This window comes from Poecilia mexicana, unplaced genomic scaffold (genome assembly GCF_051168715.1).
Source record: "Poecilia mexicana isolate PSO_F unplaced genomic scaffold, ASM5116871v1 scaffold_9, whole genome shotgun sequence".
NCBI lineage: Eukaryota > Metazoa > Chordata > Actinopteri > Cyprinodontiformes > Poeciliidae > Poecilia > Poecilia mexicana.
In genome coordinates, this window is record NW_028263378.1 from 3,117,619 (window position 1) to 3,239,514 (window position 121,896).

The 121,896-nt window shown below is 37.3% G+C and overlaps 4 protein-coding genes across 8 annotated transcripts; 3 read left to right on the forward strand and 1 right to left on the reverse strand.

Moving 5' to 3' along the window:
- Window positions 1–7,732: 7,732 nt before the first annotated feature.
- Window positions 7,733–25,555, forward strand: rufy3 (RUN and FYVE domain containing 3). 2 transcript variants are annotated; one of them, XM_014989932.2, is made up of 18 exons: window positions 7,733–8,260; window positions 13,969–14,142; window positions 14,217–14,334; window positions 14,415–14,516; window positions 15,286–15,409; window positions 17,156–17,220; window positions 18,247–18,312; window positions 18,403–18,472; window positions 18,558–18,647; window positions 19,209–19,280; window positions 20,100–20,267; window positions 20,809–20,906; window positions 21,795–21,914; window positions 22,805–22,916; window positions 22,985–23,064; window positions 23,144–23,171; window positions 23,322–23,399; window positions 23,610–25,555. In XM_014989932.2, the coding sequence occupies exons 1-18, from the start codon at window positions 7,987–7,989 to the stop codon at window positions 23,751–23,753; spliced, it is 1,983 nt and encodes a 660-aa protein (XP_014845418.1). In that variant the 5' UTR covers window positions 7,733–7,986; the 3' UTR covers window positions 23,754–25,555. The 2 variants fall into 2 exon arrangements, with proteins under 2 accessions (XP_014845418.1, XP_014845419.1); XM_014989933.2 differs by lacking the exon at window positions 7,733–8,260 and adding an exon at window positions 10,564–11,454.
- grsf1 (G-rich RNA sequence binding factor 1) lies at window positions 25,460–34,024 on the reverse strand. Of its 3 annotated transcripts, none has more exons than XM_088008623.1 (10): window positions 33,646–34,024; window positions 32,933–33,077; window positions 32,081–32,236; window positions 30,659–30,793; window positions 30,172–30,310; window positions 29,907–30,067; window positions 29,163–29,248; window positions 28,941–29,076; window positions 27,590–27,642; window positions 25,460–26,263 (listed from the first exon to the last, which is right to left on the reverse strand). In XM_088008623.1, exons 1-9 carry the CDS (start codon window positions 33,856–33,858, stop codon window positions 27,596–27,598), a joined length of 1,218 nt encoding a protein of 405 aa, XP_087864749.1. In that variant the 5' UTR covers window positions 33,859–34,024; the 3' UTR covers window positions 25,460–26,263; window positions 27,590–27,595. The 3 variants fall into 3 exon arrangements, with proteins under 3 accessions (XP_087864749.1, XP_014845424.1, XP_014845423.1); XM_014989938.2 differs by lacking the exon at window positions 25,460–26,263 and adding an exon at window positions 27,278–27,359 and having other exon boundaries at window positions 33,646–34,023; XM_014989937.2 differs by lacking the exon at window positions 25,460–26,263 and having other exon boundaries at window positions 27,278–27,642; window positions 33,646–34,023.
- Window positions 34,025–38,920: 4,896 nt separating this feature from the next.
- mapk1 (mitogen-activated protein kinase 1) lies at window positions 38,921–73,518 on the forward strand. The gene is made up of 9 exons (XM_014989940.2): window positions 38,921–39,292; window positions 60,694–60,876; window positions 62,133–62,322; window positions 63,332–63,448; window positions 64,635–64,749; window positions 66,009–66,140; window positions 67,814–67,923; window positions 68,008–68,134; window positions 69,458–73,518. The coding sequence occupies exons 1-8, from the start codon at window positions 39,162–39,164 to the stop codon at window positions 68,122–68,124; spliced, it is 1,095 nt and encodes a 364-aa protein (XP_014845426.1). The 5' UTR covers window positions 38,921–39,161; the 3' UTR covers window positions 68,125–68,134; window positions 69,458–73,518.
- Window positions 73,519–81,193: 7,675 nt separating this feature from the next.
- Window positions 81,194–113,217, forward strand: LOC106919525 (protein yippee-like 1). 2 transcript variants are annotated; one of them, XM_088008624.1, is made up of 5 exons: window positions 81,194–81,867; window positions 87,570–87,770; window positions 102,170–102,213; window positions 104,422–104,530; window positions 107,462–113,217. In XM_088008624.1, the coding sequence occupies exons 2-5, from the start codon at window positions 87,654–87,656 to the stop codon at window positions 107,549–107,551; spliced, it is 360 nt and encodes a 119-aa protein (XP_087864750.1). In that variant the 5' UTR covers window positions 81,194–81,867; window positions 87,570–87,653; the 3' UTR covers window positions 107,552–113,217. The 2 variants fall into 2 exon arrangements, with proteins under 2 accessions (XP_087864750.1, XP_014845428.1); XM_014989942.2 differs by having other exon boundaries at window positions 81,198–81,867; window positions 87,486–87,770.
- Window positions 113,218–121,896: the final 8,679 nt, after the last annotated feature.

Genomic DNA, 121,896 nt, shown 5'->3' on the forward strand with positions numbered 1-121,896 from the left:
TAGTATAATTAAATACTGTGCCCCCGTCTAGAACCGCCCATGGGCTGCAGGTCTGTGTCTGGTGTATTTTTTGCTTAACATGTTTTTTCTTCATTGATAGAAAGTCAGATTATCCAAACTGGTAAACCACTTTAATAAAATATTAGTGAAATAATACATTAAACGACCACTGAACAATTATTCATATATCAACATTTCTGAATAAAACACACAGAAAGTAATGTAATATTTATGTATTTACTGTTAATCTATTAGTATAATTTGTTCTTTAAATAGCCACTTATTTTGGCTAATGCTATTATTTATTGACGACTCTGTCTGTTGAGGAGTGTGGGATGGGTGGCAACCCTATTCAGGGGTGCTGAGATAAAACAGGGCTAGAATCGCCACTGGCTGACACGCTGTTGGCTATTTTCCTCGGTGCTGATTAGCTGTTTCCCCAAGAGCAACAATAAATTAGTAACACTAAGGCTATTCCACTGTGCGAATTGATGCATGTGAAGGTATATTTGATGTTTGAACTACTAAATTATTATAAACTGTAAGCATTTTTAGTGGGAAACCCCTGCAGTTATTCTAGGAATCTAACCATTTCCCTAACTGCTGCAAACTAACGGGATCCATTGGAAAGCAATTTAAAAAAAAATAAAAATCAGCTCTGATTTACAAGAACAAAATTATCCATCAGTTATTTATTTGAGCTGTTTCAACATCTACTTCCAACTTCTTCTTCTGCTCTGTCTGTTGTTCAGTGTGGGTCGTTTCAGAGCATGCTCCTTTGCTAGCCTTCATATATTTTTGGCACCAGACCACGTTTATTGGCATTGCATGACACAAATATTTCCATTCTTGCTGGTCTAAGCACTTATGCTGTGACTCAGTGGGGAAGATGCCTTGCAACCAGAAATAAGTTGCCACAAGAATCCCTGCACCTGTTGCCGCTGTGCCAGCTGGTTCTAGATAAATAAAGAAAAACAGAAAATCGCTATGGTCTAACTTTACCTTTAATCAGCTGTAGAATGGTTGAAATTTGGTGTTTGGAGTTTCTTGATGGAAAACTTATGGAAAAACTAAATATATATTTATGCTTTTATTTATTATTATGTCAGTTTTGGTCCTCCATATTTTTCCGCATGTTAAAATTTGTTCTCAAAACAATGTTTATGTTTTCATTCACAACACAAAATATTGTCAAGGCTAACAGTGGTACAGCAGATCCCAGGCGACATGATGTGACAGAACATCTTCCCACATTTTGAAAGTGTATAAAGCAAAACAGCTGCAGAGCTGTGAGCATGTCAGCAATTTTATATTCCTCTGCAATTTTAATACGGGGAAAAAAAACATCACATAGGGGGTAAACAGTCCATGCACCTGCGTCTGTCTTCTCAATCCCTGCTTTATTTCACATTACATCTCAAAACCATGAATTTAAAGTTCAAACACTGGATTTGAGGTTTTTACATCAGGATATTGATGCTTTGAAGTAGTGATGCTGCTCCCTTTTCATCCCTCAATCTTTTCACAGAAGTTTCACTTTCCTCCAGCTGATGTTTTTGAAGTCAGATTCTTCCAGGAAAAGCAAATCCTTCTCTCTTTTGTCTTCAAAACACAACGTGATGTTGGAAAAGGGTCTAAATATTTACTGGAATATTAAATAAATGCGTGGAAACACAGCTTCTGTTCATTTTGGTGTGCAGAAATTTGTTTCCTTTTGGTTTGTACGATGGCATATTAAAGCCAGTGTAGACAGAAAAAAAGGATTAAATTTCCACCAAAAAACTTTGAAATGAAAACTGAAAAAAATCTAAAAAAAAAAAAATGTTGATATTCATTTCAGATTTTATAGGAAAAAAATTTGAAAACTTTATGAGCCAGTGAAGTCAAAAATGTTAAACTTTTAGAAATTTTCTAAGTTTCAATGTTAAACTTTTGTAATTTCCAAGTTTTTTCTAGAAGATTTCTGAGAGTAATCAAAAAAAATTGAGCATTTCTCACAAATTGTTTACTTTTGGAGCTCAGAAATTTCCTTGCTCTTTCAAAAAATGAGGTTTTTGGTGGAAGTTTGCCTGGAAAAAAGGCATCCTTACTTTACCGTTTTTACATTTTAGGTAAAAATGGTTTACCTAATATGCCATCATAGGTCTGCCATTACAGCTTTACAATCGGGTTGAAATCTGGACTTTGACTAGACCATTGCAATAATGTTCATTTTGCCTTTCTAGTTCTATTCACTAGTCACAGTTCAGTATTTGCAGAGTTTCTGTGGAAGATGACTACATTTTTTGCAGAAAATTACCCTGTAGCTGCTCCCCAGCACTTGAAGTAATTTGCGCGGTCTCGAAGAGTGATTTCAAGGTTTTGTTTATTTTCTTTGATGCAGATCATGAGTCACCACACCCACCTCAGTCACCATGAAAACTAAAACATGTACAAACATTAGAATACAAAACATAAACTTACAACGCAAACAACAAAATAAAACGTACCTCGCTGCTTTCACTGGTGAACACTAAGCATCGATTTGTGCCAAACATCTTTTGAAAGTTGTTCAAGTCATTCATTGGTACAATGATTTTTTTGCCAGCTTTTGTAGGGCCTGCCCTCATTAGCTACGGCAGCACGTGAGGTAGATACAAAAGAACCCCAAACATTACAACGTGCAAATACAATTAAACAAAATACAAACCACCAACAGTGCTAATCAAAACAGACAAACATCATTAAACAATCTGCAACATCCTTAATTTAGAAAATTCACTTTAAATAATTTACAATAGTCTATAAATTTAATAATTTAGACAATTTATTTTAAATAGCTCACTATCCAGTACATAGCCTATTCTATGATTGTTTCATACAGCAGATAATAATTTTAAAAAATACTTAAAAAGCACTTTATATTTACCAAAATGTCAAAGTGCTGCAATAAAACAATTACTATGAAACAGCAACACCAAACACCATAAAACACAGATTTAAACCTTAAAATATTATAACAAGACACATTAATCAAAAGGAAATCATAAAAAAAACATTGAGTAAACAGTAGTCAGCTAAAGTTTTTGTTTCAGTATGGTGTGAAACAGCTATATTAGCATATTAGTGATGTATGCTGACATCTGGAGAACAAATTGAAGTCCATGTGGTTTTAATGGCCTGAGAGCCTCACTGGCTCCCAACCCAACCACAAACTGACCTGCAGGGTCCAAACCGTTGGTGTTTGGTTTTCTACAAACATGCTGCTGTACATTAAGGTCAACCATCCCTACTCTTATAACATGGAGCTTATTAGCAATAGCCGAGTGCTAATCATCTTATAAATTGCTAAGGAGGCAGGAAGGGTGTACTTACTTTTCAGCCCTGGTGTTTTTCCAGAGCATAGCTTTGCGGAATTTATGACACAAATATCACCAGTTTTGTGTTATCTACAAACAGGATGCCACTTTAAAAACAGACACCCATCACTTCCACATCCAAGAAATCCAAGAAGGATGAATCAGTTATTTCATGGAACAATGCTGCATGTTTTAAAATAAATAACAAAGAAATAAATGAAAATATTCTTTAATAGACCTGGAGAAGGGTGTGCAAGTCTAAATTCGTAGTTATAGGATTCTTTTTTTAACATTGTTTCATCCAAAATATCTGGAAAACCTGCAGTGTTTACCTAAAGGAGGATGGGAAAGAGCTGCTGCTGTCAGGATTAGGGTCTCACGCACGTTCCCGTATTTGTCCGATCTCTGTGATGGGAAACAGAAAAGCCTATTGTAAGCCTCCTGCTGTAAACCCCGGTGACCCGATGATCCTGTTTAGCTCCAAACTGGACAGCCTTCACTAAACACTCCAGACGTTTACCTTCAAATCTTCCACTGAAACGGTTCACTTAAACTTTTCTGTGAAACTGCAAATCAACCATTGATTTTTCATTTATAAATGGAAGAAACAACACTAAATACACAGTGCACTGCATACTCTGTGGTAACCCTGGTAACGATGTGTATGTGTACATTTTATTTTATTGCAGTGGCGTAGCTTCACACTAAAACCACTGAAAAGTCCAGCCTTACTTTGAGTAAAATTATGTTTACACTCACCGAATTGATGCTCAGAACAAATAAATGCGTGAAGATGCCGTGACTTTCTCCAGCTGATCAGAAGCAAAACTGAAGTCGTTATTTTTTAACTTAAATGGGAATAATCTAGAGTCAGCTTCAGTTATTACAGCTAAACTAGAGATTAGGCCTGAAATCTGGGTGTAGTGATGAACTCAGACCTGAACATTCAGTGCAACATAAAGATTGTTACAAAATCAGCCTTATATATCTATGTTCTTCAGTTTTCATTTCATTTTATTCAGAGGAGTTGCATCAGATTTTAGTGGCTGTAGGATTTCTCTTTTGTCTTTGGTAAAAGATTGCGAGTCATTTCTCCTGCTAGCACTAAACACATGCATTTGTTTTGGTTGTATTTACCCAGAATGCCTTGCCTTGTAATGTAGTCTACTTCCTGCTTTTGGAGTTCCATATGCATTCAAACTGCACCAGAGTTAATTTCCACTGAACTGAGACCGAGGTGTTTAGGTGGACCAGAGTTTGCTTTATTGGTCCGGAACAGTGTTTGATTTCACGTTCTCATCCACACAAGTGAACCAGACAAATTAAAGTTTGATTAAAGCGGATTATTAAACTTTAAAATAAATCAAAGACGACTGAACCTTTGAACTTTTCCAGAATATAGACTGTAGATCATACAAACTTTGTATCTTCACATTGATTTTAAATGGTCTGTGACTTATATATAGAACACTACAAATCAGTCAAAGCAGAAAAATAAGTCACTTTTCCATGGTTATGACGACAAAACCTACTTTTTAGTCCGTGCTTAAGGCAGTGCTCCATGACGACAAAGAACTGCTGGAGCGGCGCGTAGTCGGAGTCCAGCGTGCGTCCGAGGTTGAGCGCCGACTCGATCAGGCCCTTGATGCTCAGCTTGGCCATGTTCATCAAGTTGAGCCTTTCAATGGCGATCGGGTCTTTGGGATCTTAAAATGGAGAAAGAAAATTATTAAAAAGTTGGTCTTTAATGAGATAATTCAGAATATAAATGCAAGGAGATTCGTGTTTGGTGGATTAATTCTTTGTTATAAGTCTTTCTTGGCAAAAAAAAGATGTAAACAAAACAATATTATAACCTGAACCTTCAGAAACACATAAAGATGGTTAAAAAGTTGAACTTCTATCATCTGAAGAACATTTCCAGGATTAAAGGACTAATGTCTCAGCATTAGAGAAACTCATCCATGCATTTATCTTTAGTTGCATTGATTACTGCAACAGTGTCTTCACAGGCCTCCCTGAAAAAATCAATCCTCCAGCTGCAGCTGGTCCAGAACGCTGCTGCTGACGTTCTGACTAAAACCAGGATGATAGAGAACATCACCCAGTTCTAAAGTTCTTCCACTGACAGAAGAAACTTAAAAAATACTGTTGTTAGTTTATAAATCACTGAGCGGCTTACCACCACAATACATTAAAGATCTGCTGTTGTTGAATCAACCTTCCAGACCTCTCAGGTCTTCTGTTCTGCTCTGCATCCCTAGAACCAGAACCAAACATGGAGAAGCATCATTCAGTTTCTATGCACCACAAATCTGGAACAAATTTCAGAAAACTGCAAAACTGCTGAGACCCTGAGTTCCTTTAAATCTAGGCTAAAAACTCACCTGTTCAGAGTTGCCTTTGATTAATAACTGGAACATTGACCAACCGATGATTTTGATGTTTTTTGACAAAATGTAGTGTTTATTGCTGTTTCATAATTGTTTTCTGTTTTGCTTTATGTTATAAAGCATATGAACTGCCTTGTTGTTGAAATACAAATAAACTTGACATGACTTTGCAGTATCTTTAACTGGATGGAGAATTCATCGTTAAACCAATGACTCCAAGCTTGACCTGAGGGAAACGAATACTCAGTCACCCACAACAGCTCCACCATTATTTTTCACAGTTGAACCCTCCTGAAAACATGTTTTGGTCTGTAACAAATCAGGACTCACACAGTGGACAGCCAGCTACGTCTCTGATTCATCTGTGTTTGAGGAAAAAGTCCCCGGCTTTTCTGTCTACTGGTAACGCTTTGCTTTAAGACTGTTGTGGAACAGCAAAGCAGTTTTTCAATGAGTATTTCAGGGAAGTCAAGGGTTTACGAGCTCTTTCTTTGTACAGTGGTGTGAGGAAGTGTTTTCCCCCTACATGTTTTACACACTTGGTGTATTAGAACATCAAAACAATGTAAATATTAGTCAAAGACAACACAAGTGAAGACAAAACTCAGTTTTTAAATGAAGATGTCCCTGTGTGAAAAAGTGAAAACACAGAGCTGATCCTTACAGTCATAGATGGAAACAGAAAAAGGGGACAAGCTAACGGTTACTGGTTGCTATGGTGACCACCAACCGTCAAGAGCCACACAACATAACTTACAAATAAATGTCAGGAGAAATAACTTTTTGACTCAACAAAATGATTTAGAAGAATAAATAAACCAGTTTTGACTAACTTTATATCTAAAATTTTGCTAAAATAGCAGTAAAACACGCTGGTGGTAGTGTGATGGTTTGCTGCTTCGGAATTTGGGAGACTCGTTGTGATAAATGGAAACCATCAAATCGCCTGTGGACCAAAAAGTACGGCCGTCTGTTGGTGGCCTCAAGCTTAAACCAACTGGGTTTCAAAACACAGCAGCACCTCTATATGGCTGAAGAAAAACAAAATTAAGACTTTGAAGTGGCCTAGTCAAAGTTCTGACCTGAATCCGTTGTGCCGGAACCTTAAAAAGTTTGTCCATGCTTGAAAAACGTCCAATGTGGCTGATTTACAACAATTGTGAAAAGATGAGTAAATTCCTCTGAAGACTGCAAAGTTATTAAAAACGCTTGATTGCAGTTGTTGGTACTAAGAGTGATCTAACCAGTTATTATATTTAGGGTGAAATCACTTCTTAACATAGGATCATACAGGCTTTTTTCTCTCTTATTAAGAAACACATTAATTTAGAAACAACAACCCAATTTACTTTGATTGATGTTTTGAAACAATGAAATGTAACACACATGCAAAAAAATAGAAAATAAGAAAGGGTCAACACTTTGTCACACCACTGTATAACGATTATGTTGAATTTGTTTTCTTAAGTAAATATAAGAAGGAAAAAATATAATGCAATTTTCGCCAAATCTACTTCTTTTTAAAAGTCATGTGTCTCCTCCTGCTGTACAGTTTAGGTACTACAAATTTAGCAAAAAAAAATAAAAGCCCTAGTCTTAATTTTAAGACAAAGGCATTGCCATTGTTATGACTGAAACGAACATATATTCCGTACCTAAAAAATGACATAAAAATTACTCAGGATAACAATAGTGCCATTTTCGAATCTTTTTAATCTTGCCACTCACAAGATGGCCGACACACTGACGTATTATCTTTCCACGGGGCGTCTGCTCGATGTCGCTCTCAGGTCCCGCTAATATCAAACCCGGTTTACACATGTTCCGAAATATTTGTTCTCACACGCTTATCCTAAAATATAAACATAACTCTAACCCTTCATTTCTTACCTCAAACCTTATCCCTGACCGAAAAATACTTTAGAAGGCCTGAAATATTAAACAATTGATTCTCTTTGCGCATGCGCTGTTCCAAAAAGGATCTCAGAGTGGCGGCAACCAACGGAAGAGCGGAAAGTCTCGCGAAATTTTTCAGATTTGACCAAAATGCCAACACACAGCTGTTTCCGGGTCAGGAGGAGGTTCTGGAGAACAGGACGGAAGGTGGAATGATCGCTGTGGAGCTTCTAAGAGCACACCGCTTGATAGAGCTATCAATTGCTTAGCTAACCGCAGCGGGTGAATGATTCACAGCAAACCGCAGACGGACAGCCCAGCCGTCGGTCACATGAAGAGGGTCTGACCGTACACAGAGGATGGCGGAGCGGGGACAGCCGACGGGAGATTTACCTCCGCAGTCAGCTGCAGAGGTCTCACAAAGTTCTGGGACGAGCAGACAGAACTCCTCTGATGAAAACGGACATGTTGTTGAGAGTCCGGACGACGAGACTCTGTCCCCGACCTCGGTGATTTACTTCAAGGAAGCTTTGAACTCGTCAAACGTGAAGTTTGGGATGCCAGCGCCCGTTCCACCAGCACCGCTTCGACAGTATGACTTCAGGATCGAAAGAATCGACTCAAAGCGGAGAAGTGAGTGCTTAAAAACTTTATTAAAGCTTCAGAGTGGGGCTGTAGGTAGCATGAGCTCCTCTGATGTGACCTGATGTTACCTCACTTCCCTAAACAAACATGACTCAAGAAACGTTGCTAATATTGGAACTGAGTCACAGGCGGATAAATCACTTCTCTTTATGGTGATTTTAGTGACTCTCAAAGATGCACAGTCAAAGACATTTTCCACTAGCATTTTCAAAAATGTTCGATTCAAATAGAAAAATTTGCATATAATTAATGTATAAGTGTGTTGAACCACTTCTTGATTCAGTTTCAGTCATTTTTAGTCAAGGTTGCCAGATCTGACGGACGTTCTCAATTCAAAACACAACGTAAAACCCGCCCAACTCCAAAAAAAAACTACATTTCTGGATATATTTTACTGTATTCCGGAGTTGGTTTGTAGCTAAATTTACTTGAGTAACTTTTTAAAAAAAATATATCCCCCTGTACTTTAAATATACTTTAGGATTATTTTTATTGTTCTGTACTTTTTACTTGAATAATTTTATTATGAAGTATTGTTACCTTTATTTGATTAAAATTTTGGATTTTCTACCAACTGAATGAAAAACATGTTTTAACCAAAAAATCATCAGACACACTTCTGCAGTTTTTGTTAAAGTTTCAGAAGTTTTTTTTATTGGTAGAAACTGATTTGGAAAAATGTTCTTTTGCCTGATTTTGTCATTTCATGTTACTGATATGAATTATTGTCATTTTTTCCATTAAAATACCAACATTTCCACTTAACTTTATATTTTTGTCAGTCTGCCGATGTAATTTTTAAATATTAAATGATTGATAATTTAATCTGTTACTCAGTACTTGAGTAGACTTTTTAACAAATACATGTTTACTCTTACTTGCTTGAGTAACTTCTTGAATGTGTACTTTTTACTTTTACTTGAGTAAAAATACACTGAAGTAGTGCTACTCCTACTTGAGTGCAATTTTTGGGTACTCTACTCACCTGGGTTGTATTCTGACCAGAACCAGACCCAATTGGCTCTGTAAAGGTCTTGACTCTTTGAACACAATGAGTTTTCTGTGGATCTATGTCCAATTTAAATCATGAAGTTGTTTAGTAATTTTACAATACTGCTAAACTACTGAACTGAGAAAATGTCATAAAGTCGGATATTTTTGTAACTCAGAAATGTCCTTTTTTTTCTCAAACATTTCTGAAATTCATCCCAAACTTTCTCAGTTTTTTTCAGATGTTTTTTCTTTAAAAACGTCAGCGCTAACATTAGCGTTAGCGTCTGTGGTGCTGTTACACGTTTAGCATTTGGATGCTATTTTAGGCTTGAATAGCTTCTCCAATAGGCAAACTCATTTCAGCACAACTTGAAAACAAAAGTCTTTTCCAGTGTCTCATCAGATCGTTTTTAGAAGCAAACATTAACACCCAATGGGCCAAGAGAAGAAGTTTTGTCATCCATTGCTGCTGTTTGCGGATGTTGCTTGTATATCAGATTTACGAACGTAGCAGAAATACAAAGGTGATGGGCAGAACCATTAATAGCTTTACAATTTTTAACTTGTCAAAATCTATTTAATTAGTTAAATAGCATTAAATTCTTGTCCCTTCTCAATAAGGTGGAATGATCACTGTGGAGTGTCTGATCTCAAAAGCAGACTTTTGGAGGTCGGGGATCGTTTGTTTTGATTGATTGAAAACTTTTTTGGACCTAAAGCCCTTAATGCTCAAAACTGTCTTTCTATTCCAGAACATTTCTGAATTGATCTAAGAATTTCAGATTTTTTTTCCTAACAAATATTTGACTTTTCAAACTCAGAAATTTCCACATATCTTTTTTCAAAACATTTTTGAGGTTCATGTCTAAATTTCTGAATTTTTTTCTAGCTATTCCCGGATTCACAGTCAGTCAAATTAATTTTTTTTCTTAGAAAGTTTCTGACATAAATTTCTAATATTCTGAAGGTTTTTTTTTAGCAACTTTTGGAGCTCAAAAATGTTCTAGAAGATTTCTGAGATCAATCTCAAAAATTTTGAATGTTTGGTAGCAAGTATTTGACTTCAATCTGAGCAATTTCCAACTTTTTTTTTAAAGAAAATTTCTGAAATTAATCTAAAATATTCTCAGTTTTTTCTATCAATATTTTTGACTTTTCAAGGTCAGATATTTCCAAGGTTATTTTTTTAGACAATTTCTGCAATAAATCTCAAAATTTCTGATTTTTTTTTTTGGCAGATATTTGCTCTTCTTTTTTTCCCTCCTATCTACAGATGCCTCAATACACTGTCATACATCATAAAACCTGTATTATGAGCGTCGGTTATGAAGTGTAATTCGTTGTAGACTAATGAACCTTGCTGCTCTCCGCTGCAGCCGGTTCTGTAATTGAGTTGCCTCGACGACAGGCGGCTGTTAATGCTCAGCTGAATCATTAGCATTGCTTTGTTACTCCAGAGACCCCCGTCTCCCCTGTTCTCCTCTCTGTCTTTACGCATGCACCATCTGCTCACATGACGAGCGTGTCGCCGTGCCCAGCACCGCTGTCGGCCATCTTGGTCGACACCCACCTAGTGGAGTCACTGCGGTGCACAGGCAGCCCAATCAGAGGCGGCCGGTGCTGAGCTGACTGGAAGAGGGGCTGGGATTTTTTTTGTTTTTTTTGTAATGGTGTGTTTTTTTTTTCACAACACTGTGCTCTGTTGCATTTTAAACGACCGGTCTGCACAGAAGGGAGAATAAGAGGCTGAAGAGGAGGAGGAGGAGGAGGAGGAAGAGCGGAGGCCCCTCTCAAGACAGCAGCTTATTTCATCCAGTTGTATCGAAGAGGAGGGGAGGATGCAGACCTAAAGAGGAAGAGGAGCAGCTCTCCCCAGACACCTGCCTCTTCATCGTCTCCTCTCTTTCTCTCGGTCTCCATCCTCTCTGGAACAAAGGCCATTTTCCTTTTTCCTTTCTCCTTTTGTCCTCGCCGCTGCCGTGTTTTTTGGCCCGGCGAACGCTGAGTCATCATGTCGGACCTGACGCCTCAGAGCGAGACCCCGACCCCCACCACAGACAAGATCACCCAGGCCGCACGGGAGACCATCTATCTCTGCAACTTTCGTGTTTCCGTCGACGGCGAGTGGCTCTGCCTGCGCGAGCTCAATGACATCTCCCTCACGCCGGACCCCGAGCTGGACCACGAAGGTAACGAGGCGGACGGGCTCCTGCTGATTACTCCTCCACCCCTCCGTCAGGGCGTGGCGTTTTCACAAAGAGCGGAGACGCTGCGTGTTTGAGCTGTGTCATCATGGGCTTCCTGAGCGTTACACAGCAGCATGACGCCACCAGGAAGTGCTGCCGTCGTATCCAGAATAAAAACAAAGCTGGACCAACTTCCTCTGGGGAGACCATTTTAAATGCAGATCTGGTGGCAAAACATGGCACTAAACGTCATAAATACCAAATTATCAGCTCATTAAATTAATGGCCTACGTCATTTTTTGACAAAGGTGATTTTTGTTTTTTGCTTAAATTATCAATCATCTTTTGGCAATAAACAAGTGATTTTTTTTTTTTTTTAGATTTCTTTTTGCAAAAATCACTTTTGAAAAAAATGACTTGTGCCATTATTTTTGGAAGGTGGTAAAATACAAAATAGCTAAACCGCTTAGGGCTAAAATGATTAATCGTGATTAATCAATTATTTGAAATAACTGTCAACTAATTTAGTAATTTAATCGTTAACTAGAGTATACATACTAAAAAAAAGACAGTTTTCTGAAAAAACAACACACTCACAGCAATAGTTAAGCCAAGACTGCACAATCCATTTAGCATTAAAGATAAAACATTTGTCTATAGATATGTCTACACAGAACTCAAGTGTCAGATTTAGCTTCACCTGGTTCAAATCCTGTAAAGAAACTTCACCTTTTGCTAAACAATTATTAATCAATTAATCAAAACTAGTGAGCAGATCAGTCCTGCGATGTATCGATAAGTGAAGCAGAAAGGACTGAGCTTTCCTCATGTGGATGTTATTTTTCTAAGCTTTAGCTGCAGCTTTGCTTTGCTAATGATCCAACATTCCCCAGAGTAATCCTGCTATTGCATTTTAGGTAATAAAATGTTTATTTTCTTATTTTAAAAATGGAATTTAAAATCTTTATTTGCATTTTGTAATGTATTTCTAATATTGTGTAAGGTTTAAGAGGCTAAATGAAAAATCTGCGGAATGTGGCAGTTTTTTGATAAATCAATTAATTGTCAGAATAATTGATTAATTGAATACTAAAATAATTATTTGAGCTGATTAGATCAAATACCCCACAGCTCAGCATATAACAGCTTCTTACACTACTTTGATTCATCGATCAGGTTTTACTGATCAATACCAATTTTTATGACATGGCGATAAAAAGTGCATCAACAAAAATGCTGATAAATGCATTTAGTGACAAATGAAAACCAGATTTATCAGTATTTGATCTGCCCACCAAGGAAACATGAGTCAGTTTCAATCATTAGTTGATTGATTGGTGGAGCGACACCAATAATTGATGCTTTTGCCTTTTTACAGGGATTGTTCAGAGCATTTTAAGCACAGCTGTTCACATTGGTGTTATAATTCAACCTAAATGACCAGATCTGAGTCACCTGATTTTAAACGTGACGGTGCCACAGAATGGGCTGTCAGCAGATCATCTCATGGTTCATAAAACCACCAATAAATTCGATTAACTGAACTTTGCTATGCAGAAACGGGCAGTTCAGATTCAACGTGGCTACACTTTAAATTTATTTATGGAACTCAAATATGGCCCAGCAGAGATAATGTGAACAAGTTATAGCAGTGTGTATAATTTATTGGTTCTTAGTCAGAGCAGGGACTTAAAAAATTAAACACTTTAACACAGTTAATCCCATTGGAACCTTTGTATTTGCGTGTTTCTGGTACATCCATAAATCTGACGCACACGCGACATCTGCAAACAACAATGGACGAATTTCTTGCATTTTTTGTGGTAATTGTTTTTTTTTCTGCTGAATTCTTGTTTGTAAGCTGCTTTATTAATTGAGACAGATTAAATCTGGACATTTATCACTGGGTTTTCCTACATCCTGGATGTTAATATCAGTGCCTAAAAGTATCTGTCTAAGCCTGTGTTTTCATGATTTAGTCCAAAGAAAATGTAATGATGAAAACAGTCTATGAATCTTTAATAACAAACAATTGTGACATGACTGAACAACAATAATTGGCACTAGAATAATTTTACTGCAAGTGCTGATATGAATAATTGATTCAAAAAGGCTCAAACTAGATGGAACAATACTAAGAAAAACAGTTGAAATGTAATAAAATTACTTTAAAACAGAAATATATGTGATCAAATTGAAAAGAGAAGAGTTCCAGTTTTCTCAGAATTCTGAATTTTTTCCTCTAAATTTAGATTTGTTTCTCAATTCTGACATGTTTTCTCAGATTTCAGACTAATCCCAGTATTCTCAAAATTCAGACTTTTTTCCTCTAAATTCTGATTGTTTTCCTCTAAATTCTGATTGTTTTCCTCTAAATTCTGATTGTTTTTCTCTAAATTCTGATTGTTTTTCTCAAAATTCTGATTGTTTTTCCCTAAAATGTCAGACATTTTCTTCTCAGAATTCTGACTTTTCTTTCTCAATTCTGCCTGTTATTTTTTCTTTCTCCATTTTAAGATCCCAAAGACCCGATCGCCATTGAAAGGCTCAACTTGATGAACATGGCCAAGCTGAGCATCAAGGGCCTGATCGAGTCGGCGCTCAACCTCGGACGCACGCTGGACTCCGACTACGCGCCGCTCCAGCAGTTCTTTGTCGTCATGGAGCACTGCCTTAAGCATGGACTAAAAAGTAGGTTTTGTCATCATAACCATGTAAAGGGAAGCTAAAGGCTGAATGAACTGACGCTGTGGGTCGGTCACCAGGTAAGAAGACGTTCCTGGGGCAGAACAAGTCGTTCTGGGGGCCGCTGGAGCTGGTGGAGAAGCTGACCCCCGAGGCCGGAGAGATCACTGCCAGCGTGAAAGACCTGCCTGGGTTAAGGTGAGTCTGTTTGCTGGTTCCAGTCAGACGACCAGCTGATGAACCGAGGCATGAAACCCGATGTCTGTGTCTGACCCCAGAACTCCGCTGGGAAGAGGCCGGGCCTGGCTGCGCCTGGCCCTGATGCAGAAGAAGCTCTCCGACTACATGAAGACCATCATCAACAGGAAGGACCTGCTCAGGTGGGGGCATGATGTCACATCCTGCAGCCAGCTGTCAGGAAATGGATCCTTCAATCAAGCTTTGTTTTCCACTCAGAGCCGTCTGATTGGCTTGTGATGGTTTTTGGTCGTCTTGATTGGTTTTTCTCTAAGCTTTTTCTCATTTTAAGGCCTTCGGCAGAGAAAAACACATTTTGACTTTAATCTCAGAATTCTGATTTATTTTCTCAGAATCCAGACTAATCTCTGAAAAAGTTACAATCCTGACTTTTTTCTATAATTCAGACTGATCTCAGAAATGTGACTTTTTTCCTCTTTATTCTTTTTTTTAATCTTCACAATTCAGATTTTATTTTTTAAATACCGACTTTTCTCAGAGTATTTTTTTTCCTCAGAATTCTGACTTTAATCTCAGAATCAAAATTGTTTAAATTATTTATGCAGAACTCAAATCTACCAACCAAATTTGGGAAACATTTTGTGTATAAAGTGCATCTTTACAAATCAGATGACAAAAGAAGAATCTATTATGTGGATATTTTCAGATATTAATTACATAATTGACACATCTGAAAATCTTTGGTTATTTACTTGGATCTATTTGATATAAATAGACACAGAATCTATATTTTAAATTTTTTCAGTGTCCCTAATCTTTTCTTTGAAGACTTGATGACAGTAGTTTTGTTTTTATCCTCTGGATATTTCTCCTGCATGTTTAATCAGTTTCTTACAGTGTTTGCATGAGAAGTATCTTTTTCTAAAATCGCCTCTCGTTGGTGCCTTGCAGTGAGTTTTACGAGCCGAACGCCCTGATGATGGAGGAGGAGGGCGCCGTCATCGCCGGGCTGCTCGTCGGCCTGAACGTCATCGACGCCAATCTGTGCATGAAGGGGGAGGACTTGGACTCGCAGGTCGATTAGCTTCCACTTCACCTTGCAGCTGCTGAAACTCAAAAAAGATTAGAGTAGAATGACAGAAACCAAACCTGAGAAACCAAAGTCACTTTACATACAGCACTGTCTGTTATCAGTTCTATACATTGAAATGTCCACCAGTGAAGCTTCAGTAACTCAAACCGCTGAAGAATCTGGTGTCACTTTTCTAATCTGACAGCCTGTTGACTCGGAGGGACGCAGTTTCACTTCAGATTTCTAAAGAAATATTTTATAACGTTGAAGTGAAACCTCTCAGAGCACAAACCTTTCTAATTTGAGGCTGCTACAGTATTTACATAAACTTTCACGTTTCCTTATTTCGCCCTGTTCCTTATTTTGCTATGGGTGTAACGGCACATCACCCAGGGCGCCATTACAGCGGGGTTTCTGCAGCTTACACACATGTCCAGTGAATGTGTGGCTGGTTTTGTAGTAATGTAGGCTGCTTGTATACAACTGGAGACGTTTGTATTTTATTTGGTAAAATAAAATCTTACCAAGTATTTTTGGTCCAGTTTCTAGAGCAAATATCTTAATACACTTAAAATAAGACAAAACTAATTTATAGGTAACTTTCCAGCAAGATATAGGAGCTTGTTTTAAGTAAACAGTTCTTTAATACTCATGAAAAAGTTCTTGTTCCATAATCAGATAATTTCACTTATAATATGGGAAAATTGTCTGATTATAAGTGAAATAATCAGCCAACTGCACTAATAGTTTTTCATCAACATTAGGGAATTATTGACTTAAAACAAGCTGCTGTGTGTTGCTGAAATGTTCCTCATGAGTTAGTTTTGTTGTACTTTAACGGTACTCAGATATTTGCATTAGAAATTAGACTAAACATATTTGGTAGGATTTTGTGTTTTTGCAGTGTAGTGCGTGAAATAACATTTAACGGCTCCTCTTTCTAAAGAATTGGGACGGCATTCGATAATTTCCTGGATTGACCAGTTTAATGAGAGATTATTTAAAGCAGTGTTTTTCAACCCTGGTCCTCAAAGCACACTGCCCTGCATGTTTTAGGCATTTCCCTACTTCAGCACAGATTATTTTAATTGATGGCTGATTAACTGGCTTTTGCTGAAATCTAATCATCTGAATGGGGTGTGTTAAAGCAGGGAAACAACTAAAACATGCAGGTCAGTGTGCCTTGAGGACCAGGGTTGGGAAACACTGATTTAAAGCACAGCTGGAGATCTATGACTCCTTCATTATTTTTGTGGAACACGAAAAAATTATTTTCAATGCTTTTTTTCCAGGCTTGGGACTTTTACGTGTTAATTTTGATTAAATACATAGATTTTAGCTCGTTAAATCACAATTTGTTTTTCTTTTTTTTAACATACAAATGTCTTGAGCCGGAACCTTTGTATTTGCGTGTTTCTGGTACCCACATAAATCTGACGACACAGCTGTTTCTATCCAGCTGTTCCAGTTTCTATCTTTTTATTTCAAAGATTTAAAGTCAAAATGTTGCTTTTCCAATCTAATTGAATTTTATTATAAAGCACTTTTAAAAATATACAGCAGATCAAACTGCTATACAGAAAAAATACATTAAAAAGAATAAAATATAGAAAAAAAAGATAAAACATTGAGGCTGCCAATATAACAACAAACCTTTGAAACAGGAGAGAAACTGCTGTTAGGATGTGTTCTTTGCTTTTTTTAACTTTGGGAACTGAGCCTTTCCTTCTTTTTGCGCCACACGCCCAGGTCGGCGTCATCGACTTCTCCATGTACCTGAAAGATGGAGGACACAGCAGCAAGAGTGCAGAGGGGTGAGTGTCACTGCCTGACCTATGACCTTCAGGTTCTCTGTAGATTAGAGAGAACTCACAATGAATTCATTGTTTTTCATTTATTAACATTATCTGGTGTGGGAATGGTTCAAATCCGTTATTGAAAACCTAAAATTAACCGTCAAGGTTTTATCATAGCCAATCTACTTGAACAAAAAACTAGCGAAATAGCAAAAACTGAAATTGAGATGTTCATTAACTGAAATAAATAAAAACAGTAATAAGGGAAAAACTGTAACTAACTAGAATTATATTGTGTCTTTGTAAAACTAACTAAAACATGCTGAACTTATACCTATAAAGACTTTTGTTTTTGTGTTTATGAATCTATGTATTATTGTTTTTTTATTTGAAATCACTGAAATCCTTTCAAACGGGTGCCGTGACCTTTCCTGTTTTATCTACAATTTTTACTTTATGGCGTAGTTTTTTATTTTTGAATTATGAGGCGGAACTTTAAACATCTGCTGCTCAATTTACTCAACATGTTGTTGCTAGGTAACCAAAGAATGAGTGAGTTGCTAGGTAACCAAAGAATGAGTGAGTTGCTAGGTAACCAAAGAATGAGTGAGTTGCTAGGTAACCAAAGAATGAGTGAGTTGCTAGGTAACCAAAGAATGAGTGAGTTGCTAGGTAACCAAAGAATGAGTGAGTTGCTAGGTAACCAAAGAATGAGTGAGTTGCTTGGTAACCAAAGAATGAGTGAGTTGCTTGGTAACCAAAGAATGCGTGTGTAAATGCTGTGTGGTTCTGGACTGGAGCTCATTGAATATTCTGTATTATCTGTTGATGTCGATCATATATGTCTATCACGATAACTATTGTTATTGATTTATCAGCCTTTCAATCTGATATGAAATTTATAGTTTTTTTTCACACAAGCAGTTTATGTCAGTTGTCAGCAAATTCTGATGTGAGCTTAACAGCTATCAATATCTAACTGGAAGTTGCTAGCTCTCTTAGCATCTTCACATGGATGAAATCCCTGTTTTCACCTCCTTCCAGTGACGGTCAGATCACGGCGATCCTCGATCAGAAGAATTACGTTGAAGAACTGAACAGACACTTGAGGTTAGCCCCGATAAACTGATCGTTTTGCTCTTTTCCCTGTTAGGCTTCACAGCTCACACCACTCTGTTTTCTGATTGTTTCTGTTTACAGTGCATCGGTAAATAACCTCCAGGCCAAAGTGGACGCTCTGGAAAAGTCCAACACGAAGCTGACGGAAGAGGTGAAAGTTCAGCCTTATTGTTTCAGCTGCAGAGTGAAATAAAAATCAGATTTTTTTAATTTAACGGTCTTTTGTGTCTTTGCAGCTCGCAGTGGCAAACAACAGGATCATCACTTTACAAGAGGATGTGGAGAGAGTTAAGGAAGAGACCTCATTTCAGCAGGAGTCCAGGAAGGTGAACACATTTTTTCCTCATAAATAATCATTATTATTAGCACTAATCCATCAATCAGTCGACCAATTTTCTCTGATCGGTTCTCAGCCATCATCAGTAAATCAATTCCATAGAAACTGCTCAAACATTTTCTCAGGTTTTAAAGGAATCAGTGCAGTGATGCTTTAAAATATGCATTAATGAAGCAGCTTTAACACTGATGCACTGAGTAAAGCAGATTTCTGTGGACAGACGTGTAAATCGCAGATTTAAAACAAAAAAAGGCTCCAGATTAAAAAACCCAGCAAACCATACACAAATTTTTTCATCTTGTTCTGGATTTTTTATGTCTTTTCAGTAACAAGAACAGAATTTTCTCACTCTTGCTTAATTTTGATAAGCTATCAAACCAAAATGGTTTCCATTCCAACTAAAGTCTTATTCTACTATTAAAAGAAAGTCAATTAAAAATGGATGAAAACTTTGTGTTTTAATCAGTAAAAACTTCACCAAACATCACCTAACTGTGATCAAGGGCTGCGTAAAATTGTTCCAAGGGCCACAATTTTCTGTTTTCCCCAGGCATCGTCAGCGGACGGACAAGTGCTGGGTGAAACCCGGAAGCAGCTCAAAGAGGAAACTCAGCTCCGACTGGTGCGTTTTTTAAACTTTGACCCTTTTTGTTGGTGTTTGAACAGTAAAAATATTTCAAATACATAATTCACATCTGACATCACACTTCTGGGGCCTTTGTAGCTGACAGCCATCTTGGTAGGTATCCGTAACTAACTGTCGTCACAGTTGCTATGGAGTTGCTATGACGATAACAGTAAACAAGCCACAAGCTTAGAACCAGCTCTCGTCTCATTCCTGTCTAATTTATAAACAGTACAAGTACTTTACAGCTGTTACTCGATATTATATTTCAGTACTCTACTCCCTACTGTGTAATACTAAGATAAATGTCAGGGATATTTACTGTAGAACTAGCAAAGTTAGCTTTACTAACGTAGCTTTTATCTGCTAGCTAAGATGGACGTGTAGCCTACATGTTTACTACATGTACTTACTCTGCCAGAACCTTGTTATTCACATGAAGAGTTCATTCATCCTTTACAAATCCATTTAAACTTTGATTGTATGTGGCCATGGACTTCAGGCGAAGCTCCTCCTCCATGTTCTCTTCATGTTTACTAGTGAACTGTCGTCAGAAGCAGCTCATCCGCGTCGTCCGACATGTTTATATTCTCCATCTTATACGGATCAATCCCAACAGCAGCCATTTTGTTGATTTTTCTCTTGCACATTGATCAAGAGTGTGAGTATACTTTCTTTTTGTTGGTTCACTTATGCTTTGCGCTGCACTTGCCTACCAAGATGGCGCAGATCACTTCCGGTTCAGACTTGTGGGACGTGTGTGTAAAGCTTTGGGTGAGTCTGGGTTGTGTATCTGAAGTTGAAGCCGATCCGCAGGACGTGGAGCGGGAGCTGGAGGTGCAGATCGGGATGAAGCAGGAGATGGAGCTGTCCATGAAGATGCTGGAGAAGGACATCTGTGAGAAGCAGGACGCTCTGGTGGAGCTCCGGCAGCAGCTGGAAGACCTTCGAGCCATCAACCAACAGCTCAGCCACAAGTCACAGGTCAGGAAAAATCTGTGTGAACATTTAGTTTTATACAGTGAGAGGAACCGAGGGGGGACTCCGGTCATTAAAGGTGACCCATTATGCTTCCTTGAACAGGGTAGGATCGGTCTAGGGGCGTTAAAAACATGTCCGTTCCATCTCCTTTCAGGATGAGCTGTTTTAGGGCCTCTGTCACTTTAGATCCAAGCAAGTTGCTGCTGGCCACGCCCCCTACTCAATGTTTACACAACCGTACATCTCAGCTTGTTAAATACTCTGTCCACTGGCAGAATTTCACTTAAACAGGACATTTTTACCATCTAATAAGTGAAGTAATCCACCAATTGAACTAGATCTTTTTCACCAATATTTTGGAAATATTGACTTAAAAATGTTGCTGAAAAGTTACTTGTAAGTTTGTTTTGTTTGTATTAAGATATTTGCACCTTAAACTAGGCCGAAAATACTTTGTAAGATTTTGAGTAATTCTGAACATTCTCTAAATGTTCAGAGTAATCGTTTATGTTCCCACACCGTGTGACTGTCGGATCTTCCTCAGAGCGCAGATGTGAGCTCGAAACAGAAAAGTGAGGCCATCGCTCGGCTGGAGGAGAAAATCAGCCAGATGTCCGGCACCGTGAAGCAGCTGGAGAACAGGTGAGAACACCTGGACGTTTTCCACAGGATGTGTTCCTCCTCTGAATCTTTCACCGACTCAAACCTCTCGCTTCCTTCTCTCTCCATTTCCATTTTATCCTTTTTTTTTACCCATTTCTTCCTCCCTTCACTTCCTAACTCAGCGATAAAGATTTGGTGAAGCAGGCCAGAACCCTGAGCGCCGCAGCAGGGAAGCTGCTGCAGCAGCAGTAGCAGCTCTCTCAGAAACATGCGTCCAAACATGCAACCCTGCCTAATATAGACATAACCAAACTAGGATGTTACCTTTTCTGTACGACGCTCGTTTGTTGTTGATGATTTAAAACCCCACATCCTCCCTGCAGTGGCTCTCCGGCTTTTATTATAGCGCCCCCAGCAGACGTGTTTGCAGCGTCAGACTTCTTCACAGCTCTGCGTTAACCGTTTATTTTTTGGCAAGTGAACGCCATCGTGTTTCAAAGAGCTGATGGACTGATGGAGGATGAGTGGGTCAGCAGAACCAGATATTTTCTTGGTTGTGGTTTTATTCCAAAGAACTCGGATGTTCTTAGGGGTTTTTTCTTCTTTTTTGGCGGAAATAGAGGGAGAAACTGATGTTTTTCTGATATCTGACAGGTTTTGCTTTCATTCAGTGAGCTGCATGCAAGGGTCAAGATGACATTAGAAAAAGAGCAAAATGAATTAATTTTGAACTGTGTGTGAACATAACATTGCTGTAAACTGTAGTAACCACTAGGGAAATAAAGCGTTGAACAAAACGCAGCCTGCTTCTTCCTGTTTTCAGACTTTAGTTCTCCTCTTCCTGTCTCTCTGTTTAACTTTTAGTTGCATCTTCTCTTCATTTTGTTTCACCATGAGTTTGTTTTAACCCGATCACCCCACATTCAGATGCAAACAGGCCGAGAGGGAGCGGGATCTGGCCTTAGAGGCCAACCGGCTCTTCAAGCAGGACTTTGGAGACAAAATTGAGGGTCTGCAGGCGGAGGTGGAGCAGCTGCGCAGACAAAGGTGAATACCAAAAGTTTATTTTAAAAAAAAAAATTTTTTCAAAAGGTCTTTAGGTTCTGAAATGGCTCAAATAAATCACTGAGTCCAAAACTTTTGACTGAATCTGTGTGAAGTGTTCTGGTCCGAGCTGTTGACTCAATAATCACACTGCTGGCGTTAGCATCCACTTTAATGGTCGCCATTAACAACATGCGCTCCTCACACAGCAGAATGAAAAAACTACAGCTCTAGCCCCGCCTCCCACTGCCTTACATCTCACACATGTGCAGTATGCTGCTTACAACTGAACACGAGCACCGAGCCCTGAGGAACTCCACGACCAGCAGCGATACATGTAAACCGGGATTAGCTGTTTTACAGAAGAAGATTAGAGCCGCCCAAAAAAACTCTGACTTTAATCTCAGGATTCTTTCTGAGATTAACCCGATCACCCCACTTTCAGATGCAAACAGGCCGACTTTAATCTCAGAATTCTTTCTGAGATTAAAGTCAGATTTTTCAGATTAACATCAGAATTCTGAGATTAGTGGGTTTTGAGATTAAAGTAAAAGTTTTGAGTTTAAAGCCAGAATTTTGTCCTTAATCTTAGAATTCTGAGATTAAAATCAGAACTCAGAGATTAAAGTCAGAATTTTGAGATGAGTTGGAATTTTGTTTTTAATCTCTGAGTTTTGAGATTAAAATAAAAAATTTGAGATTAAAACCAGTTTTTTTTGCCATCCCTCTGGCTCTAATCCTTTCTCACTCCAGCCGCTCCCTTCAAGCTCCACAAACTAAATTTGCATCTGTACTCTAATCATCTTAAATTCTCGATTACCATCAATGCTAAACAAAGCAAACGGCTATTTTTTTTTTTTTTGTCTGTATTTAGACGCAGTTTTCTGTTTCAGATCTGGTCTGGAGCAGGAGCTGAGGAGAGAACGGGAGCAGAAGCTAAATCTGAGCGCTGCATCCAGAGCTTCTGCTCCGAGGAAGATCACGCATCCAGAGAGTCCTCCTAAGGTGAGTCCAAATCGTCAGCAGTCCCACCAGGAGATGACAGAAATCTCAAGTTCTTCCTTCCACAACAGCTTCTTTCACAATCTACACCAACCAAGACGGCCCAGCCACGGGGAGGACTGGAGGAGAAAACCAGTCTGAGCTCCAGTCTGTGAGTCCACAGATCTACACTCTGTTTTAATATTACAGAATATTACATCACTTTTTCTAACTTGTGTCTCTTTTTTAAGCTCCTTGTCACATACTGAGGATGAGCAGGTGAGGCTTGCATGAGATCTTTGGAGGATTAGGGCTACTGAAGAAAATATTCTGACTTTAATCCTTGAATTCTGAGATTAAAATCAGACTTGAGACTCAAATATCCAGAATTAATTTAAATGTAAACCTTTCTGTTTGGTGTTGCTTCAGGAAGAGACGCTCCCTGAGGCCCCCCCGCCATACGTTTGCACCCTGTGTAAACAGGACGACTCCCTCTTGAGGATAAAGGTACAAACTGCAGGAGACAGTCTGGGACACAAAACAGAAATCAGCTAAAATCCCTGCATGTTACTGAACATTGTATAAAGACTGCAAATAAGAAGTGAGAAAAAAATACATCTTCCAGCTCATATTTAGTAGCTACAGTTTTAATCAATCTTTTTTATTTTAAACGCATTGAAGCTAAATGTGGCAGCTTTTTTCCCCTTTCTCTCGTAGAAACAATGCAAGAACTGCTTAAACTTTTTCTGCGAGAGCTGCGTCTCTCATGAGCTGCCGCTGCCTTCCTCCATCCTCCCGGAGACGGTGTGCGCGTCCTGCTACTCGCAGTTACTGCAGCAGTACGCGTCGGCGCCGACATGAGCCCTCGCAGAACAACCAGAGGCATTAAGACCCAAAAACCGGCACTGCAGGAAGCACTTTCCCCCTCAAATTGTCACGAAAGATCCTCTTTGGGGTGCTTTTTTTTTTAACGTTCGGATGTTTGCCATGCAGGTTTTCAACCAGCAACTCCTTCATTTGGTGTTACTGGTGACTTTCACTTCAACATAAGGGAAAATCGGCTGCAGCATAGCTGATAAAGGCACCAAACTGGATTTAAAATATATTTATATAATCTCTCTCATTGTTTCTTAGTTTAAAAATGTCCAATGAATGGGATATTGCTGCATATTTCAACAGATATTTATCTTTTTAATTAATAAAAATGGAGAAACTGGATGTTATGCTTGTATTTTGAGCTTCTGCTTTGCTTTTTGTAGCGTTGATATCAGATCGCAGTTTCAGTTTTGGTCTCTGCGTCATATTTCCACAGGTGCCCAGTGGGGACCATCCGTTAGAAATTTTTTTTTTACAAATTTGGCCTAAAATGTTTATTTTAAACATGAAAGAAATGGCCACATGCTTCTCATTTCTCCCTATTTTGAAAAATTGCATTAGCCTTATATGTATTTTTTATGCTATATTTAGTATTTGGTGGCTAGGGTTAGCCCATAAACGCAGCATAGCTTAGCATAAAGTGGAGGTACCTAGCTAGATTCCAGTTAACTACCTTGTTAGCCGTTTCACCAAACCAAGACACAGAAGCTGATTACTCCACATATGGAGCTCATAAGGACAAAAAATTGGTTAAATAATGGATCCTACATGTGCAATGGTTGCACAATTGCTCCAGATTAAATGCTTATCTAGATTTGATGTGGGACCCATAAAGACCTTTATAGGTTGCTCTATCGCCAAGCCAAAGCGCGGAAGCCAATTAGTCCAACTCTATGGTTTTCCTCATGAATATATCACATATAGGGCACACATGGACAAAAAATGTCTAAATAATGGGCACCACTTGGCCTTGTCCAATGGTTTGGCAATGACTCCAGATTAAATGTTTCTGTAGGTCTGATGTGGGGCCCATTTGGGCCTTTGATTTTAACCAAATACCAAAAAGGATCTTCATAGACATCTAGATCTAGGTCTGTGACCCATGTGGGCACACAGTTATAACTATCCTGGAGCCAAATTCAGAACAAAGAAAGACCTTCATAGGACGCTCCATTTGGTTTCGCCATTATGAGACGCACTACGTTGGCTCCCATTGTCTGGGTAGTACCCACAAATCCTTATGGGGCCCACATACTTCTGATGACTGGTATATTGTAGGTGCTACATCTGCTAATGCAAGGAATAATGGTGTGTTTTATAATATAAAGGTCTGCTCCAGCAAAATGGCTGCTGTCTGAATAAAACATGGTAAAAGCAGAGGTAGTAAGTGGTTAGTACCTCCGTCTGGGCCTCATTAAATCCGTCACTTACAGTACTGTTGAAGTGAGAGTGATTTTTAGGGTTGGAAAACATAAATACAGAAAAACATGTCAACCATGAGGTTGTTACAAACTGGATGGAACAGGGTTAAGCTAGGCTGGAGATCTGAGTTTATGGTTAGAAACATGACCTTTTCTTTATTTATTTATTCCTAATTAGCTTCTTTTTTTCAGCTGTCACCAAACCAAAGTGCATCAACAATCTGCAGCTGCAGTAAATATGGTAGATGGAGCAATCTAAATGAGCCAGCATGAATTTTGCATTTGGTTTATTGTGTTATTGCAAATGTACATGTGATCTGAAGCTACTTTTAAAGTAAATAATAAACTGGTATCCAATTATTACTATACTGTTGCATTATTTTTCATCTTGTACAGCAAAGTGAAATCCATTTAATTCATTAAACAGAGCTATTGTATGGAGACTGTGCCAAATTACAATAACTTATGAAATAATTGAAGTTGAAAATACTGGATGTTCTGATGTCATTTCAAAAATCAATGTGTAGTTATTTTCTGATTTAATGCTAATTTCCTGTCCTGAAGAACATCATGAATTAATTTAAACTGTCAACTTCACCCATCAAACTCAGTGGGTGGAAATAAAACTGGTTCTGAAGAAACCCTGGTGTCCGATTGGCTGCTTCTGAAGAGACCCTGGTGTCCGATTGGCTGCTTCTGAAGAGACCCTGGTGTCCGATTGGCTGCTTCTGAAGAGACCCTGGTGTCTGATTGGCTGCTTTTGAAGAGACCCTGGTGTCTGATTGGCTGCTTCTGAAGAGACCCTGGTCTATGATTGGCTGCTTCTGAAGAAACCCTGGTGTCCGATTGGCTGCTTCTGAAGAGACCCTGGTGTCCGATTGGCTGCTTCTGAAGAGACCCTGGTGTCCGATTGGCTGCTTCTGAAGAGACCCTGGTGTCCGATTGGCTGCTTCTGAAGAGACCCTGGTGTCCGATTGGCTGCTTCTGAAGAGACCCTGGTGTCCGATTGGCTGCTTCTGAAGAGACCCTGGTGTCCGATTGGCTGCTTCTGAAGAGACCCTGGTGTCTGATTGGCTGTTTCAAATAGTGAGCAAAGATAACTTTTTTGGATTTTGACTCTGATGACAGTATTTTCTATGAAGTGTAAAATAACTTAAAATTGTTGTAAAGTATTTACTACAAACTCCGGGTGACCAACTCCAGTTTCTATTTTTCCTAGTTTGGTCTGAAATATCACTGAATATGGAAGAAGCTGCCACAGACCACATGATGGTCAACGTTAGCTCCGCCCACTAACTGCAGCTAACGTCTCTAGCGAGATATTTCAGTCCAAACTAGAGAAACAGGGGCTGGAATTCTCTACCCAAAGTTTTAGTAAATAAATTGTAATAACTGAATTGTGTTTCTAAAGTTATTTGTACTCATTCTTGCGAACATATCGGCCTCAAGAGTCATAGCTAACTCAAGTCATCTTGACTTCTTGCTTGAAGCAGCCAATCAGACCTAAGAGTGTCCTAATCCCCCCACTGAGTTTGATGGGTGAAGTTGACAGCACAGTAACATCAAATATGTTAGTAAATAAAGAAATATCTAATTTTTAAAATGAAATCAAATAATTTGAGGCACATTAATGTATACATAAGAATTTATTTTTGTTCCAGTTTTAAGAAATTACCTTTAAGTAATTCTTTCATAAGTTATGCATTTATTTTGATTTAGCACCTTTTACTCTCCACCATAATATTCCAGAAAATATTTTAATCAAGAAATGAAAAAGCATTTAAGTGCCAGAGCTCTGACAGAATATGATTTTATAAAAAGGCATAAAGTTTTAGTCCCTACGACTATCAAAAACATCCTGCGACATTTCACCTTTAAACTGGAACATATTCTGGTTGGTTTTAACAAGATATAAATCATAACAACTTTCATATGTCAGAGAAAAAAGTTTCTGCTGTTGAAAGTATTATCTTTAAAAATCTTCTATCATAAAATAAAATCTAATAAATTTTAAAATGTGCAATTAAAATGAAAAACAGTTTTTCAGCACAAAAATATATAAAAATGACATTTCTTTGACACCAGGAATGTTTTTTTTCATATTTTATTGTTTAAAGAATAAATATGATGATTTTGATTATTAATTCCAAGGTTGAGTGTCGACATTCACCTAAAAAATGTATTCAGTGTTAGTTTCAAATTATTTTACATTTACAGTGAATACAGAGGGCTGGGGGGGGGGCAAACAGAATTTAGACATTATTGTTGTTCCATACTAGATTCCCAGAATTAGGTTGTTTAGAAAAATCTTCCAAAAAAGAACTTTATTGAACTTTAAAGCTGAAACATTTGAGGATTTCTTCTTCTGTAGGAAAACATAAAACTTCTGGATTTTCTCACCGTCAGTCAATAGTCTGGCACAGAGTTCAGGAACAACTCGATGTATCTTTGCCCTGAAAAGAAAAGAAAACTTTGGCATCAACAAAGATGAACCTACAGCGATCATTTTAGTGTTAATCTGGGATAAATCTAAACAAAAATGTAAAAAAAATTATTAAAAAATCCACAAAAAAGAAAAGTTAATTTCTGCCAAAAAGCTTTATTAACTTACAAAAATTGAGAACAAAAACTTCAAACTTCAAAAATTTCAGATAATTTGTTCACTTATTTTTGTTTTGACTGAAAATATGCATGAACTGCATCTAATACATATTTTCAGAAGGCTTTGGTTGTTTGTTCAAGAGATAAGTTACGGGAAATCAACTGGAAAGTAGTAGTTTGTTTTTTTTTTAAATTAAAAATAAGGATTACATGTGCACGGCCTTTTTAGACATGTTAATGTTGACATTACTCTTAACTGAATTTGATTGTTGCTTTATTTTGTTTTTATTTACTCCTTTGTTCATATGTTTGTTTCTGTTTTTTTCATGTCTGAAATAAATTCTTGAGTTTCAAAAATAAAATAAACTGCAAACCAGGGTTTAATTTTGGGTTTTTCATTGTAGTTTTGTTTTATTTCGTTGTGACTTTTTGTTTGTCTAATTCATTTAGTTTTAGTGAATTTTTAGTGTGTTTGCTAGTTTTTATTAGTTAAATATTCTTCAGTTTTTATTAGCTATAGTAGTTATTTTGGACTTGGGTTAATTTTTAGATGGAGAATTAAAAAAGGGTCAAAGTATTGTATTGTTATTATGTTTACCATGTTTGGGTAATGAATACTAAACAGAAAGTACCATTTTCAAAAATTTATTCAATTATTGTCGAACAACCAACTGACTGGTGTTTACTCGTAATTTTCCTGTCGCCATTTTGCAAACTAGCATAAGCGACGCCAAGATGACTATGTACCGCAATTTGACACAAACTGCTTGGATGGGAGAAAAATCAATTTTACATCAGTTTGAAAGGCTAATAAATAGATTCATGAACACAAAAACGAAGGATATATCTATAATTTCAGTATGCTTGTTTATAAACGCGACATAGTTTCAGTTAGAAATAGTTTTCCCTCATTCGCTCATTGAATCTTTGGTTATAATCGTGAAAACAAAGGAAATTGCATCTTAGATTTCAGAATGTTTTATTCGTTATAAACGCACAATATGGTTAGTGATTATAGTTTTTCGCCACTAATTACCGTTTTTATTTATCAGTTAACAGATGTTTTTATTTATTTCAGTTTCCATTATTTCGTCAGTTCCAGTTAGCTATGATAGCCTTGTTGTTATTCCATCAGCGGCGAAGCTCCTACCCATGTTCATGCGGTCCCTAGACATGGCGTCCAGCGCGTCCCTGTGGCAGCGGAAGAAGACGTCGGCCTCACCGCTCGGCCGTCCGCTGGGTCCGAACTCCACCAGGATCTTTGACACGACGAGCGGCGAGAAGAACTGCAGGAGGAGGAGCAGAAACGCTGCGGTTGTGTCCAGTCAAACATGTGACGTAATGCTACTACTTCCTGTTTCCTGGGCCGTACCTTCACGATGTCTTCTCCAGTGACGTGGAAGGGAAGCCCTCGCATGTGGATGTAATGCGCCGGCGCATGCGACATCTGGTGGGAAGCTGAAGCAGCACAAATAACTTTGATTTATTATTTAGTACCACATTTAAACATCAATTCACAAATTAATTCTAATTCTGGGACGCATTTGGTTGGCACGTAAACGTAGCCTGGAAAGCACTGCTAATCCACCTCCTTTGCTTTTGCTCCTCCTCTCTAAATCTCAGTCTTCCAGCATGGCTAGAAAGCAGAAGATAGAGATGTACGAGTCTCATTCTGTCTCATGACCGTTGAAAGAAATGGTTTAACTTTCTCCTGTCTCTATGAAAAAGGATTAGGGCCACTGGAAAACAAACTGTGACTTTCATATCAGAGTTCTGAGATTAAAGTTAGAATTCTGAGATAAAAGTAAAAATTATGAGAAAAGCCAAAATTTGGAAAAAAAATAATTATTTTCGATATTAGATCTCTTCAGTATCTCTTCGCTCTGTGAAAGCCTCATTTTCATAGTTCAGGTATTATTTGAGCTTTTGATTTGCTAATCAGCTGCTGCCAGTTGTAAAAACAACACTTTGTTGCCATGGTAACGCATCATAGCGATAACATAACCAAAGAAGTGACAAACAGAAGTCTAGAAACAGAACAAGTCAGAACTGACTTAGCAGAGCTGCTCCAACTTTCTGCCATGATTCTCAAAATGAATGAACTGAATTCAGTCACCAGCTCTGTAGTGGGTCTGGGAGTCAGGAACTGGTCTCCAGTTCGCGTACTGGGGCGGATTTGGATTTGGATTTGGATTTGGATTCGGATTCGGAATGGTCCTCATTTTCCTCAAGGCGGACTGGACGTCTTCCATGCTGCTGGGAAACACCTCGATGTATCTGCAGAAACCGTTGCAATAAAGCCGACAGTTTTACATCTTTCTGTCGGCAAGAGGAATACTTGCACGACAGAAACCAGACCAGTAACAGCTACAGACCCTTACCTGTGTCCAATAAGCTCTCTGTCCTTCTGCAGAGCTCTCTTGGCTTCCTCCTGAGAGGAAAACTGTACGTACGCTTGTCCAGAGTTTCTCCCCCTGGAGTTGGTAACCATGGTGATCCCGTTCTCAGCTATATTGAAACCTGCGCCAACAAAACAAGAAATCAAACATCAAAATCGTGTCACGCACAAAGCATAAAAACCCATTTTTGACTGATAGAAATGTAGAAGAAAGATGGCCGCCATATTCTCATGTTTATTCATCATTTTTTAGAGAAAAATGGTCCCTAAAATAACTTATCCAGAAGTTAAAAACACTATCATTTAACTACAGTGTAAGTAGATAGAAAATAAGAAAATAAAATTTCTGCCAAAAAATTTAAATTTTCTAGAAAAGAAAAGAAAATTTCTGAGTACAAATCCTGGATGGAGGAATTTCAGCCCTGTTGATCCTCTGGTTCATTTTTAAGGTCTCTGAATAATTTTTTCACCTGAGAAGAAGCGAGCGATGTCGTCCTCTTTGCAGGAGAAGGGCAGCCCTCTGAGCAGCACCACGTCTTCTTCACCCCGCGCCTCAGCTGATTTCTGCAGGATCTCCTCAGCATCGCTGTTTGTCACCTCATACACTGAAAACACAACAGAATCTCCCATCTTTCTTCAAATAAACACCCGATGAAGACCCTTTAATCATTTTAGAGCCGTAAAGCGGGATAATATTCGTTTCAGCAGAATCTAATGTTACTGTCACATCTTTTTGCAAAGATGGCACTGTTCAATGTTTTCTTCGAACGTTTTATAAAAATTATTTCATTTCTGTGTCTTTTCCTTGTGTTTTTGATTTTTTATAAAGACACTAACTCAAAACCTATTAACCTAAACCATTAAAAGTTTTAGCATCAAAGATTTGAAATTTTATCAGGAATTTATGCACTTTATACCCATTATGTTGCATTAAATCAAATGGATCGCCTCAGTTGTAATAAAGGATCAATAGATAACATCCAGAGATTTAAATATCAGCTGCCAGCAGGATTTTCCCCAGTGGATTATCAGCCTGGCAGACCGCCAGGCTTACTCTCCCCCCAGGCTGAATGTTTAAACAAGACTTTTTTTTAATACACAAAGCTAGATTTAAAGAAGACAAGCTGAACCATTTGAACTCAGGATGCACAATATATCAACTCTAACATTGATATCGGCTAATATTAGACATTTTTTAACATATTGGCATCGGCCCAATAAATAAAGCCGGGCCGACATGAACAGCCGATATTTATTTTTATCTTGTTGCCATCTATTTCTGGTATTTTATTCTCCAAAAGTGTAGAAACGGTAGTGAATATCGGTAATCAGTCATACCAGTGATATTAAAATCACATTGGATATTTTCAGATCAGTGCCTCCCTACTTTGAACCAGCAGATTAAAATCCTGCACCAAGCTGCAGACATTACTAAATAAAATGAGAGATCTGCAAAAACACAAGAAAACTTAATACAATAAATACTTGAATTTATTCTATTAATAAGAATATTTAGTTAAGCAAACAAATATGCTCAACTAAATATTAAGTTAACTTAATATTATCAGCGGTAATATTTTTTTAAATTTATTTAATTTTTAATGTGACCAGCGTTATTTAGATCCATCGGCTGATTACTTCATTAGGATTTAACTGATTACAAATGTATTGTTTATTTTAATTATATTTCATTGCATTTGCCTTTTTAAGACTCTGTAGTTGATATTTAAGCATTGTAAATACTGCATAATAACCCAGTCAAATCCCTCATACTCCTGTTAATTTTTAATGTTTTTAACAAAAAACACAGTTTTCCGCTGGTGGACCGCGCTATGCTAGCGCCTGGACTCCCAGGGTTAGCAGGTTTTCTGACCCTGAGCAGAGAAACCGACCTTCAACGTAGCGTGGACCGAGGTACTGCCTGTGCTTCTCCAGAGCCTTGCTGACGTCTTCCTCGTGCTCCATCTCGATGAAGGCGCGTCCCGTCGGCCTTCCCAGCCGGTCCAGAGTCAGGTGGATCCCCTTCTCCCCATCACGGATCCTGCAGTCTGAAGCACAGTTCATCTTTTTCACCACCGGTCCTCTTTTTTCACCTCTAATACCAATACCAATATCTGAAGCTTTGCATCGGGTGATACAGAAAAAAAAACAAAACTGAACTGACTTAAAAACAAACCAAACACACAGACATAAATGTACGTAATTACAAATTTATCTGCCAACTTTGCACCAGTACAGCACACTTAAATGCACCAGAAGCTTCACCTTCTTGGACAAACATGTAAAAACAACTTTAATTTTTTTTTCAGTCAGTGCATTTAGGCGTATAACAGCCAATGTTATAAAATAAATAATAACTGACAAAAATGATAGGTTGACTACCTAAAATGAGCTGGAACAAACCTTTCAAATCATTCAGAAAGTGAAATCAGCCATTCTAAATGTAATGGAAAATAAATAAAGCCACATTTTTTTTATCTTAAATGTAAACTGTATTTGTTTTTTGTTTTTTTACAGTTTTGTCTTTATTACTGCTCTGAGTGTGTTGTTGTTTCAGCAAACGGCCTTTTTTGAGTCTGAGTACTCCGGTTAACGATTAATTTATTAATCAAGATTAATCGTTTCAGCCCAAATTGCGATACTTCTCAATAATATCACCGTCTTCCTCCTTTCTAATAATTTGCAGATATTAATGAAAAATGTTTACACTTTACACAAGTTTCAGCATTACTAAAGCTGGTTACCTGAGAAGAACTGCAGCAGGTCCTGTGCCGTGCAGGACCAGAGGAGACCCTTCACCTGCACCAGGTAAACCTCTTTGGTTTGTGGCTGCGAATCAGTCTGATAGTCTGGCAGAGGAGGGTATTCCTCTTCGCATGGCGACCCAGCCTGGAAGACACACACACAATTTTTCAGGCCGCATTGATCCGTTTACCTGACAAAGACCTGTTACTATGACAACAATAATCAAGGCACATTCTCTGTCTCATAAGGGTTGGTAAAACTTTCTCTTCCACAATGTGTCAACATACTTTGTTTTTGTTGGTCTGGAAGCTATGGCTCATCTATGCTTTGGTACGACTTGCCTACCAAGATGGCGTTTCAGTGGCAAAAATCACTTATGGTTCTTACATTTGGAACTATGTATTTGTTTACATTGTCTTTTCCTCTTGTCAGTCACAATTTAAACATAATGTGTAGTCTGAATAGTAAAATTGGTTTCTGAATTAAAAATAATTTGTGAATCAAATCATTAACCTAAAAATCCGAATCAATCCCTGGACACTGAACGATTCGCATCTCCACTCAGCACACCTAAAAAGCAGTCAGATGCTAAGAATATAATCAATTTAAATACAAGATCCGGAGCTGATTTGTGACAAACTATCTTTTTTCAGAGTGAAACTGACTCCACAGAGCAACTCCCCGTGTTTCCAGGAGGGATTACGGGCCTGACCTTGGTGCAGAACCGGTGCTGGATGCTTCTCAGGCCGGGCTGGAGCTGACGGACCGTGGTTCTGTCAGAAATCCATGCTCGCTGCTGAATGTGGCTCCACCGGACGCCGGACAGCACGCTGCTTCTTGTTTTGATGGCTGCAGTTAGAGGCAGCTGTCTAACTGCGACACACCGCTGCAGTAGAAACAGGAGAGACTTACAGTTGGCGGACATCTTGTCCCAACGCAGCTGATGGTTAAAAAGTAAACTAAACGACTTCAGGAAAGATTCTCTGTCCCGGGTTCTCCTCAACCACCTGGACTAGTTAGCTAGCTGTTAGCTTCCCATTAGCTAAAAGTCACGTGGGTCTATGACAGTCAAGGGCAACGCACGAGCGCTTTGACGGTCAAGTGAACTCTAGCCAACTATCTGCGTCCGGTTTGCAATTTCAAAATAAAGGCGTATCATTTAACCACATAGAACTTCATATATAATTAGTATAGCTTCCGAAATGCTTTCAATCATCTTGAGGCGTTAAAATATTGCATTTATTTTTCAGACAGATATTAACATATCAGGTAAGTGAACTTTATTTACATGCTATAATTGTGAAGCACTTTGTGAATTAATATCTTGAAAGATACAACGTAACATAGGCGTAACTAAATATTCTAGGAGCCAATCAGTTAACTAAATGTGGCTCAAATGTTTATTGTGTACTTACCTTGGATGTCACAACATGAAAAGCTCATTTGGTTTTTTCTTCTTGTTTAAAGAGACACAAAAAGGCCAAGCAGCAGCCGGACTGCTGCTGCCGCTGCTGCTCCTGCAGCAGGAGCTGAACTCATGTTAATAGTTCAATTGTTATGTTGTTTTTGTAAATAGGATTTTTCATTTTCTCTTGTTTGCTGTTTATATTCTTAGATTTTATTATACAGTTTGACAAGAACTGTTCTCAGTTTCCTTTTTTTTAAGTTTACAAACTAGCTGTGGGGGTAAAATGTAATTTTTATTGAACAACAAAAAAAGCAAAGACCTCAAACTTGGCAGTGATCCAGCAACACACAAATAAAACGTAATAATGTGCCATTTTATTCACATCTTTGACACATCTACATGTTTTAATAAAAGCCAAGTGTTTTAGAAATGGGGCATTTCAGGAGACTTGGAACATGATAGACTGAGGGAAAGTGAGGCCAAATGGTAAAGTTGTTGCCATGTGGTCTGTTGACATTCACCTTGTACTTGGCTGGGGGGTTGGTACTAACCCTAACTCATTTAAATAAGTGGACACACAGAGATTTATCTATTGTGAGAAGAATATTTCTCATGAAAATGGAAAGTACTTCCTGTCTTATCTACCTTGTGCATTTGATTTTGTATGGAAACAAAAACACATTATATCAGAAAAGGTAATTTAATCATTGAAGATGTTTCCATACTGCAAGCTACTGAATTTCATCATGAATGGCACCTTAAAAATAAACTTTGTCATTTTATCAAATCAAAATGCCTTATGGTTCCATATTCCAAGTAAAATATTTTCAAATCTGGGTGGAGTTAGTTTCCTTCTTAGATGTGACTTTGAGAAAGTTTTAAAGGCAGCTATAAAACTGCCTTTAAAACTTTCCCTCTTTCAGCAGCAAGTGGTATTATATTTGAGATTAAAGTACAAATATAATTAGCCCACACAATACTCGCTTGTGGAACTGCGATTACATAAAAATTAATAATACACCAATTTTTGCACATAGGCATGAACAAAACAATGGAGGTGTAATGTCTTTTGAAGATTTCAGCATTAAATATAATCTGCAAATAAAAAGTGAATTTCAAACAGATTATTAGAGCTATTCACCTAAATATTTTATGTTCAGCTAAAATTATTATTATTATTATTATTATTATTATTATTATTATTATTATTATTATTATTATTATTATTATTATTATTATTAACTTATTTTGTCATTACTTTTTGTTGTTGGTTTGTGTTTTTCTTTTTTTCTTCACTTCTGTATGTTTGGAAGCAGCCTGTGATTTTTTTCAGATTTGAGAACATCTAATACTGATTTCATATTTGTTCTAATCTATGTGATATTGATATTAAAAAAGTCACAATTCACATCTTCTTCAGTTGTGTTAAATTAATGTGAATGCTGCCACCTAGCGGTTCGGATTGGAATAATCTCAATGCAGTCAGTATTCTGCAGTCAATCTTTTATGGTTCTCTAAAATAAATATCAGCTACTCTTCATGTCTTTGCAGTACTTTCAGCACTGATGAAATTTTTGTAAAACAAACCTTACTGCTTATTAAAACAAATGTTGGCTGCAAATAATTCACTAATAATTGAGTTAATGTCCACAACAATGAAAAAGATTACAGTTTATGTCCCTGAAATTGTTGTTTTGATGTTATTTATTTTAATTATTTTTATCCTGTTTCTTTAAAATACCAAACTTTGCTCATATTTATATTTCTACCTGTCTAATTAAATTTTATTTTTACAAATTAATTCAGATAGTATAATCAAACTGTTCATATTTGAGTAGTTATAAGTTAATACAATTATATATATATATTTTTTTTTCTAATTATTTTTCCTTCAAAAAAATCAAAATATATTTGAAGGCATTCATTTAAAAAAGTTAGAAGTTAATTTTTGTTTCTGACTTTTGGTGGAAATTTGTTAAAATCTCCTAATTAATGATTTGATAAAATTTAGACTTACTAACTTCATTTATAACAATATAATAAACATTTTAAAGTTGCAAAAGAAATCTGAGTAATAGCTTTTTACTTTTTTTAGTTAAATTTGATGCAATTTAACTGAGTCAAAGTAACAAGAAAATTACAGAGTCAAGTTGAGTTGGCAATTTTTTTTACTCTTCCCAGATCTTCTTAAACTTTTAATGGATTTCAATCAAGCTGCTCTGGGTGTTATTTAGGAATAACAGAGTAAAGATGGGTGGATATACTAATGCACACCACACTTTTCAGATTGTTTATGTGTGAAAAAAGACAGAAATGGCAGCTAATTCAAAGTGTTGCTGCCAGAATCATAAATACTTCTCTCTAGCTTTGCTGGACTGATTTTCCTGGAGTCAGACGAAGCTTTAGCCTAAACAGGAAGTGAGCTCCATCCATCTTAAAGCAGGGCACAAGTGCTGCATGACGGTGCTTTATAGGAACTGCTTGCTCAACCTTCTCATTACTCACCCTGATGATGAAATGTCAGCCATTTGTGTCTCTGAAGCTGATCATTCGACCTCCACATAGACTTCTGTTCAGTAGCTGCTGGCTGTGCTCAAACGTGAAAGCATGCTGTGTCATCAGATTACATTTCTATTCGAAGAAATATACCCTCACCTCTAAAACATTTCACATTTCCTGTACACACTGACGTGTTAGGGAACAATGGAGGGGAAAACTGACCCCTGGATGAAACACAATGGGTATTCTTTTACATGCGGCCTTATCTCCAGGGAATTTAATGGGAAATTATATATTTACCTCACCTTCTTAAAAACATCATCATCACTAATGCATGCATTCAATATTTCTCACATTTAGACTAAAATGCACCTTCAGAATGTGCAAACTTTAAGTTATTGGCTTTATCAAAGGTTTCACAAGCATAATATTTAAAATACACTGTAAAAGGTAATATTCTGATTACATTTTGTGAATTTAGTTGTGTTTGTTGTAGATTTTTGGCATCTCTTTGATATTATTTGAGCAGCTCATTATGGAAATTTCAAGTATCTTCATTTGTTTGTATTTGTGTCTGTAGTTTTTCTGTTTGTCTTTTCTTGTCTGTCGGTAACGTTTTTCATGTGAGGAATTGGTTGCTGTTTACATCCAAACCGTATGGCATTCAGTGACCACTGGAGGCACTGTTTCCCTTTTTTACTTTATTTGGGTTCTTTTTTCTCTCTTTTTTTTTTTTGCTCAAACTGAGCACCCATATGTTAAATTTTCAAAATCTATTATTTTTTTGGTTTGCTACTCCTTTAAGTAATTATATAGTACTATTTTTACTGTATAATTTCTAAAATGTATGAAGAACTAAATGCTATTACACATTTTTAAAAATCAGTATTATTTTTATAGTTATTACACAAATAATAAGTTAATATCTTCCTGTTATTGGCTGCTGCCACTTTTGGGGAAATGTAAGATATCAAACTTGTTAGCCATAATGTAACCAAATGTAGTGTTTATCAGCTGATTTTACTTTTAAATACTTAAAATAATATGGCACACTTTAATACCACTCTGCATTTCAAAATTAATTATTTTTAGTTTACTACTCCACAGCACTGATATGATGTAAGCTAATTTCAAATGACGCTAGTATGCTACACATAGAGTAGCTTAGGAATGATAAAGCATCTGGTGTTCATGTTAGTATGGTGGGGTCCCAAATGAAAGTATGTTTAGGGCCCCAAAAAGGCTTGGGTTGATCCTGACCCCTACAAAAACATGACATTTATATAATTTAGGTCTCTTAAAAAGGTGTAGCTGTCAGTTGTTTAATCAATTTAACTTTTGTATTTCAAAAATGAATCAGACAAACACGTGTTGGTTTCTGATTGGGAAAAAATATGTGTGAGTTTATAATGTTTTCTAAAATCAGTATGTGGTTTCATGGGTGGAGCGTCTTCTTCTTCTTCTTCTTCTTCTTCTTCTTGAAATGTTTTATGGCTACTGGTACATCAGCTGTGAAGGTGCACTACCGCCACCTACTGAACTGGAGTATGGACAGGAGGTAAACAGAAAAAAACAACTAATGCTCTGAAATCAAGGTAATAATTAAACTAAATTCTTTCTGGTAAATTTGTATTTTCTAAATAATAATAATAATAATAATAATAATAATAATAATAATAATAATAATAATAATAACAAAACTCCTTAATTTGATATTTTATTTTACTAACATCACTACTAAATATGTCATCCACTGTATATTGTATATATTTCTTTTTAGAAATGCCTTCTTTATGATTCATTGCCAGAGCATTCCATAAAAACATACAGTTTAATTTATCACAAAGTCCTGTTACATGTTTACCAATTACTTTAAGATATTTATTTAAACCTCTATTTCCTCCTGCTTTTCTTTGTATATCCTACCTTTTTTTCTGAATGCTACACTTATGCTTGAACCCTAAAAGAAAATGAAAGTTATATAAAATGAAACGTGTTCGTCTCAGCATGGAGGGGGAGTAAAAAAAAGGAAAACTGTGTCACATGACCACCTCTTATATTTCCTGCAGCAGCCTCCCCTATCGGCTCCTCTCCTCGGCTGCTCCCCGCCTGCGACAGCTCAGCAGCGGTGTGGTCGCTTCGAACGAGCGCTAACGGAAAGGAGAAAAAAACTCGCTCCACTCCACACTGAAAGGCCTCCACCTCACTGTAGACTAGCTACAGTCACTCCGACGCCGGATACCGCACATAAACACCCCTAGAGAGGCTTTTGGTCGACTTTAATTTGCTTTTTTTTATATCAGAAAAAGCCAATCCCCATAATGGCGACAGCTTTCCCTGCTGGCTCCAGCCCCGGACCGGGAACGGAGCTCGTCCGCGGACAGGCCTTCGACGTTGGGCCTCGGTACAGCAATCTCTCCTACATCGGGGAGGGCGCCTACGGGATGGTGTGGTGAGCGCTTTTCTTTTATCCTAATATTTATTTATTTACTCGAAAAATTTCAGTTTTATCGTCGAAGCAGTTTTATTATTTCCTATTTTAAATCTTTAAAACACAACTTCGCTTGTCATGTTTTAGCTAGCGAGCAGCGAGCGGTGTCGGGCAGACGGCAGTTAGAGCGAAAACGGATTAAATCACGGTGTGTGACCACCGGAGACGGATTCAAACGCACAATCTGGAGGTTTTCAGCTACACTGTGGCAAAATCCACCCAAAAAATAGTAAATATTTGCTTTTATTGATCAAGCTAAGCTTATATCCGCAGCGTTTATGTGGACTTGTCACGCTGTGCAGGATCCACGTCTTTATATTTGCAGCAGTGTAGGAACTGTTTACCTCATAATGCATGCTTATCTTTTTTAACTTGTAGATTTTTTTATCACTTTCACTCAAATCGAGCGTGTTCCCACTCTGCTACCTGTGCACTGTTTGGATGTGGTTGCATAATGTGCCTGAAAATGTGCTGTGGGAGGACCTCAAGGGGATTTTTTTGTACCTGCAAAATTTCCAAAAAGGGTTAAAATATGTCAAAACGAATCATTTCAATTAAAAGCGAGTTTAGAAAGTTATTGGATGTTGAGATTAAACATTATTGGGTATTTAATGGTCTGTAATTTACATAAAAATGCATTAAAAGTAGTGATGCACCAATCTGTTTGCCAATTTTCTCTTGACTGGTTCTGATCTGGGATCAGATTTTTTCCAAAATGCATTAAAACATTTGTGCTTAGATGCATCAATCCACAGCATTTACCCGACTTTCTTTCCTATAATGAAAATCAGATTACAGTTAAGGACAGATTCTTTGGATAAATTGTTGTAATCTTGCAATCCCTTCTTTTTTCTGTTTTGATTAAACAAAACCTCCTGCTATTTATATAAGTATTCTCAGATAAACATATGAATTAGGTGTAACCCCAATCAGCCTCAACCTTAAAGAAAACCAGAAGTTGGTATCCACCAGGAACAACTTAAACATTACCTCTCTACTGAGAATTAGTAGAGAGGTAATATCTTTACTATGTTCCTTAATATCTTAACTATTATCTACTACTATGTTCTTTAATATCTTAAAGAACATCATCAGCAATGTCTTTGAAAAGCTACAATATGTGAAAACTAAATTTTATTTGAAAGAGATGTGAAAATGAGCAAAAAATATATAGTACTGGTCTATATTATAAGGAGGGAATGACAAATCCAAGTAAAATAGAAAGAAAATGTAAAAGAAAACTTAAACTAAAAAACAACACATGTAAATGTCATGTTTTATAAAGATTTGGCTTTTATTAGATGCAGAGAGAGATTTTCTCCGGTGCAGGGCCGGACCAAAGTTGTATGGGGCCTTGAGCAGAATTTAATTTGGGGCCCACCACTAACTGTGTTCCCAGTACAGATTTAGTTTGTAGATTTTTCTTTGGACTTTTACAAGCTAAACTTGGCAATTTCATTAAATCTTAAAGATTTTAAACAATTGAAAGTATTTTTACCTATGCTGAAACCATCAAATTAAATTTAACAATATTGCTGTTCTCAATAAACATATATGAACATTTTAGATCTCTGCTAAAAGTCTAACATTTATGGGAGGCCTCTTGTGGCTTGGGGGCTCTAAATTGCATCCAAACTAATTATTCCATCTGCAAAATTATTAAATAAGCCTTTAAAAGAAAAAAAAATAGAATAGAAACGACCAATAATTATATTTTTGCTTTGAAACCAAACTATCTCCAGGTAAAAACCAGAAATCGATGTATAAATCCATTCACTTTCTTTGTGCAATCTGCCTCATATCATTTGACTTTTGGTATGCAGGTGACTGAAAGAGAAAACAGATCATTTACATGGGTGAAAACAATCTAATCTGTGGTAAGAATCGTGTGAGGAATTTAAAGCAGTTTTTGAGCATTTAACCCCCCCCCCATCCATTGAGTTGTATAACAATCTCTAGTTTACATTAAATTGGTCTTAATTTACATTAAAATATTTTATTTAAAAAATGGCAGTGCATCAACTGACTGGCTTTAATTTTGGTCGACAGATCTTATCTATCTCTAAGGTAGTTTAAGCAAGAAGTTTGTAATCTAACCTGTTGTGCAAGTTCTGATAATTAAATTAATAAATATTTTTTTTAAATTACTTAATTTAATAATTTGGACTTTGATGCTCTTAAGATTTTCATTTATATTTGAGAGCACGACCTGATGTGCAGTTAAAACCAGTTTGTATTGTTTCTGGGGTATTGTAAAATAACATCTTAACATTAAAATTACTTGTATAACACCTGACTTGCTTAAAAAATAATCAGTGTGTAAAGATTGGTATTGGCCAGAAAACTGCAATCGGTGCACCCCTAAAAAAGGGGAAAAAAATTGACCCAAACAATAAAAGGTAAAGATTTGCTTTCAGATGGATAAACACATTTGGGATGTTTTACATTTTTAGATTTGCTTTTTTAGACTGTGGTGCTGCATTCAACCTTAAACTGAACACACTGTATTGGATTACATCATAGATCCTTGTGTCAAACAGCAGCAGAGTCGTTCTTTTGTCTTCCTTTGCAATACAAGCTGTGCTTTCTTTGAATTGCAGCTCCCCGCCCTGATATCTGCAAGACAAGTTGATTAGGATTTTTTTGTAGTTTTTGGTCCAAGTAGTGATAAAAAGACACATAAGAACTGGTAAGAACTTGCCATATAAATGTTGAGTACTGTTTGTACTGAAGGGTAATCAGCACATGAATTAGCAAAACGCCTGACTGTTTTTTTAGTAAGTCAACCAGGGAGTTGTGCGTCAGGATGGGTGCTTGTTCATGCAAAGCAAAGGAAGTTTAAATGAAGTAACCAAGCAAAGTGAAGAAGCATCTATTTATTTTTAGTACCATAAGATCATTAAAGAACAAGCATATCTGTTTATTCTGGATGATATTTCATTGGTTTTTTGGCTGTAATAGTGAGGAAACAGGCCTGATGGGTGGCTCCTCTTTTCTCTAAACCAGCAGAGTTATCCCACCTCCAGTAGTTACTGGTTACTGGTTACTGGTAACCCAAGGTTCTAATAAGATACGACTCAGACTTCTACTTCAGAGTTCATACAGCAAGATTTCTAGGTGGATTTTTGTCCTCTGGGTTGGCCATCTTTGTTTACTTTGAACTCATGTTTGACGTAGGCCTGTCACAATAACACATTTTTCTAGACCATAAATTGTCCCAGAAGTTATTGTGTTAAACGAATATATTGTTGTTTTGAGATTATTTTCAAGTATTGTTATGGTGATGGCATAATTATAATGCAGGAAAACATTCTCAAATGTCAAACTTTAAATTCTAATGAATATTAAATACTGGAACTGGAAGACATTCTAAATATCAAAAATAAATAAACAAAAACTAAAGAAGCAACAAATAAAATTAATTATAAAAAGTCTCTATTAAAAAAATGTCCTTCAATAAAGGAGCTAGTTGAGACCGAAACACCATAATGAAGACTTTTATCATCCATTTTTTTCGTAGGAAAGGAGAAAAATGATACATTATGCAAAAGAAAATTATTAAACTTGTTTAAATTTATCATGCAATTAATTGATCTATTGCTTGTTGTGACAGGTCTGCTTGAGAGGTTTTGTGAGTTTTTATCTGATTGCTGTTATGGCCGATAACCGATATGTGCTGATATTATATTTCAATACAGTTTCAACACATTCAGGGGGAAAAAAAGACGTAAAGAAATGACTGATATCAGTTAGTGCCGATATATCGCAGATCCCTAAAGTAAATGTATGTCTATCACTTTTTCTCAAAAATGCTCAGCTTGTGATGACGATTGGATGCTAGTTAGCGACAGAAACTAAACTGGAGCTGAAAGTGGGCATCAATTTGTTTGTGGAAAAGATTTAGACTTTTTTCCATTTGTTTTAACCTTTAACTTCAAAATGATCCACAAGTATAGTCTGCCTGGCGTTACCTAAACTTCCTCTGTTCACACATAAACATCAGCCACATGGCTCGTGGTTTTGAGCAGCTGGGGAATTTCTTTCTGCATCTCCTCCTCTTGTTGACCAAACTCTGACGTTTTTAGTATTTTTAAAACTCATTTAATGAAGTTTCTGTTTGTGTCAACTTTTCATCATCACTGCTGCTCTGGAGAGAGATTTTCCAAACCCTGCAGCAGCTGGTTAAAGATGTTCTGTTTGTTGTTTTACATATTGTTACATTTCCCTCCATGTTGTTATGAACAAGTAAAGTGGGATTGTTCTTTCTGTGGAGCTCCCATGAGTGGAAACAGTTTTTTGGGGTTGAATTTAAATATTTCTGGTTTGAAATAGCCTTTCTAAGGTTAGGCGTGTTGTGGCCACTCTTGTGCATGTCTGGAATGTTTTAATCCATTTGTGGATCTCGTCTGGGCACGTGTGAAGAATTCCTTGCAACCCAAATGTGTATAAATATGCTTTATAAAAAAGTTTCTATTGTCCATAAGCTGTACTTTCTGAAAACTTGACTATGAAGTTGAAGTTGCATTGAAAGTCCTGCTTATGCAATCAATAATCCTGTAAAAATGTTTGAGACAACAAACTTTCTGTTTTGTAGGTTTGGTAAATGCGGACCATTTTAGAAACATTGTCCATGCTTGTTATGAAAACGCGTCGTTTCTGTGTCGTTGGAGCGTTTTGGTGTGCTCTGAGGTCTCGGCCTCCTTGCACTTTTCTTGCTGTTATAGAAACCTGCGGTTTTAAAGCACTTGGGACATTTTAGCGCCCTGCAAAAGTGGTGCAGCAGGTATTTCACAGACGTCCCTGGTTAGACTCGGAAATACCTTTTAAATGGCATGAGAACTTTCTTCTGTCAGGTTTCACTGGTTGCATTTCCATTAAGCCCCTTTAGTCTAGATTGGAGAGGTGGAAACTTTGTCATCAAAGGCTGGATGTGGTTGGGTGCAGTGTGGTGGAAAAAAAACACAAGCAAACAATGATCTGCAGAAATTGTAAAGCAGCAGACATGCGACTTTTATATGATGCAGTTTAAGTCTTTCTTGTGTCCTTGTTTTGATTGCAGCAGTGCTTTCTGATGGGATCCACAAGCTCTTCTTAATCAACTTGCCTTGGCTTGCATGCTGCCTTGGAGCGCCTCTTTTATTTTACACCAGATTATCCAGCACTGCTTGTAAATTATCTCAACTTTGTAAAGAACACACTGCAAAAACACAAAATCTTGCCAAGTAGTTTTAGTCTAATTTTTAGTGCAAGTATCTTTGTACACTTGAAATGAGACAAAACTGTCTCTAGTAAATTTTCAGCAAGAAATGGGAGCTTGTTTTAAGTCAATAATTTCTTATTTTTAATGAAGTACTAATTCCAGCAGCAGATTATTTAATTTGTAACGAGACATTTTTCCTGTCATAAGTGAAATAATCTGCCAATGCAACAAATACTTTCATAATTTTAAGAAAAATATTGAACTGGTAAAATTAAAACTGAAAAGAAAAAATAGTAAAATATGTTTACAAAATGTCAAATTCAAGCAGGAGAAACACTTTTTCTGCATAAAATGCAACATTCAAAGTTGATACTTTTTCAAATGTCCTATTAAAAATAAAGAGAAGCGGCACACAGTCTGTACAGGCATTGCACAAATAAAATAACTTTGCTGTCCTTTTTCCTCAACCTGCACAATTGTGCCAATTTTTAAAATATTTTATAAATAATCGTTAGTTGCAACTAGGGCTGAAACGATTCCTCGAATGGTTCGAGTACCTCGATTACTAAAATTCCTCGAGGAAAATTTACCTGCCTCGAAGCTTCGTTAATTTATGTTTTATTAGTTAGCGCACCGTGTTCCGGCCGGGACTTCATTTGCGTTGCGCGGAGCTCTCACTTCCGCCTCTGAGTTGTTGACAAAAGCTAAGTCTCAGCGGCATAAAGTCCAATCTTCAAGATTGGCCCGTGGGGATTTTATTGATTGATGATAATGCCCGACTTTTTATCGTTTTTGGGGAACCAATAAGCATCCTTAAAATGACTGGGGGAATGCCTGGAGTACGGCAGCATTTCTCCTCCGGGGCTGCTGGTTGAAAGCGAACGGCGGGAAGAGCGCTGAGGTGAGCGGATAGCCTGAACAGGGCGGGCGGCTGAGTAGCTGATGCTTACCGTGTAAATGTAGCTTTACCGACGAACCGCACAATAAATTTCATATCCCGGTCTGAAGAAACGGGTGGCGGAGCGCATCGTACATGGCTGGTAGATGAGTTTCTGAGTGTGACCAGTGAAGGTGTGGTAAATATCCCGTATTGCTTCCCCCCGTGTTCGTCCCCCGGTCTAACGGTTCGTCAGTCCACTGGTCTATTTCCTCCCCTCCATCTTACGTTCGTTCATTCGCCCTCTCCTCCCAGTCCAGGCGGCATTTCCCGTATTTTCAAACCCAAAGCGTGACAGGTTAGGTGGCAAGGTGAGTTTAATTAATCTATTAAACTCACTGAAGATGAATACATAAACTAAAAGCTGGATTGTAGACATTTTTTATAAGCATATTTGTGAGCCTACCTCTTTGTTATTAAATTCAATATAATTTCAGATTTTTCTATAACTTTTCTTCTGGTTAACTTAGAAAGTGAGCTATTATTGTTACAGGTTAGTTTTCTAAACTACAAAAAAGCAACTGTTAGGGATGCTCACATATGAAAAATTGGACTGATATTGATATCTGATAGTAACATTGGTATTATGCCAGATTTACCAATATTTCATTTTATAATTTTTTTTATCCGATTACTCGATTAATCGTAAGAATAATCGATAGATTACTCGATTACTAAAATATTCGTTTACAACAGCCCTAGTTGCAACCTTAGTTAAGACAGAGTTCATGCTACATGCGGTACGTTTGACGTGTTTATATAGTAAAAATGGATGTTTTTATTTTCTCCTCAGTAATTAAACCTTATTTTCGGATTATATGAAGCGGTCACATCCAGCGGGGATTGTTATGTATTGGTCAACGTTAGCTCTGTTGCTAGTTCTTTAAATGCATTCAGTGCTTCAAATACCAGAAGTTGTTGCCATTCTCTGCACCAGGTTCTGCTGAACCATGTCTCTCTCGCATTATAGGGGCGTCTGGAGATCAACCAGTGGTTCTGCTGTTTTAGCAAAACATGCATAGATTACAGATTAAAAACATAATCTGACAGGTTTATAGAACATAAATGTACCAGTAGGGTAGGTGTTTATGGAACATTTTCTTATGAGTGATATGTTTTATCCTTCAGATCCTCCCAGTGGATGAAAAGCGCCTTTCATTTTGCTTGGCCTTTCAACAATGCTTTTTCTTTCCCTCATGAGCCTTTGAGTGGTTTTCCTGGAAAATCTCTCAAGGTTTCAATCCCATATTGGAGGTGCTGCTTTTGCCCTCCCTCTCTCTCTTTGTTGATAACCAATAATTAGAGTAGAAATGGGTACCATGGTAACTAGGAAAATGGGACCAAAACTTTTGTTCTCACCTTGTCTGTTTATCATGCTGGGCTTCTCTGAGTGCCGTGTATTAGACAGAAATGGATTTGGGTAGCAGAGCGGACAAAAATGCTCTGCAGAACTTTTGTCTCCTTATGGGTTCGGTTCTTAAGATTTCTGGACCTTTTTTGTCTTTATATTTTGCTTGACTAGATGTGTTGATGAAAATTACATGATTTGGTCAGGCTATGCATTTTGGGCTGCAACTAATAATTACTTTAATTGTCAATTAATCTTATTAAAATTTGGCACATTCTGCAGATTTTTCATGAACTACTTACACCTTTTTATATGTCAGAAATGCATTAAAAGAGTCAAATAAACAACATTTTTTTAAAATAAGCATTTTGGTCCCTAAAATGCAACAACAAAAGATTCCTTTAGCGTTGGAGATTTGCTTTACACATTTTAACCGGGTATAGCTAAAACTGTGACATTTGAGGAGTTCTGGGTAGAACAATGTTTTTATATTGAATGATAAATGCAAGTTTAATACAGACTTGGCTTAATTACTGCTAACTGTGGCCTTTTGTGAGTCTTATTCTCTAGTTAACGATTGATTGATTACTAAATTAGTTTATCTCAATAATCGATTCATCACAGTTAATCCGATTAATTGTTTCAGCCCTAGTTTTTAATAAAGGAACATGAAGAAATGAATCTCACTCCGAGGCTTTTACATGGGAGTCGGGATATTTTGGTTAACTCTTCCTTGCTGAAGTTTTGTAACTTAGCCTCATTGAATGATTTGGATCATAACTTGATTTTGGTTGCCTCTTTATTTGTGTGATTGCTTCAGATAATTTTCCTGCTGAGTAATGTCTGGGTTCATTATATAGCTTTGAAAAAATCCAGTTCGTTTACTTAAAATCTGATTCGTTTGGGAAGGTGTGAACGCGTAATCAAACTCTGATTTGGCCCAAAAACAAACTCTGGTCTGCCTACAAACCTCTGTCTCTGTTCAGTTGGTAGTGAACTTTGTTACATTTGAATGCGAACGTGAAGCGGGCCAGATGCTGCTCCAAAAGCAGGAAGTGGACTATAGTTCAGGACATTCTGGGAAGAAATGCAACTAAAATGAATGTGAATCTAGTACAAGCCGAGAAATGTCCTGTGGTCTTTTATCAAATACAAAATAGAAATCCTACAACCGCTAAAATCTGACGCTACTCCATTTTTGTTTACATTTTGTGAAGAAGGCCGTTGCGCTCAGTATTGTTTCCTTCAGTGGTGGAGGTGAGGAGGGGAGCAAGTTTTTCAACTAGTTTTGTTCATTTGACACAGTGAAAATGTAACCAATGTTCCAATTTTGGTCCTCAGTCACCTGACTACCAGACTATCAGGTGTGAAAACAGCCTCAGTGGCCTTTAGCTGAAGGTTTTGTGGGTTTTGTCTGAAACGCTGTTGCTGTAGCAGGACGCACACCTTCCAATAAGTTACATTCTTGTCTTGTAAATCCAGTAAATACTTTTCCAGAAGGATTTGGGATCATCAGAATGTAAGATGGACCGCTCTCTTTCTTATAACATTTGAAACAATAACCGTGTTTCCACCAACCTTTTAGTTTTTACAAGCATTTTGAATTATCGCATTAGCAAAGGTTGATGGAAACAGCAAAATTCAAAATGGTTATTAATTTCACTAAAGCTGTGGAGCCAAGTTTTGACAAATCTGTCCTTTTTAGTATCAAGGGCAGAGTGTCCAGTTGGTCCAGATGATGGAGGAAAACAGAGTATTAAAAAGCAATTTCTAGATTAGATGGATAAGTGAAAGAGAAATCAGCTTTATGAAAGGAATCATGCCCTTTTCTGTTGGAGAATAGCATTTTGTCTGCACACGTCCCTAAACCCATACGCTGAGATGCTGTCTGCCGTTGTCATGACAACCTGCGTGCGGTTCTGCAGCTTTTATTTTCTCTGATACGCGGAGACAATGAATGCAATATTGAGTGATGGGTGCTAACGTGATGCTTGAAGGCTTGTTGGTGTTCCTGAAAAGACTGCAGCTTTCTTCTTCTTTAGCAAACAAAGACGACGAGTAGCCAATCCAGCTGCTGAAAAAAATTAAATACGTTATTTCTGTTTAGACAACAAGATTTGCATTAAAAAAACCCTGTGTTTTGTCACTGAAATAAGGTTCAAAGTCCCATGAATGAATCGGACTTTAATATTTGCTGCATTCTGGGCCGATGTTCATTTTCAAGGTTCCCCCCCAGAAATCTGGCAACCCCAGTGGTGGGGGCACTTGGGCAGTTCATCATTTGCTCCACTGTGTTTTTACAAATGGACAGGAAATTTTTGAAATAATAAATCAACAACAATGAAAATACTGAAGTGGATTAAATAAAAGTTCTTTCTGCAGGTTGTGTACGGATAATCAAATGCTATTATCTTTTTAAATGTCTAAGAATTACTGATTTGCTATAGATAAACCTAGCTTAACTATTTGCTAACACTCTTAATAATGTATAAAAACATAAAATTTAAGGCAAAAAAAAGACGCTTAGCCTGGAGGAAGCGGGGAAGTAAAGCCTGGCGGCCCGTCAGGCTTATAGTACCCTGGAGGAAACCCTGATATTCCATATAATGATGATGTGATGAATAATTTTGTGATATATTGTGCAGCTCTTCTTAATTAGCTAACAAACAGCTGTTTCTGTCGGTAGGTACAATTCAACACAATAACACAACAATTAGTCAGCCGGTGTTTGGAATTGGCCATTTTTAAAAGGGTTGTAAGTAGGGCTGTTGTAAACGAATATTTTAGTAATCGAGTAATCTATCGATTATTCTTACGATTAATCGAGTAATCGGATAAAAAAAATTATAAAATGAAATATTGGTAAATCTGGCATAATACCGGTGTTACTATCAGATATCAATATCAGTCCAATTTTTCATATTTGAGCATCCCTAACAGTTGCTTTTTTGTAGTTTAGAAAACTAACCTGTAACAATAATGACTCACTTTCTAAGTTAACCAGAAGAAAAGTTATAGAAAAATCTGAAATTATATTGAATTTAATAACAAATAGGCAGGCTCACAAATATGCTTATAAAAAATGTCTACAATCCAGCTTTTAGTTTATGTATTCATCTTCAGTGAGTTTAATAGATTAATTAAACTCACCTTGCCACCTAACCTGTCACGCTTTGGGTTTGAAAATACGGGAAATGCCGCCTGGAGTGGGAGGAGAGGGCGAATGAACGAACATGGGGTGGAGGGGAGGAAATAGACCAGCGGACTGACGAACCATTAGACCGGGGGACGAACACGGGGGGAAGCAATACGGGATATTTACGACACCTTCACTGGTCACACTCAGAAACTCATCTACCAGCCATGTACGATGCGCTCCGCCACCCGTTTCTTCAGACCGGGATATGAAATTTATTGTGCGGTTCGTCGGTAAAGCTACATTTACACGGTAAGCATCAGCTACTCAGCCGCCCGCCCTGTTCAGTCTATCCGCTCACCTCAGCGCTCTTCCCGCCGTTCGCTTTCAACCAGCAGCCCCGGAGGAGAAATGCTGCCGTACTCCAGGCATTCCCCCAGTCATTTTAAGGATGCTTATTGGTTCCCCAAAAACGATAAAAAGTCGGGCATTATCATCAATCAATAAAATCCCCACGGGCCAATCTTGAAGATTGGACTTTATGCCGCTGAGACTTAGCTTTTGTCAACAACTCGGAGGCGGAAGTGAGAGCTCCGCGCAACGCAAATGAAGTCCCGGCCGGAACACGGTGCGCTAACTAATAAAACATAAATTAACGAAGCTTCGAGGCAGGTAAATTTTCCTCGAGGAATTTTAGTAATCGAGGTACTCGAATCATTCGAGGAATCGTTTCAGCCCTAGTTGTAAGGGTTGCATGCTTCAGCATCAGAATTGATGCAATTCTGGATTTAGTGTTTTTAACTGAAGCAGTGAAACAGTGTAGTGTGATTATGTTTGCACAGTGTTAAAAGTGTAGGAAAATATATATAATGTTGGTTATTAGCCATTAAAAGTGTATGAAAATATATATAATGTTGGTTATTAGCCATTAAAAGTGTAGGAAAATATATATAATGTTGGTTATTAGCCATTAAAAGTGTAGGAAAATATATATAATGTTGGTTATTAGCCATAACGGCAGTTTCAACATGGATATCGATATCGGCTCAAACTTTCTAATCAGTGCATTTCTTATTCTTTGTGTGATCGGCTCTGTTCGGTAATCGGCAGATAAAACAGTTTTGTTTTGCATTAGCTGACGAAATGTTGCTTTTGTTGATCTCTTAACTTGTCAACAAAAATGTTGAACTTTGATGCAGTTTTTGAAGTTCAATAAAGTTTTATGATTGTTCTGGGAACCATTTTGGTTTGTAAATGGTGATTTTGTATTTCTATTGACTTAAAATGACTATTTAAGTCATTTAGTCATTTGTAAGAAAAATCTTATTGTACAATCTGAAAACTATAAAGAATATATTTGCTCTCTTTTGTAAATGCATATAACTGTATACATCTGATTTTACTGTAAGGATCTCACCAGGCCTATTTTGGTTTAATAGCCTCTTGCTAACAGCTGAGGATGCTCATGGTGAGGCTTTTCAGTGGCTGACGTTTCAGATTGGCGATGCTCTGAGCCTCTTAACAAAAGCCGCAGTTCACACACACAATCGCAGGACGCCACATTACCGTCTGTGATGATATTCAGGATCCGCCGTAGCATGCTCTGCCTTTTCAACCCGCCCACGGGAACAGTTGGATCACTGGGGAGTGCTGCTCAAGTGGCCTGCGCTTATGGAAAGTTATGCATCTAAAGCCGTTCTCTGGTTGTTTCTTTTGTTCGTGCAAGATTGGGTTCATTGCCTCTGTCATGGAGCTTTTTTGGTGGATACTTGTGAACAGCTTCTGACCTGTTACTGACCTAAAACAACTGCTTCCTTTTACACGCATGTCAAAACCTATCCTTCCTCAGAAGATGGATACTTTTTTTTTTTTTTATTTGCATTTGTTTCTCAAGAAGTGCCACATTTTAGGCTTCATTCTTGGAGAACTTTGATTACTTTTTAATGAAAACAAGAACATTGTGTTTGGGGGGAAAAAGTCCTGTAACCTCATTGATACAAGAATCTGCCATCAAACAGCTGGATACGGACAATAAATTAATGCGCATCAAAACCAATAGATCATCCATCTGCTGCAATATTCACGGAACTCCAGTCCAGAACTGCACAGCATTCTGGGAGATGTAGGCAGAGGAAAGACATTAGCTGCTCAACAAGATTGGTGGAATCGGCTAACTCACTCTGTGGTTACCTAGCAACTCACTGATTCTTTGGTTACCTAGCAACAACCTGAGTAACTTGCAGCAGTTTCAGGTTTGGCCATTGTTCCCGTAACTGCTTAAAAATAAAAAACATGGAGTAAAAATTGTGGATCAAACAGGAAAGGTTGCACCACCATCCTGGCAGTATTTCAGATATTTAAAACAAAAAAACTAATGAATAATTATTGATGTCGAATGATACGAAACATTTGTATCATAAGTTTTGTTTTTTTGTTTTTTCCCCAGCCACATCGTCCTGTCCTTCATCGTCTTGTCCTTCAAACCTGGTCAGCAGGTTTCATAGATTTGGGAGTGTTGGGAAACACTAGAGACTTTTTTTGTTGTTGTTTTTTTACTGTGGAAGAGATTTAGCGTTTTACATTTATAAAATTGGCTTTGATGAAAACTTTTCCCCCATTCAGCCTCTGCAGGTGGTTAAAAGCAGAAGTAGATGCTTAATTTAACTTATTTTATTGACTTATTTGAATATACACTTTGCACATCACTGGTTCAGCAAGTGAACTGATTTTAAATGTTTAACCTCAGCTTGAAATGCTGTTTACTCCCTTTGTCCTCCAGAGACTCATTTTTGACCCTTGCTAAAAACATAAAGGAAGAAAAGAATTTGATTTTCAAGCCAATTTCATTGGGACTGGAACATGTTTGGAGGTGACAACGATGATGATCTAACACTTTGGACCTTATTGTATTTTTCTTAACCTTTTCTACCTTTGTAGAAAAGACAAATATTATGCATTGGGGTGGGCATTTATGTTTATCATCTATTGTGAAAAATGTAAGAATTTTCATCTGTAGTCTCAATTAAAATCCAATTGACCATATTATCAGAAAAATCATTGATAAATATTGAAAAACATGATTAAATGCAGCTACTGGGTGCAGTTTATTGATCTAAATTGCACTTATGTAATGTCCTGAAGAAGCGTATTTCAAACAGGAATGGTTTTTAGCAGCAGCATTTGTTTGAGGTGCCGTTAATGCTGTTATGCAATCACATTTGCCAAAAAACACAGTAATTGTTTATCACCACATTACCACAAAATATTGTGATAAAATTATAAGTCCAGCTATTTTTCACCACTATTATGCAAAAATAAACTTGTAAAATTTGATTATGTGTTATTATTGTTTTCCATATTTAATAGATTGGCTACAACACAGCTGATATGCTGGCTGTATTTTATGATGTTGTTCCAGAAAACAGGCAGTGTGGCCCATCCCAAAGCAGACAATGGTTACATTTCAAAGTAACCTCAGTCATAAATATGTAAACATTTCTGCAGTTTGCAAAGTGAAGCTGCCATCAGTTTTACTTTTGTTTTAATACTTCAATGGGGGAGAAATAATGTTTCTTATATTCTCTCCATGTTTTTATTTAATTTCAGGTATAAAGATTATTTTTTGGTTTAGCGAGTCCAAATCCAGATTTTTTCATTTTTTGTTTTTGTTCTCCCTCTGATCTAGACCTGCCCTATTTTTTTATTTATTTTTTTTGCCACGGCGGATGCTCTGGTTCATTCTGCCATCTGATCTGTCCTCTCGAAATGCCACCGTGGCGCCCGTCTCCATAGCAACCCTTCTGCCTCTGACATCAGTACCAGCACTCCGCAGCCAACGAGGGAGGGCGAGAGAACAAGAGCCTTGACACCGAAATCCTGTTGTGTGATTCAGGAGGGGATGTAATTTGGGCGCTCGCAGCTGCCAGGACGAGTCGCCAGTTAAACGCACCAGCCAATCAGGCGGCCGGCTGCTCTGGTGCGGCCAAACCGCGTCGCTGCGCTCAGACGGATGGATTTTATAACACTGGAGTTTTTAACGCTAGCGGTTCTAGAGCTCAGCCAAAACAAATGCAAACTGCTCCGCTCGCGCGTCGTCAAGGGGAACAAACAGGATTTTTGGTGATGCAAAGTAAAAATTTGCACAAGTGGTCCGTCGACTTTGATCTTATCGCTTGTGGCCTGGTTTTCTTTGCCAGCGTGTCGTTGCAGAAGCTGCAGTTTCCTTAAAATCTGCTTGCGTGTTCTCTCCTGATGACTTCCTCATTCGAGTCAACTTTAAGCACAGACAAGAGTCGTGCAAATGATGTTGAAAATCTTCCTACTTCTGCTGTTTAACAGTTTTATTTAAAGGCTTTAAGTAAAATATAAAAACCTTTGCACATTCATACTCCTTGGACTCCATCCTTTCAACATGAGCAGGCCGTCTTAATTGTTGCAGCATTCAGCTTCTATGCACCACAGATCTGGAACAAACTTCCAGAAAACTGCAAAACAGCAGAAACACTGAGTTCCTTTAAATCTAGACTAAATGTCCATCTGTTTAGAGTTTCTTTTCATCCATAATAAGTGGAATATTGACCAATATAGTTGGTGTGTCTCGACGTAATGTTTGCTACTGGCTTCTCTGTTAACTGTATGATGTAAAGCACTTTGAACTGCCTTGTTGCTAAAATGTGCTATAGAAATAAACTGGATTTATTGATAAACATCAATTTGTTCAGAAAGTAGACAAATATAAATATTTTTAGTAGTTATATTTGACAGCCATTTTTCCAGTGTAACTCTGGTAAAATGGTTTATTCATTTGTTAATTTGTAAAAAAAAATTTTCATTGCTTTTGGATTTGACTAACTGTTCTTACAAATCTTTTCTGACTGACTCTGCTGAGCTTTTTGTTGTTGTTGAATAAATTAAATAAATTTTACTATAGTGATGGTTTTACCTGTTAGGATCTCCACTTTCAGTCTGATCAAGCTCACTTTTTTCTCAGAGACCGATTAACTTTGCGTTTTGAGCTGATATCCTACAGCTTTCTGTGTGGAATGAGTCAAACCGAAACCAGTTGAGATTGTTACAATAAGTCCAGGTTAAAGAGTTCACAGAAAAACTGAAACAAGTAAATGTAGGAGTGATTAAAACCATCCGTTTACCTTTTTTCGAGAAACGCTTCACCAATTCCCCCCACTTGTTCCTTCTCAATAATTGACGAACAGAAAACGTGGATTGATGTTTTCTAAATCCAGATGGCGTCGGGTTCAGCAAAGTTTATCCTGACAATCTACTTTAATTTTTGTTTCATGTAGTAATTTTGCAACTTTCATCTGAGAGTAGCAGAAAACTTTATGTATTCTGGACAAAGTAGATTAAAAAGCAGCATCACAAATAACCATTGCATTTCTAAAGTAAACGGTGTTATCTCTTTATACACATAAACACTGAGGATTTCCACAGACAAATATCACCATATCACCTCTTCTTCTGCTTTTTTTTTCTCGCTGAATGTGTTAAATAGGAGAGTTGTGCAGATATTCTGAAATTGCTAATGTGGTTAATGTTTATTACGGTCGTTTGGGTCTGTAAATACACACTCTGTCTGACCCTAAAGTAAAAGTGGACTTTGACCTGGAACAGAATAAACCGCATCACAACGCAGCGATAGCCGAGTCTGCACGGCGCGAGAAGGGAAAGTTTCTGCATCAGTCACTTCCTCAAAAGTTTCCTCACAGCTGGGTCTTTCTCACCACAATGATTTGGTGATTTCTTTTTTGTATCGGGGAAATTAAAGACGTACAGAGCGAGTCGTTTTGAAATGTAAGCTTTACGGTGCTAAAGCTTATGTTTTACTAAGGTTTAAAAAGAATGCAACAATCCTCTGCTGCATGCAAATGTAGCAGGAGGAAAAACCTCAAATATGACCATCATTTTTTATTTTGCTCATTATGCTGTGTGTTTGTAAAAATCTGGATTCCTGCTTAATATTGGCAGAGGAATTAAAGCACTTATCTGTCTATGAACGTTTACTACTACTCTATAAACGTCTAGATTGTACATTTGCTCACACTTGACGCCAGTCGGGATATTTTATCAGATTTTTCAGCCTCTGATCTGAACGTCAAGCCTGACTGTTCATATCGGCGAGCTTCTCCCCTTCCTCTTTAACATCATCCTGGTTACGGTCCTGTTGCATAACGCTGCTGCTGCTGCAGAGAAAAAGCCTTGTGTTCTTGTTTCCGTGGAAACGCCTCCCCCACCCGGCGCTCTTCTCTTACACACTGAGCATGCTCAGATGAAATTTGAAATTAACATGCAAAGGAAACAGGAACAGCATCCAGAGTATAATCTCTTTAAAATGTTTAAAATCCTTTTGTCTCTGTAAAGATCAAATGGGTGGAAATCTGCACAAAAATAAAAATAGCTGTTTGTATTTTAGCTGCTTTTAAAGGAGAACAGCGTCTCAAGCATTCATGTTTGCATCCAGAAATTTTAAAATGAGTATTAACTTTTATTTTCTAGATCTGTGTAAATAGGAGAAAAAAGAAACTGTGTTAATGGATTTAAAATGTCTTGGCTGACAATAAAAAACAATGGACAGACAGTGGATTTATTTGAATCTGTCAGACAGCTGAGCATTAAGCTGCCCATCATTTCATTTAAACCAGACCTCAGTTCTGTGAAGACGGTTCTGATAAGGAGCAGTGATCCAGAACCCCTTCGGTTTACTGGCGCCATCATAAAACACTCAACTCTTTGTACTTTCCACTTCCTCAAGAAGTTCCTTCTGGTTTACTGCTGAACAAACTGATAGTAAACTGCTCTCACTCGTAATGTGTGTTATGAAACTAAAACGTTTGTTGCCAAATTAATCAACAGGTTTCATTTCTTTATTTCATAAAATGCTAAGGGTTGAACTGGGGGTTTTTAGTCATTTCTCAGTGTGTGCATAGTAAAGATGTTTGGATTATAGTGGCATATCAGGAGTATCATACAAATTGACTTTATGCAGACTTTTTTTAAGTTGATCAATTAACAGTATTCAAGGTTCTTCAAAGAGTTAAAAATCTCCTGTAGTAGTTTGTGTTACCGTGGAAATGAAGGAGCTTCTGACTGCAGATTGTTTTATGAATGGCACATCAATCATACTGCTTTAAAAAAAATAATGCACTTCTGTCAGGACAACAGTCGCACAAAGAATTGTGATTTATCATCAAACTGCGCCCAGCAATGGCATTTAGTCTTATTTTCAAGTTTTATACATTTAATGAGAAAATATTCAAAAAATGATTAAAAAAATCCCAATAATGTAATCTGCTCAGGGGCATTTAAACATCATTAATTGGAATTTATTGTGGAAACAAATATAATTTTATCGCGATAAATGATAACTCAATAAATGCCCATATTTTGAACAACTGACTTATTAAAGCTTTGCAGCTCAATAAAGCACATCATAAAACATGCAGGTTGTTTATCTGCGTACAGAACAAATAACTGATTTCTAATGCATTTAATTTGATGACAGGAAAAAGTCCAGATTTTTCTGTATTTAATGCAGATTGCCAACTAGTGCTTATAATGTGTTCTCTAGTTAATTTTCTTGTAGTTTAAACATGCAGAGTAAAATTTTGGGGGGACAATACATTTGTAAGCTAATCATTTAGCTTTTCTCAGTCATATAAAAGAAAGAAACTCAAAGTATGCAACCAATCTCATTTAAAGTCTGCAGAAATAAATTGGCACCCGTCTTATGCAGATTGTGCTTGCATTGCGTTTTAAAAAAAACACTGGCTGCTAGTAAATGATGCCAGTCAGGCTCCAGGTTTGAGCTGCAGCCTGTTACACACCGCAGTATCTGCTGGAGTAGAACAGTAACATGGAAAACTATTTACTTTCCTCCCACGCAGCCATGCACACACACATTCCTCCGGAGCGAGTAGAAAGGAAGGTCACTCATATTTCCCCTCGCAGAAGGCTGGCACACTTGTGTTTACATTTTAGTCCTTACACCCCCGTCACTATAGCAACTCGTTTCTTATTTGGTCCCATTGTGTGGGTGTTCTCTTTTTTTCTTCTTTGCAGACATTAGCGTCGCTTGTAATGTGCTTGGCTTGGATGTAAACGGAGAGATTCTGGGATGTCGGGCGAAAACAGAAATATTGCAACACTTGTTCTGTCTGTTATCTTGAAGTGCAGCAGTGTTGCACAATTTCTCTTGGTTTACTGACTGCACCAAACGGCTGCGCCGCGTTGGAGTCTGGATTCAGAAGGCATTTACATTCAGAGGCAGTACCAGGAGGTCAGCAGTTTCAGCACTGAACATGTCGAAGGAGCATTTTCTGCTCGCATGATGCGAAAAAAAGAACTATAATTATATGAAACTTATCAGCTAATAGAAGGTGTGAAGATGCAAGTTAGTCTCAGGAAATTAAAACACAAAAAGTTACTTTGTTTCTGTAATCCGGTTTAAATGAACCCTGCATGGAGCCGGGGTCCAAACGTTTTGACATGAGGGCCAAAGACGCTGAGTTGGAAACACTTTGGGGCCACAAATGTTTGCATGTTTACATTACTAAAGTGATATTTTTGTCTTTTTATTTTATCTACTCATTAACCAAATAAAAAAATTCTAATTTTATTAAAATCAAAAGTAAGTCGACGTTTGTGCTTCTAGCTTCTCCAGAATTAACACAATAGGTACAAAAATAGATGTTAACGTTTTTGCTAAGATTTTTTAAAGAAGTTATTATTCTGGGACAGTTTATTGTAACAAGCCTATGAGCCGAGCTGCACTGACGCAATAAATCATTCAACACCCGAATGAAGTGCTTTAGATACAAACTACATGAAAATACTTCGGTTTACTGCTGCATTATATTAAAGGTACTTCTTTGTTTGCCTTAAATAATATTTAGTTACAGAATAACATTTGGAACTGAATTACTAATTTTTCAATGTTACTCTAACCCAGCTGTGCATTTTGACTTGAAGTACTGGGATTGTTGTACCTTGGCTTAAGTCAGGGATGTCCAAAGTGTGGCTCGGGGGCTGTGTGTGGCCCTTGAAATGACTTTGTTCGGCCCATAACTTCAAGACTCCAAAAATTTGGAAATTGATTTTCTTTTAATAATAAAATATTCTGAAGCCTTTGTTTAAGTTTCTGGCAAAGCAAATGTGTGAAAATTCAAAAGTAAATTGCTCTGAACAAGTTCAAGCCTGCAGGGATCAGATCAGTGAAATCTCCATTAGTTCCCGAATCAACACACGTAAAATAGTGACCTGCTGCTTTTAGCTTGACTTGAAGTCATTTAAAAATACAAGCTGTACCCGTTGGAAAATCCTGTTGCTGCTGCTGCAGAGTTTTGCAACAGAAGGCAAAAACCATGCAGAGTAAGCAGAAAATCAAAGATCTCCCAGAGGGTAATGCCTGAACTCAACAAGGCCTCTGTAAAGAACACACACACACACACACACACCTTTCCTTTCTTTTTGATATAATTCAAACTCCTCTAACTGTAACATTTAAAATCATTTTAAGCCATTTTATTTAGAGGGGAGGAAATTATGCTTTAAAAAAATCTAACAAATGAATTGCTGTACTTGCATTTTTTTCTTTAGGTCAATATTGTTAAGAACTAGTTATGAGCTCTTAACTAGCTTTTGTAAACTGCACATTGAAGCCTGACATTTCCTGTCCTATTTGGTTTTTAGTTTAAAAGCTTTCCAGCAGCAAACCACAGGAAGGAAGCGACGCTCGACTCGCAGCTCAGCGACTCACTGCTGCCTCTGCACAAAACTCACATTCCTCCTGCCACGAATCAGTCCAGAATATTTCATTACCCAATTTAGACGTCATTATTGATATAGGAGATATTCTCTATGTAGGTCATCATGAAAACTGGAAAATCTAAATTTTTGTTTACACTACAAAAGTACAAACATACAGAAATTAAAAAAGAAAAAAGTAATGAATATATTGTTAAACAGTCCTTAAAGTTTTGTCTTTTTAGGTCTTGTTATATATAGCAGCTATAGCTGCTACTGGTGCATATTAAAAAAAAAAAAGACCTGAAACAGGGGTGTTCAACCTGCGGCCCTTGGATTAATTGTTGCAGTTCAACAATGGCACAAATATTGCCGTCCGGATGAGATTTTCCGTGGAAAGTTTATATTTTGAAAATGTTGAGTTCAGCACAAAGACCTTTAGACCCTTAGCATTTATTTTATTTTATTTTTTATTTCAAAATCCAGGAAGTTTTTACTCAAAAACAAACTTTGGCACATCCGACCATTACATTTGGCTAATTACAGCGAAAGTTGTTGTAGAAGAAAATGTTTACTTTTGTTCCTTGGAATAAACTAAAAACATTTTATAGACTTAAAAAGCTGAAAATAAACGCAAAAAGGTAAATGACTGTGAATATTTAGGCAAATGTAAAATATGTTTATTGTTCTGGTAAAAGAGAGAATTAAAATAAATTGGGGAGAAAAGAACATTTTGGCCCCTGAATACTTTCAGTTTAGAAATATTTGCCCCCCTTTGCAAAAAGTTAAAATTGACTTAAAATTAACATTCAGCCTGGTGGAGCAAATAAAGCCTGGCGTCCCACCAGGCTGATGATGTAGATGAGTTTAATGGGTCATTGAGGGAGGAATAAAGATGCTGAACTTGATGGATGAAATGTTTTTTCTTTCATTTGATTTTTTTAAATCTAACCTTTGGCTTTTCTCTCTTTTTTCCATCCAGCTCCGCTTATGACCGGGACAACAAGCTCCGCGTGGCCATCAAAAAGATCAGCCCGTTTGAGCACCAGACCTACTGCCAGCGCACCCTGAGGGAAATCAAAATCCTGCTGCGCTTCAAGCACGAGAACATCATCGGCATCAACGACATCATCCGGGCGCCGTCCATCGAGCAGATGAAGGACGTGTATCCTGGCGCCTGCTGTCAACTTTACCATGCTAATCTCACCTTTTGAAGATGTTTATTATGTTTGTCTCAGGAAACGTCGAGAGTGGCAAGGCTCCGGCGGCTTTTTGTTTGAGCAGGGATGTTCATTTGTGTTTTTATTACATAATGGCCACCTGTCGCCATGTATTTGCCTCAGATGCTCTTCACTGTTTCCCAACAGCAGCAGTAAAACCGAGTCCACTTTGCAGACATTGTGTGATCCTGCATCAATGAGGAATCACACAAAACTTACAAAGAATGGTCTGTAATTGGCATCAAGTCAGAAAATGGATCCAGAAAACCACATTGTATGATTTACATTTGTTTTAATACTTAAATGAAATAAGTATTTAATGCAATAGAAAAGCAGAACCTAATATTTGGTACAGGAACTCGTGTTTAAAGATGTAGTTCTTCCACACTGCAGCAGGGATTTAGCCAATAACTCCACTCAGATCTATTCCAGATGTTTCAGGTTTTATTCAGATTTTCAGCTTGCTTCAGTGATTTTCTATTAGGTTCATGTCTGGCGAGTCCGAAGAGCTTCTGGACGGAGAACTCCTTTACAAACCCACAGATAATGCTGCCAAAACATCCACTTTCAGAAGGTTTTTGTTCCTCAGTCTCCATTTCATAATAATTACATTCATTTAGCGTAAAACCGTCCACAGCAGGACGGTTCCTTCAACCTTCGTCAAATTTACAGCTACAAACTGCTTTCAGTTTTTAAAATATGACTTCAATGCATAAAATGACATTAAGTTTGAGATTTTATCCAAATTAATGTCTGAAGCATTTTCAAAAATTTAAGTTTGAAAAGTAAAAAATTTGCTAGAAAAATTGTAGACATTTTGAGATTAATCTAAGAACTTTTGTAAACTAAAACTTTAATTTCTGAGTTTGAAAAGTTGAACATTTGCTTGGAAAAAAAAAATGAAATTTTGAGATTAATCTCAGGAACTTTCTAGGAGAAAACTTTGAAATTTGAAAAGTCAAATGTTTGACATACTGAAATTTTCTGAGTTTGAGATTAAAAAAAGTTTTTTGTTTGTTTCTTGCACATTTTCATCTTTGGGAGCTCAGGATTTTTTTGTTCCTAAAAATTTCATAAATTCTCTTCAAAATTTCAGGGTTTTTTGGTGGAAATTTGCTGCCTTTGTTTTTTCCCTGTAGAAAAGCATTTTAGTTTCCACAAACCCTGACGGGCTTAAAGTCTTTAACCTGGGTCGGTGCAGATACATCGTCCAGGATCTCATGGAGACAGACCTCTACAAGCTCCTGAAGACCCAACACCTGAGCAACGACCACATCTGCTACTTCCTCTACCAGATCCTACGAGGGCTCAAGTACATCCACTCTGCCAACGTGCTGCACCGCGACCTGAAGCCCTCCAACCTCCTCCTCAACACCACCTGCGATCTCAAGGTTGGTCTCTGACGTTTTAAGCACCAGACAAACCGGAAAGACGCCCTGACTTCTTCTTTCTCTCTGACGTAACTTGCCGGTAATTGCTCAGTAAGCGGCTTACGAGCTTCTCCTGGCTTCCTAAACCCGTTTCCGTAAACCGTCACTGACCTGTGTGTGTTTTACGTGTCACTGTTTCAACACACACCTGGATTACATCAAAAACTTCATCATGCCTGTTTCAGAAGCTTCTTAATGATCCACACGTTTCAATCCAGTGCATTTACACTAGGGCAGAATTATTGATTAATCATCATTAATCAATAATTGAAATAATAGTCAACTAATTTAGTTATCGATTAATCCTTAACTACAATACACAGACTCAAAAATAACGGCTAATTGTTGAAAGAACACACTAACCCAGTAATTGAGTCAAAACTGTATTAAAAAAATTACATTTAGCTTTAGGATAGAAAAAAACAACTTTTAGTTTCTCCTGGTTCAAATTTGATGAAGAAAAGCTCCAATACATAGCTCTCATGTGACGTTGCACTTCTGTGAACTTCATAACTGGCAGCCATCTTGGTAGGCCGTTGCTATGGAGTTGCTGTGACGACAAACAAGCCACAAGCCTAGAACTAGCTCTCACCTCAGTCCTATCTAACTTGTAATCAATATGACATCATTACAACTACTTGGCTTTTCCACCCAACTCTGTGAAACTAAGATGAATATCAGTGACATTTATTGCAGTACTTACTGCCGAGCTTTAAATCTGGGATGCCTGGCAAGAAATGTTGCACTTTTATGCAGTATTTTAATGTTTTGAGACGCATCGGTGCGTAATCTTCTGACTCCATCTAGATACAAGATGGAATAAAGTTGAACTAGAAAAACATTTGTAGATGAAATGATAAAATCCAGTGAACTAAAACAAGACGTGAAACTTGAACACATCCAAATATAATTTAGTTTTATTTAAAGTTGTTTCTGCTGGTTTTCATGCGTCCTGTCGTCTTCCTGCCAGATCTGTGACTTCGGCCTGGCTCGCGTGGCGGATCCCGACCACGACCACACCGGCTTCCTAACAGAGTACGTCGCCACGCGCTGGTACAGAGCTCCAGAGATCATGCTCAACTCCAAGGTGAGCCGCCGGATTTCTTCTTCTACGCTCAAAATACCGCATGGTTCATTCTCCCTCCAGGTTAGGAAGCATGCAGGATGAGCTGCTTATTTTAGCCGGGGATTTTTCATAATAATAATAGTAATGTGGCTGTTTCGTCACCCTGTTGTGTTCACTGTTTGTTTTGCAACGCTGCTGTAGAGAAATGGAGAAGTAAACTTCAGTTTCATCAAAACCAAATGCACAGTTACTTTTGAGCGACCACAGAGTGAGGGGTCATAGAGAAATTCACCTTTTCAGTTTTAAAACCTTTAAAAAAGGAGAAGAAGCTGAATTTTATTCCATACATTTTTAATAACGATGTTCCTACGACTGCTGGAGTTTTAGGTTTGGAAAGTGCTTGATTTTTGTGTCAAGTCCTTGAAAGTGCTTGATATTCCTACTGCACAGTTTTGTGTTGAAGTGTAATCAAATGTTTGCCTAAAACTCTAAATTTGGAAAACATTATTTAGAGTAGAAACCAGATATTTTTATACTCCTGGTAACAAAGACACTTTTTTGCTGTATGAATTAAACCAGACTAAACTTTTCTTGTTCTACGTCGGATAGAATCTCCAGAATAACTTTTATTTGCTAAAAGACGGAAAACTTCTGATATTTTTGTTTGACTTTCTAAGCATTTATTTTAAGCAGGAGAGTCATTTACCTACAGTTTGTTTGGATTGTTTCAACATAATTAATATCTATTATTTCTAACCTATTATCTGTTTAATTGACATAAATATTGGCTTATATTTTATACTTTAAAAAAGTTATTGAAATTGTGGGATTTTGTTTCGTGTTTTGTTCTCTGACCAGTCGGGTATATGAGCTGTGAGAGACATTTTTACATTTTATTTACCTTTACTGTTGAATGTAGAATACTATAAGACATTTTAACTACTGTAATTAAATGTTTAGGTATTCTTTAACGCTAAATTTGGGTTCTGGAAGAAAATGTAAAACTTGCATTAAAAATGCTTGAAAATTGTTGTTTTGACTTTTGGAATTAGTTTTTTTTTTCACTTTGCTGTTATTAATCTGTACATTAATGTAACATAAATGTATTGTTGAATCACTGCATAGGTGTTTACAAAGCTGAGTGTTACTCCATATGTTTTTAGTAAACGGAGTGTAAATATTTTGATCTTGACTGTGTCGTTTTCAGGGCTACACCAAGTCCATAGACATCTGGTCAGTGGGCTGCATCCTGGCTGAGATGCTGTCAAACAGGCCAATCTTCCCTGGGAAGCACTACCTGGATCAGCTCAACCACATCCTGGGTGAATATGCTTCCTATGTCCAGCCTCAAAACCGGATCGCTGCATTTTTCCATCTCTTTTGTGATGGTTTAACAGTTTTCAAACCAAAACAAAGACTGGTTGTTGGCTTGATTGTGCATCTTCACCTCCAGAGGTTATAAAGCTGTTATAATGTGTTAGGATTGTCTTTTTATTACCTTTTACTATCTTTTTATTGTATTTATATTGACACTTTTAGTTGTATTTAGTTACTTTATTATTGTTGGAGCCTGGCAATGAAATGTTGCTCAGTAAGTAAATTTCAAATGACAGTCTGAATCGATTACTGAAATATTTGCCAACTACTCCAGTAATCGAATAATCGCTAAGGGTACAGACTCTAAAACATGTAATTTGCTAAAGTAACAACACACTCAGAGCAGTAATTAAGAAAAATATATACAAAAAATATATACATTTTCGATGAAAACATATTCTTTGTAAATATTTTCTATCCTGAACTTGTGGGATAGTTGAGCTTCACTGCAAAAATACAAAATCTTACCAAATATTTTTCTGTCTAGCTTCCAGAACAAATATCTTAGTTTTGTCTCATTTCAAGTGTACTACCTTACAAGCAACTTTTCAGCAAGAAATGTGAGCTTAAGTCAATAATTCCTTAGTATTCATAAAAAAGTACTTTGAAAATGTTTTTACAGGTGAAATAATCTGCCAGTGGAACAAGGACTTTTTGTATTGATATTAAATAATTATTGACTTAAAACGAGCTCCTATATTTTGCTGAAAAGTTATTTGTAATTTATTTACTGTATTTTGATGCTAAGCTGTTCCGTGAGTTATAAACTATTAAGTATTTTAAAGATTAACACATGAGTTTCTCTAGATCTTTAATCCAGGAAATGTTCCTCAGGCGACAGAAGGCTGATTTTGTAACTGCCTTTATGTTGCTCTGAAGGTTCAGGTCCATCGCAACACCCAGATTTCAGACCTGATCACTAATTTCTAGCTGGAAAAGGAAGTGATGGTGTTCTCGTTCTGTTGCAAATGAAGAATGTTTCAGCTGAATTAATCCAATAGTTGAATATTTCTGGAAAGCTCCAACGTTCAGGGTTTCACACTCTGTCACCAGGAGCAGCTGGTCGGACAATGCTGCCCTTATCCAGTCAGACTCTGAGTCTCTCTGTGTTAGACCAAATACTGCCTCAGCCATCTGCCTTTTCTCCTCTTAGAAAGCTGAAGAGTTTGAGTCGGACATCTTTAAAACGAACATTTGCTTTCAGGGATCCTGGGCTCCCCCAGCCAGGAAGACCTCAACTGCATCATCAACCTCAAGGCCAGGAACTACCTGCTGTCGCTGCCGGTGCGCTGCAAAGTGCCGTGGAACCGCCTGTTCCCCAACGCCGACAATAAAGGTCAGAGGGCACGCCGCTTTATCCACAAGTTTTTAACAGAAAAACCAGGCACTGGAAAACTAGAGCTGCACCGAACCGACGTTTATATCTTTATCCGTCCAGATATTGAGAAAAAAAACTGACAAAAGGGCAGATCTATTCAGTCTAATTCTATGCTTTATTATTTATTCATTTGAAAGAAGATTTGTTGCTCATCTGGTCACAGTAAATTGTCTCAGAAGTTACCACGATAAACGTTCTGAAAACGGCTCTTTTGAGACCATTTTCCAGTAATATGATGGTATTGACATAATAATACACTTTCTCAAAGATTAGTAAAGTTTAAATTATAATGAACATTTAGCACTGGAAGACATTTTAAATATAAACAAAACAACAAATAAAATGAATTATGAAGTTTCTGTAAACAAAACTGTCCTTCAAAATAAGGTTTAGTTGAGACCAAAACAACAGACTGAAGACTTTTATCACCCACAGAGAAAAAAAATAAATAAATCTTGGCAATAAAAATTTAGTTTAGTTTTTTAACTAAACGTAGAGAAAGAGACGCTGAAGGAGCTTCAGTTTTTTAACTAAATTTAGTTTAAATTTAGTTAAACTAAATTTAGTTTAGCTTTTAACTAAGCTAAATTTTAGTTTAGTTAAAAACTAAATTTAGTTAAAAAACTAAATTTAGTTTAGCTTTTAACTAAACTAAATTTTAGTTTAGTTAAACTAAAATTTAGTTTAGTTAAAAACTAAAATTTAGTTAAAAACTAAATTTTTAAATTTTGAATTTAATTTAACTAAATTTTTAACTAAAAAATTTAGTTAATTTTCTTAGTTAAAAAAATTTTAAAAAATTTTTTAAGTTAAATTAATTTGACTAAAAAATTAGTTAAATGTACTATCATTTTATTATATTAAAAATATAGTAAATTTAACTCTTTTTAAATTTACTATGCAATTTTATTATTGTAATAAAATCGCATTAAAATGAGATTTTATAAAATCACATTATTTTATTAAAATGCAATTTTATTAAATCGCATTATTTATTAAATGCGATTTAATAAATCAATTGCATTAATTGATTTATTGCTTATATCAACAGGCCTGTTTGGTGCAGTTTGATAGTCATCCTATTGTTTTTGTCAGTTTCATTATTTTGAATTATATTTTTTTATATATTATTTATTTATATATATATATATTTATTATAATGCACCGACTGAACAAATTAAGGTTCTTTTACATGTCTGACCAAACTTGTGAAGCTGTTTTGTGCACTGATGCAGCGTTATTAAATAGATTTGTAATTCACTACATTTATGTCTGTTTCAAAGAAGAAATGTTTTAAGTTGATTCAGTTTTTTTCTGTATCAGCTGAAAGGAAACCTCTGGTTTTGATGTTAAAATAACAAATTGAAACATCTTTTTTTTAACAAAAACTCTATAAAAATTGCATCCTCACCAGTTCAGAGCTTCAGATTATTTTTTTCTCTGAAGCTCTTCCTGCCAGATGTAGAAAGTAACTCGTCAGCAGGAAAATCCAGTTTTCTTATCAGCTTCCTGCAAACAAAATCTGTGTTTATCTGCTGAGGGACATAAACGATTACTTTGAGGATGTGATGGCGCCCTCTAGTGTTCGCCTGCACCAACTGGTCGTGTTAAATGCTGATTTTGTGCTGCAGCTCTGGACCTCCTGGACAGAATGCTGACGTTTAACCCTCACAAGAGGATCGAGGTGGAGGAGGCCCTGGCCCACCCTTACCTGGAGCAATATTACGACCCGTCGGACGAGGTGAGGCGCCCTCGCCCTGCCGCTTTCGTTTCTATGGTTACCGCCTGTGGGTTTTGACGCTGCCCCCTCTGTTGTCCCGCACAGCCCATCGCCGAGGCTCCGTTCAAGTTCGACATGGAGCTGGACGACCTGCCCAAAGAGACGCTGAAGGAGCTCATCTTCGAAGAAACGGCTCAGTTCCAGCCCGGCTTCAGGTCCTAACGGCTCTCAGGTACCGCAGACCCGGTTTGTTCCCTCCAAAAGGAGCTCTGGAGGAAGTTCTGTTCAGTTTGAGGCTCAAAATAAAGGACAACTGGCTAAAATAGCAACACACTCTGTGTACATTATGCATTTACGACAAAATAAAACAAAACAAAACCCTTCTGTCTGTAAATGTGGTTTAGTTGAGCTTCACCTGGTTCAAATTATGTTAAAACAATTGATATACTGGCAGATGCTCACACATCAGATATGCTGATCATTTATTACTAATCAAATGTATTGATTGAGAATTTGGTTTTTAAGTCTTGATTCAAAGGAACTCGGTGTTTCAGCAGTTCCTCAGTTTTCTGGAAGTTTGTTTCAGATTTGTGGAGCATGGAAACTTTCTGAAGTAGGATTCTGTTCAATTTGAAAATAGGACTGAAACGATTACTCGGTTATTGAAATAATCATCAAATAATTTAGTAATTGATTAATCATTAACCGGAGTAAACGGGCTCTGAATAAATTCTCTAAAACAGCAGCACACTCGGAGCTGAAATCAAGCCAAAACTGTGCAGGAACCATAAACATCATGCATCATTTTTAGAGTCACCTGATTCACATTCTGTCTCTAAAAAACTCTTATAAAGCAACTTTTTATTAATCGGTTCAAATAAAAATTCTACATATTTTTATGTAACCATTTAAGCTCATTTATTTTATTTGTAAAGTGTCTGAGAACAATGTGAGGGTTAAAAAACAACATAATTCTAGTTACATGTTTTATAAAATTAAAAATGCATTAGAATACTGCCATTAAGTAATTATTGTTCTTAAACACCATTCCTTTAGAGAACATTTGATGCATCTGCAGCAAAAACAATACAAAATAAATACTTTATATATTTCTGCTTCACTTAACATCAGTGGAGTGTAGGTCTGATCTGCTGAGTATTTTTCAGTTAACTAATCAATAATTGGACAGCAACAGGTGATTAATAGGTGAAGCTGAAACTTCTTGACGTTTTTTATAAAACATGTTTACAAAGAAGGTTTTTTTTATCTAAATCAAAATGAACATGTACGTTTTTGTACAAATTTGGCTCAGAGTTTCTTGTTCTTTCAGTAAATCTACTTTTCAAGTCTGCACACTCCAGTTAATCGATTACTAAGTTAATTGATTATTTCAATAATCGATTAATCATGATTAATTTGATTAATCGTTTCAGCTCTAGTCAGAACTTCCCTCCAGATCTCCGTCTCTCTGCTGCTTGTTGTGATATTTTTGTTTTTTCAGCCTCGTTTCACAGCGAAGCATCGAAAAACGAAATGTTTTCGTTTCGTCCTGCAGGAGATTCTGCGGACAGGCTTCTGCGTCGCCACTGCTCCTCCCCGCCTCCACTCTGTTGCTGTGATTTTTTTGTTTTGGGGTTTTGGTTTGCTTTGTTTTGTTTTTTTTAACTCTCTCCTGTTCACACCGCCTGGATTCCTCCGGTTTCTCTTTTCAGTTTCCTTTTTCTTTTGTCAAGTCCACTTTGCTCAGGAACGGCGTCAGGAATCAATCAGTCATTCTCCGTCTCTCCTTTCTTCCTCTCTCTCTCGGCGGAGAGGCGAGGTAAGGGGACCGGAGGGGTGGGAGTCACATCACAGCTCATAGTTTGGGGGGTGAATTTTGTTTTTTGAAGCCAAGATAAACAACTTTTTTTGTGTTTATATGTGTGTCTCAAAAGGCATTTGAGTTGAAACCTTTTTTCTAATGATACTTTTTGTTTTGGTGCAGCTGCTTTGCACAAAAAAATCATCTATCATTAAAACAAAACGAGTTTTCATACCTTTTATCACACTGTTGCAACAGGATGCAGTGATTTTTGTCTTTTCTTTCTCTCTCATTTAGAAAAATTCGACTTAACTCGCCTGATTTATGCAATTCTGACAGAATGAGCCAGACTTTAACTGGCCACAAGCCATCACTTGGTGTTGACGAGGATGTATATTTTATCAAACCTTGTATTTTAATCTCAAACATACTCACACAGAAGGCCCCGGATATGAGGACCGCATATAACTAAATATAAATATATATATGAAGCCTGAAGAGTCTTAAGATGTTTTATTGTTTAGGGTGAAGTGAATTAATGAGTTTCTAAAGGAAAAAAGTCCCTTTTTTTTTATTTCTTATTGGCATTAAAACGTGTAGATATGTACGGTTTATTGGAAGTTTCTGCCTTAGCCACGAGGAAATAAAGGAAAAGTTGATTTCACACAAGTTTGTATGATATTTTCATATTTTCCAGGAGGTGGGACACGTAGAGTCCTCCACCTTTCCCCTCTTCTGTTTTCCTATTATGATTATTATTATTCTTTTGTTGTCCTCTTCGGTGTTTGTGGATCTCTCTCGCCTTGTTAGAAGAAAACTGTGCCCTTTTGCATGACTGTTATAAAAAGCTCCGTATACAAAGACAGCGACGTTAAAAGTGCCACACAAGCCGGCCCGGTTCGCCGCCTCCTCCTCCTCATTTCGTGGTTAAAATCGTTTCCAAACACTCGGTGCTTTCCGCCCCCTGTTTTTATTTCCGCTTACCCGCCCTCCGTCTGACGAGCAGATTTTAATCTCTGCATGCTCAGTAATGATAAATCTGTGTTTAAAATGTTAGACAATATTTAAAGCACAGCATGACGACATATTACTCCTACGTCACGTTTAAATCACACATTTTAGTTCTAGAAACAGTTGGACCAGCACACAACTGCATTAACTGAGGAAAAAAACATGCATCACTGCAGCAGAAGTCAAGAATATCTTTACCGTTTGTGTTTGATCAGATTGAAGACTGTTAAATTAAATACTTTTATTTCACATATTATATTTTGATGAGGGGGAAAAAAGGGTTACTACTGCGCCTCTTCAGTTTATCTAGAATCTTCAGGGCGTCTATGGAAATATTTAACAAAACAGCTGAGATTTTAGTCATTAAAGTACCTCCAAATTGCACAGATGGATTTAAAACTTGGATAATGCAGCAAAATGTTAGATATTTGGATAAAATCCCAGTAGAGGAAGAAAAAAATATGGATAATTTGCTACTTCCCAGCTTAAAGTCAGCAGCTTTTTGGAGGATTTTTCTCTTCATTATGAACACAAATTGTATTTGACTTTGGTAGAGAAAACAAGAAAAGCCAAGCTGCTGTATTTTTGTTTAAAGTTGGGAGGATTTGCGTTTCCAGCGTAAATAAACGCGGGATTCTTCACACAGCTTACAGTCGAGTATATCTTTATTTTTGTGGATGACTTATCTTTACAAGAATACGTTAACGCGCCGCTCAGACGCACTCAAGCCATAGCTGGTCAGCCGCACATCTGACCACACCCGGTTGTGATGTCATCGCGTCCGGACGCGCCAACATCACAGCAGCCATGTTTTAAATTAAACCACTGCAGATTGACCCCAAAGGGGGGCCGGACTAAAGGAAATTATGGAAACCTGTTTATGCCACCATAACAGCATAATTAGTCAAAATTTGGATATGATTGTTATTACAGTGGCACAAATGGGCTTCCATAATGCTATATTAGTAAAATCTCCACTTTTTTACTTCATTATCTGTTTAAAACTTGGATAAAAATGACTGATGGGTTTAATAAAAAAAACAAAACAATGCATCACGGATCAAAAACTTCACCAGCTGAATCATAAATTTGGATTTAATTGCTATTACAGTGGCACAGATGGGCTTCCGTAATAGCATATTATGAAAAATATAATTTCTTTACATCATCAGTTTAAAACTGATGTAAAAATGCCTGATTAAGTTTAAAAAAAACAAGAAAATGCACCACAGATAAAAAAATCTAAACATATGCATTATAATTGGCCACAATTTGGATTTAATAGTGGCACAAATGGATTTCCATAATATGCCATATTAGAGCTTGATTTCTTTAATTCATTTAGCTTAAAGCTTATGTAAAAATTCCTGTTTCAATAAAAAAAATATTAAAATACATATTAATACAAATACATATTAAAAATCTAACTGTCATAAATTAGTCAAAACTTTGAATTCAATTATTACAGTGGCACAAATGGGCTTCCGTAATACCATATTAAGAAAAACTCCACATCATTATCAGTTTAAAACTTATAGTTATGGTCTGAGATGGTTGAAAAAATCCCTGATTGGATTTAATAAAACAAAAAATGCAGCTCAGATCAAAAACCTAACTAACAATTTTATCTTTAAAATAATTTTATCTCAAATTTAAGCTTAAAGTTGATGCTATGAATCACCTCGTCACTCCCATTTTAAATGCATGTCTACATTTCAACTCCAGCAGAGATTTAACCCATCTGTCGACACGGAACGATGACCAAAACGTTGCTTTGCTTTTTGTTTTTTGCACTTTGCAGATTTAATCCCAGCGCTCGTCTCGCTCACTGCACACACTCGTCCGTCTCCGTTATGATGAAATGCACTTGCTTCTCCGGTGGTTGGGATGGGACTTGTAATCCGAGGTGCCTGCCAGGACTTGACATGCCTGTAGATAGTTTTCTTTCTTTCTTTGAGAAGCGGGGCGGGGAGTGGGGATGGGAACTTTTAAAGGGCACTGGAAACCTTTTAGTGGGATTAGTTGTATAAAAAGAGGACAAATTAAAAATGATAAATAAAAAATAATTAAAAAAAAAAAGCTTCAGCTGAGTTCTTTGTGCAACCTTGTCTGTTTGTGCCTTTTTTGATAGTCTCGATATCCAAGATTTTGATGTGCAGCTTTTGTTCAGTCGGGAATCCGTTGTAATCGCAGTATACGCTCTTAAAGATGAACACAATCAGCTCTGTGGGTGGGGGGTGAGAACAGGATGGGGGGGACCTTATCCTTCATTTCTGTAAATTTTAAGAGATTTGTTGCAACAGCTGTGTGATCTGTGACTGTAATAAAAGACAAAAAGCAAACATTTCAATATATTTTTGCGTTACCCTTTATTTTCCTTTTTAATTTTTTATTTTTTTTGATGTTTTTGTGCAGATATTTTTATTGTAAAATTAATGTTTCTATCAGACACTAATCTTGTTTGAGTTGTCTCCAGTGGAACTTCTTCACTCTGTATGTTTTGATCAGTATAAATCTTTAATTGTGTAGTTTTAAAAAAGGAAAACTAAATAAAGAAAAAAAGAGAACCATTGGTTGTATTTTAAAGGTTTGTTTGAGCTGCCATTAAATCGTTTGGAGTTGATTGGTGGGTTTTATTTCGCTGTCGTGTGAAGGATTTGACTTGAACGAAGCATTTGCTATTATTACAGACTGACTGCTACTTTGGGGGGAAAAAAAAAATTTTGGGGGGGGCGGGTGGGGATGTCTTTTGCAACTCTGCCATGACATTTCAATAGACGTTCATTAAAAATAATATACCTTCAGTAGTGTGTCTAAGTCTTCATTCATTGTAAGTTGGCTAGGAAATATTTTTGCTGAGTTTTGCTGTGTGAAGGAGTGACCCGCATGCGCAGAAGAACTTTGACGTCACACCAGCGCGCTGTTTACGGAAGTAATAATGGTTGCCGCCGTCTAGGGATAGATTTTGCTATAAGACGACGAAGGAAACGTGTGACTGGTTTGCGACCCCAAAGCGACCGTCATTCGCAAATGAAAAACGTTGACGTCATAGCAAGACGATGGAAGCTAGCAAAAAGCACAACTATTAGCAACGGTATTTGGGGACCACTGACTGTAAATAAGTCTGTCTGTGGAGGGATTGTGATGCAATGCGCTTTACTGATGCAGACTTCATGAGTTCATTAATATTTTTAGTCACTGTTTACGTCCGTTTTTACCGCTTCTGACTTCTTCAGGTGCAGAATTATGATGCATAATTATGACGTCAATTACATAAAAGTAGGAATGCCATGACCATTCCTGGCATGATCATGGCATTTGCTTTATTTTTATTAGCTTCACCTTGTTATGATTTTATGATGACACTGTTGGCACCCATTGCTCAACAACTTTGAAATCGATCCATAGACTGCGGCCCTTACTTCCGTAAACAATGCGCTACTTTGTGACGTCAACATTCTTCTTCTGCGCATGCGGCTCACTTTGGGGACGTAAACTGTTCACACAGAAGTTTTATTGCGGTCGCATTTAATTAGCGTGATTGCTTGAACTTTATCAACATGTTTCGTGTTTTGGAATTAATCAAAACACGATGCTATAATGTGACTTAAGCATTTCCATTGCAAATTCACAGCTCTGCATCAGTCCAAACATTCGGTGTTACTCCCAGTTAGCGCTGATTGATTGGGAACAGCTGTATACTTTGACTAAACGGGTTTGTAGGACATTTTGACTGAAAAAATTACCTTCAGCTACTCACAGCGCCGAGAAAGGACTAAAACGACATTTTTAAGAAATAAAATACGAGATGTTTCACTTTTAAGCGGACATGGCAGAAAGTCAGAAGTCCCATCTGGTCTGGCAATGCAAATGGCGTTAAATTGTGGAAAAATTCAAGAATTTAGAAGACTGCTGCTGGAACCATCAAGGAAGACGCTGCTAACCTCCGAGACCTACTGCCAAGAAAAAAAAATGAGTGAAGGTAAAATTTTAACTGATGTTCAAAACTTACACAATTGAAGTATGAAAATGTTAGGTTAAACACGAATTCATCCAGGTTTTTTTTACTTTAATTTATTTGTAAAAGGAACAACAAAAAATCCAAAGCCTTTTACTAAAATTAAAGGTTGGCCACGCCTATTATGTTGTTCAAAAAGACAAAGATTGAAATAAAAAATTCAGGAAAAGATGAAAAATTTAGGATATGGTTTGCCTTTATTAAAAAACAATCTGGCAAACCAGACCTTTTCTCTGGTTTTTAATCTTAAATTATTTAAATATGACCTCTTTGCTTATTTCATAAGAATTCATGTTTATTTTAGTAGGTAAAAATAAAGAATTTCTACAATTATAATTTGAAAGAAAAATAAAAAAATGTTTTGACATTTTAATCCCCAAGCCAAAAAGTTGACACTGCTGGTTTAATTTGATTCAATTTATAGTTTTAACTTACTTCCATATGCACAGTTATTTCTATTTTATTTTTGTCTATTTTACATTTGGTCATATTTAAATTGCTTACAATATTACAATCATACACAGATTGCGTATGAATATAAATTAGGCTAATTTTGTTAAATATCCCCTTTAAAATCATGGTTCTGTGCGTTTAAAATACGTTCCGACTTAACTTAGTTATTTATTACCATTTTAAACGGACATTTTTACGTACATAAATCGGTTTTGGAAAATGAACCATAATAACCTCGTAGAGGAGCCTGCGTTTGCTTTGAATGCACCGGATTATGTAATCTGCAGAGTGATATTAACCTGACAAACTCTGGGGGTCGCTGTAGTACAAGTTAAAATCTCTCTGCAGTCTTATTCTGCACCGCCAGAGCTATTACATAAGATTTGATTCATAAATTCAACATTTATGTTTGTGGGTCACGGCGGGAAGACATGTTTTTTTCATTTCTCAAATTTGCAAAATAAGTTCACAATCTTATAGAAATTTGACATTTATGACAATTACTCTGATTTATAACGAGTGAAAATGTTTATACTCAACAACTAACGATAAAACCCGAAAATTTAAGTGTTATTAATAAGCTGTAATTAGCTTTAAAAATGAAGAATACGAGAACAATTAAGCTAAATCTTAAGAGAAAATAAACCAGTCAAATATATTGATTAGCCACGAGTTTGTTTACTTGCTCTGGTTCCACCACGTGCCTGCAATGCGGCCACGCATGCGCCATAAACAGCTATATTTACATTTGGCATGCGTCACAGGTGGCGGCGCGCACTGCCAAAAACAAACAAGCGGACGCGCGCAAATTACAGCCTTCCCTCGCGCTGATTGGCTGTATTTAGCTTTCCCCGCCCTCTTTGGCAGCTGATTGGTCGCGCGGACGTTCTGCCTCGTTCTCATTGGACGCTATTTGTGGCTTCGGCTGTGTAACTAGGCTACTGTGCTGCTGCTGCCGCCTTCTCGGAACGCGCGCTGCGTCGGAACTAACAGTGTTTTTAAGCGAAATACGTTGTTTTGGTTGGAAAAGAAGCAGCTAATCGCCGTCCCGGGGGTGTTTGTAAAGGTTTTGAATTTAACAAAGACTGATTGAATTATTAATACTTTATTCATGTATTTTTGCTGTGCTTATGTCTTTAAAAGACACCAAGTTTAGACAGAAGTATGGCACTTAAATAAATATTGAGTTATTTCAAAATAAATGTTTAGATTTGGATATATGGAGCAAAGAATTAGCTTAATTAATCTTTATTTATCATCTTACAGTTTAAAATGTTGGCAGTTGTTTTGATTTTCCAACACTTATTAACCATTTTCTGTACAAATACTTCATAGATGGTGAATTCCACATTAATTTTAGATCTAGTGTGATCTTTACCATTTCAAGAGGGTTTTAATGTGAGATCTCAATTTACTTCTCACCACAAATTATTGACTGCATTTGCATGACTGTGTAAAACCAAATCATTACCAGAAGACCTTCTTAGTAAGGATGTCATTCTAATAATCACCATAAAAACTCCAACAAAACCCGTTTTCACCATATTGCTGGTGACAGATTAATCAGCTAACTTTATTTCTGTCTAACTGAAATCCCTCTTGATCTAATTAACCAACTGCTATAAAAATGCAGCAAATGTGCTTCAATTTGTTTTCTTCTTTTAGCAATAATTACCTCCAGAGAAAAGCCATAAAAATGAAAGTTTTCCAGTATCTTTGAAAACTTAAAGGTGAGATGTTTAATTTAATTCAATTAAAAAATATACTTTATTGATCCCAAAGGGAAACTAAATTTAGTTGCAGTGACGAAGACTTCTGGACATGTCTACTAACCACCTGGACTAGTTTTGTCTAAGTGATTGGTAGACATGTTTGTACATCTGCAAAAAAATAATTAGGTAAAAACAAAAAAGTCACTTGTCAAAAAATTACTCAGGCTATCACTTTAGTATGGCAATATTATCATTTTTTTGAATACGAATGTTTTAGTCTACAGTATGCCACTGAAACATAAGACGCACAACATCTGTTAGCACTTATGGGATTCCGTACAGGAGCACTAAACTGTCAGAACTTGGAAATACATTCAGGATCTTGTTGTAATGGGAAACTTTCTTGTTTTAAAAAGGAGATGCAAAACTTGCTACGATGACTGAGTTTCTCGTCTAAGAAGATGAGTTTTGTCAAGAAAACGAGATCTTTGTTATGAACGTTGTCATAACAGTTTCTCATTTATAAAAAGATTTCTTGTTATAAGATGAAAATCTTGTCTCATTATGACAACAAAATTTCTTGTTTTAGCAAAATATAAAATGTGCTGCTCTGTCTGATTGTGACATATCATGTCATCTCTTTCTTCTAGACAACATCTAAACCAGCGGTTTTTGTTTTACTGCTACAATCTTTCTCATTTAAAAGAACATATTTCAGTTTTAATAAGATATAAATCTTGTTTTAACAACAAAGTTTTCTCTTTAGCTTTTTGTTTTCCAGTTCAGTGCTTCCGTAGTTCTGTACTTTTTTGTTGTTGTATTTTTAGCTTATTTGCGATTCTTGTCACCCACATCTCCCGCAGCTCTTGAACGCAGCATCAGTTGATGAAATAAAATGCAGCTTTTTCTGCACTTTTCAGACAAGTTTCACTCCGCAGTCCTCTCGCTCTCTGCCTCCCCACCCAGACCAGAGACTCTGACCGGATAGTTGGATTCATGGCTGCGCATCTGTTCACGTTTTGACCAAAACGCGCCGCTCTGCACAGATTATCGGGATTTTCGCTATAAATAAGGCCTCAGACGGAACCACTCGGCCTGCCGTCATTTATTTCTGCAGCCGAAGTATCCAGAGGAGATTTTAAAAACAAAAACAACATGATCCCGCTCTGACGGATGGGTCTCCACTCTTCAGCCGGGACAGAAGATTCCCGCAGATTTCCACGGATCGCCCTTCAGGACGGGACGCGCGGATGTTTGAGGAGACTTTTATTTTTTGTTTTTGTTTTTTGAACTGATCCGATCTGGATTTATGGAACCGTGAAGAGCCGAGAAACGCTCGTCCTCCGCCGGGTTGTTTTGGTCTGAGGAGAGGAGAGGGGGGAAAGGCGAAGCGGCTTTTGGGGTAAGTGCAAAACGCAGGGTGACCTACTGGAGGACGCGGCGTTATTTGCACCAAATTCGCTTTTAAATGTGACTTTTGCAGCTTTAGCGTCGCATTAACGTAGGAATGCGCTGAAATATTCACAAGGTTGCTACATTTGTGCGCTACTTTATGCTTACTGCACGATTAAATGCGTGAAACTCTTCATATTTTTTGCTAATTTACAACCAAAAAGTGTGAAAGAACAGTTTCTATCCTTTGTTGTATGTCATTTTGAACCTTGTTGTATGTCATTTTGAATCGCATGTATGATGATGTTACAGCATCGCTTTCTTTCCAAGAGCCACGTTTTGTAATTTGAGATTGGAGTTGCGTTCAAGTGCGCGGCTCATTTCAGGAGATTGCGTCCTGCAGACGCGGATCTCGGGTTTTTGGTGTGTGTTTTTTGTGTGTTTTCATGGGGGGTGGGGTACGTGGGGGGATTATAAAGTCACGTGCACACGGCGACAAAAACACAGATTTCATAACGCACGCGCGCACAGCGGCGTGCAGCTGCAGCAAATGTTGCGTTTACGTGCATCCATCCTCCGATAGTACAACGTTTACCTATTGAGATACAAGATAGTACAAGTAAAAATAAAGAAATATGGGAATTAATCGATAAATAAATAGCAGCAGTTGAATTGTTGTTTTGGCTGACGCGCGTCCTCGACGTCATCCGCAGGACGAGGTAGGTCTGCTGTCACATTCATGCTTCATTTAAGGATTTATTTATTTATTTATGTTGATTTCTGAATATTTTACGTATTTTCAAACTGGCACGGCAGAATGACGCCGATCAGCTGTAAACAACCAAGAGGTTGCAATAAAAAAAACGATATGTTGTTTTTTGATAATCTTTCATTTTTTATTTTTTTTTTATTTATTCTTGAATCTGTCTCCTGATTAACTCGTAACATCATCAAATTTAACAAGAATGAACAATATCTGATTAAAAAAAACAAAACAAAAACAAACAAACAAATTAAGTAAAAATTAACCAGAGTAATTGTATTTCCAGATGTTTTTTAACCAAAAGAATCAGGAAGCAAACCCATATTCATGTTTTCACCGTGCTGTAAAATGATGGGGAACTTCTTGTATTTATTTACACATCCTGGTATCTGCACGCTGCCGCCTACTGCTGGTGGCGCGTTCACGCCGCATGGGAAATAATTTCCACTGCAATAACGACACCATTTCAGTTATTTATATATTTATATTTTTCCCTTTGTGCTCAGTCAGTGGAAGGATGTGGAGATTTGCCAGTGAGGTTTTTAAAATCTGTTTTTGTGGATGTGTTAGATATGTCTGTTTATATTTACTGCGTCTGCCAAAAGTTAAACTATTTCACATTTTGTCCTCCTACATCATAATCTAATGTAATTAATTAAATTTTACTTCAACTTGTTGGTATATTACCATTTTTAAAAGGTTTTGTATTCCTGTACTCTTGAAGCAAAGTCTTGTCCTGTTAATTGTTTAATTAATTTGTAATTTAAGTGCAACATAAACGCAGCTGTTCTGCAAAGACCATATTTTACAGATTTGAGGATGCGAGGAAAGATGGTAGTGGCAGCATCATGCTACAGGATGATTTTTAACTAACATTGTCTCTTTAACTCATAATTAGGACTAAAACTCAAATTTTGACTAAACTCACAAGTGACTTTTATTGTTGCTATTATGAGTAACATTAGTAATTATAACTGTAAACTCACAATTAGGACTTTTATTCTTGAAATTTTGTCTTTTAATCTCAGTTATTACTTTAAAACTCATCATTATGACTTCCTGTTTGGCTTTTATTTTTTCTTTAATAGCAGAAATGGGCTTCCATAGAATACAAAGGTCATACTTTTCAGGTTTTTATCTCTTTAAAAATAGTGAAAACCATTTATAGATGTCATTCCACTGCAACATTATTCAGTACTGTTTTATCTTTCTAAAAAAAAACTCATTGAGGTTTGTGGTTTAAGTTTAAAAAAAAGTTTAAGTTTTAAAGTTCACTTTGTTGCAACTTTGAAGAAGAAAAAAAAATGGCATTGGCCAAAATTAAAATTGGCTGGTCAAGCTGTTTAAACATCAGTGATCGGCCAGAAATCTGCAATCAGTGCACCCTTATTTTAATAATTGGTTTTACATAGCACTTCCTTTTATTTTGCTTCTGACCGCAGTTGGAGCCTGTCGGTCTGATAAATTGACAAATTTTCACCCCAAGACAATTCAAGCCGGTCTCACAAAGCAAGAACAAGCAGCCATCTAAAACTTTTCTTACAGAAGAGCATGAGTACATCATTGGCTGTCAGAGGAAGCACAGAACTTCCCTGAGGCAGGAATGAACCGAGTTGTGATCAGCACTAAATGTCCCAGAGCAAATGGCTCCACTTCACAACTCAAAAAATCAGTTTTAAAGTTATTAAAACTAGAATCGAAGAGCTAATATACATGGAATTTTGGAGAAATTTGATAATTCAAGTCACAAACTGCTGAATTTGAGCACAAACAAAACAATGTTAATTACTGAATTTTTATTATTATTATTTTTAAAAATTACAAAAAAGACCTTTTCCTACAACTTTCCAGCTAGTTAGCTTACTAGCCAGCTAAGTTAGCTAGTTTGCTAAGAGTGGGAAAAACATTACATTATTCTATAGATCGGGTTATTTTTGTTGCTCAACTGTTGAGATGTTAACACACTAATTACAGTTATACTGTTATATTAGATACTGCTTTAGGTTAAACGATATTTATTTAGTTGTTGAACCAAACTTCCCTACCTTGAGGACTCTAGCTAGCTATTTTTTTTAAATTTATTTTATACATTCATTAAATCAGCTAGACTAGACTGCTTTTAGGTTAAATAATTATTTTTTTCCCCCAATGTGTCTTGGTTTAAGCAGCTCCCTGAAGGAAAATTGTGTTGTTTTCTGTTCATTCTAGTTTGCTGTGTATAACTCTCCGTGTTTCCATAACCTAGCTTAGTTCTATCTAGTTTACTGTTGTTTATGCTGTAAATACTGGCGGTTTATTAACAAATAATTTTGGTCGAAAATATTTTTACAACACATTTGATCATCACAGTTGCATCAAACCTCTGCGCTTATCAAGAAATTGATTCTTTAAAAACTAACTTTAAGAACCGTTTTTTTTTTGTTTTCTTTTTTTTTAAGTTTCAAATCGGTTATCTTCTATCCTACGGGTCCGTGAAGGCAACGCGGCCGCCCATTGGTCGATTCGGCCGTCAATTCGAACGCGCTTCTCCTCCCACGTGGTGACGTCCCCCTCTCCAAAGTAACCAGGCCAGTCCATTACGCACACAAAAGGCACAACAAAAGCCCGTGTTGGGAAAATGAGATCCGTCAGCACCTTGTGGACGCAACAATAAGTTCCCACCTGGCAGCATCACACGTGGACCGGAATCTGGGACGGAGACAATCACCGGTTTACCCCCAAAAAGAAAAAAGAAAAAACATCAACATTAGCATAAAATAACAACAACAACATCCATCTGGCTGCAGTTTCCCCCACCGAGATCTTGACTCAGGTGGTAAGTAGATCCAACAATGTTTTCATTATGAATCTGTGAGGAAAGGTTCGGTTCTGGTGCCGCGTTGGGTTCACTGTCAGAACAAAAAAAAAAGAAGAAGAAGAAGAGGCAAAACAACGAAAGCAGCTGAGCCACACTGTTGCGCTTCGTCGAGCTCTTTTGTGGTGATAAACACGTTTGGAGGCGGAAAAAACAGGGAATTAAGCAGATTGGAAACGACCGGAATGTTGAGATTAAACCACGTAGATGTGGTGGAAAGGCGCATGCTGTGTTTTTATTTATTTTTCATGTTTAACAGAAGAGGACAGCGAGTCTTTTGTCTGGACACCTCTTCCTGTTCGCGGAGACGCACAGTGCGCCGCTTCTTTGTTTTCATTTAGAATAATCAGCTGATCCTGCTGGGATCCCTCAGTCCTCTCAGCGCTTATCTGTTAGTAAGCTTTAGTTTTTAGTCATTCTGCAAAAGAAAACGCCATATAAAGACAAAACGGACCTGATAAGACGGTGAGGAAGTGGAATCAAACAAAAGATGAGCAGCAAATGACTAGTTTATCACCTTTCAGAAAGCTTATTCGGTCTTTTATTTAATCTGTTTGTTGTAGGAAAACATAGGTTATAATTAAAATAAGCTAAAAAATAAAGAGGATATACTTATTTCATGCGCAAAACCCTGTTGACTTGTCCATATTGTGTATTATTGAATAAAGTGTGCGTCATATCAAGCTGTCATCGGGAAAACAAACGACCTGTTGTTTGCACTGATCGATCATCCAGACACTGGAATTGGCTGATATTTGTTCCGTCTTTCTGATTGGCTAAGAAGTCATATAACGTTTGGCCTGTAAATGCATCATAAAGCAGGATGATGAACTGATTTTATGAGCTTTTTTTCTAGATAAAAATTAACGTTGTGATGCAACGTTGTGTGAAAACAGAAATGTTCTAATTTTTTTAATGTTCTATGAACTCCTGTTAAAGATATTTAAATTATTTATTGTCATTAGGACAAAAGAAATCTGTGGAAAAACTGAATCCATGTTGGCGAAAGTCGGGAAAAGGCCAGAAAACGTCTGATCGGTTCATCTCTGCTCCAAACGTTTGTGGTTTGCTTTGATCAGACGGTAAACTTTTCAAAACCTTGAAACTGAAAACGGACCCGAGTCCAGTTAGAAACTAAAGAAACCCAATAGGAGAGAGAACAAAGATCAGCCAGTCAGGCTGCGGTGAAGTCAGGGAGGAAATTAAAACAGGCTGCCGTTGTTTGTGTTTGGTGACGCACCGATCAATCAGCCACACATTGGAATCGGACGAGTTTTTTTTCACCAGCAATCAAATGAATAAAAATCAGATTTTTTTCCCCTCTTGTTCGTTAAATGCATCAAAACAAAGAACTTTCATAAGTTTTAGTCTATAAGTGCATAAACCATTTTTTATAAACCAACAATCGGACCGACGTCCTTCATTTTGGAGATCGATCTTTCTACGCAAAGGTCTGAAAATCTTCCATTTTACTCCCCACCAGGTCACATCTGCATTTCGTAATACTCACCAGGCACAGACTTTTCAGACATAGAAATCACAATCGGCACTTGGGCTTTTTAAAGATCGCTCAGAAAAGTGCAATCGGTTCACCCTTACATGTGACCTTTGATGTTTTTGTTGTAAACGAGGGAAAAGTCTCTGAGTTTTCCAACCTGTAATCGCAGCAACAGGTGGGGGAGGGGCAGAACTGGAGAAAATATTCTTGTACTTTCTCTAGCGCCTCATTAAAAGGACTTTTAACAGCATGAAGTAATTAAAAGCACAACTTTTTAAAAGCGTGGCCTGTTGTCTCAAGTTTGGTGTCTTGGTCTCATTTTTATTCAGGGATAATTTTATTTATAGAAATTTCATGATTCACTTTATTTGTTGTTTCTGTTGTTTGTTTACTTAGTTTGGATATTTAAAATGGCTTCCAGTTCCAGCATTAAATGTCCATTAAACCTTAAAGTTTATCCACTTTTGGTTATGTGTTATTATGCTGTAATTACTGTTCTATTACTTCAAAACAACAATATTAAAGTTTATCGTAATAACTTCTGGGACAATTTATTGTCCAGTAAAATGCATCGTGCCAGGCCTGTGGACGCCTCGTTGGATGTTGGAAGTGTTTGTTGGGGAAGAAGCCAAAACAAAGGCAGGAACACGCTCTGCGGCTGGCATTTAACTGTCTCTGCTGGTATAATTGAATAAATATTTGCGCGTTTGCGTCATGTTGAGGGGAAAACAACCTGCTATTGTTCGCGTGTGCGGTGGACAACCCTTCCTTTCTGCACAAAGCTCATTTAGTGATGTTGATGATGCTGAGGTGTGACATTTATAAAGCTCTCTGTGAGTGTGTGTGTGTGGCTGCCTCTCGCCGTGCACACGTGCACGTGGCAGCGGGTTTAAACTGGGCTAATTCACAGAGGGGATTTGGCCCTTTTCATGCAGGGATTATGCCTGCAGCACCTGTGCAGATTATGCACGGTGTATGTAAATACGGCTCGTCTGGGAGGCCAGCGCTGTGTTTATGTTGTCATCTAAACGCGTGTTTGCAGAGCCGCCATGCTTCACGTCACAACCTGCTTCCTGTTGAGCTGCGGAAGAGACCTTTTTTTTTTTGTTTTTGTCGTCTGGCTGCTGGTTTCTGTCTCGACGCTGCTCTTCCTGTTGCAGCTCATTTAGAAACTTCCAGAGTCACTGAAGTGCCTTTTAAATACATCGTTATTGTTTTCCTTTCCATTTTGTGCAAACCCTGACATTTACCCACAATATGTGTGAAAGTGAACTCTTAGCAACCTTTTACTTTGCAAAAGAGGAACTGGAGATAAGTATGTTTAAAAGTGCAGTATGTAACTTTTATAAAAGATAATTTTTACTAATTTTTCTTAAAACTGTCGCCATCTCATGACAGTTTGTAACGAGACAGATAATCTGTGAAAAGATCCATCTCCTCCAGAAAATATTTGAGTTTCAATCGTCAATTTTTTCACATTTGAAACTCAGAAATTTATTTATTTTTTTCTTTCTAGAAAATTTCTGAGATCTCAAAAGCTACTATTGTCTCCTGAATAAATGCACAAAAACAACCAATAGACAGGAGGCGGGTCTTACTGCTGTCAATCAACCTCTTGTACTTGCTGCTAAATGTGCTAATGGTGAAAAAACAACTTCCTGGTTGCACAGAATTCATTGTTTTCATATTTTGCTAAAGTGGCAATGAAAGTATCGCATTGCAGCTGGAGTGCAACAAGATCTCATCATACAAGAAATGTCGTGATTTTAAAACATTTTTAAAATTTCCGAGTTTCAAACATTGAGAATTTTTGTCATTTGATATTCAGAATTTTTTTTTCCTTAGTAATTTTTTAAAAACTTTTCAAACTGAACAATTTCTATTTTTTTTCTCCTAGAAAGTTTCTAAGATCTCAAAGTTTATTTTTGGCTGAAAAGTTCTCTCTGTTTATCCAGTGGCTGTAATAAACCATTGGATGATTGAACTTCCTGCTCTGTTTGCGATGCAAATTATTTAACGTTGAAAAAATATTTTCAAATGTCTTTTCTTTGGAAGCTCAGCTCCTGTAACAGATCCGGACCAGCTGCGGTTTCCCTGCACACAGACGGCAATGCTCACAGAAAAGTATTTTCTTTGACAGATGAGCCTTTTAGCAGATGCTGGCTGTAAACCACTGACACATTCAGAGCAATTAATAAAGAGAATTGCATTGACAAGACGAATGAGAGGCTCATAAAAGGCAGCAGACCAGAGTGTAAAAAGGAACAAACCTTTTCGGTATCAGTTAGTGAGGACTGATGCTTTTCTTTACAAGGCATTAATGTCATCTGTGATTTGTGCCGCAGCACAGTAGGAGCAGATTTTCATTTTGTGTGAATATTTGCTGCAGAGACTTTTCTGTCAACAACTGCATGCGTCGACTATTCTGGTCTGTCCTGTTTAAAGCATCATCTGCTGTGCAATTGTTTCTGCAGATCTAAAAATAGAACAAAAGTTCCTTGTTAAAGAAGTTTTTTATATGTTCCTTTTAAAGTAGAGCTGCACATGTGTGCAATTTTGCAGTATTAAAACACTTTAGTTCAAAAAGTAAAACTCATTTATAGCCATCACATATATTTGAGTCTGCCACAGTGATTTTTATGGTCATTAAAGCAGCTGTTTGTACTTTTTAGTCAACAGCTGCCAAGTTCTGCCTGAAAATGACATCAGCATCTCCATACATCTTGTCATCATAGAGAAGCGGGAAGCTAACACCAGCAGATAGCATGACTCAGCAAATCAATGGCACATTTCTCCTAAATTCCTCCAAAAGTATTCTGTCGGCCGGAACCTTTGTATTCACACGTTTCTGGTACCTCAGTAAATCTGACGCACAAGCTACATCCCCAAAACAACAAAACTGCTTCTTTTCACCCATTTGAGGTTAATTTCTGCTTCTAAAACGATCTGATGGACGTTGGAAAAGACTATTGTTGTGTTCAAGTTGTGCTGAAAGAAGTTGGCTTATCAGCAAAGCTATTCAAGCCTATATTAGCATCTCAACGCGAAACATGTAGCAGCAGCACAGGCGCTAATGCTACTGTTAGCATCCACTTTTCTAAAGAAGCTCCATGACTGATCAGAAGTTCCTGAAACACTGGAAAACTGAACTGTGCACCAATTAGATGGTTGAATAATCTAAATAACAGATTTAAAACAACTTCATGTGTTTGTTTATTCAATAATTTAGCAACAAAAACAGTTTTTGAATTGAAAATGTTGCGTGTTTATCCATATACATTTTTCGGTTAAATTGTGATTGACTAATTAAATGCAGATCCTAAAATTTAAAAAAATGATTGACCCCACCACAAATTAATACACTTTGACTCAACTACCTCCTTTTTTTGAAGGACAATTTTGTTTACAGAGATTTCATAATTCATTTTATTTGTTGTTTCTATTGTTTTGTTTATTTATTTTGGATATTTAAAATGTCTTCCAGCTCCAGTGTTAAATATTCATTAGTATTTAAAGTTTATTGATCTTTAAGAATGTCTTCTCGTATTATTGCCATTGTATTACTAGAAAATTGTCTCAAAATAACAATATTATCGTTTATCGCAATAACTTCTGGGACAGTTTATCCTCCAGTAACATTTGTTGTTGTTAAAGTCTATTATTGTTACATTTCAAATGATTCCCAGTCGACTGTTTAACCTCTGATGGATTAATGTCAACATTTGATGCATCATCACTTTTATTCTTAACCTCTGAAGCAACCATCTCAAAACTTATTTGTCCTGCAGCTATCCATCCGTCCGTTGGGACAAAACACTCACAAATTGCAAATAAGTGAGTTTGCAACCAAGTGAATCGCATTACGAGACGTTCTGAGTGTCGGAATATTTCGTTACTTCGCCACACATTCGTTGTGCACAACCCACGATTGTAATCATGTAATAGACGATTGTAATCAAATGATTGCTCCAGCTAATGAGCCGAGTTCGTACTGGAAATATAATCAGGATCATGTTTGCTAAAAATAGCCGATGCAGACCACGCCGCTAACCGCTTCACCTCTGTGGCTTCTCCTCCACAGGCTCGATTTTCTCCTGTGGTGTCTGTGTGGAGCGTCCCACACACCCACTCCACAACAACGACGGCTTTTGCTTGCATCTTCCAGTGTTTCTTCTGTCAGCAAGTCCAGCAGAGCTGCAACTCTTCCAGTGCCAGCCCTGACACCAGCGAGGAGCCCTGCCCCACTGACATGGTGAAGATGACCAAGTCGAAGACCTTCCAGGCCTACCTGCCATCCTGCCACCGCACATACAGCTGCATCCACTGCCGAGCGCACCTGGCCAACCACGACGAGCTCATCTCAAAGGTAACCCTGCCCTCTTCATTTGCAGCCCACTTAGAGGTGACCTGCTGCGCGATCTGATCTCTCCCTGATTTAAAACGACCTCAGAACTACAATGTTGTGGGATAGTTTGCCTAAAAGAGCTGTCCCACTAGTGAATTAATTTTACAGATATGAAGCACCCAAATGCTGTCTATGAAACCGTCTTTGAGGTTTGACTACTAACAGGGAGAGATCAGATCAGATACAACGTTTATCATTTTGTTGCATAAAATCATTCCTACATAGTGAGATCTGCCTGTTCTGAGCTGCTTTAGGGCCTCCTGTCACTTTTTGAAATGGTTCAATTTACAGACACCAAAAAACAACAACCTTTTGCCCAAAAATGACTGGGTGGGTTTTTTAAGTGCTTTGGTTATTTTTAGAGGTAAAACGTGTAAAAAGGTAAATTTTTCACATCTGACACTCTGTTTGATTGGAGATCAAAGTTGCAACATTTGTTACATTTTCAGCTGATTAAGGAAGTGAGCCCAACTTCCTTCTTCATGAAATGTAAACAAAAATGGATTAAGCTGTTGTAGGATTTCTCTTTTTTCTTTGATAAAATTTCCATTTCTCCCGCTAGAATTAGACTGGCACATTTGTTTGGTTGCATTTACCCAGAATGCATTGCGCTGCAGTGCGTCTCCTGCTTTTGGAGCAGTCTCTGGTCCGCCTGGCGTTCACATATGGATTCAAATCGCACCAGTGTTCACTAAGTTTGTAGGTGATTGTGAATCCAAACCTCTCCGAATGAATTCTAGACACCAAACCAGTTTGACTAAAGTGGACTAAACAGAGCTGGTGTGAATGCATCCTGAAACAGCAGGTCTTCCACTGCTCTGTCAACGTTTACACTGACGGAAAATAGCTTGAGGGGATTTGCAGCTGTCTGCCGCTTCTCACCACAGACGCATTTGGTGCCACCGGGTCGCTCAGCTGGAGAATAACAACAATACATCCATGTGACACTCTTCAAATACTCGTCAACTGTTTGTGGTGGCACTTCACTTCGGGCTAAAAATAACAGCAGAAAGTGTGATGTAGCAGATTTAGGAGATGTAGGTAACTGTGACACAACTAAGCTGTTTTTATCTGTGCTGAAATTTAAAACGTGGTGATGTGAGGAGCGATGAATGAACCTGAGCGAGTCGAGTCCAGCTGGGAGTCGACAAACTGCTGAGGGCCGTAGCTTCACAGCGTCTCAGGCCCTGTCACTGTCTTCATACTGAAGCTCTCATTTATTTTCTGTTTTGCCTAAATACGAACCATATTCAACTTTTTCCTTCTGAGTTTGTTCCCCACAATAATCCAGTTTTAGTCACTTATGTATATGGAAGTGATTTGGATATGTATCAGATTGTTTTCAGAGCGTCTGCTGTCTGAACAATCATGTGAAATTTTATCCGACTTTTAGCTGTGAGACAATTCTGCACCACACTGCAAAAACACAAAATGTCCTCGTGCACTTGAAATAAGACCAAACTAACTTACAAGTAACTTTTCAGCAGGTATACAAGTTTCAATAATTTATTGATATTGACTTAGAAAGTATTTATTCCATTGCCAGATTATTTCACTTCAGTGAAAAATGTCTTGTTTTAAATGAAACCATCTGCAAGTGGAATAAATACTTTTCTTTTTATCAATATCAAGGAATTATTGACTTAAATCAAGCTCCTGTATCTTGTTGAAAAGTTACTCTAAATTAGTTTGGTCTTATTTCAAGTATATTAAGATATTTGCACTAGAAACTAGACTAAAAATACTGGTAAGATTTTGTTTTTTGCAGTGCAGAAGAAGCCAGACTGACGATATTTCCAAGAATTGGTGTCCACAACTAAAATAGCTAAAATCCACAAATATCTGATACCCCACTAAACACACACATAACTTCCTATTCTGCTAGTTTAAACATTAAAGTTTGTGTTAATATGCTCCAAATCCGCACAGCCAGAACCGTCAGCAGAAGCCAACATGTACAGTCTTTAGACTAACCGATTGTTTGGGTACCAAAAAGCTTTATTTACAGAATTAGAGCCACCTGGAGCTAAAACTGCCACTACAGCAGGTTTGGGTTTAACATACTGATAAACAAAAGTATATATTTTTTATGTTAAGTGAAAAAAAATTTTTTTTTGTACAGTTTTGGCTTAATTACTGCTTGTTCTTTCAGTAAATTCCAGTAAACAATTAATAGATCACTAAATTGGTTGATTATTTAAATAATCGATTAATCGTCATTAATTGAATTAATTGTGAATAATTCAATTAATCGTTTCAGCCCTTCCCTAGTTAGACCCGTACAAGTCCTGGATGTGGGGAATTTCAGCCCGAACGTTTCTCTCTGGCTTTAGTGATTAATCAATTACTAAATTAGTTGCCAATGGATTCAATTAATCACGAATTGTTTCAGCCCTAATTGTCACCATTTAAAGGTTTCTGCAGGCCTTTTATGAAACATTACTCCTGAGAAGAAAATAAACCCCCAAATAGCCAATTAATTTCCAATCCCAATCGTTAATGGCTCCCTCTGTATTGGTGATCAGTTCTCGCTAAGAGGAAAAACAAATTGAACATTCAGGTCACACATGGCAGCAGGACGCTGAAGATTCAGAGCGTTGGCCCGTCAGGCCCAGTCATCAATCAGCCTGCGGAGAACCACAAATGTTGTTGCGTCTTTGTATTTCCTTTGCTGTGTCCCGGTTTATTAAAGACGTTTGAATTATTGAATTTCCCACTGGCCAAACAATGATGGTCTCTCACTGACGTTTGGAGCCACAAACCCAAAAAGGCTTTAGTCGATGTTGATGGTAGAATCGGCAGCTGGGGAGAGAAAGTGAGTAAAGTTTCTAGGTGATCAGATTAAAGCGGAGCTGCAGCACTGACCTTTGTGTTATTATAGGAACCTGACAGCACGCCACCCCCAGTGCTGCTCTCTCACCACGCTCTAAGCTGATTATTCAAATGACAATGATGATCAACCTGCGCGCTCGCCGTCTCCGTGTCAGAGTCCATTTCCCTGCTGTAACTCAGAGACGTTGTTGGTGCTGGCAGGTGAATGGATCCAAAACCCAACAGTGTCTCACCTTTCAGCAGGATCAGAGGTCTAATCTCTCCAAGTTTAGAACCCATTGATGTTGTTTTAGGGCATTTTTACACCTGATGGTCTGGTCGACTCGAAACGGCTCATTTTCCAGAAAAATGAGCCGTTTGCAGATCTGCAAACGGCTCATTTGGAGATCCTGCTGCTAGATAAGACAAGGTTGTATAATCAGATATACAACCTTGTCTTTTCTAGCAGCCATTGTACAGCAGTAAAACCAGCTGACGTGCTGGAGCTCCTTTGGGGATTCTAGGTAACAAGCGGAAATATGGTGGGTTGCTAGGTAACGAGCAGAACTCTGGTGGGTTGCTAGGTAACGAGCAGAACTCTGGTGGGTTGCTAGGTAACGAGCAGAACTCTGGTGGGTTGCTAGGTAACGAGCCGAACTCTGGTGGGGTTGCTAGGTAACAAGCAGAACTCTGGTGGGGTTGCTAAGTACCTGCTGATTTGCACGTTACATTCCTGAGGTTTTTGAAACGGCTCATTTTCTAGATGCCAAAAAAACATCTGTGTTTTTTAAGCGTTGGGCTGTTTTTAAGAGAACAAGAGACCCAAATGGCAGTATGAAAAAAAGTTTTCATAACATTTCCCCGTTATGGGTGTTTTCACAGCTGATATTCTGGCAGACTCACTAAATAGCTATATTTATAGCATTTTCAGCTGGTGCAGTTCGCTTTCTTAGTGCTGTTTAAAGGGCGCTTTGGCCGTTTTGTTTATTGCTGCCATAGTTACGCATTCATAAGTCTGTATCTGCGGTAAAACATGGTTACTTCTATAAGGTTCGTTTGTTGTCTATAAGATGTTTGGTATGATTTATGCGAGTTGAGCTAAAATACATAGTCTGTAATAACAGTAAACCTGAAGCAGACTGAAAAAGGCAGACTGAACGCATAACAACGCAGAGAGCAGCTCAGAGACACCCTGTAACACCTGCCACTGCTTTACCTGGCGAAAACAGTAACGTCTAAGTAACTGTTACACTTTGAATGAAGCTGAATAATAATTGTGTAAATTGGAATTCCGAAAATAAATTAGCTTAAGGAAACATGGCAATTTTGAAAAAAATTTGGCATGTTTTGAACTAGAAATGATGGTTTTTCAGCTGTATCGAAATGTGATCAACAGCCAGATGTTACTACTGGCGGAAAAGACGAAGAAGACAAACAGGAAGTGGTTGTAGGATGATGGCGCTGCATGTTTTTTTTTTTTAATGACTTGGCGCATGAACACACTTATTATCTCGTGAATTTAATTGTTTTTCTTTTTTAATGGAAATTCCGCAATTGCGAAATTGCGGGGAGGTTTCGAAATTAGCAGAATATTAACAAAGTTCTGCATACATTTGTAATGGAAATGCAACTACTGTTCACTTTTTGCTCTATGTTCAATTGCATGTTCACACATTCACTCCTCAAACAAACCGGATTTTCTACACAAACTAGAGTTTGATTGTTTGTAACCTTTACTGAACCAGAAAAATAATCTCACTGAGTTAAAAAATCTAATTTTAAAGGGACTAAACAAGGCTGGTGTGAATGCACCAGCCTTGTTTGCAGCCTTAATCTCTAAAGTCTGTTGTTTATCATAAATGTGATGTGTGTTTGGCCCAAAGCAAGAGACCATCCGTGTTTATCAACACCTCAATTAACCTGTCCAGGTCGGATGTACGCGGATTTATCGTTGCTCTAAAAGCCGAGGCAGGGCTGCAGCAGTGTGTTTTATGCAGGGACAGTTTTATAGGATCCCCTGAGGGTAAATTAAATTGTTGCTGCAGCAAATCTCAGCTAAATTATGTAGCTGGACTTAGCAGTTAAAGTCTGGGCTTCAAAATGGAAAAAAGCCGATTCTGATGTATGAATTGTTGTTTAAATCAAGAACATGCAAAGAATTATTTTGTTTAGTTTCCTCTTCATGTCATCTGCCAAAGCAAGTTTAGCTGTTTGAGATTCTACAGAAAAAAAATGCCACGTGTTTTTTTGTTTATTTTTTTAATCGTACTCAGTTGCACATTCCTCGGATCGCAGTGTGCTACAACTGCACAGTGTTGTAATTTTGCCCTTATGCAGTATTTCATGCTCAGTTTTGTTTTCTATATACTTGTTTAAAGAAAACGTGTGTGTGTGTGTGTATATAGACACTTTTGTGAACCTGAACTATAAGACGTGTTTGTTGTGTCTTTCCAGTTTCTTAAAGTAGCGCCACGTTGTTTGTTGTGGTTCATCACCTTAGCAGGAATGCTAGGAAACCAGTAGCACCAGTTGCACTGGTGTGGTCAAAACTAGTAAATAAACTGGACTGGAATGCTGCCTAGACGGCAAAGTGGTCTCTTCTGGGATTATGGCTAAAAGTAATGTACATTTAGGAAATCAAAGTTAATTCTGGAATAAATGTTTATTCTGTTAAACATCACATGTGACTTTAAGGGGCTTATTGGATTTGGTGATTTATCGACTCCATAGGAAAATTCAGGAGTTTCTTTAACTCCTGAAGTTGTTTACAAATTTTAAAAATAAAAGTCATCAAGCAAAACTGCAACATCAGTTGTTTATATTCAAATCTTACTCTTTATTTAATCTCGTGATGAACAACAAAAAGATGAGCAACGTCTTTATTTGCTTAACAATAGTTTTAATGCATCATGGTTTACTAAACTGGCATGGACTGTAATTTTTTTTTTTTTTAGTTTATTTACTCCATAAAAGGCATTTTCATGATGTATTTTCTTTTAACCGTTTCTTAAACTTGAAGTTGTTTCTGCTATTTTAAGTGTGGAGAGTTTTGGCGACCAGCAGTCAGGTTATATCCGTTTTAAACATTTTAAATTTAAAATAAGATTCTTGCTTTGTTTTAGTTTAATTTTTGGTTTCCTTTTAATCAGAAATATTTGACTTTTGGCCACATAACTAATCTAAAATAACAATAATCAACTGAACAGTTTTGTAAAATGCAGCTGTATTTTAAACTTCATTCGAAGCTGAAACAGTTTAAGTTTTGGGATTTTTTTTTTTTTTTTTAACCACAGTACATTGTCAGTTGAATTTGTAGGCATTTCTGTCTGTTTTCACCCAATTTCATTCCTATTGTTATAGGATTATATACTCAGTTTTCTGTAAAATCACCTCAGCTTGCGGTGTCCTTTATTAATAAAAAATAAGACCGTAGTTACGCCCCCCCCCTTCCTCCACGTACGTCCATGAACACCAGAAAAGGCGGGAATCACCATAGCAACCCATGGTTTTTCTTTCCATATACACCAGGAAATTCAAACTAACAAAAGAAAAATGGATGTCAGATTTTTGAGTAGTATCTCAAATGGCACTGCTTAAATTTTTATGTAGATTTATAACAAACATAAAGTAAATTTCCGCCAACAAAATTTTGACGTCAATCTCAAAAATGTTCTGGGAAAAAAAGAAGTGGAAAGCTGAAAAATTTCTACTACTTAAAAATTTTCTTAGCATCAAAAGCCAAACATTTGACTTTTGGAATTTGAGTTTCAGAAATAAAAAAATTTCCATATTTTTAAAAAAATGTAGAAAATTTTTTGTTTTCAAAACTCAGAAATTTTCCAAATTTTTTTCTAGAAAATTTCTGATATTAATCTCAAAATTTTGTTGGCGTAAATTGACTCCTTTTCTATGCTGTGTGCTGTGCCCCTAATTCACCGTTGTGCCGGTGTGTCTGATGTCGGGTCGAGTCCCTGATTTCACCTCTGACCTCGATGTGAAAGGATAAGCGAGCTCATCCGGATCACTTGTAAGAAATCAGTGAAGTGAAGAGTGAACTATTGACTGTGTTGTCTTGTTTACCGGGCTAAAGTGACTGTTGACGAATGACCTCATTAGTCTAAACTATCCACTTTAGTAATAATTGGATTTTACGAAGAGCTCTTCCTCGGACAGTCTGTCTTTCTCCTGTCGGTCTCAAACTGTCGGTGTGTTGCAGAAAACAACTACAGAACACCAAGAAAAAGGGTACAATGAAACTAAAAAGATCAACTACTATCAAAATAACCTCCTCCCACTTAAATATGTGCTTTAAATTCAGCCTTAATACATTTAACAACTTCCATTCATCCATTTTCTGTACACCCTTGTCCCTCAGTGGGGTCGGGAGGTGCTGGTCCCTCTCCAGCTCTCTGGGCGAGAGGCGGGGTCACCCTGGACAGGTCACCAGTCTGTCGCAGGGCAACACAGAGACACAACCACACACCTAGGGAGAATTTAGAGAGGCCAATAACCTGACATGTTTTTGGACTGTGGGAGGAAGCTGGAGTACCCGGAGAAAACCCACGCATGCATAGGGAGAACATGCAAACTCCATGCAGAAAGACCAGGGCTGGGAATCGAACCCAGAACCTTCTTGCTGCAAGGCAACAGCTCTACCAACTGCGCCACTGTGCAGCCCCATTTAACAACTTCAAACCAAAAATTAATTTGCATGGCTGAATCTTCCTGCTGTGAGTATCTGTGCAACTTGTTGCGCAAAGCAATAACTAACACACATTAATAAACATTTGGCTGCATTTGTGACAGAAATATGAGGAAAGGTTTTGTTAAACTGAGTTGAATAAAGCAGACGTCATTGATATATGGCCTAGAAGTGCTGGGACATGTTTTCAGCTGTGTTTAATTTTCATTAATTATACAAAAACCATTGGAGGACTTCGTTATGCATTAAACATAAGTTTGATTACTTAAGGCGTTTTTGCTCACATTGCCTTGAATTTTCCCAGCTTGATTTGGGAAAATGAAAAAGTAGATGCCCACATAACTTTTCTAACGATCTTAATTAAAAGCAGTAAAAAAGGAGAAAACATTTTTATTATCACAGCAGCTTATCCTGAAAGCAGGGGGACGAAAACTCACAATAAGCCTGATTTACACAGCAAAATTTAAAAATTCTTGGCTGATTTTCAAATCCCGAGATATCAAACGACACAACTTTACAAACTCATAGATAACTGACACGCGACGTCACGCCCGCCTCCACTTCCCTGCTGGAGGGCAAGAAACTTCTAGTAAATGACTAGCATTGGTTTTAGCTATTAAGTTGTCAATATAACGCTCTGAATCTTAAATATACCTAAGATATTTAAAAGAAAACGGGACACAGTTCTACTAATTGTCAACACTATGACAACTGGATAACGATGTCAGGAAAAAGTTTGAGTTTAAAAAAGCATAATACCACAATTGTTCATCCATGCAGCTTTATTCCCAGAAAATCTTTCTTTTAAATGGTAAAAAATATATAAAATGTGTCTAGCTCACTACAACTTTACTACAATATCTTCACTTATTTGCTGTTGTGTAGAACAAGGAGGCACTAATTTTAGAAAAGCTGCATTCATAATGTACATGCAGCCATATTTCACTGCTATTTTTAGGTGAGTTACAGTAAACAAACATGGCCGACTGGGAAGATTGACTGGTGATAGTTTGTGGACCATCAACATTGACAGAGACTGTCATCTCTGTCAAAACGTACTGGCAAACCTGGAGGTGCATTTGCTGCCCTAAGCAGCATCTTCAGTGCTTTGCATCAACCCTTCTAAGCTGATTATGTTACTTAAGAGAAGATGACACCGCTGTCTGGCGTTTTCCACTGCAGGCTGCCAAGTGACCGTCCCCTCGTTTGACTTGAAGCCACCGTTCCTGCAGGAATACGTTTTTATACACTTTTAAAATGTTTTAGACATTCCTGCTGACGGTACAAGAAATAAGTGGTGTATCTTTGAATTTACTGACTGATTTCTCTACAGTTTGAGTGCATGATTTGTAAAAACTGGTTTCCTCTCAATGTATGTACTGGAACTTCGAGGGTTGCCAACTCTCAATCAAAGATGCAGATGGAGCGGCCCGAAGGAGAGGATTAACCTGAGCGCCTGGTCAGGCACGGCCACACAACCCCTCCTGCACTCGGCTGTTTAACTAAATATGGAAAACATGTTGTTTTAGTTTAATTTAATTGTAAAGGTCTTTCACAAACCACTTAAATGTTGTTTCTTCAGTTAAACCTTTAGAGGAGACGAAAGGTTACAAAATGATTGTTTTGCTTTTTTAAAAATATATCAAACCTAAATTTATTATTTTATTTACTTTATTTATTTTAAATAATCAAGTTTATTGGCATGACACATTTCATCAACAAGGTAGTTCAAATTACACTACATCTTAAAAACACAAAAATAAAAAGTTATAAGGCCAAAAATTGAGAAACCAGGAACAAACGTTAAATTTTGATGAATGACATCATCAAAATCATGTCAAATATTTTGGTCAATTTTCCATTTAACATATTTCAGACTCTAACCAGGTGGGGGTTTAGTCTTGTTTTGAAAACACTCAGTGTTTCAGCTGTTTTGTAGTTTTCTGGAAGTTTGTTCAAATTTGTGGCACATAGAAGCTGAATGCTGCTTCTCCATGTTTGGTTCTTATTAGTCTTTAAATATTTCAACATCAGAAAAGCACTAAGAATTTTTACTGCCAAATAAATTGGCAGCTTTCTTTGTGTTCAAAATATGAATAATAAAAGGGTATGAAATTTTGCACTACTTCACTTTATGTACATGTTATGAGAATGAATAAATCTTGCAGTAACTGGCCAGTAGACTGCAGTCTAATTAATATTCTCCAGCTAAAATCTGCTTTTTCTACATCCAGTTTCATAATATAAAGAGCAGAACAGCACAAACTCGAGCTATTCTGCAGAACAAGCACTTACAAATTTTATATAGTCTAAATAAAAATGTTAATATTTTTACTGCTACAGTCACAGCAAACCAAAACTCAGTTTATCACAGGATAAATTAAAATGGGCTCAATCATTCCCATTTGTATCATTTTCTCTTTTCTTTCTACCAAAATGTGGATGATAAAAGTTTTCAGTCTGGAGTTTTGGTCTGAACTATTCCTTTTTTGAAGAGACTTCGTAGTTCATTTTAGTACTTCTACCAAAAATACTTGGTAATATTTTTGTATTTTTGCAATAATCAAGATCTTTATTTTAGCAGTAGTTAGAATATCGGCAACTTCCTAAAATAATGGCCTGAGTCGTTTTTTTGTGAAAAATAATTTTTAGCAATAAAAAAAATGTCCTTTTTATTGCCAAACGATGATTTAAGAAAAACAAAAATACTTTTGGAAAAAAATCCAACGGATCATTATTTTAGGAAGGTGGAAAGTTTGTAGGTACTTTTATTTCTGCTTCTTTAATCATGCTGTGAGAATCTCATGGGGTTCTGGTGTCGGCTTGCTGCTACAGATGTCAGATTCATATTGAGGTAGATGCAGCCTTTTATTTTGGTATGTTTAGACCTCTGTTTAATTATGTCTTCTAGCGATCGGGTTACCCAGGATGCATCTGTCATCTCAGTTATTGGCACCCCCACTGTGCCAACAGCTTCCACAGGACAATATGTAGTAAACTCTGCTCCATTTACATGAAGGATAACGAGACAAAACGTAATCAGTTTCTTTGTTTTTTCCATTTTAAGCTTTGTGAAAACAGAAAATCAGATCTGTCGCAGCAGATCCGAGCCTCGTCGTGAAACCGGAGAAGCGGTTTGTCAGCAGAGCGTGAAGGCCCGCAGTGCGAACGTGGTTCTGGATCGGGGCGATGCGGCCTGAATACTGACGAGCTGGCTGCCTGTCTTTATTCGGCACCTTGGCTTCGTCCCACTTCGTCTAACTGATGGAAGCCCATTTGTGGGATGATCACACTCTTCATTTCTCCCCAATAATGGATGCAGCTCCATTCGAGGCTCCCGCCTCTCCGGGAAGTTTTCCAAGACATTGACCGTGACCCAAAACATCAATATAGCTCTGCTGCATTTCTCTCTAATGGTAATGTCTTAATTAAACGAAACTTGGAGTCTTTTAGCCTGGTTTGCCTTAGGTTATTAGCGACATAGGAAGCATTTAACCACTAAATATTTGAAAGTAAATTAATTATAATGTAATTTCATTGCTATCTTGGTCTCTAATTACCCTCAAAATGAAGCAATACACCAGTTAACAAACTGGAGGGGAAAGAAATCAAAGGAAAATTTCAGATTAAACACTTTGATGAAGCCATTCATTGTTTTTAGGAATATTCTGGAGGATTTGATCATAGAGGTGGGGAGAGTATCCAAAACTTGTACTCAAGAAAGAGTAGTGGTACTTCAACATAACGTAAAAATAAAAGTAGCCATTCAAAAAATTACCCAAGTAAGAGTAAAAAAGTATTTGGTAAAAAGTCTGCTCAAGTACTGAGTAACTGATCAAATTATCAATCATTTAATAGTTAAAAATATATATGATTATTAAATGTAAACATGTTTTTGTTGTTTTAGTTCTTAATAATGAAATTCTAATGTCTAAATAAAAGAATTTAATATTTTCAGTGGACATGGCCACCCATATATCCTTTATAACGGCTGTAGATATTAACAGCCTGACTGTCGGGTCCTGGTGGCGTACGGGACAAACGGCAGCGCCGTCTCCATAGTAACGGACCCGTGAGCCGGCGGCTTGTTGAGCATCTGGTTGAACGTCGAACTGAACTCAAACCGTAAGTTTTTCATATCTTTCTTCTTTGTTTTTTTTTTAGTCCAGATAAAATATTCATTTAAATTTTTCTACAAATTGAATGTTTTTACTGACGCTGTTTGGTTGCTGTTGTGTCTGTAGCTTTTAAAATGTCCTTTTTAACTGTTAGTATGTCGCATTAAAGGTGACTTAATGAGCCAAAGGCTAACGGTGAGATTGATTCCTGATATTGTTCAGGTTGAAGTAGCATTTTTGACAAAGGGGACTGATACTGATGTATAGGTTTATTTATTCACTTCTGCTTATTTCCTGTATTGAAGCAGGTTGAAGTGAGGACAGAGGGGAATCCTGCTGCCATCATGCAACCTTAGAACGGTGGACATGAAGATGGAGAACAGATTCTTCAATATACTGTTGTGTTTGAAATTAGAATGTTGTAATAAAAGAATTGTGTTGAAATACATTGTGTTTTTATTGATATTACAATCGTTAAATTGTCTGGGGCAAAAATGGCATTTTTCATTGCACCATGTTGGCAAAATGAATGACCAGTTTTGCTATGTGGGTTGTTTGTACCGACAGTAAAGGTTTGTTTCAAAGTTATTATCTTCAAGCAGTTTTTCCATCAGTTTGGAGTAAAAACGTTTATTACTCAGTGTGATTGTGTTAATGTGTAGCTTCATAGATCCTGTAAATGGAGACGCTTTACTTTATGTAATGTGAAACTACAGACATGTAAATCTTTAAAAGCCATCTCTTAAACTGAATTAAATCAAAGCCTGGGGTTTAACTTACAGAAGATGAACCCTCGCTTACTGCAGCCGACATCTGTTCAGACAGATGGTAAAAATCAACCTCAGCAGGTTCCCTAATAGCTTTGGCTCAGGTTTTCTTTCAAAAGAGCTGCTTTTAATTTGTATAATTACCCTGTCTGAAGAAGGCTAAAATGAGATGTAACATTTTACGTCTAAATACCAAAGTGTGATTGTGTTTTGGAGCAGATTTTCTCAGGACCGTGTGTTCCTGCAGTCTAATGGTCAGGCATTTATTGTATCGTTTATCATTTATTGTGATAAAAATTTAAATTTAAGATGATAAATTCCAGTTAATGATTAAAACTCGATCGTGAGTGAGTTAAAATGTAATAGTCAGTAAAAATTGTAATAGTTGTAATGGAGTTATATTGTTTATAAGTTGGAAAGCTTGTGCCTGGTTTGTTGTTGTCATAGCAACTCCATAGCAACTGATCACCAAGATGGCCGTCGTTACAAAGTTTATGGAAGTGTGACATGAGAACTTTGTATTTTTCTATGTTGTGTTGACCAAATTTTTACCTTTCTTTGACTTGCAGTCAGAGGTCAAACTAAATCATTTTAAGGGCCACATGCAGAGGGGGGGAGAAATGCCAGCAAATTAAAAATAGAAAGTGGGAAACGGATAAGGGCAGCTAGACGGAGCGGTCTCTTTTTGCCAGTGGTGGGGTTGATGTGTGAACCCGTCAGATACGACACCCAGCTCTTGTCACATGGACTAACCCCCAACCCGCTCTGGCCTAAACGCTGCTGAAGTCTTGTTGTCGACTCGGCAGGGACTGACCCAGTTCCCCCATGCTGCGGAAAGGTCGCGCCTTGGTGCTCTGAGCTGCATGCGTCTGGGCAGATTACACTTAAAAACACAAACACTGAACTGTAGGATGTGACAGGTAGGACATTAACACCTGTAGCGCAGAGAAAAAAGGAGAAAATAAATGATTTCCCTGTGAATCCAGAATAAATGCTCCAAAAAATATTTCTTCTGTTTTTGCTTTTTTTCTCCCAAAGATGATGTTTCAGATATGGAAATTATTGAGTGTTTTAATTTGTCATGCGATTAACTGATTTATTGCGACATGCCTAGTTGTGACACCGCTCACTTATGTTCTGGTTTTGTTTTTAGTTTTTGTTGTTCATTTTCTTATCTAAGTGGTTATTTTGTAAATCAATGCCTCTGTTTGTTAGTCTTGTATGCACTAATTGGTGAATTTATATAAAAAAGAAATAGATATTTTCATTAGTTTTTTGGGGCAGTGAGACAAAGAAAAGTGTTGTCACCCAGTTAGCAATAAGTGTGGGAGGGGCGTCCTTGCATTAAACTATTTGCCGTACAGTCAAAGCAAACTCCCATTAAACCTTAGGAACAGTTTGCTAATGATAAATCCTTTGCAGCTTCCTCGCTCTGGATCTTTAGATGTTACATTTGCTAAAGGGAAATGTGACTTTTTTTATCATTAGATTTTTTAAAGGAATTTGCATAACCAAATGGGTTCTCGCCAAGCAACCTTATTTGAAACACACTTCCAGCTGTTTCCTCACAGCTCACGAATGCTCTGCTTGTACCGTCCTCTTACAGAAGTACCTCTTTTAATACAATTAGACGGATTTTAAAGATTGCATGTGTTTTTCTGCTCTGATGCAACAGCTTGTGCAACAAGTTCCCAATAAACAAAGACAGGGTGTTATAAAAACTGACAAGCTTGCTCTCTGATGTGTTCCTGCTCGTCCTCCAGCATTTCTGAGCTTCGTTTTATTTCTTATCTGCTGCCAGCTTTCAGTGTGGAAACCTTGACAAGGTGGGGGAACAAGTATGCGCAGCAGTCACAGGGAGGAAAACGAACCCCGGGGCATCATCTGCTGGCATTCCTGCGCTCTGCTCTGCTGATGTGGCTCCTTAATGGCAACTAACTTTCCTCTCTCTTTCTGTTTCAGTCATTTCAAGGCAGTCAAGGAAGAGCCTACCTGTTTAATTCAGTGTAAGTATCTGTCTTCTTTATTCTTTACAATCTGTGGCTTCAGATTTTAGCAGACTTCTCTTTTGTCTTGGTAAAAGACCACTAGTCATTTCTCCCACTAGCCTAGACTCACATGTTTGTTTTGGTTGTATTTACCCAGAATGCCTTGCGCTGTAGTCCACGTCCAGCTTTTGGAGCGGTCTCCAGTTCGCTTGGCATTCACATATATGAACCAACATTTACTTCAGCTGAACTGTCAGCTTGGTTTTTAGGCGGACCAGAGTGAGTTTGCGTTTTTGTCCAGTTCTGGTCGCATTCTCACTTCTCCAAATGAACCGAACTTTCTAGGTAAATGAACTGTAATTGACTTAAATTAAACTAAACGGCTGGTGTGAAAGCACCCCAACTAAGCCACTCTGCAACAAAGAAACCAACATAAGGCGCAAACAGAGATTTACATTTTTGAAGACTTGTCCTGTGGCTTGAACTTTATTTGGAGGACAAATGATGTCATTTAAGTTTAAAATCCACATTATTTCCAGAAATCTTGTAGGGTTTCTTTATCTTTGTTTTTATTGGAGCTGGTAGAAGGCTTTTGAAGACTGAATAGGATTGCTGTTGTAGTTGTGTACACAGCAGATTTATCTGCGTTCTCTGCTGGGTGATTTTCTGTCCACTCTGCAGAAACGGCATCCATCTTTTTAAACCCAATAATAAAACCTGTAGTGGTTTATGACTTGGTTTACTTCTGTTTGGGTCTTCAGTCTTAATGAAACACACAGACGTCGATCCCCAAAGGCCAAAGACATTTTTAGGTGTCACCATGCAACAGCTTTGTTCCTGCGGACTCTGAGTTACATTGTTCTCACCTGGTGCAATGAACTGAATGAAAGCAGCTCTCCACAGGCCTGGCAGGATGAATAGCTCAATTCAAACACTCGCACTTTTAAAAGTCAACATGTGAACAGCGTGAGAAATGTTGAGGTGGTTTTGAAGTTCACACCAAATTTATCATTTACTCTTAATTCTATAAAATATTGTCTGTCTTTTGTTGCTTCGTCTCAGTGAAGTAGTGTTTCAAAGCCTTGTTGGTAGATCCAGGTAGAAGGAGAGTTGAAAAGTTTCTTTAACATGGTTATTACAGAAGTATTTAACTGCCAGAACTTGGAAAGAAATTCAGGAGCATTATCTCATTTAAACAAGAGATTTCTCAGTTGGTTGCGTTCAACTGGCAGAGCAGTGTCTCATCTAAAGGACAAAGTTTTCTCATTTAAACTTTACACCACTTTTTGAAATCCTAACTATAAATAAACTGAGCTAAATGAAAAATACTACTTTAAACAGATTTTGAAATGATTTTAAAATGTGGTAGATCTGCCTTTAGTTAAAGGGGCGAATTACGCAAAATATACTTCTATTTGGGTTCCTACTGTTTCTAAAAATATCCCAACCACTTAAAGAAAACAACCCAGCTGGTTTTTTGCACTAAGTTTTTTTTTTTTGGTTTCTGGAAATTCAAAAAACCGCTGCCTGTTACCTAGCAACCCTAGTGAAGCCCAGCCTTGTTACCTAGCAACCCTAGCGAAGCCCAGTCTTGTTACCTAGCAACCCTACCAAAGCCCAGTCTTGTTACCTAGCAACCTCAGTTTATCAGATGTTTTCTTTTTTAAAGTAAAGTAGAAATCTATTTCTCTCAAAACGCATATAAAGAGTTTGAAAGTGCTTGGAAAAAAAACAATTTCTTGGACTTTGAGATTTAGTTTTTATTCCAATTAACTGTTAAAAACCTTTCATAAGACGTTATGGCGTTATGGCAAATTTTTACATATAGATATTGTAGGTGTTTTAACATATTTCTTTGCAGATATAATTACATAAGTTGCATGAGGAACAGCTTCACTTTATTTTATTATTATTATTTAACCCCTTTTACACTGCAGAGAAAATATTAAGATTTCAGCTCATCGAGCTTATCGAATCTTCTGGTTCAGCTGTTTGGTTGAAAACGATGTTTGTGCTAAATGTTGGGTTGAATTGGTAACGGAACATTTTATATAAATAATAAAATACCCAGCCTTCGTAAAGGACCTGTAATGTTGGGTTTTAATTACATATAACGTCAGAGGAATAGACAGTAATTAATATTCTTTTAGAATTATTAGTTTTCCAAAAATATTTTTTTCCTGCTAAAGTAGATGTCTTAATTGAATTTTCTCTTCCTGTTTCCAGGGTGAATGTGGGCTGCGGGCCAGCGGAGGAGCGGGTTCTCCTCACAGGTTTACATGCTGTGGCTGATATCTACTGTGAAAACTGTAAAACCACCCTGGGCTGGAAATACGTAAGTCCCAAACTTTCCTTTGAGCCTTATCGCTCCGTATTGCTGAGCAACAACGTGGCTTTTCTGGATGTCAGGATGGAAAAAATCGTGACGTTACAGGTCAAAGGAGCAAAGTAGCTTCCATTAAGGCAGCGCTCTTTAACGCCACGCTGACACTTTTGTCCAGGTTTGTGCGATTGAACACTTTTGTGGTTTCCCAGCACACAACATAATTACAGCGGCACAAAAGGTTGGCTTGCAGACAGCCAGAGTGGTTCCTCGGAGACTCTGCGGTGATTAAATGTCACACCGTTTTGAAGAGCTCTGTTCCGGTAATTGTCTGAAAAGACGAGAGAGGAGTGTAAAATAAGTGAGCAAAGTACAAGACAGGGACTCCTTCAGTGACGGAAACGATCGCGGCAGGAGAGAGCTGGTTTACAAGGAGAAGCAGAACGAGGACGCTGACGCACGAGACTCTTCGTGGCGCAGGCCAGAAATCACACAGTCCTTAATGAGATGTGATGTTAATCCGAGAGATGATTTTTGTCGTAAACTATTTTCTGTTTTCTTGTCACCTAAAAGCTCCCTATCTGTTCCCAAACAGAAATGAGGCCGTGTAAAAACGCGTCGCTGTGGGCAATAAATCGCATGATAAATTAAAACAAACTCAATAATTTCTATTTGCATGATTTATTGTTTTTTTCTTTCTACCAAAAACTGGATGACAAAACTCTTCATTCAGGTGATTTGGTCTCCATCAGCTCTTTTTTGAAGGACAATTTTGTTTAGAGACGTCATAATTTATTTTGGTTTTGTTTATTTTTGGATGTTTATAATTTAAAGTTTATTGATCTTTGAGAATGTGTGCTTGCATTATTAAGCCATAATATTACTTCAAAATGGTCTCAAAACATTATTGTTGTTTTTCGCAATAACCTCTGCAACAATTTACAGTCCAGCAACATTTGCTACTGACAGGCCTCGTCATGTGAAAACGTCTCTTTGTGTTTGTGCTTTGAAATAAGACAAAGTGGGTTTCATAGCTTTTAGCTGTTAAAATGTCACTGGTTTCAAAATTTGCACCATAACTTTGCTACAGTTTTTTTTTTAATGAGATGTGTATCACAGGGAAAGGTAAGAAAAACCTTCAATGTGTTGGCAGTTTTAAAAAAATGTACACAAAATGTTTAAAAGAAATCGCCGCCTTTTTTGTAACGACCATACGCGAGTTTCAATGCTACCAGCAAATTACCAGTTTACTGGTGCAAACAAATAACACAGCTAACTAGCCAACAATGCTAATGGTTATTTTTAAATTGCCGAAAACAGCAGAAATTGTTTATTAAATATCCAAATCAACAATATTGTATACACCCTCATGTTCTCCAACATTCCCAAATGTTTGGTTAGAAAAACCACTAAAATGCCTTTCCTATGCATTAATATGCCATGCTAATGTACATTTATGCATTACATGCTGTTATTTAAAGCATCCATTCACAACAAAAGTTATACACAATAGAACCAGTTCAAATCCAGATACATGTAATCCGGTTCAATCCAGTTTAATCCAGTTACAACTGAGACCACTAGTCAGATTCAGAGTGAAATCCAATTACAAACACTGTTTCAGCGACGCACCGATAGCTTAAATAGCGACTAATAATCACTAGATTTTCAGCTTGACTAGCTTTACTGGTGACTGGCTTATGGTTAATAGTTGAATAGCTGAAAGGAAACGGTCCAATTGGTGCACCTGATAGACTCTGTTAGACGTGAGACCAGATTTGAAACGTTACATTTTCAGCTGCTGTGGTTCGCTTTCACACTGCACTGAGTCAAACTACTCGCATTGAAAAACCTGTTCCCCTCCTCACCTGTAGTGGCGCTGCACCAAGAACCACTGAGAGAAACGGCACAAAAACCTCTGAAGAAGACAGAGCGCAATGTCCTTCTTCATAAAATGTGACCATACATGGAGTTCTGTCAGATTTTAGCGGTTGTTGATAAGACCTCAAGCCATTTTTCCCACTAGTCTTTGTTTTAGTTGTATTTACCCAGAATGCCCTGCACTGTAGTTTGCTTCCTGCTTTTGGAGCAGTGTCCAGTCCACTTGGCGTTCACATATACATTCAAAGTGCAGAGTTCACTTCAGCCAAGCTGAGACGGAGGTTTTTGGGTGCCTTTTGGTGGACCAGAGTTTGATTGGCATTCACACCTCCCCAAAGGACGAGACTTTAGGGAAACAAACTAGAGTTTGATTAAAGAGGACTAAACATGACTGGTGTAGATGCACCCTAAATTATCTTGTGAAATGGAACTTTATTGACACGTTGCAACATGACGACACGCGCAAAATCCCGCTAGAAGACAAGGTCAGGAAAAAGTTTCAATTAAAAGAACAGATGTGGGGAAGTAGGTAAGTTATGCTAGCTTGACTTTGACAACCTTAAAGCGTAGATGTGCTGTGGAATTCAGTTCGGTCCAGTTGAAAAAAGGGGGCGACCCTCACACCATCTCCAACAGACCATCAGTAGAGCAGGTGTTTAAATTAGCTAATCAACCACAGCAGTGATCAGAAAATCACTTAATAATTGCAAAATAAACATCAAGCCTGAACGTATGATACCATAAGGGGCTGAATGATCTGTTCATTGTGTGGGAAATGTTTTGAGTGTTTTTTTTTTGGTATTTTTGGTTTGGTGCTGATGCATCAGTGGAGCTGTTGTCAGTCAGTTGCTATGGCGACGGGTCTGTGTGTAGCCGACACGTTGGTTTTGAGTCGTTCTTCAGTGTTTTTTCTGCGTGGCATGTAGAAGAATCACCTTTTTGCCCTCCGGCGCTGAAATTTCCAGATGTGAACAATAAAATGCAACGTGTCTGTTGTTGGTTTAAATCCACCAGTCCAGTAACCAGCATATTTTTCTTTCGTTTTTTGCTTATTTTTTGCAGGAACATGCGTTTGAGAGCAGTCAAAAATACAAAGAGGGAAAGTTCATCATCGAGCTGGCTCACATGATCAAGGACAACGGATGGGAGTGACACCGAGGCCACGTCCCATCTCCTTAAATCTGTTTTCCTGACCTTGGAATGCTCTTTACTGAACTGAGTGGAGCGTCAACCATCTTCCCGCTCCCATTCCTCCCTGTTCCCCCCCCATTACTCACACCTCCTTCCCTTTAAAAGACCTCCACTCGCCGGCCTCCGTCACGTGCACACACCCACCTGTTCATCGTGAAACCGGACAGAACGAATGCATTCGGAAGTGGAGTTAAAAACCCACGGACCCTACGCCACCTTAAAGATTGTGTGCTCTCCGTCGCCGCTCAACGTTTGGGTTCCCCCGCCGCCGCCCAACCCCGCACCTCGCCTCGGCTCCACCGAAACACGCTTACAAGTGATTGTGGTGATGTGGCGACCGCTGTGTGAACGGAGAGACTTCACTGAAAAAAGACATCTTGTTGTTTTTCTTTATTCCACTCATCTTCAATGACTTTATTATTATTATTATTATTTTATTGTTATTTGCCATAGTTTTAACTTTGGGGTTTGGTGAAGCTTTGGTTTGATGGCAGATGGATGTTACTGGTTAGCATTTTATTTCCATGACTTTTGTTTGGTTTATTTGTTTTTTGAGCGTGCTTTTTTTATTTCTTTCTTTTTCTTAGCTATTGTCCAAATGAGCAATCAGGGATGGGTTGAGAAGAAACGGGCAAAGGGAGTTTATTATAGTTACAAACATGTAGCAGCTTTTATTTTTCCTTTTCTTTTTTAAACTGGGATTCCAGTAATGTTGGATTTTATACCTAGCGTTTCCTTATGTTTTATCTTTCGTGTTAATTCTCCCTTTCTGGTACTTTCCAGCACCCAAAAAGCATCAAAAGCAACACAGACTATTTTGTTTGACATGAAAAGGTATAAAATTATATATAAATACACATATATAAATTTATAGATATATAAATATTTGTAGTGTAAGGCTAAATGCGATTGTGGCTGGTCCCATTTTGCAGCAGCACCATGAATGAAAGAGACATGAAAAAGGAGCAGAAATCATTTTTAGAGTGGGGAAGCTGACGTCGGTGTCCACACTGTATTATCCCATTGTCTAGTAATGAAACAATGAAAGTCACTGCTACATATTAATATAAATACACATACTATGATTACATATCCATCAATACTATGATATTGTACGTAGTATGTAGAAATTGATTGGAACATGGTTTCGATATATATATATATATATTTGCTGTCATGCACATATGTGTATATGCATATGACTGTGTGTGTATATGCATAGTGCGCGCGCGTGGTCACGCATTACACAGTGACGTACTTGAACGATGCTACATCCTTTGCACGTTGCTGAGGCGCGTGCTTCATCTCGGTTTGGAGGCAAAATCTTTTTTTTTTTTTTTTTTTTTTTACACTAAATTTTATTGGATTTTTATTTCAAATTTAATCTCAAATTCTGTCTTTTTCCTCTGTTTTTGGTCCAATCTTATTAATTTAAAAAAACTTGGATCAGATGACTTGTGCTTGCATGAGTACATGAAAACGTTGAAATTAATCTAAAACTTTTCAAACTGAAAATTTCTGAAAGTTTAAAAATTTTAACTTTTCAAGTATTTTTTTACTTGAAAATTTCTGAGTCCCAAAATGTTTGTTTGCTTTAGCAAATTTTTGACTTTTCAAATGCAGAAATGTCCAAGTTTTTCTAGAAAATGTCTGAGTTTTTTGGTAGGAATTTACTTTTTTTTACTTTTAATTTACTTTTTCTTTTAAATATTGAAAAAATCAGACGAAAGTTTTTGTTTGTATGTAATCTGGAAAACAGAAATGAGATTAATCTCACTTTTCCAACTTATAAAATTTTCAACTTTCACTTTTTTTCTAGAAAATTTCTGAGTTTTTTGGCAGAAATGTACTCTTCCTCTCCAAGAGCCCCATACACCATCATAGTCAAACAGAATATGAGGATAAATATGTTTTTATGCATTTTGGCCTTTAATCAACATGAAAACACCATTTAAGATCACTGGAAACGGTTCTTTACCAGTGTGTAGATTTGATAAAACTCTGTATTTGTGTTCATGTTTAAACATGAAAACAGACTCGGGGTCCTGCCACCAGTGATGCGCCAGTATTCCCACAGACTTGCTTTGACCCCACTCCCAGTCCACTGTCTGAAAATAGCCGCCATGTTTAATTCCCAACAGGAAGTCTTTGTTGCTCTGAAGCAGTCTTTATCAGCTTTGCTCTACACTGCCCCCTGTTGGTTTGGCATATTTAAAAACTCTCAGCAGCTGATTTGATGTTGAATGTTTTCCAAAACGGATCCTGTGAGTCTGTAATTTTTATTTTTAAATGGTTTGGTGAAGATATTTGTTTTTCTTAAAGACTCAGCTACATGTGTACAATCCTTTAGTTAAAAAATTCCACTTTTTTTCGTTCTTGCCCTAACATGTCTGATCTGTTTTGGATTTCTTTGCCACCAAACCGAATGAATTTCGTGCCTCTTCAAAACATGAACGGCCTCCCCATTTATTTTTTTTTCTGTTGTGCAACGCATAACTTGGAAACCTTTCATGTGAACCGATGTGTCTTCCCTTGTCCTGGTTCAACACGGCCCTAAACGATCCTCAGACAACTCTGCCCTTTTTCTTTTGTCTACATATATTTTCTACGATAATATTTAGAGGTGCACAAATGAATGGATATTGAGTATATTATTTCTCAGAGTAAACGTAGATGGTTTTGTTGTTTTTCTTTCCTTTGTGCCCATCGAGAACTGGCCGTATGTTGTTGGTTTGAAGGATGGCAGTTTAAAAAAATCAGCAGTGATTGATTACTTTGCCGGCAAGGTCAGTCAGATCACTCTGACCTTTTATTCAAAAAAAAAAAAAAAACTAAACAAAAAAAAAAAACGTTGACAATGCAAACCCTTAATAGATAGCAATGATACCTACTTGAAAATTTAAATACAGAAACCGCTGAGATATTGGCCCGTGATAGTTTTTGTACATAAAGTAACATATTTAAGGTTTTATACGTATTTCTACTGGGTTAGTTCTTTTACTTCCCCGACTTGAAGCACTTTTGTTCACTGTACCTCTGTCTGAGTGTGTGTGTGTATGTGTGTGTGTGTGTGTGTGCGTACTTTGCATGTGTTTCAGCCCACGTGCATGGCTGCACATGAAAGTGAATGTTTACTTTCTCTTTGGGTTTTTTCCTCCTCTTTCTGTTTGTTCCTTTTTTATTATTGTTTTTTGTTTCGCAGCTCTCTGGTTTCACTGCTGCTCCCGCTGATCTGAGGTCAAGAGCCAGTTTAGTTTTTTGGAAGTGATTTATCCCCTTTTTTTTCTCAGTTAGCTTGTTTGTTTTAGCTTGTGTGGTGAGAGCCGGTGTTTAGGTCTCTGCTGAGCCGTGTAGACGTCGAGGGCGAGCTGGAATCTCCCACCGTGTCGCAGGGAAAGCCTTTATCGAGACCCTTTCGCCACCACACTGAGCGCTTTCAGGCGGCGGACATGTTGGAGGTCCTTCGCAGCGACGCTGGCTGTTTATCTGATTGTATTTCACATTCATGTTTACTTTTTTTTTTTCAAAAATGACCTGTTAACTTCTGTGTTCTATTTAATGTCATGTGTTTTGGGTCGATGGTTCACTGTAATCTCGCCGTTTTCTGTTTTTAGAGACGCTTTACGTTACAGTTCGCCAGTTGTCTTGACTTGTTCTTGAGCAGCTCTGCACAATTTAGTCTCTGGGATCAAGAAATGAACTCCAAAGGTGTCACATAAAATTTACATAAACACAGTTAAAGCATTAAGTTACTCCTTTTATGGTGCATCCAAGCAGTTTTCCCTGAATTTAGGTTTAGTATTCTTTGTCCTGGAAACGGTATTTAACAGAATATTCTGACCTTTTTGGTCTGTTTGCTGGCAGGGGAGGAGATGGAAAATGTTCACATCTTATGCAAACGCTTTTTTGTTTTTACAAAAAAGACAATTCACCATTTTCACTTGTTTCAGAAAGGTAAATTTACATAAATTCACTGCACCTGGTGAAATATTTTTGATCTTAGCTTACTTCTTAAAATGAGTCGGTAAAATCAAAGTATTTGTAGTAAAATGCAAAAGGAAATTGTTGCCAAAGCCACTTTGGAGCACAGCATCCATATTTTCTAAATGATTCACAAAATAATTCAAGGCCAGTTTAAGTAACATTATTTTTTTGAATAATGATTTTATTTGTTTTTAACTTTTTATGTCTGTTTCACATAATTTCAGTAACCAAATGAATTTTAGTTTTTAACGTAATGCTAAGGTATCGACATTTATCCCCCCCCCCCATTTATAAACGTCTCTGAAAAATCACTACTGTCGGTTATTAAAACGGTGTGATTTATGTTGATGCTCTTATTTTGAAAAGAGAAGTTACGGAGACTCCACTAATGTCGGACTGGCTAACAAACCATATCTAAGTGCTTACTTAAGTTTTTGATACTCTTGGTTACAACAGCAAGCTTGTAAATCAAAATCTGATGCTAGAAAAGTACGTCAGCAATAACAAGAAAGTCGACTGATGGACATTAATTTCGTCCAATCAGCTGTGGTAGTTGAGAAATGGCTTCCTTTAGAAACAACAACTTCATCTTCAGACGAAAAAGTTGTTTTTATACCCATTTACCCCTGGACACCGCTGGCTCCGCCCCTTTTTGGAGACTGTTACAAGATTAACTTTCGCCATTTAGCAGCAGTGTCCAAAGTGTGGCCCTTTTGTGACTTTGCTTTGCCCCTAACCACAAGTCAAGAATAGTTCAATATGACCTTTTCCAGGAGAAAGCTGATCTCTGATTGAATTTACCAATTATCGGGATCTGTGGAGCGTCACATTTCCAAAAATGTTGACACTTTGAATAACTTTTGTGAGTACTTGAATGCACCATTAAAGGCTAACCTTCTGGCTTCCTTTGAATGTAGCAGCCCAGTTTGAGACTGATATCCCAAAATTTAGTCTGATCTGACAACTGTTTGCTAAATTTGGAAGCTAATCTTCCTCTCACTGTTCATGCCAGGTCAAATTGTAACTGAACACACGTACGAGTCTGCCAGTTTGTCCGAAGGATCCTCCAGCATTGGTCGATCTAAACGAAGAGCTTCGTAGAGCCGAGCCAACAAAAAGCGGCTGCCAGCGTCACCGTTGTGTACCAAATAAGAACCGGGTTCTGTTGAGCGAAAGTCGATCCAGGAGATTCAACTTCCATACCAAATTTAAAGGCTGGGAAAGCGTTTTGTTTTCTCCATCCTGCAGAATGTTTAGATTCTCTGAGCTGAACAGCATCAAACGCCGAAAGTCGAAGGTTTCTGCTGCTGAAAACTGTTTACTGTTTTACTGTGACGCTGGCCACCTGCTTTTTGAGCTCCTAAAGCCTGAAAGGATGTCGATCAAAGGCGGGAAAAAGTCTGCACAGGATCTTTTCTTAGGACTGTTAAAACTCCAGTTTAAGGTCTACAGCATGTTGTATTTATAATGGCTTTATGTCGTGCCTGTTTTATTTTTTTCCTCTAAATTTAAAGACAAATATATGCTTTTATTTGACTACATTGCTTTGCATTCTGTCTTAGTGAAGCCATTTCACATGTCTGTTTTCACTCTAATGTAAACTATCAGATATCACAATAAATTTTCAATGGCATTAAACTGTGGACTTGCAGTTGGTTTTCGTCTTTTTCTTAAGCAATAAATTAAATCTGTGAAAAACATTTAAGATCCTATCCATCAATTGATTATTTTCTGCTGATTAAGGAGTTCCCAGGCAGACAGATCCATTAAATAAATTAGAATATTATTGAAAAGCTAATTGTTTTCAGTAACTCAATTTACTAAGTGAAACACATTATATAGATTAATAACACACAAACTGTTTCAAAGCAAACACCTTTAATACAGAAATGTGGGCTTAATGAAAAGTATTTTTAATATCTACCCTGAGGTTATTTTCAGAAAGTAATTTTAATATCAGATACGCCTCACTCTAAAAAGTTCATTTCATATTCATATATACTAAATATGACTATGTAGGGTTTTGAAAAGCATTTCATGAATTTTTGTCCCACTGTTCAGGATCCTCAAGACTTTTTGTTTTGGCTAGTTGTTAGTTGATGCTAAGGGTAATCAGCCTTCTTTTTTTTAACAAAAATGTATGAAAGAAAAATAGTTTAATTAGTAGCAAACTTTTTTAGACATTTAATTTACTACTTTCCTTATTTTTCTTTTAATTAACCTACAAATGTGTTAAACTTCTGGTGAAGTCAAGTTGCTTTTAGCTAATAAAATTACACTTTAGCAGTTAGCTAGCTAGCGCGGCTAACTGCTATAGGGCTTCTGTAATGTTCTTTTAAAAAAAACATTATCTGTGGTGAAACTGTAAATTTGGTTTAAAATTCCTAGCAATTATTTTAACATGCTACAGAAAAAGTGTTGTTTTTAGAATAAAACCCAGCTGCCATTGGTTGCAGTAAAAACTTATTCATGCCCTATTGCTAATTTCCACTTTAAGAGTGGGGCAATAATATTTTCATGATCGGTTTGTGTAGCTTTCCCCACCCCTCCAAAAAAACCTTGAAAAACCATGAAAACCATAAAAAAATAATTTTTGTCCATTACTATTTAAATATAAGTGCTAATTCTACTGCAAAGAACTGGGGAGGTGAAGACTCTTTCTCCTTTCTCACATTCTTTTTTTCTAAGAATCATTTCCGTCTCATCAGTTTGTTTATTTATTTTTTAAACATACCCATTAAATCACACTGACATTTATTCGATCTGTTGTGTATATTTAACTTGCTGGTTAATCATTCTGAATTTGCAAGCGTTGAAAATTAAACAGCCTGAAGCTCAAAGTGGAAAAAACGTTCCTCTTAGATAAACTGATTGCTTCATCGTGTTATTTTCTCCTTCCTCGTTTGTCTAGCCTCATCTGACCATCATGATGTAAGCGCCTCCACAGTCAAAGGCTACAGGTTGACCAAAATTGTGTATGTGATCAGCAAAACATAAACAAATGCTTTGGGAAGTCCCTAAAAGGAAATTCAAAGGGTCACATATTTTATTTAGCTAGACAGATAGAGAACTAGTTAACTAATTTGTTCCTTATCTGCTAGCCAATCACCACTTTAAACTCAATTTTTCCTTTAAAAATCTTCCAGCAGTGCAGAAAAAAATTCTATAATCCACTAAAAAAAAATCTAGCTAGCTAAATAAGCATATTTATTTAGCTAGCTAAATGCTAAATAAGCATATTTATTTAGCTAGCTAAATGCTAAATAAGCATATTTATTTAGCTAGCTAAATGCTAAATAAGCATATTTATTTAGCTAACCAGCTAACTAGCCAGCTATTTATAGATAAATAAATATATTAGTTTAAATAGCTGTATTTATTTTATACATTTATTTAGCTAGCTAGCGAAATAAAATATGTGACCCTTTGAATTGCTAGCTAGCTAAGTATTGAACAGCTATCTGGTTCTCTATGTATAGATAGATTTGATAGACTAGATGAAAGTTTGGACAGATGATCGATCAATTCATTATCTGGGGTCCATGTTTGATATAAATCCAAAGTAGAAGGGATTTGCTGAATACTTCATCTGTGAGTGTCGCAGCTGGTTTGACATAAACATTTGATAAAATTACATCCTGTACATTACAGCCTGGAGTTGCTATGGCGGTGCATATATTCTCTCCACTGCCTTCTCTTATCCGTCTTTCTTGTGACGCTGATGCCCACACAGCCCCATGTTTCAACGTCCTTGAGGTGGCTGGCTTCACTTCAAGAATGAAAACAGTCTGCCAGCTTCCAGTTATCTCACGCTCCCTCCCTGTGTTTCTGTTTTTGCTGGGTTTTTTAAACTTCAACATTTTCACATGGACATGACAAACTCTCACGCTTCCACTCTATCACTGACAGACATCTGATGACCTGAAGGTAGACCATATTTAGACAGAAACTCATCAATGCTAAAAGGAGCAAATCATTACTCACTCCAGTAAATAATTATAAATATCTTGTTTTAATGAGTAATATGTTACAGGTACGCCTCTCATCTGTTACGCTAAAATAAGTCAAGATTATCTGTGTAGCAGGAAGGAAGTTAAAAACGCTTTACACCATGAAAAAAACACAGTAGCTAATTGTGAAGCAAGCAATAAAAATATAATTTTATCAAATTCCATTATCAAGCAAATGTACGTCAAATATATTTAGGAAGTCAGAAATTACCAAGTTTTTTCTAGAAAATTCAGATTAATCTCAAAATTCTTCCTAGGAAATTCTTGACTTTTCAAACTCGGAAATTTTAAAGTTTCTTCTAGAAAATTTCTGAGAATAATCTAAAAACTTCATTTTTTTCTAGCAAAGGTTCAACTTTTCAAACTCAGAAATGTCCTTGTTTCACAAACATTTCTGAGTTGTTTTGTGAAAATTCACTCCTTTACTTCAATCAACGATGGCGCTGACGCACCTTTTAGTTTGTTAGCTCATTCAGAAGCTGCTGCAGATGGGAAAAGTACATTTCCTCCAAAAAACTCAGAAATTTTTAGATTAATGTCGGAAATTTTCTAGAAAAAATATGGACATTAAACTCTCCTGAGTTTGAAAAGTTGAAAATTTGCTAGAAAAAAATCTAAAATTTTGAGATCAAAACCAGAAATTTTCTGGAAACAAATTATAAATTTGTGAGTTTGAAAAGTCGAAAATATTAATCTGTTCAAACTCAGAAATTTGCAAGCTTTTTATAGAAAATTTATGAGATTAATCTAAAAATTATTTTTTTTTCGAACAAATTTTTAACTTTTCAAATTTAGAAATTACCTTGTTTTTTTCTTTAAATCTTTTAGTTAAAAAAAATATTAATAATAATAATACGCAAACCCATAATTTACCAAAAAACCAATACCCTGACGCCAAAGCTTATGCTTGCCTACCCTCGGTGGAAATGTATTATTTTTTTTCTCTTTAATTGCACAAATATGAAGCTGAAAGCAAAATATACTTAGTCAGGCAAAGATCTTATGAAAACACATTAAATTTAAATACCTCTGTTTGGAATAAATCGAGCAAAATTCAAGATTTCAAAGATTTGTATGATGATATATTGGGATTTTTGTGCCACATAAAGTTTTATTTACATATTTTTATTTTAAAGACATATTTGATGGCCAAAACTGATGAGTGCAGATATGTGAGTGCAGAGTGGATGCTTTTACTTTTACCACATGCATATTTCAGTGTGGATAAGATCTAACCTTCACTTGGTGTGCAGAGCGAGGCGAGGTTAGCTGATGTTGTTGTGATGGCTGCAGAGGACGGACAGGAAGCAGTTATTTTAACCCTCCTGATGACCTACTTCTGTGGCGATGCTGAAGTACGAGCGTCTCTCGGCTTGTATGCTGGTTGTGACTTGGCTCAGGTGTCCGGAGCGGCCGTACCGCCTGATTTCTTTAGCTCACACTCTATTAACACAGACAGCTTGACGGCGCGAGGCAGGAAGCAGGCAGATAGGGGTAAGTGTTGGTGTGTGAGGGAAGCATGAAGAGTGTGTGGTAAACTGAGAAACTGACGATGGCCTCCATGCAAACTGGCCTCAATTCATACAATATTCACACCAACCCTTCACACATCTCTGGTAAACATAAAATATATTCACCTTCAACTGAAAAAGCATCATCTAACAGGAGAGAACCCAAACGTTTTACTCACGTAAGAGAAAAAAGTATTATATAAAAAGTCAGCTCAAGTACTGATATAATTATCAATAATTTAATATTTAAAAATTACATCATCTGATGAAATTGTAATTTTGGTCATTTTAAGGACCAAAATTACAATAATGTATATAATTAATAAAAACAAATAATAAAAGAAAATGTCTCCAAATTAGTTTCTTTCACTAAAGAACTCATGAAACCTTGACAAAAACTGCAGGTATGTGTCTGTCTGGTGACTTTCTGATAGTTCTTCATTCAGTGGGTAGAAAATAAGACTGAAGTAAAAGTAAAAAGATCAGCACAGTTAAAATAGTCAAAGAATGTTTTTCCCAAAAAAGTCACTCAAATAAATGTAATAGAGTAAATGTAATTGAACCCAACTCTGAAACTAACACTGAGAAGTTTAATAAAGAAACACGTGGCAAGAAAAAGTAAACAGGTTACATGTCCGACTTAGCTAGCAGGTAAAAGATACATTAGCTAAGCTAATTTTGCTAGTTCGGCAGTAAGTGCTACAGTAAGTATCACTGATATTTATCTCAGTATTACACAGAGGTATAATACTGTGTGAAACACCTCAAAAAATAGATTCAGTAATAGTTGTAATGTACTTATACTGTTTATAAGTTAGAAAGGAACGAGGCCAGAGCTAGGATGTGGCTTTTTTTTTACTGTTGTCATAGCAACTCCATAACAACTGCCAACCAAGATGGCTGTTATGCTTCACTACTGTTCCTCCTTGGTTTGTTTCTGTTTTAAATTTCTTTGTATGCAAATTTGTTTGCTCTTTTATTGCACTACGTCAAATAAACTCAGACTTGGTGCACATTCAGGGCGTTTCGCGCCTTTTCTGCGTTAGCATCACCTCCGACTTGCTCTCTCTGTACTTCATTATCTCCTCCGCCTTCCCCGACGCCCCCTTTGGGTTGAAGTGGCCGTCCGGGGTCGCAGGGCTCTCAGCAGGCTCCCATAACAGGAGGCTTTAATGCCGCTGCTATTTCCATCCCTGTGATGTCATCTGGAGGAGGGGCCGGCCCTCCAGCCCAGAGTGGTGAGTCACAACCGGAGAGACGCTCAGAGAGGGAGCGCATCCAAACATCCACCGCGCTGAGCCACCAGAGGGATGGAGAAAAGGAAAACAGAGCCTCAAGTGACCAAAAATAACCATTTAACTGGCCTTATGTTTGTTCTGTGACATCCACATCTTTCATTTCTAACGCCTGAAAATTAAAGTGTTTGTAAGCAGCCAGTGTTGTTTTCTTTGTCATCAGTATTGATTCATGACTCACCTATTAGTCATTTGCAACATGTATTACTCAGTTTTTCATAAAATATTCTAATATATCTTGATACAGTAATAATACTATCTCATAATTGTGTAGCGTTTAAAAGGTTTAAATATACAGAATTAGATACGACTAAGAATTAAGACTGATTATATTAAACTCTAGCAAATGTTTTATTATAGGTTTTACTATATTTTTTTACTAAAATTTTTTTGTTATATTTGTGTCATTCAATTTGGTTATTAATAAAACATTTGTTTCATGTTATGGGGATTAAGTTTATTATTTATATTTCTAATAGTATTGATTTGTAATTATATCTAAAAAAAAAAATTAAAATGTTTTTTTTTATTAGTAGTAGTAGTAGTATTTTTTTTGTATTTGTAATTATATTATTGAATGGAAAAAAAAATCTAACCTGGATTTTAATTATAGTTATTTAGAATATTTTTTTATTCATGTTTCTGTAATTTATTTATATATTAATTTTACATGTAATTTTAAGACAATATATTTCCGACTATTTTAGTGGGTAAAGTTATTATTATTAGCCTTATTTATTTGTATCTGCCTCTCAGCGCCATTTGTTGTTATGATAACCGGCAGACAAACGGACGGAGAAACTGGACGAGATGTTGTTTGTCCTCCCGTCTTCCCGAGTGACGTCACTCCCCCTCCACCCTCCCTTCCATTCAGACTCTGCCCACACAAAAGTCGTGGCAGCAATCGGCATACTCTGTCGTCATGGCAACCACCCTGCGCCAACACGCTCTGCCCATCCCGGAACTGGCGGCCTCTTATTGGTCGGCGCATCACAGTGGCAGAACCTCCGACCAATGGGAGATTAGCTGAGTGACGTAATTTAAACGGCGCATCAGAGATCTAATGTTGATGCATCAACTTAATGTGGGAGGACGTCAGCAGAAGGTACACTGCCTTCTGTACTGATATATATATATATATATATATATATATATATATATAGTCTTATGTTGACTTAAATTTTCTTAGACGTTTATTTATTTAGGCACAGGACAAAGTATTTTTCATTTATCAACAATGTTTCTTTTTCCATTAATTATATTTTTTCTAAAACCAACAAATGCTGCGCAACTTTTGTTGTCAAACATTTAAAATAAATTAACGAGGATAATGAACCCATAAAAGATTTGGAAAATATTTACCTGTCTTTTAATGCAGCAACGGTGTAAGATGCTGTTTATATTTTGGATCAACAATGATTTACAAATTCCTTTTCTACTAAAATTAGACTACTTTGCTTTATTAAAATAACGTATATTTACTATCTTAACGGGATAAGATAGGGATAAAAAAAAATGTATAGTCCAGTGGTTCTTAACCTTTTTTGAGGTACCGAACCCACCAGTTTCATATGCGCATTCACTGAACCCTTCTGTAGTGATAAATAAAATATGATCCCCCCCCAAAATTCAAGACATAGGGGTGACCCAACTAGAGTCTAGTTGGGTGACCCCATGATCACTAAGTCTTCTTAAAAGGTAGAGTCTCTGAGAACAGTTCTTCAAAATAAAGTCAGTGTTTTCAGCAAAGCCGAGCTGACTGTCCAGGAACGACCCAAATTTGCCAGTTTCAACAGGTTGGCCATCGAGAGAAACTGGAACCACTTTAAGGTCTTGTTTAGATCATTTAATTAGCTCTACATTCTTAAGAGAATGAAAAATGTATAATAAAAAATAAAGACTTTGCGGTATTCTGATTTAGTAATGTAATTATATTAGTTGTGTTACCACCCCCACGCCACTAGAGGCAGTACCAACCCCGAAAAGATGCGACTATGGAGCAGATTTAGAAGTACACCGAAAGCTACAGAATTTGGTAAAAACGGTGAGTTTTGCTGAAGTAATTAAAGACACAAGTTCAAATCCATGCTGAGAGTGAAGCTCCTTCGTTCAGTGCTCCTCCGCAGCTCTGATTGGCTCAGCAATGTAACGTGATCCTCTGCAGCAAGTGATGGCAAAGCGGGCCGTCATCACGACTTTATCTCCGCGGCAGAGGCTCCTTTTTTTCTTTCTGCAATGGTTTTAATATGCCATCGTGAGACTTTCTGGGGAACTCATGGTGTAGCCAGTATTTTTTAAGAGGGGCCATGGCCCTCTTTTGTCCCCCTTTTGGGGTCACCTCTGCTCCTTAAGAGCACCAAGTTAAAAAAACAACAAAAATAGAAGCACTAAAATGGGGAGAACTTACTTTGGCACCAGTGTCTTCACTTTGCAACATCATGAATATTTCAGATTAAAAAATCCTGGCGGTTCTGTAGAGAGGAAGCCGGGAGTTCAGGGAGTCACAGACGCATTGCCTCTTTTCCTAGGATGACTGATGCATTTCCTCCGCCCTGAAAGCTACCAGTGATCTCCTCCACTTTACAGACCGAATGCTGTGGAATGGAGGGAAATGGAGGGTCGCTCAGTGTGAAATGAAAGTGAACAGACTGCAGGTTGTTGTAATTTAGAGCAACAGGGAGAATATTTAAGGGCCTGAATAATCTGACAGCTGGAAGCAAAAGGTTTGTTTGGTTTCTGAACATTTTTAAAGGGGCAGTATCATATATAAATCAGCTTTTTTTTAGTTTTACATCATGTTATCTTATTTCCTCATCAAAGACATACCTGGAATGTGCTTTTATTCTTTCATGCATGTTTGAGAAATTATTTAATCTCCATAGAAACCACTCAGCTCCTTCAAACTAGCCAGCAGCTATGAGCATCAGCTGAGCTCATTATAGGAGCTACTTCTCAGAGCAGCTCTGGTAAAAACGTTGTTAAACAGCTAATAAAGGAGCCATGTTGTGATGATTTCCTGAAGGCTGAGTTTCAGAGAGAGCAGGAGCTTCTTAAAGAGACAGAAGTCCAGTTTCAACATGTAAAGTTACAAAGTCATATAACTGACTTTTTAATAATAACAACTGAAAGCAACATAGTTACTTGAATACATAATATCGCACCATTCAGGGAGAAATATAAAAAATAAACTGTATGCTTTACAATAAAATTTTGCTCTCAAATCACAATTTGAGAGCAAATTAAAACTTTTTCTCTTATAGTTAAAATTTGAAGCTGCAGTACTGACTTGGTATTGATATTTCAGATCCAGGAAGGCTTTCTATCTAAACGTCAAACCAAACGAAGCTTCTAATAATGCAAAATTGGAGTAGTAAGAAAACGTAGTAGAGGAAGTGAAAATTTTGAGAATGAATAACATTACACATTCACATTATGTGAACTGTTTGTGTAAAATTGTCAATTTCAATTGAGATTCTTGAGTTTCAGAGGCACAGCAGGAACGTTTC

What these genes read in the sequence shown, in the direction of transcription:
- mapk1 (XM_014989940.2), top strand. Translation starts at nt 39,162, where the DNA reads ATGGCGACAGCTTTCCCTGCTGGCTCCAGCCCCGGACCGGGAACGGAG. An exon ending in ATCGAGCAGATGAAGGACGT is followed by an intron (nt 60,877 to 62,132) that starts GTATCCTGGCGC and finishes GGGTCGGTGCAG; the next exon opens with ATACATCGTCCAGGATCTCA. An exon ending in AGATCATGCTCAACTCCAAG is followed by an intron (nt 63,449 to 64,634) that starts GTGAGCCGCCGG and finishes TGTCGTTTTCAG; the next exon opens with GGCTACACCAAGTCCATAGA.
- rufy3 (XM_014989932.2), top strand. Translation starts at nt 7,987, where the DNA reads ATGGCGGAGCGGGGACAGCCGACGGGAGATTTACCTCCGCAGTCAGCT. An exon ending in AAAGACCTGCCTGGGTTAAG is followed by an intron (nt 14,335 to 14,414) that starts GTGAGTCTGTTT and finishes GTCTGACCCCAG; the next exon opens with AACTCCGCTGGGAAGAGGCC. An exon ending in GAACTGAACAGACACTTGAG is followed by an intron (nt 18,313 to 18,402) that starts GTTAGCCCCGAT and finishes TTCTGTTTACAG; the next exon opens with TGCATCGGTAAATAACCTCC.
- LOC106919525 (XM_088008624.1), top strand. Translation starts at nt 87,654, where the DNA reads ATGGTGAAGATGACCAAGTCGAAGACCTTCCAGGCCTACCTGCCATCC. An exon ending in ACGACGAGCTCATCTCAAAG is followed by an intron (nt 87,771 to 102,169) that starts GTAACCCTGCCC and finishes TTTCTGTTTCAG; the next exon opens with TCATTTCAAGGCAGTCAAGG. An exon ending in CCACCCTGGGCTGGAAATAC is followed by an intron (nt 104,531 to 107,461) that starts GTAAGTCCCAAA and finishes TATTTTTTGCAG; the next exon opens with GAACATGCGTTTGAGAGCAG.
- grsf1 (XM_088008623.1), bottom strand. Translation starts at nt 33,858, where the DNA reads ATGTCCGCCAACTGTAAGTCTCTCCTGTTTCTACTGCAGCGGTGTGTC. An exon ending in CGGTCCACGCTACGTTGAAG is followed by an intron (nt 30,794 to 32,080) that starts GTCGGTTTCTCT and finishes TTGTGTTTTCAG; the next exon opens with TGTATGAGGTGACAAACAGC. An exon ending in CCAGACCCACTACAGAGCTG is followed by an intron (nt 29,249 to 29,906) that starts GTGACTGAATTC and finishes GTGCTGCTTCAG; the next exon opens with CTTCCCACCAGATGTCGCAT.